This window comes from Xenopus laevis, chromosome 1L, assembly GCF_017654675.1.
Source record: "Xenopus laevis strain J_2021 chromosome 1L, Xenopus_laevis_v10.1, whole genome shotgun sequence".
Classification (NCBI taxonomy): Eukaryota; Metazoa; Chordata; class Amphibia; order Anura; family Pipidae; genus Xenopus; species Xenopus laevis.
Genome location: NC_054371.1, coordinates 151,164,031 through 151,302,537, shown reverse-complemented (window position 1 = coordinate 151,302,537; position 138,507 = coordinate 151,164,031). Strand labels below are relative to the sequence as shown.

The 138,507-nt window shown below is 39.3% G+C and overlaps 4 protein-coding genes and 1 long non-coding RNA gene across 9 annotated transcripts; 1 reads left to right on the top strand and 4 right to left on the bottom strand.

Annotated features, from left to right (window-relative positions):
- Window positions 1-533: 533 nt before the first annotated feature.
- On the bottom strand, window positions 534-10,018 carry lrp10.L (LDL receptor related protein 10 L homeolog). The gene is made up of 5 exons (XM_018259489.2): window positions 9,789-10,018; window positions 7,472-7,507; window positions 5,100-6,228; window positions 4,894-5,023; window positions 534-2,257 (listed from the first exon to the last, which is right to left on the bottom strand). Exons 1-5 carry the CDS (start codon window positions 9,817-9,819, stop codon window positions 1,706-1,708), a joined length of 1,878 nt encoding a protein of 625 aa, XP_018114978.1. The 5' UTR covers window positions 9,820-10,018; the 3' UTR covers window positions 534-1,705.
- An 18,665-nt stretch (window positions 10,019-28,683) lies between these two features.
- On the bottom strand, window positions 28,684-53,036 carry mmp14.L (matrix metallopeptidase 14 L homeolog; the record flags this gene model as incomplete). The annotated part of the gene is given in 10 exon segments (NM_001091009.1): window positions 28,684-30,969; window positions 31,101-31,216; window positions 31,461-31,611; window positions 31,752-31,890; window positions 32,058-32,227; window positions 32,436-32,603; window positions 32,851-33,158; window positions 33,496-33,618; window positions 37,220-37,368; window positions 52,704-53,036. Coding segments are annotated over 10 exon segments (1,728 nt in total). The 3' UTR covers window positions 28,684-30,646.
- Window positions 53,037-62,761: 9,725 nt separating this feature from the next.
- Window positions 62,762-63,816, bottom strand: mrpl52.L (mitochondrial ribosomal protein L52 L homeolog). Of its 2 annotated transcripts, XM_018259477.2 has the most exons (5): window positions 63,668-63,816; window positions 63,469-63,580; window positions 63,312-63,379; window positions 63,020-63,084; window positions 62,762-62,932 (listed from the first exon to the last, which is right to left on the bottom strand). In XM_018259477.2, exons 1-5 carry the CDS (start codon window positions 63,705-63,707, stop codon window positions 62,783-62,785), a joined length of 435 nt encoding a protein of 144 aa, XP_018114966.1. In that variant the 5' UTR covers window positions 63,708-63,816; the 3' UTR covers window positions 62,762-62,782. The 2 variants fall into 2 exon arrangements, with proteins under 2 accessions (XP_018114966.1, XP_018114958.1); XM_018259469.2 differs by lacking the exon at window positions 63,668-63,816 and having other exon boundaries at window positions 63,469-63,623.
- Window positions 63,817-72,229: 8,413 nt separating this feature from the next.
- Window positions 72,230-129,292, bottom strand: LOC108695570 (capping protein, Arp2/3 and myosin-I linker protein 3-like). 4 transcript variants are annotated; one of them, XM_041564966.1, is made up of 40 exons: window positions 128,807-129,292; window positions 128,227-128,324; window positions 125,918-125,968; window positions 121,418-121,477; window positions 121,218-121,336; window positions 121,015-121,115; window positions 115,474-115,544; window positions 114,621-114,694; window positions 114,464-114,539; window positions 113,930-114,018; window positions 112,635-112,729; window positions 112,439-112,525; window positions 110,003-110,112; window positions 104,999-105,076; window positions 104,755-104,831; window positions 103,546-103,650; window positions 97,607-97,676; window positions 88,879-88,960; window positions 88,015-88,111; window positions 87,728-87,782; window positions 86,060-86,232; window positions 85,233-85,301; window positions 84,360-84,453; window positions 83,885-83,980; window positions 83,417-83,545; window positions 82,464-82,577; window positions 82,198-82,370; window positions 80,871-80,958; window positions 80,076-80,198; window positions 79,923-79,986; window positions 77,700-77,929; window positions 77,515-77,612; window positions 77,154-77,409; window positions 76,864-76,971; window positions 76,697-76,760; window positions 76,350-76,432; window positions 75,325-75,511; window positions 74,845-74,934; window positions 73,037-73,120; window positions 72,230-72,497 (listed from the first exon to the last, which is right to left on the bottom strand). In XM_041564966.1, exons 1-40 carry the CDS (start codon window positions 128,844-128,846, stop codon window positions 72,454-72,456), a joined length of 4,002 nt encoding a protein of 1,333 aa, XP_041420900.1. In that variant the 5' UTR covers window positions 128,847-129,292; the 3' UTR covers window positions 72,230-72,453. The 4 variants fall into 4 exon arrangements, with proteins under 4 accessions (XP_041420900.1, XP_041420908.1, XP_041420898.1 ...); XM_041564974.1 differs by lacking the exons at window positions 75,325-75,511; window positions 76,350-76,432; XM_041564964.1 differs by lacking the exons at window positions 72,230-72,497; window positions 73,037-73,120 and having other exon boundaries at window positions 74,845-75,511.
- Window positions 92,735-99,766, top strand: LOC121394312. The gene is made up of 3 exons (XR_005961646.1): window positions 92,735-93,969; window positions 94,874-96,187; window positions 97,369-99,766. It is a non-coding gene; the product is annotated as an uncharacterized LOC121394312 (long non-coding RNA).
- Window positions 129,293-138,507: the final 9,215 nt, after the last annotated feature.

Genomic DNA, 138,507 nt, shown 5'->3' with positions numbered 1-138,507 from the left:
TAAGACCTATGGAGATAGAACTAGGTCTAGAGAGAGGTTCAAAAGAGAGGGGAAAAAAGGCACCATAAAAATAAATAAATCCCAAATTGCGGATTTTATATCTATCTCAAAAAATGCACTTTTGCAGTTAGAGTGTCAACACCGCTGAATTGCTGCCTGCTACGAGTATTTGCCTGAGAAAAAGAGTAGCTATTTGGGGTTTAGTGCTCCTTTAAATGAAGAGTTCAGGCCTAGTTTATAAACTGTCAAACGGCAATTTCATTTATAAGTATACATATCCAAATATCCTTACATCTGTACATATTCATGGATAATGGGAATCAAAACATATTTTTTCCCTTAGGTCTACCAAAATATCTGCCCCTAGCTTTGATTTATTTGCTCTTTTACTTTTGTAAGATTAGGTGTTTAACTGTCCAGCTGCTACTACATCATTTCACCTGCCACAATGCTGTCATGGCATGCTGGGATTTGTAGTTAAGTAACACTGAGGAACTAAAACTCTCAAAAAATAGAGAGATTTTGTTTGAATGACATTTTTGGAGTGTGGGAGAAGTCCATACAAATACCTTGCAGAAAATGGTATCGAATTCAAGACAGAAGCATCAAAGCAGACTGAACTACTGTGCTGACAAAGTATCCACCGACGATACATTTAAGTTATGTTATGTTACCAAATACCACTTTAACTATGTTTAGCTTAATTCGTGACTTTACATAATGCAAGTAGTAGTTAGAGGTACCTGAATTATATGAAAAAATAACATGAACCCTTTACGGTTTCTTTTAAAAAATAGTGCAATTTGTGGAATAAGTGGTGTCAAAAAATAATAAAAACATTCAAAGGGTGAATATTTAAATTAGGACATTTTAAGTGGGCAGATTAAAATTCATTGGTTTCTATATATTGCAACATCCCTTTCATCTTAAGGAAGGGACAGTTTAAGATTACTATTTTCACTTTCCTAGGCTAATTGAACTGCTTTGAGTGTTCCCTAAAATTTATCAGCGATATGCTGGGAAATTTGCTTGTCTGTATATAACATATATTTATATACAGTACATAAACACATTTATTTACAAAACATTTGCTAGTCCTAAATTTCTCTAGCACTGGCCAGCTAGATAGTAAGTGACACTGATTGCAAGTAATGCTGAACTGTGAGTCATATTCACCTATAGCTAGAGGCTTCCACTCTATACATGCTTTTATCAGGGGTATACACAGATTTTTCCCTGGCGAGCTATTCCAATAAACAATTTATGAGGTGCATAATTCTATTGGTATAAGCCTTTATACTACTTAAAGTAAATGGGCAAATGTCTGAATATCTAGTAGATATACAATCAGATAACGGAGTGATTTGTTTAAACCCCTCTGGCCTGCCTGCAATTTAGACATTTAAAGCTAAAGTGAGGTATATGCAAAATATTTCTTATCAATATTTACCTGCTTAAGCCCAATGTATTTCCAAAAGATACATTTCTTTTGTAGTTTAGTTTGGCTATAATGAATTATTTTAGGACTGGCCACCCCCAGACAATATTGTTTATACATTTATCCCCTCTGCCAACCTAGAGTAAAAGTTAAGAAGACTGGGAATCAAAGGGGAGACACTTAACAGACAAGGAGGGGTGAATTAGTTCAAGTGATGTTTGTGCAAAGTTGTAATAGGGTTTACAATAGGGGTTAAGAGAAGTTCTGTTAACATAAAATTAACTCAACATCCCCTGCCTCACTGTCCCACCCTTCTGCCAGGGGCAACAACAACATTTCATCATCTTCTTCATGTCTTTGAAGGTCTCCTCCTATTTCTTCCTCTGGCCTCCCTCTCCTCCCACCCGATGGTTCCTCTGCTCCAAGAGGGTACAAGATTCTCTCTCGCACCACTTGCATCATGCCCATAAGACTCCTCCCACTCCCAGAGTACTGAGGTAGAATGGAGGCTTCTGTTTGGGCTGATGAAGTATCTGGACCATCTAGAGGCATTTTGACTGGAAGTGCTGGAGCTGTGGAGGGCTCAGTACCCTCTGATGCTACTTCTGGTGACGGCAAGGTCTGATTTTGGGAGACTTCCACTTGAGGTCCCTGTGCACGAGGAGGGAGAAGTCCCCATCGGCGCAAGCGTCGAAGAAGACGTCTGACTGCACGAGGCTGGTGTCTGCGAGTTGGTAATTCATTAGCTGCTCCAGCAGGGACTGGTGGTGTCTGGTGTAGAAACTGTAGGAGACTACGCAAGTTCCCTATGAAAGAGCCCTGTTAGAACAGAAACAGAAAATACATAAGAACCAATGGTATATCTATGTCATTAAAAAAAAGAAAGTGTCAATAACAGAGGCCTCTGGAGACCTTAGCACCAAGAGAATCCACACTCCACCAAGAGAAATCAGTGTGGAAACCTAACGTTATATTATTTTTTCACTAACAATACAATGGCTTGCAGTTTGAAAAAAAAGTAAATTGCTGCACTGCAGGGAAGTTCATTTTAACAATTTTAATTTAGAATCTTTAGAAATGACATTAGCTGGGGGTGGTGGCCAAGTACAGGGTAACTGGCTGAAGGATAGGGTAGGAAGAATCCCACAATATCTGCAGGGAACCAACTTGAACTACACACTGCCTAGGGAAGCATGTCAACTAATGAAAACCAACAACATGGGACAGTAAGAAAAGTTTCAAAGAAAACTTGTCTTCAGAGAAATCACTGCCCAGTGGTTATGCCCCCCACCCATTAAAAGCCTTTGGAGACACTTTTGTGACTGTGTCTTTGTATCAGGAATACTGTGCTTAAACATTTGAAATATCACATTTCAACAAATATATGTAATTACTGAGAGGCTGGCCAAACAAGGCAGGCCATGGAATGTAGGCATTGCAACAACTGATGGGTTTCATATGGTACAGAGATAATAAATATATATGGAGAAAATGTTAAGCACAGATGTCCACTGCTACAGGGCTGTGGTGACCTTGGTTTGGTGCAGAAGCCCAAATTATTGTTGGCAACATTTCTAGCCTAATTCCTTGCTGAGCTTTAAATGCAGGTGGGAGTAACAGCAAACCTGATCCCATTCGCTTTGTCTTATATATGCAATAACAGGTGTAAGCACCACCTAGGCAGGGATTTATGGAAATTATTTAAAAAAAAAATCATCAAAATAACAAAGTGTTATGCAGTAGAATGGTGGCTTCTGCTCATTCCAAGGAAAATAATGTCAGATTCACTTGCTGAACAGTAAGATGTAACAGCAGACTGAAGCTCTCAAGGGAAATAATCTTTTAATGCTTTTTAGAGGCATTGCTTTCAATTCATTTTTTTTTTATTTTCAGTTCTCGTTTTAGTTTTATGACACATACTGACAAAACCACAACTATACAAACTTGGCAAGGCCCAATTGTTTTTGTAGATAACTTACCTGGGTGTATATCCTGGAACCTCTACAGCAAAGGTTCCCAAATGTTTTTACCCATGAGCCACATTCAAATGTAAAAAGAGTGGATGAGCAACACAAGCATGCAAAAAGTTCCTGGGCTAGGATGGACTATTTATTAGCCCCTATGAGGACTGGCAGCCTACAGGAGGCTCTGTTTGACAGTACACCATATTATAACAATGATTTAGCCTGCACAGCAAGTAATCGGCTCAGTACATGAAACTGCAGCCACAAACTGATCTGGGTTAGCTGTTGCATATGCTGGAAGTCAAGCTGGATATTCATTTTGGCGAAATCACCAAAAAGCTACATAAAGCCCTTTTAATATAGTTTTGTGCCTGGCCTAATTGGAGAACAACAAAAGACCTTTCTAGAAAGGACACACTACATTTTGGCAAGCATATGCTCTGTGCAGTTTGCTGCAGTAGCCATGAAAACCAGTCTTACACGGATGTCCACCAAAAAAAAAGGTTATTGGTAAATGTAATTGTCGTTGAAAGCAGTATTTATTTCATTATGCAAAAAACAGCTTTTGAGTGGAGATGCGCTTTAAACTTAAAGGAAAACTATACCCCCAAAATGAATACTTAAGCAACAGATAGTTTATATCAAATTGAATGACATATTAAAGAATCTTACCAAACTGGAATATATATTTACATAAATATTGCCCTTTTACACCTCTTGCCTTGAACCACCATTTCGTGACTCTATCTGTGCTGCCTCAGAGATCACCTGACCAGAAATACTACAACACTAACTGTAACAGGAAGAAGTGAGGAAGCAAAAGGCAGAACTCTGTCTGTTAATTGGCTCATGTGACCTTACATGTGGTGTGTATGTTTGCACAGTGAATCTTACGATCTCAGGGGGCGGCCCTTATTTTTTAAAATGGCAATTTTCTAGTTATGATTACCCAATGGCACATACTACTGAAAAAGTATATTATTATGATAATGGTTCATTTACATGAAGCAGGGTTTTACACATGAGCTGTTTTACTCAGTATCTTTTAATAGAGACCTACATTGTTTGGGGGGTATAGTTTTCCTTTAAGAATAATATATGTATTTGTATTATAAAATAGTCAGCAGTGCTAACTGTAGCTATACTCCTCACAGATTATATAGACACAAATGAAACAATATAATAGCACTTACACACAGCAAAAAATACAGCAAATGGTATGTTAAAACAGGATGCTAATTATCCAGCATGATGTCACCTGTCATCACCTGAAAAATCACCACATTAGTACAACAGAGAGAAAACAAGCTTTATACTGTACATCATAAAAAGCAATACCCATACAACTGTGCTGAAAACTAGAATGGGCAGGAAGCACAATGTTTTCTCTGAGAAGAAAAATTAAGAATAAATAAATTTCTCTCCTCCTTACTTAAGCGAATACAGTTCATCTGTAGTATCTATGAGGCAGCCATGCACACAACTACTCACATCAGTTGGGCTCTCAGTTGGAAAGTCATCCACAGGTGGAATAGCTCCTTGGGCAATCAGCTGACCATATGATGGTGGGGCCTGTTGCTGGATGAGCTCTGCATCCATTCGGGACAAAGGTGCGAAGACGCTGTAAAAGAAATGCATCAATGGCAAAGGCATCATCAATAGTGTCAGTGCTCGCCACCCTTGCAACCCAAACTTACCTGTACTCTCGTGCTCGGGTAGTATAAAGCCGACATGTACAACCAAGTGCAATGACTAGCAGCGTAGCACAGATAAGGCTTCCTATGACAGCTGCAGCAATGACCCTACGAGGGAGGGTATATCCGCATCCTCGTTCATCACTTCCATCTCTGCAGTCAGCCTGCCCATCACAAACCCATGCTTCATATATACAACGTTCCAAGTCACAGTGGAATCCTCCAGGCTGACATGTGCGGCATCCCCTTTCATCAGTACCATCCTGACATGATGTTTGATAATTACACCTCTCAGTAATGGGGTAACAAGCACGGGTCATGGCACAGGGGTAGTGTCCAGGAGCACAGCCTGAACAATTCATTTCATCGCGGCCATTGGCACAGTCCCAGGCACCATCACAGCGCTGTGCATCAGTGAAGCAGCTCCCACCTTCCTCTACTTCATCATCCCACAAGATTCCAGGGCTGGATCCACAAGGGTGGTCCCAAGGAAGACAATAGCCATGCACCCGATATGTGGCATTAAATCCCCGAGGATGGAAAAGAGGGAACCAAATACTATGTAAAGAAGAGCGAGAAGTGTGGGAAACAAAGGAAGGGGAATCATTGTCACGGTTTATTGGTTTAGAAGACACAGGAATGTCAGCAATTGGAAGTTTAAATTCTGAGCTGTGGGTGACAGAGGAAACAGGACTGGGGTTACTTAAAACCTCAGAGCTGTAATGATACATAACCATGACCCTTCCTCCCACAGACTCCACTGTGACTGATTTTCCATTGCTTTGCCGGTCAAGAGCACGAAGAACGCGACTTGAGTCCTCAGCAGCCAACTCATATACTACAAGAGCATCAGACTCAGAGAGCTGGAGAGAAGAAAATTGCAGAGAAAGGCCTCGACTGTCTCCAGAGTCAATCAGCCAGCGGCAGGAAGTAGGCAGGGGGTTTAGTGGAGAGTCTGGGTACCCTGGAGGAGAGAATACCCCATAAAATTCCAGCAGTGTGAAGCTGCAGTGCGGGGCACAGCCAACCTCATCAGATTGGTCTTCACAATCAAAGAAGCCATCACATCTAGAAGATAGAGGTAAGCATCTTGACCTGCAATGGAAATAATTTGTGGGACAAGGAGAGGAGTCTGGGGGGGGGGGGAAAAAAAAAAAAAGACATATTACTTGACAGTTCTGCCAAACATGAATACGTTATTTTCTCACTTTATATACACAAATATCTGTGGTTACATATGAAGTAATCATGGGTACACTGTGATTTATTTTCTGATCGCATGAACCACAACCCATGGAAAATCATAGATGAAGCAAAATCTCAGCATGTCCCACTATTTTGTGTGAAGGCTGAATTTCTTTTTTTTGCGCGAGAAGGGGTGGGGCTGTTGCCCAAAGTTATGCCCCGGAAAGGACCATGACTTGTGATTATAATGCGACAGATCTCACATAATTAAAAACTATGCATGTAATCAGATCACTTATCCGGGAACCATATATCCGGCAGCTGTCAATTACAGGAAGGTAATTTCCCATGGAAATGATTCAAATTAGTTACTATTAATTCTTTTTTCTTTGTAATAATAAAACAGTAGCATGTCCTTGATCCTACCTAAGCAGTATGAATTCATATTGGTGGTAAAACTATCCAACTTGTTTTATTTAACGCTTGAATTTTTTTTTTATTTGCAGACATTCATTTATAAATACCAATAAGCTTTGCCGAAATGCATATTTATGTATTTTGGCACTAAAATCTGCTTTTTGTGCCTGCGCCTGGGCTGAAAGCAGTGGCTCCAAGTGCAAGTACATCAGAAAGCTGATAGGAGCGTAGGGGCTGCGTTTATCTGCATGAGCCTAAAAAGTGTGTTGTTCTGGTAGTCATGCCCGGACTGGCAATCTGTCGGTTCTGGTAAATGCTAGAGGGGCTGCTGTATGGTTCCATAGAAGGTTACCATATAGTGGGCTGGTGGAGGGCTGTTTGTGCCTGTGTACTTGAAATGGCAGGGCCTATTTTGACTCCCAGTTATGGTTGCCACCTTTTTTAAACTGCTTTACCGTCTGGTGGGTTGGGGACACAAAGGGGCGGGCTGTGATGTCAAAAGGGGCGGGCCGTGATGTCAAAAGGGGCGGACAGCGCCACAGACGCTAGAAGAGGCAAAAGAAAAGGTAAGTTCCAGGGGATTGGGGGCAGGCCGAGGGCTCCTTTTAATCGTATTACAAATTTACCGGCAGCTACATTGCCGGTAAATTTGTTATACCGGCCCCGGCCTTGGCAGGTATTTTACCGGCTAGGCCGGTAAAATACCGGCCGGGTGGCAACCCTACTCCCAGTCCAGGGCTGCTGGTAGTGTCACAATCTATCCAGTTACTCACCAAGCACAGAGCTTCCCTTAGTGAAAATCAGCCAGCCTGTAAAAGGAAGCCAGAACAATGCATTAGAAAATACTCTTACATAACACGGGTTCTGAAACAAAGATCATAAGGTTGGGGATCCTTTTGTAGTCAACATCCTTACAGATCAGGAAGCCAGTTGTAGCATGAAGACTGGGGCCAGGATTGAACAGCACAACAAAAAGATACATTTGCTACAGACACAGAACCCCTCAAATAGTGTACAGAGTAAGGCATATCAAAGTCAATAAGCACAGGGTTTGCTGGGTTTGCTGGGTTGTAAGTCAGTCCTATTTATATGTGACAACCTATGATAGAAATTAGGATTTATATGATATCTACCTTGCCCACAATGCTCAGAAACAAGGAAGGTTTCAGTAATTTACACATCTCAGGTCAGGAAATAGAGGGTTGGGACTCTAAAGTACTTAACTAAAGTTATTTACACCTTTTACACCTTTTAGTGATCAGTAACTGGAAAGGGTAGGGGTGTGAAATCCCTGCCTCTCTCTCAGATTTAAAGAACAAAGGGGGAAAATATACTAGTTGCTATTTACACAGTTTGTCATGAACTATACACCCTGTGGAGATTGGGAACTGGGGGGGGGGCAGCTGTTAAAAAGTAAGAAGCCACACAGTTTGTGCTTCTCGTGTGATCAAATGGGTTTACGACACATATATGTGGATAACCATATTACTAGAGGCGTTCCACCTCCTGATGGAGATCAACAGACAGAACTGAACCTGCAGTCTGATGTAACATTACTTATATATGTACAGAATCCTGGAATTGGCTCAGGATTTAGCTGAACCAAATCTCCACCCTAAAGCCACTCACAGATGAGGCGATTAGTCTCCCTGTAATTTATCTTCTCTAGTGCTGACGACTAATCTCTTCCGAATACTTTCCACTGGCAATAAAGTGAATCGATGGTGGAAAAACATACGAGTCACTTTTCCACTAAGTTACCTAGAAAGACAACTTGGGGTGGCTTCCGAAAGCTAAAACGACTCGTATGCTTTCCCACCGCTGAATTCACTTTAATGCTGCCAGAAATCATTTGGAGGAGATTAGTCACCCACACTAGCGGAGATCTCCTCATCGGTCAGGAACCAAAAGCTTCTTAAAAATATTTTTTTTTTTTATATGTATCAGATAATTTTTAGTGTCAGTATCACTTTAAGTTACCTTTTGGTATGGCACAGAATTGCAATTGGTCTACATAATTTATTTATAGTTTTATAATTATTAGTCTTTTTCTTCTGTCTCTTTAGAGCTTTCAAATCCAAGTGACTGACTCCAGCAGCCAAAAAACTATTACACTCTGAAGTTACAATTTTATTGTTATTCTTAAATTTTGATTAATTTACTTCACATTCAGACCCTCTCCTATTCATACTGCTCTCTCTTATTCATACTCCTCTCTCGCAAACTGGTTACTAGGATAAATAAGACCCTAGCAACCGCATAGCTACTCAAATACCAAACTGTACAGCTGCTCAACAGAAAACTAAATAAATGAAAAACCACAAATAAATACAAAATGAAGGCCAAGTGCAAGTTGTCTCGTTATATTAATGTCTACATAACACTAAAAGTTAATAAACTATCCCCTACCCCAAACATATTTTTGTTTTCTATGCATTCCACAACACAGGAGTTAAAGGGGTTGTTCACCTTTAAAATAAACTTTTAGTATGACGTAGAGAATGATATTCTGAAACAATTTGCATTTGATTTTAATTTTTCATTATTTGTGGTTTTTGAATTATTTAGCTTTTTTTATGCAGCAGCTTTCCAGTTTGCAATGTCAGCAATCTGGTTGCTGTGGTCCAAATTACCCTAGCAACCAGGCATTGATTTGAATAAAAGACTGGAATATGAATAGAAATATGAGTAATACAAAGTAGCAATAACAATAAATGAGTAGCCTTACAGAGCATTTGTTTTTTTTAAAGGGGTCAGCGACCCCCATTTCAAAACTGGGAAGAGTCAAAAGAAGACATCAAATAATTCAGAAAGTATAAAAAATAAATAATGAAGACCAATTGAAAAGATGCTTAGAACTGGTCGTTCTATAACATACTCAGTGGTCACTTAAAGGTGAACCACCCCTCTTCTGTACTGCTAAAACAACCCGGAAGTGGATCAGACGCAACACGCAGCTACTACTCATCTGTGTGTAGGAAAAAGAACTTCAGTCCTCCAGTCACACAGCACAGAGTTCCCCAGAATGAGGCCCTATAGCATATACAGTCCGCAGGGAGGAAAATGTACAATTGCCAAATGTTATCTTACCGCAGAATAAAAGCGTTGGAAACAGAGACATGTCGCTCAAGCTGTCCGCGCTCAGTAACTCATATGTCCTAAATAAACGCTTCCCAGCATTCCCTAAACTTTCTATTCCTTTGCAGATTGGCCCCTAGTTCTCTCCTTCTTCCTGTTTCTTATTTTTCTCTTGACTTCCTGCTTCCAACAGCGACACTCTTCCTGCTCTCTCCCTCCCCCTGCTGCTAAATGCGCGGTACTACAGCCTTTATTTTCACGCAATAATCTCCTGTAGGCTGTGCCAGTTCATCTTTGTGTATTGGTGAGAAGCTCAGTAAGACCGAACTGCCTTCTTCTTGGGGTGATTCACCTTCAAGCCAAAAATCAACCCCTAATACCTGCGTAGGGGTTGAACTTCGGCCAATTTCAGCCCTATGTGCTGTGGCACTAGCTCCACATTCTGCCTCGTTACAAAATCAATATTTGAGCAATAATCATAATGGAGAGTTTTTTTGTTTTCACACTTACACATACCTCCCAACTGTCCCTTTTTCGGAGGGACGGTCCCTCTTTTGACAGCTCAACCCGCAGTCCCTCATTTGTACTGGAAAGTCCCTCTTTTCTCTGCACTGAACAGCCAGAAAAAGAATCAAAGTTTCTCACTTAATTGGCATTTAGCAGAGAGTCCAGAACAGCTAACAGGTGCAAATAAGATACTTTGTAACAATTTTGAGACACAAAAACACAGTTTAGATAAGGAGAAATATTTTCAAACTTTCATAACCTGCCAAATTTTGTAAAACGAACATGGTAATTAGGGGGTGTGGCCACAGAAAGGGGTGTGGCCAAAAATTGCTGCGCTACGTGCGGAAAAAAAAAATTTGGTCCCTCATTTTACTTCCAAAATGTTGATGCTTATTCGTCCCTTCAGTTAAGTCTATCATCAGGCAGGACAGAAAGGGCCTTTTTGTGAAAGAGAAGGGATTTGGGAAGTGGCCAGGCTCAATGTTTTACCTAGTGCAGGTGTTTAAAGTGTGAGGATTCAATATGCACCATAACCTCATCTGAGGTATTACATTCCCTTTGGGGACATCAAAACACATTTCCACACCCTTCTTTCCAATGTTAATTCCATCTGGATCTACTGGAATTAGGGTTGCCACCTGGCCGCTATTTTATGATGGTTGACCCTAATGTAGGGGAAATAGGGGAAAAATATAAGTATATAGGAAGGCCGGTATTTTTTTCCAGAAAAGGTGGCAACCCTAACTGGAATTACTGTCGGTTTGGCCTTTCCCAGGCTGGGAAGCTCTCGTTTTCCCTTTACCCCTTATGAGAGTGTAATCAGCCTATAACATAAAAGGATAATTCACTGAAACACTGGAAGCAAGTGTAACGCTAATCTGACTCGGCAGACCAAAAAGGGGTTAATATCCAGCTAGTTGTGGGAGCATGGGTTGCATATGACTCAAAACACTTCAGGCTAGGGCCTTCGTTAAGTGGAAGATTTCACAGGGCAAGTAGTATAACTACAGCTCTCATGCTACTATGCTACACCCAATATAAATAATGGGTGCCAGGAGATTCCTGTGATGAACCAAAAGAATAACAGTTTATTTGTACAAGACAAATGAGCCCAGGGTTTACTTACAGAGGTCAAAGCATATACAATGCTTTAGCAGGCTGAAACAGGTTACATGACAAAGCAGAGGGAGTCCCATGAGGCATGGTAGTCAAGTAGTACATCAATTCCTACCCACCCAGTGGAGTGTCAGGGAGAAGAAATCTAAGCCTGACACCCTATCCACTGTGACCCCTTCACTAAAGGCATTCAACAGCCTTGGGAAGCTATTCCTTGCTACACTCCTTGATGGAGTGCCAGCTGCTCTTACCATCTGTCCTATCTACTAGCGATGGGCAAATTTATTTGCCAATTTGCCCGCGAAAATGCCGTCCCTTCATTTATGCTGCCCTAGGCCCAGGCCTTTGTGGGCTCCTGCAAATCCAGGCCTGAGTGCAGATACACAGAGATACATAAGGAGCGGAAAAACCACAGGCTGAGAGAAGTGGAGCCAATGCTCCGTGTACCCTTGGCCTTACAATTTCTGACTCCTACGGGTAAAGATGCCAATACACAGGCAGATTTAAACTGGTGATTCGGGTCCTTTAAACTGAGTTGGCAGCTCGTCTGCCTGTGTATGGGGTCTTGTAATCCATTTGCTTGGCCCTGTGGCCAAATGATTTTAGGCAGATTTTATAATGTATGGCCACCTTAACTGTGCCTTCTAAGGGTCTGGCTAGTACCGTAACTAGAGGGGGGGCGGGCCCTGGTGCATGACGCGCAACAGGGCCCCCGCCCCCTCCGCACGGCCCGCATTTCAGTGGTGGTCGGGCTGCCAGGGGGCCCTGAGGGGGTGTGGGCCCTGGCTGCTCACACCTCCTGCTCCCCCGGTAGTTCTGCTACTGGGTCTGGCCACACGGGCAGATTTGGGGAGATTGTTGGTCGCCAGTCGACAAATCTCTTCTTCGCAGCGACAAATCTCCCCGATCTGCCTTCCGCCGGCTAAAATGTAAATCGCCTGGGGGCAGGCACACGGAACGCTTAGTTTTCCCGAAAGTGGCCCGTAATTGCCTCACAATGAAACTTCGGGCGACTTCCGAAAACGAAGCTCTCCGTGTGCCTGCCCCCAGGCAGGCATTTTAGCCGGCAGAAGGCAGATCTGGGAGATTAGTCGCTGTGAAGATTAGGAGATTTGTCGCCTGGAGACTAATCTCCCCAAATCTGCCCGTGTGGCCAGACCCTAAAGCTGCTTAAGGTGGCCATAGATGTAAAGATCTTTAAAAGATCTTTTCGTTATCGTGAGATCACGATTATCTCGAAACGATCATTTAAATGTATGATTTGTCCATCAACTAAAAAGACCATTTCAGGCGATATTGCCAGCAAAACTGAAGGATAGCTGCCTGCAAACATAGATTGCACTTGGGCCGATAAATTTTTTTAACCTGGCCGATCAATCTTCTGACAGATGTCGGACGAAAAATCATAAGATGCACGATCGTTTCGATTCCCACTAACTTCACAATAATTTGACAGATCGGATCTCGCTAAGATCGGTCGTTCACCAAAGAAAAATCTTTGCGTCTATGGGGACCTTTATTCGTTACCCTACAACTGAAGACATTTATCTGTGTACTTAGGTAAGTACCTCACTTGGTTTATTGTTGTTTAATATATAACATTAACCATGGTTAAGAACCATTTGTGTCTAATCTTTTCCTTTTTTAAAGAGGCAAGTTTACAGTGTTTTTGCTCAGCTTGCAAAACCCTTCCTCCAACACTTCTGTTAGGGCCCAGCTGAGAAAGTGAGTCGCAATGTAACAGTGTTCTACTAGCCAGCAGCTGGGGTAGGAAGGGATTTTATGTGAACACCCCCTTCTATCAGGTTACATTTTTTAAACTCTTAATTATTTCTCCTGGTTGTAAATTACTTTCTTCAACTCTTTCCCAGCCTTGATCTTGCTTTGATGTCTTCTCTTTGAAGATCTGGCTTTTTACTCTCATCTGACATTTGTACATGTGGTCTGGCTGTATCCTGTAATTTGTTTCTTGCCACCAGGAGTCAGTGAAGGCTAGTCATCAAACATTGTAGTGTCAGTTTGTTCCTATGCTGTGGGGCCTAGTAATATTCCAACACCACTTTAGCTGTAGATGGGCATTCTGAAAGCTGCTGTCAAGCAAAATCTAGAGTCTGTAGGTTGCCTATTCTTGTGGGTCATTTAAATCATATCCACAAGTATATGGATCTTTATAAGATGTGGTTCTTTTCCAGTGCCACTAATCAGTACTCTATTTAAGGTATTAGTTGCAATTTGGCCTTTTGGATGCTAGAAACTGTATAGCATAAAAGTATACAGGGGTAAGAATTCCCAGCTAGGAAAATTAATATTTGTGATGAACCAGCCAGTCATTTTTCAACCCAACCATAACCCACTGCTTCCAAACCTGCTCATCATAGGATGCCAGTCACACTTTTATATTATCAAAGGTGGAGGGGTCCTACTTGAACTTTAACCCACCAATCACCCAAACCCTCATATAGGGCTCAACTTGGCCCAAAATCAGCCCAGCAGTGGCTCCGGGTGCAGACACAGAAGACACAGACAAAGAAGAGCACTAATTCACAGGCATTATTCACAGGCAGAGAATCAGCCCATTGAGACTGTAACCTTAGTGTCATGGATGTCCTCCTGAATGTGCAGTAATTTGCTCTTTAGGAGCCATGCCCCTGATTTTGAACAATTAAATCTATTTAGGTGGGTTTCTATGTATAATAAATATATAGGCCAGCTGATAAACTCTTCTTCTATACCAGAATGTGTAATCAGAGACATCCATGGAGACTTTCCAAGAGGAAGGAGTCAGATGCATATGACAAAGAATGAAAGAGGAAGAAAATAGCAGTATACAGAATAAATGATCAGGTTCCCATGCAGCAGGATATAAAAATGTATAACCAGCATATGCAGTATTTTTAATACTTTAAACGAGCTTACCACTATACACGGTGGGCACGGGTGCACACGTCCCATGCAGCAGGCCAGAACTAGCAAATGTGTCAGCACTGTCAGGAGCTTGGACTACACCTGAAGTCACAGTGGGGCCCAATAATTAAGGGGAGCAGAGTTGTTCTGATCTTATAGAAAGATTACAGATACAGAATACAGTTGTAATTGTCGCTTCTATAGTTTAACCAATACGCAGAATTGCAAATTATCATTACCCCCAAATCTCACTCTTAGATTGGACTACTTTGATCTCAACTTTACAGTTTGACAACCTGTGCGAAGGTGCTGGAATGCACCAGTATGCATCCTTCAAAAGAGTTATCTACAGATACAGGGGGATAGAGATCTTATAATCCATGCGAATACTGAACATGAAACCATGTGTAATGAGAAGAAGAATCAGCCTTACCAGAAACAGAACATAATATGTAGATGAGCGTGCATCTCTGTGTATATAAATGTGCGATTACGTAAAAAGATGTGTGTAGGATGTTCAGCTATTAATAAACTCGCCGTATGGTCTCGTAAGGTGACCACAACACAGCCAGGGCAATCACATGACTCCCCCACAGGGACACATCCTCAAATGATGTCACCCCTGTGTTATGGTAGGAAGGGGAAGTAGGGGGAAGTGATACAAGTGTTGGGGAGTCAGTACAGCACCACCAATTGATATGTCATTGAAAGATTTAGGAAAGATTTAGAAAAGCTATTGTTCAGCTAGTACACTATGCATTTATAAATAAGGCAACTACGTGCGGGGTTTGTGATTTCAGAGAACTAGCAATATGTATATCCGTTATGCATTTTAGTCTGGGATGAGCTCAGCATAATTAGTGCCCACCAGAGGTGATCAGGCTGGAGGAACGTTACCATGGTGACTGACCACTAACCACATCCACAGGATATGAACCACACAGTCAAGGGAAAGACACTGCAGCTCTTTCAAATAAGAAATGTTCTGTTCCTAGAGTTTTTCTTCCCTGACCATTGATCAGTTTCTATGCACCCTAAACTGGAGCATATTATCAGATGATATAGAGCAACCTATTTGCATAGCTTGCCCAGCCTTGGTTAAATTGTTGAACTGCCATGCTTTGTATGGAACCCTGAAGAGGACATTTGGGGGCTGATTTGTTGAAAGGAACATTCCCATAGTTACACATTTTCAATGATTTTAAAGTTATTGGTAAATGGAATTGAAACTGAAGGTAATATACACAGTCTATTTACTATGTTCCCACAAATGCTCCTACTTCCAAAGATGTTCCACTGTGCAGACACTGTAACTATGTCATGAAAAACATTACTGAAAGATGAGCCAAAAGCAATATTTTAACTGCGACCCTTAATTGGAAAAGGCACAATATATTTCAGGACCTATGCCCTTTATCAAGAGCATAGGTCCTAAAACATTTTGTGTTTTTCCCCAATAAAGGGTTGCAGTCAAAATACTGCTTTTGGCTCATCATTCAAAAATATTTTTCATGAAATTAAAATCAGTTTCTGTCTTTAACTAATCTCTCCACTGTTCCAACTAATCATACGTAATACTGTTCGTTCGTTCTTCTCCAGCCAAGACTCCGGTTCCCACAATATCTTGCATATTATCTTACAAAGAAGAAAATACAAAGTGAGGGACAGAAGTCTTGGCTGGCGGAAACCTGATACATAAGGGGTCATTCACGTATGTTATTGCAGTTGCGTTTGCACACATTTCCCCACAGTCAGTTCCATGCTTTTTGCACTTCTGTGTAGTTTTGCTCTGCTCAGAGGTTTCAAGGGACAATGAGGAATCTTGGAGCTACCACGGTATGTCAATAGGTGCAGTGTACTTGCATCTAAAAAATTGGATGCACGCTACATCAAACACCAGAAATTCTGGCAACTGGACTTGTATGCCATTTACAGTCACATGCAAGCACAATTGCTTTCATTTTGATCCATCTGCCACAATGACATCAGATAAAATCTCCTCTTGGGACCGCTACAAACAGCGGCGATTCTGGTGAAGAAGCCTGAGGCGGCTCCTCCAAATGCCACCCCCCTCGCCGGCTTATCCATCTGGTGGGGAGGCATCCGAGGCAGGAACACTAGTGAGGAGAGCGCACTGCGCTCTCTCGCACTAGTAAAGCCGAATTTCCGGTTTCAAAACTGGAAATTCGGCTCTTAAAAGCACAAGAGCGGCTTTTTACCGCCCCTGGAAATGTATCTGGCGCTGCCACCTGAGGTGAGCGCCTCAGCCTGCCTCATTAGCCGAGCGCCCCTGGCTACAAAGCTGGAATTCTTTGAAAAAATATGCATTATGGGGAAAAAACATGGCAGTTGCGCTCAAATGAACCATTTTAGTATGACACCTAATAATGCACTTACTAAATGAGATAATGTATAGATAATTGCAAATAAGCTAAAAAAAAAAACATGGAAAAAAACCACTGGAGCATTTCAAATAACTGAATTTTACATCTCAGGGAAGGGGTTAAAAAGATGTGTGGTTTTAGAATATATAAATATTTGTAGTTAAATATTGTTCTCTGCTGACAGAGAAGCTTCCTCTCTTTTTTCCAATTTTTGACTTATAGCGCCCAAGTGCTTTTCCTTTGATGCCATTTCCTGTTCCTGTACATTCTTACCCACTGCCACCTGTCTTTCCGCAGTAGTTTTTGTACAAAGGAATCGACTGGACAATAGTTAATATAACTTAGTTACAGCTCTCAGAGATACAGTGTTTGTAAAAAAAAAATGTATATACTAATGCACAGAAAGGTGAACTTTCAAATAAATATATATATCTGAGATATGTGACAGTAAAGAAAAAAACATACCTACAACATATATATTTATATATATGCACTGGGCTTGAGCAGCTTGTTTCTTGGAGTTATCTAAGTTGATTCAGGTATCCCAGCACAGGTCCAATTATAGAAAAAGTAGGGGCCGTATTTACACAGGCTGCAAGAGGGCCCTTACCCCATTTACTATAACCACCATTACACCCTCCTGACGAAGAAAGGGAGTGCCACACCCAACACTGATGATGTACTGGTGGCTATAATAAATGGGGAAATCTTGAGGTCCAGTTCTTAATTCCTGTGGTTATCCTTGTACTGGTGAAAATGGGTCAGCTAAGAGTATACCCTTTATATTATGAAATCCTTATTCTCCGCGCTTACAACCTGGCATCACTAGCACCATTAGACTCTTTGTTAGAGCTTATGCTACTCTTTTTTGTTACCCTTTATATCTTACTCTCTTAGACTGGTGCATTGCCACTTGACTCATTCTTGTTGCTAGGCATTCCTCTAATCAAAGTCTCTTTAATTTGGTCCAAAAAAGCAGAAAAGTGGCCATATACACTATACAGAAAGGCAGGTCCCTCCATGGGAGGCTAACCTAAATACATTACCACATTCCTAGATAGGCAAACACCACTCCTGACAATAGTTTCCATCCTCTCTTTCTCCAGGGGTAACTACATTGTGTGCCACACCCCTTCATGTGTGTGTTCCATTTCCAAATGTTTTTTTTGCATAATTAGAGATTCTTTTTTTAAATCAATCGCTAAATTCAGCTTTTTTTCATTTAAAAGGGCAGTACAACCCCTGTTCAACATGAGTTCAACGAACAAGGCTTGTGGCAAACATACTTTTAATAACGTGAAATCAATGTTTTTTGTTATTTCTTAAGCTAAACAAGGCAAACAGAGAAACTGGACCTACTCCATGTTTGGTCCTTAGTAGAGAAACAGTATACCACCTCTTCCCTTCCCTTGTAGATAATGTAAGCTAAACCATATGATAGCTAACAAGGGCTGTGCTGAACACTTTGTTATTTGCATGTGCTTATCTATAAGCCAAAACAAGAATGGTGAAGGGAGGGGGTTGTTTACACAATCCCAGCAAAATAATAGTATGAAAGGAAGTATCAAAGCAAAATAATTCTTCAAAATAAAAATCTTTTTTTTTCTTAAATTAAAAGTATAGTCAAAATATATCTTAAACACAAGTTCTATTTTCTATTTTGCTTGTATTGAAAATAAGCGTTTGGAAGCATATGCTGCCAAGATTTAACTTGTGGCAAAGACAGGACATTGCTATAGATCCCATGAGTTAACCCAGCTGGGAGACAGTTGACTAAAGCCCAAAATATGATGATTGTTAATAGAAGAGGCTGTACAGAATGAGTTTTCATGAGCTGGCTTCCTGATGTGCTCTGCACCTGAGCTGCTTCACACGGCAGTTCTATTTTCTTTCTACTCCCTAGCTGACTGCTCTTTCCTTATTACTATGTTCCGGTTATTCTGTTTGGCAGTATTGCCCGGTTCACAGCATTCTGGTTATGTTCATGCCACACTCCACCCAGAATAATGCTCTCATCCAGGCTTACTGGCAAGCTTTTTTTCTTTAGTAGCATGGATTCACTTTAAAACTCTCTGGGCTCTCTCCTGATATGATTCCTCTCACACTTTCCCTTGTTTTCTCTTCTTTACAGGATTAGGTTTGCTCTGTCCTTGTGGGCAATGTTCCCTAAGATTTGCACTCATACACACACACATACACACACACACACAGACACATATTTTGAGAATGGTATAGATATTAATTTGTGCTGCATACAAAAAAGAAATTCGAGGGAACAATGGTTTTGGTTGATTTTTAGGATGTGCAAAAAATCATCCAATCAGTTGCAAATGTGAATGGCTATATACTCTAACTCTGATCATGCATCACCAATGAATAATCTAGAAATAGTGCAAGGCATGGAGTCTTATATGATTAAGGCAGAGCACAATGCTTTAGGCTCAGCGAAGCGGGTTTTACTGATCCACTGTTTAAAGGAGAAGTAAATAGTTTGTGTATATGTTTTGGCACCTCCCCAACCATTGTTTTTAAAATGAGAAATTTCATCAATTCAATTACTTCTTTCTCCCATTTCTTTCCACTCATGATCTTGAGCTACCCATGTGAATGGCACATCATCACTTTTGCTGACCAATAGACAGGGGGTGTCCCTGCCATGAAGCAAGGTGAGAACCATTGGGCACTTTATCAAAGGAGTTTTAACAATTAGATGAAACATCCATGCATTTTTTCAGATTCCCCCATCAATATTGAGATATTCCACATACTGTTATTGTAATGGCAAAATGGATTATTTCTAGGTGCTGCATATTTTTGAGTAATAAACACTTGACAGGACCGGGTACTCGGGGGTGTCTCCTATTGAGACTAGGGGGGGGTAATTTTGAGAATTGTGTCCCTCTCCCATGGAGCGGGACAAAATACTTGGCACAAAACACTGGGTTATTACAAGTGTTTTGTGGCCCATTGTGTGTCATTGGCCTAAGGCTACAGTTTAAAGTACAGATTGGAGAAATTTTTCTAACAGGGATTGGAGACACTTTAGACTGGAATTGAATTCAGGTAAACTGCATATAAAAGTGCACATGAATACAGTATGTTCAATGTAGTGGTCTCCAACCAGTGGCCCGTGAGCATCATGTTCGTCCCCAATCCCTTGGATGTAGCGTCCAATGGCCTCAAAGCAGGTGCTTATTTTTAAATTCCTGGCTTGGAGGCAGGTTTATTGCCAAGCACATCTGAATGTGGCTCACGGGTAAAAAAGGTGGGGACCCCCAGGGGCGCTCGGCCAATGAGGTGGCAGCACCAGATATATTTACAGGGGCGGCAAAAAGCCGCTCCTGTACTTTTAAGAATTTCCGGTTTGGAAACCAGAAATTTGGCTTTACTAGTGCAGGAGAGTGCAGTTGCGCTCTCCGCACTAGTGTTCCTGCCTCGGATGCCTCCCCTGCAGATGGGTAAGTCGGCGAGGGGGGCGGCATTTTGAGGAGCCGCCTCAGGCGGCTTCTTCACCAGAATCCCTGCTGGGGACCCCTATAAGATAAATAAACCTATATGTATAATGTTTGAATCTCTCACTTCAATACACTGATTCTGCAAAGGAATAAATCCCTGACATCCACTAACCAGCTGCAAACAAGAAAATAATTGTGTTCATTTGAACTGGAGGTATCCCTTCCCAGGCTGACTTCCAGAATGCTAAACTTTCCTTTAACTAATGCCAGCCCTATCACTATATTGGAGATTTCTCAGCCCCTTCAAAATATGCTCAATGTAATGTGGGTGGGAAGAAAGGTCTGTGTGAGGTACAATAGTAGGTCATTTTGCTGGCCTCATTTCCTTAATGTGGTTTGTATACCTCACACGCAGATGGTGAGATAGCTGAAACTATAATAAAGGGAAAAGGGAAGTGGGTGACGAAGGAAACATTTTTCTATGACAGGGGTCCTGGGTTTATATTTTAACACCAGGAAAATATGAATGTGGAATAAGCAGAAGTAGTGTAAGGATAGGATTGTGTAGGATACTTACAAGTTTGCTCTTCTGGTGTTACGGAGAAAGTATCGGTGAGGAAGGGATTTTTTGTAAATATTACATTTTGTTTAGTACAGCATTTTGGATTTTCAGAGTTTCTTTCACCATTTCAACTGTTAATGTTATGTTATGTGTTTGGTGCAGTGCTGAACTGGGGTAGAATGTGCACCAGTGGGGAACAGTTATATTGCGGCTGTAATGGACTGACGGACAGACAGACACAGGGCCGGCTGGAATTGGTTTTTTTTTTTTGCCATAGCTTTCAAAGTACACAACTAATAACGAATGGACTGGATAAACATATTTAAAAGCAGTTGAGCAGGTGCTTGGCAATAACACATAACCTGTAAGATGTCTTACAAGGTTTCCAAACATGGAATAGAGCGACGGAGGGGAGGGTGACAGAAGAAGGAAGGGGAGTAAAGCTGGCCATAGACGCAAAGATCCGATCGTACGAATCGTACAATTTTTGGAGTGTGTGTGGAGAGTCTCGACATTTTTCGTCCCATGGAGATCGGTTGTTTGGTCGATTGGCCAGGTTAAAAGATTTCTGTCGGCTGCCGATAATATCCGATATAATAGGACGATTTTCATTGGGAGACTGTCACTAGCTTTTGTTGGACATAACTTTCATACGATTGCTGTCAGGGGCAGAACATCAACTGATCTGTTCTTTTACTACTTTATTTGATCGGAATGGTTAGTGGCAGGTCGGGAGATGGGAAAGTCCGATCGTTCAAGGATTCGAACGATAGGATCTTTGCATCTATGGCCAGATTAAGACTGAGGGGTGCGAACACGGACTAGGGCAGAAGACAATTTTAGAGCTGTCTAGCACCCCCTATCATTGCACCCTAGGCAGCTGTCTCTTCTGCCTAAGCCCTGTTTCTAGCTGCAAAATATAAACGCCTGTAAATTCTCCAAAGCCACCTTGCATATCATCAGGCCCAGACTGGCAATCTGTGGGTTCTGGCAAATGCCAGAGGGGCTGCTATAAGGTGCCATAGAAAGTCAGTATTTAGTGGGCCGGTAGAGGCTGTTGGGGCCTCTGTGTACCTGAAATTCCAGGGTCTATTTTAATTCTCAGTCCGGACCTGCATATCATAGTGTAAGCATCAGCACCATCCCCTCTCTCAGCTGTTGGATCTGTGCAAACATCCTCCAGGCCCAATGTTCTAATTTAAATCAGCTGGACAAAACTAGATCAGCAATGTTCTGTGAGCCTTGGTGAATCAGCCCAAAGCTGCTACATGGCAGCATACATGATACATGGCCTAAAATGTCTGAATTTCAAAATGGTATTGTACAGAGGCATGAGGTCGTATTAGGATTCCGCTCACTTGAATAACTGGAGCTAAATAACAGAAAGGAGCGGCCACATTGCACAGAGGCCAGAATGCCTTTGATGTCCCCTGTGCGCTTTTCTTTTTTATCATTACCAAAACATTTTCTCATCCCTTTCCTCCCCAATATGTAATCCAGCCATGCCTATATAGATCTGACCTTTTAGAATAAAGCGTTTTTATTGGCTAAAAATCATTTCATGTGTTAAAGAGGCAAATGCTACATTTTAGCACTTTCCATTTTGCTCAGGTCGGTACAGGAGGTGCAACACAGAGAAGGGGACTATATTACACAATGTCTGGAACGAAAACCTTTTGGCAGCAGACGTGCACAAGATATATATATGGCCATTTAATGAGCATTATGACAGACCTCTTTTTCAGTTTATATAGCAGAGAAAACTGCCATTCTCTGCCAAATTACATATTCCTCTTTATTGCGTAATTAGATTCTCTTCATGTGATTAAACAATGACGGAATTAGGTAGTTCTTGGGAACTCTTGGCTCAGAATCCCTAGCAGTATGGTAATTAGATTTAGATTTGATTCATAGCAAATCTAAATTAAATCAGATGAGTATTAGCAGCTCTTTTCTTTTAGCAGTAATGCAACCTAAGGTCACATATAAACAACTCTTAAAAAAAAAAAACACACCCAAACTCCCATATCCGATTTTATCTTATTTATTATTAAAAAAGCTTGATTTATTTGGTTCTGTTAAAAACAAAATTGAGCAAAACCCAAATCGTACAATTTATTTCAGGGTTTTTTCCTCGCTCGATTTTTCGAGAGTACTGAATTTTTGTCCAAAATTTTTTTGGGCTAATTCCAGCACAGACCAAAGAAACTCAAATTTGTACAAATCTGCCATTGATTTGTACAAAACCTTGGCAGGTGTGAGAAGGTGGATTTTTGGATTCTGTCTTTTTGTAGGATCGGGCTTTAATAATACAAAACAAAAAAATCATATATCGCCCCAAAAAGGAGTTATAACCCCCTTAATATGCATGGTATGTCCGTTGGAAAACTAAGGGGCGATTGACTAAAATTGCCATTTCTATTTTTTTTTTTTTTTTTTCTCTTAAAATTCAATTTTTACATTTTTTTTCTAAAACTCAAAAAATTCAAGATTTATTAAGGGGGTTATTTATTAAAGGTCAAGTTGTGTTTTCTCTTGAAAAATTTTAGTTTTTTGAGGTTAGTTTCACAAAAAAACCTCAACTTTTTCAGGGGAAAAAAAACTCGAATTTTCGAGATTATGCCCTGAAGCTGTTAAAAGTCTGAATCCAAAAATACTTCAGCTAAAACCTGTCAAATTCACGTAAATGTCAATGGCAGAAGTCCCTTTAACCATTTGAAGATTTTTGCCTTTATGATTTTTGGGTGTTTTACGCTTGACAACACGATAAATTCAAGGTATTCAAGGTTTTTTACCCTATAAAACCGATAAATTTGAGGTATTCAAGTTTTTCCCGCGATTGCATTCAATCAAGTATTTTACATTTGGATTTTTTTCACAAATAAGCAAACATTTGAGTTTTTTTAAATTGTGAGTTCACTAGAGGTAGAAAAAAAACCTCACAAACTTGTCCTTTAATAAATAAACCCCTAAGTGTAAAAACCAATACAAAACTTTGTAAAAGCAGTTGAGGTCCCATACTGTGCTGATCTCACTGGATTTTTTTTTTTAATCATTTAGACTTTTGGAAGTTTTCTGATGTTTTTTTTTTCGCTTGTAATTGTCCATAAAACTCTATGTTGCAAGGTTTTAGAGATCGTTCATGACTTTTTCCATTCGTACTTTTTAATTTTGATCTTTTAATAACCTTCATGGTATTTGTGATTTTAGAGAAATAGAGTTTAATTGTGGTTTCAAAAACCTCCAATACAACTCAAATGCGACCTTTAATAATTGGACCTCTACCTGATGGGTTACAAACTGTATTTGTATGCAATGTCAGTAAGCGACTACATGGGAACATGGAGTTTTTATAACTGAGCAGCTGGACATAAGCCTAACATCACCATGTAGAATGCCAAACATTGGCTGGAATGGTGTAAGCAAAGTTTCCGCCATTGGAGCAGTAGAAAATGCATTATCTGAAGTGATGAATCACCCTTCTCCATTTGGCAGTTTGATGGTCGAGTCTGGGTGCCAGGAGAACACTACATGCCTGAATGTGCAATGCCAACTGTAAAGTTTGATGAAGGAGGGAAAATGGTCTGAGGCTGTTTTTCATGGTTTGTACCACGGCCCAAGTTTCTAATAAAAGCAAAACTTGACTCTACTGTGTACTATGACTTTCTTGACAATTCCTTGTGTTTGTGTCCACGATTTGCAGCACACTACGGTTGTTGTAGCTGAATGGAATCAAATCCCACCAACAATGTTCAAAGATGAAAAAGAAAGCTCTCCCAGAAGAGTAGAGGCTTTTATTACAGCTATGAGAAGACTACGGGAGTTATTTATAAAAATCCAAATGTTAAAATCTGGAAAAATTTGAGTTTTTTCATTAGAAAACTGTTTTAGAGGAAAAAAAACCTCAACATTTTCGAGATTTATTATACCCTGATGCTGCAAAAAGCCAGAATACGAAAATCCACGATCTCCGACCTATCAAGGTCCTGTATAAGTCAATGGAAAGGCACCTATCTGAATTTGAAGTTTTCATTGCCAGTACTGGGTTTAGCCCAAAAATCCATTTTCTATGGGGTTTTCATGAAAAAACTCAGAGCAATTCGGGAATTGGGTTTTTGCTTGTTTTATTGAGTTTTTCCGCAATCCAATTAAATCAAGTTTTTTTTATTAATAAATAAGCTAAAATCGGCATGGGAGTTTTGTCATGTTTTTTTAATAAAATTAGATAAATTTGGATTTTAGTAAATAACTACCTCAATGTGTATGGATACTTCTGGCCATACAGTGTATCACCACAGCCTGATTTTATGTAACTTTATGCAGAAAGTCAAAAGGTGAAGGCCTTGCTTACAGTTACATTATTCATAGGGAAATGCAAATAGGTTTCCTGTGTGCAAAATATAATACTGCTATAGTAATTGTGGTATTCCCCTATAACAGATAATGAAATCCATTAAGACAACGTATGTAGCTGAACTACATGTGACCTGTATGACTTTAAATGCACCTGGTGAGTTTTTACTGATTTGTTCTTTTTGGTCTGTGTCCCCTTTTAATCTCTGTCTCAGCTTCGTTTTCTTTCTTTACTGCTGTCACTCCTGGGGTTTGGCTCGGCTCTTTACAGCTCTGCCTCTAATTCCATCTCTTTCTCCCAGTTCCATTTATTTTTTGGTGTGTGATTCTGAGATCACGAGTTTGGAAAGCTCTGTTTCCATTTTCTGTGGAATGTTGGCAGCTTTTCTGATCACAGGACACAGACCCCAGCCAGGAAGAATAGTGGTGGGATGGGGGGGGGGGGAGAAAAGAGGCAGGAAAGATAAATGAGGGAAAGCAGAAATATTTAGGTTTTAATGCAATAAACTTACCGTATTTGGTCAAACCTTTGATATTAGTTTGCTGTTGTTTTCTTTGCGGCAGCATTAATATGTACAATCTCTTGCATCACCTAGTATGTTCGCAGTTTGATGTCAACACTAATGCAATACCAGTTATTGTGAAATGTTAATATCTGTGATTTTATGTGGCTGTTCTTCAGGCACTGAAGCTTTTTTTTCCAAATGCAGAATTTAGATGTTTCTGTCTCTTCATTGCAGTCTCCTCTATGGAGTGTTACACAAATAAACTGAACATTCCTAATACTGTATCTGATATATAATTTATAAGTAAAATATATGTGGGGTTTGCTGTTTTTTGTTCCTTCCCAAAATATCTAGCAAAGTTTAAGGACATTGCTTATTGTCAGTATATATATAGTTTATATTCTCCATTGACAACAGCATCCCCAGAGGCTATATAGAAACAGGATATTTTCTACCTGTAAATATTATTTTCAAAAACAACAGAATGAGCACTTTCTAAGGGCCCCATGTTGGTCCCTGCTGATTTATATGGACATGACAGATTCATTTAAAAGTCAATTTAAGAACACTGGGCAACCAATCAGAGATTGACATTTTTCTGCCAGCTGCAGGTAGATCAATAAAGCAAATATTTAATTGTTCTCCATGGTTACTGCCCTGGTGCCAATCTGCCCAGTGTTCATAAAAAAGTCACACGTTGCAAAATTCTGTAGTCATAGCTTTGAGCCACCCACTATACTGTGTAAAGCTGCACGATGTAAGTGGCACAAAAGAAAATCTGCATGCACATACCAAAGATTGGAAAACATTGTCATCGCTGGAGGTATCCCTCTTCCTTTTAACCCCTCTACTATATCATGTATATGAAGTCTAGATAAACCATCTCAGTGCTTCACTTAATTGCCTGTGGGACCATTCTAGGCCCTACAGGGGCCATTATTGTCTCTGAGCTGCTTAGAAGAGCTAATGGAGAATCAGTACTTTCAGCACATTATTTTGTTCTAACACAAGTAGCGTAACAATGTAGTTTGTGTAAGATATAGGTGGGATGTAAAATAAGCACAAAAACTACCAAATTTCCATGCCCAATTTGACCTTATATTCTAATAAAAAACCCTATAAATTTCCCCCAACCCCTATAAACCCAATACTGTACTCCAAGCATCCATCCTTCATTCCCTAGAAGGCCTAGGATCCTACCCCTACAAACATCACTGTTCCTGACACTCTTAACGCCACACAAAGCATGGCCTACGGCTGTAAAAACCCTGTATCACTCTTGGCCACTTCGCTCACCCCACCTCCCACTCTTGACCACGGTTGGCTTCTAAAAAGCTTTCTGGTCCTATGCATGGTTCTAAGTTTCCCACTTATCAAGAACTGCAAGATAGAGTCCCCCGTCAACAGGTACAATTCTATACATATCTTCAACTCAGACATGTCTTTCAGGCACAGTTTCAAAATCACTCCCCCACAATGGGTAGGGTACCACTAGAAGATGCCCTTTATTCCCCATCCCCAGCAAAACTCCTGTCGAAGCTATATAGAGGAATTATGGGAGCAATCAAGCCACCCTTTGATCAAACTTACCTCCTGTGGACTCAGGTTATCCCAGGACTTGAACGTGACCAATGGGAGGATGCCACGGAAAACGCGTACATACAATACAAATTCCTCCATCAAACCTATTTAACGCCACTCAAGCTAAAGAAATTTGGTAAGAGGCAAGATGACTGCTGTCCACGATTTAAATCCTTTGGGGCATACTTTGTCCACATGGTACAAGAATTCTGGTCTAAAGTAATGGCGACCCGTGCAAATGAACTGGGCATGCCACAAATAGTGGACCATGTCTGCTTTCTGGGAATAATCCCAGATCATGCACTGGATGGGAGGAACTCACCCTTTCCGTGGCTTTCTTAGGACACCTAGTGGATGGGGCTCTTCCCCTAGTGAAACTAAATTATGAAACGAGAGGGTCGCATGATAAATTTGACAATATTTGGGGGGACTGGTGCAACCAAGACCCCCTTGATGAATAACTGGTCCCTTTAAAATTGTTGTGACCTGCTATATAATGCTACCTTATATGATTATTTGAATAATGATAACTGATTTATTTAGTGAGAGAACTATCCGGTTACTTAAAACTTAAGACTGACCTGACTTACATGCAGTATTGCTAAACACTGTAATGACATTGTTGTTTTGTGTTATTATGTGTATTATTACTGTTTTTGATGATACACCTATATAGTACTGAACAGTATAAAATCATATTTTAAAGATACTTGGAATTATTGTTAAAGGGGACACCTTAGAAAATAATTACAAAATCTTTTCTACTGATGTTGTCATAAGCTTTACACTGTGAACATTTTCCGTCATTCTTCTGAAATCCACTATTAACGCACATAGGTGAGTGCAATTAAGACTGTTATAAAGTTTTGCATCATCCCAAAATCACCAAAATAGGGGACCCGATGCCCATGCTACACAATTATATACAGTGAGGCGGGAGAGAAAATGCAAGGAGTACAGTGACATCTAGGAGGTGCCGAATAGAGAGTGTCTGCCCACCTCTGTGCCTGGGGTGTAGAAGTGGTCAGGCAATATTGACAGCTGAGATTTTAAATACCTTTATAACAGGTATGGATGAACTCATAAAAAAAGAATTTGGGATTCATGGTTAATGTAAATGGGCTTTCATTATACAGCATTTTATGTCTGGGTGAGAGGTCCCTTTTAAATAAGTTTAAATAGGGGTATAACTATAGGGGGTGTGGGGTTATCACTGCATCAGTGACCTTGGCGTGAGGGAGGCTCATGGGCACAACTACTGGAATAATTAGTGCTAGGTAACCATTCACATGTACCCCATCTCACATCTCGCAGTACTTTGCAGCACATATAGAGCATTACACGTTTCTTATAATATACTCTGTTCTCTGCTCAGAAGAGTTTGCCCGCAATTGAATGAAAGCATTAAGAACACACCACATATTTCAGTAATAAAAACACACTCGTAGCACATTTTGGCATTTTATAGTTCCAATGTTACAAATGTTTTTGGACATAACAAATAGTTTTCTTTAGATAAAAAAGGACACATAAAAACAATTTAAAAAACTGAATTTGTTCATTTGACAAGCTTTAATTAACCCGACAACAGGGCCCCCAGATACATTAAATTGGGGGAATGCTGCAGTAAGTTTGCCCTTTGTAGACTTTGTTTGAGTCAGTGTTCTTATAATGTAGATGTTATAATGCACTTGGGGGTGGGGGTTGGAGGTTAGCAGGGGCAAACTGCAACCCCCCAAGCAATGTGCAAGCACTGGCCTCAGTGTGGCTGTTAAGGGTAGGGGAAAATAAGACACCCATTCACTGCAGAAGGGGCAAGCAGAGCGCTGCTCTTTATACCAAGACCTGAGTTGCTCCATAGACCCCTCTTGCAGTAGATAGGTGTAAAACACAAACCACCTGACCTGCAGGGGCTGTGCACATACATGAAGCCTCATTACCAAATAATAATAATTATAATAATAAAAATATAAACCAAAGAATAGAAGAAGGGAAAGAAGCGAATGTGACCCCCCACCCCCTTAACCGTACCATGTGATTTGCCCTTCTTTCCTTCCAAAGACACCCATAGCAGTGATTAACAGCAATGGATCATCTTTTCTTAGACTTACTACTGGAATGGACACTTTCCCTGGCACAGCATGATGTAAAGCCTTCCTGTTAGACCCAACGAGCAGTGAATAACCCCTTTGCTGCCAGATTGTATCTAAAGGAACAATAATTCCCTCCCAAGTACCTACAGAGCAGTGTCCAACCCTCAGCAATGATCTGTAGGTACCAGGGAGATGCACATTAACCCTTTCCCTTCCAGAATCATCAGACTAAACAGGTTGAGGGCATGGAGGAGGCGTCATAGAAGAAAATGGGCAGCTGAGGGACACTTAACAAGGCACTATAGGAGTTGGGCAATGTTTATCTTAGACTTGTCCCCCTACTTCTATACACAGATTCCTGCTCCGCAAAAAAAATTAAAAGAAACTTACTCCTCATCAATCCCCATGTCACACCTTACAATACAATGCTATCACTGGCTTTTCTACTGATTTTGGTTACCGCCAAATTATTACTTGAGTAGGGGGGGGGGTTATTTTTTAGGGTATACTGTCCAGGAATATGAAGGGATCACAATACAACATACTACCTACCAAACTTTGCAGGTACAGCTACCACTGGTTTACAGCAATACGTAAGTGGACAAAACTCTAAGGATTACTAAAACAATGCCCTTGTGGTGCCAACTATTCTGGGGAGAGTATGTTCACATTTCAGCACATTTTATATATATTCCCCTTGGGACACTTCTATAGTTTATTGTAGTTTCCATGTAACTGGAATTTGGCCTATATAAAAGCTTAGTAACCGAGACTTGTGGGTAATAGCCAGTTTAATATGCTCTCCTGTGGTTGTGCAATTCATATCAAAGCCTAATATCTTATTAGCAAGACACTGACCTTGTTCTAGATATTTACAATATTGTGTGTCCTATATCAAATCCCATGCTGTTCAAGAAGTATGTTCCTAAGTGTACACCTCCATATTCCTGGACAGAAGAATTCCTTCTGACTAGCACATTCTTACCCAGCTAAGAACAGGGTTCTTTACTCCTGGCTGGTGATAAAACATTGGGTGTTTGTGTAAAGGGCCAAATTTATTTAGAATTTCAAAAACTAAACAGTATTAGCTCTTTTAAAGCTCAAGTTCATGTCCCTCACTGTCATGATCTTTGTAACTTGCTGTTGCTTGAGCCAACAGGCCCTAATAACCAATAACTTATCATAATCTGTTCTCGTTCAAACATTGTGGCCCGGTCTGGCAGTGAAGGGGTTAAACACGACACGTGCCACAAAAAATAGTAAGAGGCAAAGTTGCTCCAAATTGCATTAGAGCTCCTCTCTTTCCTGGAAGCTGATACTGCTCCCTGTATTATTTGTATGAGGCAGACAGAGGAGGGCTGGAGAGGCAGTAATTCAGGGGGAGGGTGCAAATTTCTAAGTGTAGGTGTTCACACTTTATCCAGGAGGGACCGCTGCCAGTATAGAATCCTCTTCGGTGTGCCACATTGCCTGAAGAGCACAACAGCCAGTCCAAGGGTAAGAACACAAAGCAAGAGAATGACAGGAACTACAATGGCTGCAGCACTCACTTCACCACTTGCCTCGTCTACCTCAATAATAACCACCTCCCTGTCATCATCCTCTTCCGGCTGTCGGACAGTGCTGCAGCCCATCCAGTCGACCAAAACGGATTTCGGGTAGCCAGACTCTGTCTTCAGCTGCTGATTGTTGAACTTCCAATACTTGTTACCCTTGTAAAAGTAAGTGAAAGCTGTAGGGCAGAAAAAGGGAAGGCATAGCATTATGAGACATAAATATAAGAATGGACTCATTGTTGCTTTGAGCAACATAAATGAATCTATTTTATTACTGTCCTTGGATCAGACAGAGTTTTAGGTTTACCTCCATCACTGCCCATGAATGCTCCTTTGATGGAGTCTGGGATGCCTTCCCACACGTTGACAGGTTTGGGGTATTCTGGATCCACTGCTCTCATCTCCTCGTTAAACCGGTAATACCTAGATAAAACGATAAGGAGGATGAAAAACATTTCCCATAGAAAAAACATTCCGTTCAAATATGACTATGAAGATTTTCATTCATCCAGGTGATGGTATATCTAGTATAGGTAAATTTAAAACAACTGGACTTGCTGAGTAATCAATGAAGACCTTTCACTACTCATCTGAGCATCTTATTCCATTCAAATGGCACCTTCTATTGTACACAATAATCCAATCTACACGCTTATGCTCCACTTACTTGGTACCCCTGAAGAAGTAGGTCTTTCCATTTGGCATCCAATATAGGGCAGCATCAATTCTGTCGCTAGGAAGTCCTCTGCCCATCTCCTTCAGGGTTTTGGGATACCCTGGCTCTAAAACAGCTTCATCAAACACCCAGTGCTTATCCCCTGAACAAACAAGGCATATGTCAACAACATCAACAAGCAGATTATAAACTGGAGCTTTGTAAATTCTAGGAACTTGTTTGGGTTAATATATATATATATATATATATATATATATATATATATATATATATACTCATTACCTTTGAAAAACACAAATTTGCCATCCTTTCGCTCATAAGCTGAATTAATGGAGCTGGGAAGACCACGCCAGAATTGCCCAATAGGCATAGGGTATCCATCCATTACACGTTTATGACGTACACGCCAGAACCAGCGTTCCTGTTGCGAGGTAAAGAGAACATTAGACATAAAATATGGTTTTGGGGAAAAGGGAGTACAAAGGAAAAGGGTAACTCATGAAGGAAGGTTGTTATAGCAGAAAATAATCAATTTGGTTAAGTGCACAAAAGAATTTCAATCTAATCCATTCAGTTTTGCATACTAACCTTGAATACAAACATCTCTCCCCTTAACACAGCAATTGTGTCAAAGTTGCCCTGGCAGATGTCAGGTCCATAAGTGGGATCATGTGGGTTATCATCTGGTCTCTGGGTTTGTGTGGGTCGCGGAGCTCGTGTAGGACGAGGTGCACGAGTTGGACGATCTTCTCCGTGATCTACAGATGAAGAGATTTAACAGTGATACATTTCAATTATCCCTTAAACATAATGTTGTTCAATTTCATTCTACCTTTATTCGGTAGTCTTATTTTTAAGCTCACCACCTACCCAACTATTTCCATGTAATTTTGTCATACCAACATGCCTTTGCACCTTTTTTTCTCTAGGAGATGTCAGTTTAGCCCCACTATATGTATCACTTACCGGGACCATAGAGCTGTTGGATTCCTCTGCGGTCATCATCTGGTAGCTGAAAATTAGTTGTGTCCATCCACTGATAAAATGGAGCCATAATTGCAGATGGATCATTCGAATGTTCCAAACCGAGAGCATGGCCAAGTTCATGTACAGCCACCAGGAACAGATCATTACCTAAGAAAATCAAAGATTTAAACCAAACATATAATAAATACGTACATACATTACATGATAGCTGATTTGTAGAAGGTAAATAAAAGTGACCTGTAGCAGGATAAAGAGAATATTAATTCCAAGAGCTGTTAAGATTAATAGGTTAATTGTCACTTGTAATACTAGATAATGGTAACAGTTACAATGCACTTTTATTACCATCACCATCAATGCATACTGTGGAACCCAGTGTTTGTTATTGCTTTACCTTCAAGATCATCATTCCTAGCTGTCCAAGGTTCTGCAGAGTCAAAGTGTGTATCACCTCCAATGCCTGACCCAGGAAAATATGCATGTGCCAAAAAGCCCCCCTCTCCATCAAAAGGAGTGCTGTCTCCATGAAAACCCTCAGCAAAAAAAAGCATGATGTCAGCATGTTTAGTGTATCCATCTTTAATATCCACATATCGAACCTCCCGGAAGCGAAGTGGCGTCACACTCTCCCAAACTTTAAAGGCTCTCCGAATCGCCTCATAGGTAGAATACTCGCCAATTTTGGGAGTGTAATTCTGTATGCTGCGGTAAATAAATATACCAATTAATACACATATAAAATTGCTTTGCGGCAATAAAACTAGGGGGGTATATTGATCAAAGAGTGAAACTAGAACTTGTCACAGTCTACCGCAGTGAAATTCCTCCCATCATTTTTCCTCCCATAATTATCTTGCATTGGATTTTTAAGGGATTTTTAAGGGATTATATTTATGAATGGAGAGATCACCCTTTGATAAACATACACGTGGATAGATAGCAGAGGAATTTCACTCTGGAAGATTGTGGTGAGTTCTAGTTTCACACTTTCATAAATATGTCCTTATACAGTATGTCAGACTTGATTTGTATCACACACCAAAATGTGATGTCCTTGTGCTGCCACTTCAAACCCTGGATGGCGTATCTCTTCCGTCTCACATTTGCCTTTATTTCAGAACCAAATTTGTCAGGGACTCCACATCGTGGCTTCTTCATTGCTCTTCAGAAAAAGAAAAAAAGTTAATTATTGTAATTTATATGTAAAAAATGAGCACTTGGGCTGTCACACTTATGGGCATGTTTATTAACATTAAGACAAACATCAGGGGTGATGTTGCCCATAGCAACCGATCAGATGTTTGCTTTTGTTTTCTAACTAGTAGGTGATTGCTCAAATATAAGTAGTGATTAGTTGATATGGGCAACATCACCAGTGATGTTTGTCTCCGATGCTAATAAATACGCCTTGAGTGTTTTTTCTGCTGGAAATCACTCATTAAGTGGATTTTGGGCAAAAAACACTCAGAAGGCCATGCAAACAGAAAAAAACAGTGCATTTCTAGCCTACCAGTAACAGCAATTCCAAGAGAAGTCATGTTGTAACTACTGCAAGTGCTTATACAACATTAAGGGGCAGATTTATTAAGGGTTGAATTGAAAATTCGAATTTTCAATTTTTTTATGGTCAAAACTGTGAAATTCGACTAGGTAATTATCCAAACTCGAATAGGTTTTTTGTTCTACTCGAATCCAGTTTGATAGAATTTGATTCGAGTTTTCGACTCTGTAAAATTAGTCTGAGTTTAAGATATTCGATCTTTATAAATAAATAATCTACATTTTTGAATTTCAAGTAAAATCCAAATTCGAAATATTGATAAATGTGTTCCTTTTTAATGTCAAGAATTCTTTATTTTGTCATTCAGGAATTTTCTCCCTGCCAACATCTGCTAAAGTATTTCTATATGCAGACATTGTAAAACCAATACTAAATGCTGTCTTTCTTGGTTTCATGACAAACGCATAATGCACATTAAAAATCCAACATACAAACGATAAAGTGTAAAACAGATGGTCAGAGATTAAAGGGGCAGTGACATATTTTAAGACATATTACTGCCCACTCTTTTCTAAAAAGAGAGAGAGTCCACGAAAGCACTTACAGCAACAATAGATAAATGTGTTTCATTTCATCTTTAATATTGCATAGATGCCCCATGCAATATTAAAGATGCACTGAAACACATTTATCTATTGTTGCCGTTAGTGCTCTTGTGGACTGCTATTGATATTTATGATTAGCACCCCGGCTGAGCCTCTGGGACTGGTGAGTGCCGTTTGAAAAATATATATATATATTTATAATAGAGCGCGCATTTCGGTTGGGGATAACAGTAGTTTTATTTTTTTTAAAAATGCCCCCCGCCAGCACTAGGCTACCCGCAAAGGGAGGAAACTCCCGGTGTGAGCAGCCATGTCCGGTCACTCACATGCACATAATGAAAAGCTGCCCCGGATTGCTCATTATGCACATGACGTCACATGCGCATTATGTGCATGCAAGTGAGCGGACATGATTGCTCACACCGGGAGCTCCCTTCTGTTGCTGGTAGCCTATCGCTCACGAGGGGCTACTTCTACTGTTATCCCCAACCGGAATGTGGGCTCTATTAGCCCTCACCTTTGTTTGGGGATAACAATTTTAGCCAACAGGTGCCCTTTAAGACATTATGCAGTGATGTAAACAGTGGAATTCAAACAGACTCTTGGACCATTGTGGTATGCGTGTTCTTTTATAAAGATTGCTTAAAATCTAGATAAACAGAAGCAGACTTAACCACTTGGTTACACTTCCCTATGCATGTGACTAACTTTTCAAAACAAAAATTATGTTTTTACATAAACTTCTCTTTTTTACTAAACATCAAGGGGCACATTTACTTAGCTCGAGTAAAGGATTAGTGGTCTACTGAATGGCTACTTCGACCACGAATCGAACTAAAAATCGTTCAACTATTCGACCATTCAATAGTTGAAGTGCTGTTTCTTTAAAAAAAAACTTTGACTACCTACTTCGCCACCTAAAACCTAACGAGCACCAATGTTAACCTATGGGGACCTTCCCCATAAGCTTTCCTAGCAATTTCTGATCGAAGGAAAATCGTTCGATCGATGGATTAAAATCCTTTGAATCGTTTGATTCAACGATTTTTCCCACGATCGTTCGATCGAAGTAAATGCGGTAAATCCTTCGACTTCGATATTCGAAGTCGAAGGATTTTACTTCGATGGTCGAATATCGAGGGTTAATTAACCCTTCGACCCTTAGTAAATGTGCCCCTAAGCCTTGCTTTCGAGGAAATTTGTTTTCAGTGGTGACACATGGCATTTGTAGAGCTGCTTGGGAGCTGCAGGCAATTCAATGCATGGCAATGAGGTGCAATTTCAGGCAATTAGGGATGTGGTGTTCAAAACATCCAAAAGTGATCCCTGTGCCATTACAGAATGTCCACACAAGACACACTACCACTACCCACAGTTGTCAAGTACACATGATTATATTAATTGCTGACAGAGGAAGAATACAGTGCTGCCTGTGCTTTGCATCTAGTTCCTAGTGCACATGGGAATTGACATATGTGTTATAGCTGTGCACTGCTGTTTGCTCTATTTTCAATCATTTGCTCTTTTATTATGCGTTCTATAGAACTGGGCAGTATTTACTCAACTGTGCCCTGTCTCAACAAAGTAAAAAAATTGTATATAGGTATGGGAACTGTTATCTGGAAACCCATTATCCAGGAAGCTCTAAATTGTGGGAAGGCCACCTCCCATAGACTGAATAATTCAGAACTTTAGATTTCCTTTTTCTCTGTAATAATAAAACAGCACATTGTACACACTACTGCCATCTGGAAAAAGGTACCGAAGCATTAGGGCCCTCACTACCGGTCCTAGAGGAACGTTGTTTCGTTTCACTGATATGGATGAAATGATAATAAACTCACTCTTGACTTCACTCTTGATATAAATAATCCTTACAAAAGCAATCCTATAGAGTTTAAGTAATGTATAAATAATTTTTAGTAGACTTAAGGTACGGAGAGTCAAATTACAGAAAGATCCTTTATTGAGAAAACCCTGCGTCCAGAGCATTCTGGATAATCTGTCCCTTACCTGTATTCCCATGTACATAGCCTAAGATAAAATGAAAACAAACTTCCTACTGATGCACTTGTGAATGCTACACATTCCCTTAGTGACACTTGGCTGTTGCTGGGGAAACATTAACGTAGGTTTACATTAAATTCGATAAATTTTTGATCGAAAGTAAATTATCCACAAAGATACTTGTAACTCTACAAGTTCCTTGCACCTTATGCCTAGCACCACAGAAAGTGCAAAGTACATGGCACATGGACACAAGGAAGCCCAAGTACTTGTTTTTACAAGGTGTTACTTCTAGAGGACTGTCTTAGCATACTGTGCCTACACACACAATTGACGACCCTACTTTGTGTCTGCGTCAATAAATTGTGTGCAAATTGCAGCACTTGTGCCTGCTATTAAGTTGGAATTCTGGGGATGTGTAGCATTGTGGATGACAAACATGGCAATTTATTCCAATATTAGAAAATGAACCCTAGAGACTGGGAAGAAAAAAACTAAAGCCAAACAGAGTGAGTCATCCTTCTGTGTTTGGAATGACTTCCTATGGGCTTGCCTAATACGGGGGTATTAGCCAGTGAATGCTGCCCCAAAGAGCCCCATCCTTAAATGAGCTATCATGATAAATGTACAAGTGCCTCGCACACACATACTTCTCTGTGTCACTGTCAAACTTTCCTGTCACTTTTAAGCCATAGAACTTCTGCATGGCAGAGACTGCAGCACTCATGGACTGAGGGGAGCGTAAGGTGTGTGTCCGCAGATCTCCAGGGGGCAGATATCCATACTGTTGAAGCCAGGCCTGGGGAAAAAAACACAGGTATGGCTTATAAACTGTACCACATTTCACACAGTTTATTAATGAAGTAGTATATAACAAAAATATGCATACACAGCTGAGAAGACCCTACACAAATGTAAAGAGTTAGGAGGTTGCTGAAATATTACGAAAGGGAATTTTCTAAAGCAAGATCGGCAAACCTGTTGTGCTCCAACTACAAGTCCATGCATGCCCTTCAGTTAGCAGAAAGACTTAAAAAACATCATTATTTTTATGAACATTTCAGTAATTCACAGGGGACATTTTCAAGTTACATTCTATTAAGTCCTCTATATCTCTGCTTATTCACATGTCTCCTGTGAAGTCACATGCGTCCATGTAGCTGCTTTCTTGCTTACATACATAGCTGCACTCTCAAATGAGGAGTAATTCAATATCCTTTCTTGGTAGATATGAGTAGGTATAAGTGATACAATGTTACAGAAAAACAGAGCTGAAACTATTTCCACATACAAATAAACGTAGACAATTGAGGTGGTCAACCAAGCTCTGTCTTGAAAAAGCGTATAGCCATATTTAGGAATTCTGTGCAAGTGTAAGCAGTAAACATGGTTTGTTGTATCTGTAGAGACGATGAACAACTTCAGACCAATGAAAATGGTTTAGTACCCCTTCAAACAGCCCTCATTTTATTAGTGTGTGAACTGTTGCTTATATTTTCATTGTCGACTCATGATGCCATTTAGCCATCTTTACACCTACTACATTCTAATGCCGACTGCCACATTTCAGTTGACCAGTGATTTACTAATATAGGCATCAGTGGTGGAATGTGTGGATCTGCATAAAGGACTATCTTTGTACATTATGTATGGTGGATTATGAAAAGATAACTTGCTTAGTAAACGTTAACAGATAATCAATGTCATTAGGCTTATTATACACATACTTGCTTGTGTCTTATGGTACAAGGGGTAATTTGAGAACCAGTGTGAACTTGGAAAACAGTGGTAGACTAAATGCCCCATATAGCTGTTGCCACTTCCAACAGACGGGGCAGTATTAAGGTCCAGTGTTGAACTGCCCAGGACATCCAGTAACAATTAAGTGCAGGTAGTTGAATAATGACTGTGTTTTTTTTTCCCACCTACGCACATCATTGTTCAAAATGTCCTGTCGAGTTCTTTGGCTCTTTTTAGCCCTTCTCACCCTATGCAGGTTGTTTGCTCTGCTCCACTGTTGCAATGAGTCACCACTTCAATCTTATTATTCCCTCAAGCAAACCAGGGGGATGGGTGACTGCCTATCTATATATGTTGAACACTAATGGATGTTAATGCCTAAAGGGTACAATGAATGGACAGAACTTCAAAGTGTGTGTGTAGGAGGGGGAGGCATGCAGAGATTGTGGAAAAATGGGAAGGGGTCTAATGTTACAGGAAATAAACACACTGCTATACTGGACTAGGGAAATGGTGGGGGGTGGGGGTAGGGGTGGGTCAAAAAAAAGTCAGAATACAACAGACAGAGAAGAGAGGGACATTCCTCAATTTTGCCAGCAAAAAGCAAAAGTCTATGATGCCAGAATTAAAAAAGCAAATATCACCAATTATTATTAACATGTATTTATATAGCGCCAACATATTGTGTAGCACTGTAAAGTAAATGTGATTATACACATGAATTATATTATATAAACATGAATGGTGTTTTGAGATGGGAACCCACTTCAGCCAATATTACAAACCTTTGAGAGTTGGTATTACATTGTGATGTATCAGTAAAAAATATTGGTTGTACAATGACTGACAGAATTGTGAGAGAAAAATATCTCTGTGATGTTCTGATGTACTGGAAATATACTGTCATTCTCGCGCTTAGTTACGCAACTTCTCCCTTTTACAAGAGTGTAGAAAAAATCCGTGGGCCAAACAAATATATACCAACTGGAAGACTTATTTAATGTAAAGTCCTTTTTTTCTTTTACGCTCCATTAACATCAAGGAACCATTATAAATACACATCCCATGAATTTCAGTCCGTTTTCATTAGATCTTCTACTCCTGCGAATGATGGCAGACTGCTTTCCAGTCACAAACAAATGCACTTACAATGTGTTTTTAAGTTATAAATGGTGAGTTTCCCTTATTTCGCAATAATGAAACTGGGCTGTAGGCTGAACCATCCTTTGGACATAGCCTGCAGGCCAGCTGTGCAGAGCTGAAGAAAAGGAGAGTTTTGCCACTCATTACTCACCCACCTTAGACAGTCCCAGTCTAATCCTAAAGCCTATGGCAATTGTCTCTGAGAAGACCAGAAATGTAAGAAATGTCTGGTGTGCTGTAAGCCTAAAATGTATATATTGCACCAATGCTGGTCTGTGGCCTAAACCAGATCATGAGAGACCATTAGTGTGTGCAATGTCAAAGTGACATAGGGTAATTGACAACAGAAAGTTATATTTTCATTTATACCCCATAAATATTTTTGTTTCTAGCAATAACTTTTAAAGTAGAGGGTTATACTGTTCTGTATGGTACTCTCAGCCCAAAGCTTGGTGCATGCACAGTGCACAGGTTTTGAGGCACAGGTTACCCTGTACTTTGGGTGCCATGGATCATTTGGGTAGAGCAGCTGAGATGGTGGAACCCTATATCATCAAGCATCAAAGAGGACCCGGATGTGGCATAAGTGTTCAGGTCATGGAAAACATCAAGTTCAATGCCATGAAAACACTAAATATAGTCAGATGTTTACCTATTAAATAAACAGCCAATGAATATATGTTGTAGTGAATTTACTCTTTACCCCTAAAAGAAAAATTTAAAAATGTAAAATGTTTTCCTGCACTGCATCCCTTTATTTCAAGCCTACGTGTCATTGTACCAGATAATGAACTCTGAGTCATTAACATAACCAGCACAACTGAACAAACAGCTCAGTAAGGGTTATTAGAACTCCTTTTTTTTCTTCATTTTTTTAAATTATAGTCCTCTTTGATGGTATACTATGCAAGTCATGTGGTTAGTGGCCTGATAAAAAGCAGATGGGTTCTGTTGTTGGAAAAATAAATACGGAGAACATGCTGATTTGAACATTGCCAATTACACTGATTTCAGCACCTTTTTATTCATAACTCAGCACAAACCAACAAAAACTACAATATATAGAGTCAAGGTTATATTTTATTAGTATGGCCCTTCTCTGTATTACTGAAATTGTGAGGGTTTTAGTGAACATATGTTTCAGTGCACACCCTCAAGAATCACCTCTACTAAAAGTCTTATACTTCCACTCTTGGGTCCTTAGGTTGGTGGATACACCCAAGGTGCCAATCCTACCTACACTCCTCTGTGGAGATAGGCTGCTTAAACCCAACATACCCTCCAGATCTCAAACTAGCTATTTCTTTGAGTCAGGTCCCCTCACCCCAGTCAGAGGTCTTTGGGGCTGAAAGATATCTGGAGTGCTGTTTATATTGGGAATAACGTACCCAATAGACAATAATGAACAGTAGGTACATTATTTGTTAAAATACAAAAAAAAAACCACAATTATAACTGATGACATCACTAAGCTCCATTTCTAAGGATATCATTTACAGGATATTCATGGCTCTTTCTATCCTTATAATACACAAAAGCCATGAATATCTTGTAAATTATATCCTTATAAACGGTGAGTTCTGATGTCATCAGTTATAATCGGTGAGTTCTGATGTCATTTCTGTCACATGACTCCCTAAAACTTGTGTATTATAATAAATAAAATACCACCAGTTGCAAAATATGAGGATATTAGAAGTTACCTCGGAGTTCCATGACCTGTATAAAAACACAAGGCCGATGGTCATGAAACTCCTCGGTAACTTATAATATCCTTATATTTTACAAGAGGGGGTACTTTATTCACTATATAAACGGTGAGTACGGATGTCATCAGTTATAAACGGTGAGTTCTGATGTCATTTCTGTCACATGACCCCCCGTTGCAAAATATGAGAATATTAGAAGTTACCTCAGAGTTCCACGACCTCAGAGTTCTGCCTTGTGTTTTCATATGGTCATGAAACTTCTCGGTAACTTACAATATCCTTATAATTTTACTTTATTCACTATATATCGTTCAAATACTGTAGTTCCAGTGGTGAACAATTGCTCACACTCCTATTATTGATTCTTGGTTATACTCAAATATCTTCTGCAAGGGCCTGCTGTTGATTTTATTGAGATCTACTAAAATTATTATGGCATGAGCAAAATACACAGCAACTTTCACGCAGCTACAATTTACAGTATATGAAGTGTACATGTAGTAGTAATCAGCATAGTCAATCCAGCATCCCACAACTATGTAGATCACAACATCTACAGCAGGCATGACAGGTAAGAGTTATGCAATAAGTCTATAAAGTCAGTGAAAAACATTGCTTATCCTCGTAAACTAAATCATGCCAGGGATCCTCTCCCTTCTTTTTTTTCCCTGCCCCCTCTCAAGAATCCAGCCCCCGCCATGTTAACCCTGCCTTTTCTTGGAAAAAACAATCTGCAAGATCAGGCCTGTGGATTCTGAGTGTACTGAGGCAGAGATTAGGTTTACAGAACATAATCTATATTTCTATTATAGGCATACCCTGCTGGGAGGAGAATCAAAATCCCTGATAATTCAAAAACCCTTCAAAAGTCCATATTGTAAACACTATACATGTTTTCCTTTGTGGGAGGGCAGACCTGACTTCACATAGAAAACTCTGCACTGCCAATCTGTGAATTCTGACAAATGCCATAGGGATTGATTGCTGTAAAACAGCAACTATTTATTTGGCCTGTGGGCACTGTTTGGGCCTCTGTATACATGAACTGCCTATTTTGAAGCCCAGTCCAGGCCTGCCTAAGTGAGACTGACTCATTTTTAGTAGTTTATTACTCTATGATTTCTGTGTTGCAGAGATGCCAACTAACCCCATGCCATTCAAATAATAATTATCCAATCCTGGATTTTTATCTGATTCTAATGTCATGATTTTATGGTTTTTATTTCTAAATGACACTGCTTACACAGTAAATAATTCACTCTACCATGTAATTTCAATCCTGAAGTATATCTTTTTTTAGTTGTAATATTGGTGTGTAGGCAGCCATTTTAGGTCATTTTGCCTGGTCATGTGCTTTCAGAAAGAGCCAGCATTAGGATGGAACTTTTTTCTGACAAGCTATTGTTTCTCCTACTGAATGTAACTATAGGTGTCACAGTGGGACTTGGATTTTTACCATTGAGTGCTGTTCTTATATCTACCAGGGAGCTGTTATTTTGTGTCATGGAGTTGTTATCTGGTTACCTTTCCATTGTTCTGCTGATGGGCTGCTGGGGGGGGGGAGGGTGATATCACTCCAACTTGCAGCGCAGCATTACAGAGTAACAAGTTTATCAGAGCACAAGTCACATTACTGGGGGCATCTGGGAAACTGACAATGGGGGTCATTTATCAACACTGGGCAAATTTGCCCATGGACAGTAACCCTTGGCAACCAATCAAATAGCTGCATTCATTGTTCTACTTGCAGCTGGCTTTAAAAAGCTAATCACTGATTAGTTGCTATAGGTAACTGCCCAAGGGCAAATTTGCCCAGTGTTGATAAATGAGCCCTAATATGTCTAGCCCCATGTCAGATTTTAAGATTTGCACGTTTAAAAAACAGATTTCAGTGCAGGAGTCTATTAATTATTAACTGATGCATTTTGAAAAAAACATGTTTTCCCATGACAGTTTTCCATTAAATGTCCGATTTTTTGGATTTACATAAAATATTGGTCAGTCATTCAGCCATAGTTTTAAGAATATCTATTACAGCAAACGCATATTTTTCCCAAAGCTTACCCTGACCATCAAGTTTGGATTTCAGGTGTATCAATGAGAACAAATAGCCATTCCCCCCAAATCTTGCCCTAACTGGACTTAAAGGAACAGTAACACCAAAAAATGAAAGTGTTTTAAAGGAATGACAATAAAATGTACTGTTGCTCTGCACTGTTGCTTCAGAAACACAACTATAGTTTATATAAACATGTTGCTGTGTAGCCATGGAGGCAGCCATTCAAACACAGGATACACAGTATATAACAGATACGTTCTGAAGAATCCCATTGTATACTACAGATCTTATCTGGTATCTGCTGTGTATCCTTTTCTCCTTTTTATTTTAGCAATTGGTAAATCAATAAGATGGTCATAGTTGTGTTTTTGAAGCAAACACACCAGTTTTACCAATGCAGCACAACAGTAAATTATATTTTCATTACTTTAAGACTTTACTTTTTTGGTGTTACTGTTCCTTTAAGTCTCAGCCCTACCTGCCACTGCCCAAAGCCAGCCCCACAGTTTGGGAACCAATGCCCTAAACACTAGTAGTAAATCATAATGACCATAATGAAATTGTTACTTGTCTCTGGATTTGGGACATTAGTGCCGGTTGGTTCTCTGCACACTTCACAGAGAGGAAAGTTCAGATCAGGCAAATAATGTTGCCAATATGACTCAAACCTTAACTTCCTCTGTCTTAAAAATGTACATAGCTGCAAACCCTTGTCTGCAGAAGGATTCAATTTTAACCAATCACGTGCCTCAGACAATGAGCCTTTTCATAGTAACAATAAGCCATAGCTGTCATCTTGCAACAATGCATTTAATTACAGTTTTAAACGAAGCCAAAGGCAGAGGAAAGATGGGTGGTGTATAGTGTGAGGAGGCTAATTACAGATAGAGAAGAAGCAAGAGGAAAGAGTGGTACTGGGCCAGATTCTAAAGAAAACAAAACAACTCTTTTGTAATGGAAAAAAACAGGTGTGTATAAAAAGGAATATATAACCACTTACAGAAATATATTTCTCAGTACACATGTTATTGTCTCTTTCGACTCATTCCAAAGAAGAGTGCCTGAAGTTTAACTCAAAAGTTAGTTACAGAGAAAAGATAATAATTATTATTGTCAATTGCTACACCAGCTGTATACACTTAGGGGCAGATTTATCAAGGGTCGAAGTGAAAATTCGATTCAAAGTAAAAATTGTTTGAATATTCGACCATTCGACAATCGAAGTACTGTCTCTTTAAAAAACTTCGACTTCAATACTTCGCAAAATTAAACTTGCCGATGTGCTATGCTAGCCTATGGGGACCTTCTACAGCATTTTTCTAAGTTTTTGAAGTCGAAGTAAAAAACGTTCAATCGTACGATAGAACCGTTCAATTTGAAGGATTTAATTGTTCCATCGTTCGATTTTACTTTGACCGCAGAATAGCCAAATTCGATGAAAAAAAGTTTGAATTCGATATTCAAAGTATTTTAATTCGATGGTCGAATTTCGAAGTATTTTTTACTTCGAAATTCGACCCTTGATAAATCTGCCCCTTCCTCTTTAAAGGGAAATATATACCTACATTAAACAGAATAAGGCTAATGGTGGACTACTACCATTTTTTCACCCCAGCATTTTTATGCCCACATGAGAAAGCTACTAAATTCCTTCCCATACAAAGCTAATGGGAATGTCTTCTATGAGTTGGGTTCTGCAAAGTGACCGGTGTTTTACAGAATTACACATCATTCACAAGACAGAATTGGGCATGGAATTTATATAAGGGCAGAGGAGAGCCATAGTGATTGCTGGACGGGGAACATACCGATCCTGGGATTCAAATCAATAATCAGAGAATTGGGCATGTAATGGTGATTCCCATTCACTTTTTAAAGGTGGACTTGCAGTTTGTCCCCCATAGATTGAGAAAGCCTGGGCATGTCTATTCAGCCATCACCCTTAGGGCATAAACAATGAGTAGATGTGAAAGAAGAAACAAAGAAGAGTAGTATCATGTAAGCCAAAAGAGTGAAGAGACTGAACAAGCCGTGTGTATCAGTGGGGTTTGGTCAGAGTTAGGGCTATAGCCAGATCCTACAGTATATAGTGGAAATTTTACTGGCCTGGCTGGTAAAAATGATGGTTTATCCCAATGTTATTAAAAGTGAAAAAAGATAAATATATAGGAAGGCAGGTATTCTTTTCCAGAAAAGGTGGCAACCCTAGCAGGGACAGACTGGCAGTTATGTAAAACAGAAAAGAACAAAAAGCTGGAAGAAAGAATATTTATAGGATGCTTCAATTTACCATTACAGCTTACTTGGGGGCATGCTATGGCTATCTGGAAAAAGCCACTGATATGCATAGTCCTACTAAACAATTATAAATAAATAAACAAGTCAGCTTAGCACAGATGGGGATAAAACAAATAAAACACCTTGCTGTCGGTGCTATATTTATCATGCTGCTTGAGGTGCAAGTTGCAAAAATGGTGTACATATTTGTCCATAGAAAAACTTTTGAGAAAGCAATTGCATCATGCCACCGTGAATTTGGCAACAGTGCCTTATAGCAAATACTGCAATTCAGGTGCAAAGTGCAAATCACTATGCCACTGGCACACAGGACCCTTCACCTACCAACTGCTTTTGATAAAGCTCTAAGTCCAGGGTTACTCTTATGCTCTGCTTAACTCTCTATTCCTTTTATATCACAGAAATGAATATTGTTTAAAAGAACAGCCATGTCCACACAACAGCCATACAGATGCAGACACACTTCATAGATAGTGATTTTTGTACTGCAAATTATGGAGAGTAAAGCTGGCCATAGATATAAAGATTTTTAAAAGATCCAATCGTTATCGTGAGACCACGATTATCTCGAAATGATCGTTTAAATGTACGATGTGTCCACCAACTAAAAAGACCATTTCATGCGAAATTGCCAGCAAAACTGAAGGGTAGCAGCCTGCTTGGCCCTGCAAACATAGATAGCACTGGGGCCGATAAAGAATTTTAAACCTGGCCGATCAATTTTCTGAGAGATGTCGGCTTAAAAATCGTAAGATGTACGATCGTTTGAATCCCACTAATTGCACGATAATTTGACAGATTGGTCGGACTGCGTTGAAATCAGTCATTCACCAAAGACAAATCTTCGCGTCTATGGGGACCTTAACACTGTGATGTTTAAAACAGTTGATTCATGTCTTGGATTTTTCCTAATCATTATCCTCCTCTTAATTCCAGCTTTGGCCTAACTGAAAAGATCTGAATAATAAAATAAGGATCTAAAGTACACATGTATGGGACCTATAATCCATACCTTCATAACTTAAGTCTACAAAAAAATGATTTAAACATTAATTTACCCAATAGGATTGTTTAGCCTCCATCAAGGATTAATTTCGGCTCAAGTACAAGGTACTGTTTAATTAATACAGATAAAAGGGAAATTATTTTTAACTATTTGATTAAAATGGAGTCTATGGGAGATGGCCTTTCCATAATTCAAAGCTTTCACAATAACAGGTTTCTGCATAAGGGATTCTATACCTGTATATGGAAAAAAAAAGAAAATAATAATAAAAAAAAAACATATACACTGAAATGTATTCAACTTGGAACCGCTGTAGGGTAATTGTGTATGACAAGCAGCATAACAAATATATACATTGGCCATTTATAAATTAAACAGACACAATGGAAAAGCCAGAACCCCTTCCTCCAGACAAAAAGAAATTATATACCAGGAAATGACCACCGGACACAGCTATAATGGGAGAAAGATCACTATCAGAGGCAGGGATTACATGGAAGGAAATCAATAAAAATGCCTTTCATCTAAAAGGGTAAAAGTAAAAGGGTATCTATATATATATATATATATATTATATATATATATATATATATATATATATATATATATATATATATAAGACACATAAGGGATGCATTCTCCATATCAACCTATTTGTAGACAGAATAAGAATTAAATGAGCATGGTTTCTTCTTATGCCAAGAAAGTTTGAATCCCTTGAGGTTTTTCTCTCTTTAGTTTATTCTAAAACAGAGCTTTCTACATCAGAAGCCCCAATGGGTGAATTAAACTGGCCACATAACAGCAAATATTGTTGCTGAACTTGGGAAATTTGACTATACCCTCCAACCACCTACATATTTGTGGACCCAAAGCAAGCCAAATTCCAAACAGAATTGGCTCCGTTCTAATGGACTTTGTATATATTGCGTTAACTGGGTGAATTGGTCAGCAAGTGGCCAGAATTAACTGCCTGTGTGGTCAGGACCTAAGGTAATACTACATAAATTTAATATAGAAATACAACTAAACTGCATATTACTCTACTATGAAACTGTGTTTTGCAACATTGGAAAATGTTTACTTTACAGTATGTGGTTTTTAATCAGCTGAGTTAGGACAGTCTTTTTTTATAAACGGAAACAACACTCATGGCTTACTGGAAATTACATTTTTGTCAGGTGCACAGCAAAAAGAGACTGTCCTGGGGACCAGCATCTGTTCTCTGGAAGGAGGGACCATAACATGTCCAAATCCATGCAATTTAGCTGTCTCTTTTTACATTCATAAAATAGGATCTGCTTTCCTTTAAAGGGAGACACACCAGGATTTCAATCAAATTATTGTTTACAACATATGCCCAGTTGGTAGGGCCAAAAAGCATAGATTAGAATATTTTAAAATATTACTGTCTATAAATGTTGGAATTACGCTTTTTACCTGTAAATATACCTTTGAGAATAAATTATAATTGCACAGAACTGAATTTCAATGTGGCAATAGAGCAAAACATGGATCATCCTGACTCAGGACAGAACTTCTAGGTTTACCTTTCTGACTATTGGGAAAGCATAATCTCCTGATACCGAGTGAGTATACAATTTAAGGGACAGGAGCTAAAAAAATTTATCAAATTTAGGGGGGGTTATTTATTAAAGGTGGAGTTGTTTTTCAACAAAAAATATCTAATTTTTCGAGATTTATTATGCCCCGAAGCTGCAAAAAGCCCAAATCCGAAAATACTCCAGCTAAAACCTTCGAGGTCATGTAGAAATCAATGGCAGAGGTCCCTGATACAAGTGTGACCAGGCAAGCTCTTGCCTGAAGTCACTGCCCACCAAGATGTCACGCTTCCATATCTTTGTTGCACCTGCAAACTTATAGATCTAAGGTGCTTGTAGGATATGTGCATGCACAGGCCCTGAATTTTCATTGGCACACCAAGATTTGGCTGTGCACAGTGTGGCATCACAGATGAGAGCTGTTCCAAATTAAAGTTTTCGAGTCTGTAAAATTCGTCCGAGTTTTAGAAATTCAATTTTTTTAATAAATAAACACCCAGTCGAATTACGAGTAGATTTGAATTAAAAAACTCACATGAATTTCGAATTTTGACCTTTAAAGGGGTTGTTTAAGATAACTTTTAGTATGATGTAAAGAGCATATTTTATGCAGCAGCTCTTCAATTTGCATCTTAAAGTGGACCTGTTACCCAGACACAAAATTCTGTATAATAAAAGTCCTTTTGAAATTAAACATGAAATCCAATTTCTATTTTTTATTAAAGGATTCATAGCAGTTGTAAGCTCATTTACAAAATCTCAGCTGTCAATCAAATATTGTCTGCCCTTCCTCTATGCCTTAGGCATAGAGGCGGGGCAGACAATTACTATCACTTTCTATTCAGCATTTCCTAGAAGTCACTGCTCTCCACACATTCCCTTGTTCTCTTCACCATTTAATTGTGTAACCAGGGCATGGGGATGGACATCAGGTCCCCCATTCTGGTGCACAAACAAGATTCTGAGATGATGCAAGGCTTGTCTTAATAATAGTATCCACAAAATGGCTCCTGCCTGCTTGCTGTAATTATGAATTCCCAGACTGAAGGAAACAAGATTTAACTAATGTATATAGTGTAATTAAAGTGGACCTGTCATCCAGACACAAAAATCTGTATAATAAAAGTCCTTTTCAAATTAAACATGAAATCCAATTTCTATTTTTTATTAAAGCATTTATAGCTGCTGTAAGCTCATTTAAAAATCTCAGCTGTCAATCAAATATTGTCTGCCCCTCCTCTATGCCAGTGGCATAGAGGCGGGGCAGACAATTACTTTCACTTTCCATTCAGCACTTCCTAGATGTCACTGCTCTCCACACATTCCCCCGTTCTCTTTACCGTTTAATTGTGTAGCCAGTGCATGGGAATGGGCATCAGGTCCCCCATTCTGGTGCACAAACAAGATTCTGAGATGATACAAGGCTTGCCTTAATAACACTGTCCACAAAATGGCTGCTTCCTGCTTGCTATAATTATGAATCCCCAGACTGAAGGAAACAAGATTTAAATAATTTATATAGTGTAATTTAATTTCATTTTGCTTGACTAATGTGATAAAATAGGATTTGGATTTTTTTTTTTGGGTGACGGGTCCCCTTTAAGTTTTTTTTGCTTGATAAAATAGGATTTTGAATACGTTTTTTGGGTGATGGGTCCCCTTTAACCAATCTCGTAACTAGGGTCCAAATTATCCTAGCAACTATGCATTGATTTGAATAAGAGACTGGAACAGGGGTACCCAAACTTTTTGCAACGAGGGCCAGATTTGGTGAGGTGAAAATGTGTGGGGGCCGACCATTCAGCTCGACATTCTTTGAACCATTAACATTAAATTACAGGAATCGAGTAATCGTAGCAGTAATATTTGGGCACATTAGTGAAATGATCTGCCACTTGGTCTATACTGTTGCCTGTGTGCTGAAGGTGTTAGCAATAGACACTTACTGGAACGTAATGACACCATACTTTAGTTTACTGTACTGGCACGTCAGTATGTCTATTGACACCTTCAGCCCTAAAAAAGTATGTGAGAGCTTTGGACATGCCTGGACTGGAATATGAATAGGTGAGGGCCTGAATATAAGGATCAGTAATAAAAAGGAACAATAACAATACATTTGTAGCTTTACAGAGCATTTGTTTTTAGAGGGGAGTCAGTGACGGCCATTTGAAAGCTGCAAAGAGTCAGAAGAAAAAGGCAAATAACTATAAAACTATAAAAAAAGAAATAATGAAAACCAATTGAAAAGTTGCTTAGAATTGGCCGTTCTTTAACATAATAAAAGTTACCTTAAAGGTGAACCACCCCTTTAATAAAAGTGCCTCCCAATGAAGTATGATTTGTAGAGGAAAAAAAAAGAAAGAAGGATATTCAGGCAAACTGTTGCTGGACATTTCAATTATATATCACTGTTGATGTCCAGGAAGGCTAAATTCAACAGCTGTCCAAAAAACAATGGCTTATCTAGCCAATCTGCTACACTGGCCTGTGGTCATCAATTCACACAATTCACCATTTTTTCTAGCAAATGCTTGTGTAGCTGGTTGGATGCTCACAGCAGCAGTCACGAACAAATGTCTCAGCTGACACTTGTATGTCTACAGCCATAGAAGGCCATTGTTTACATTTTCAGCTTTATTCATGTGAACATTAACAACTGTACAAAAAGTTGCCTTTTTCTCCAACCTTCTGGTACTGTGATCATTCACAGGCAAGCTGAGGGGCAATGCCTCATATGACATTTTCCACAAGCCAGACTGAACTGCCTGTACCCCCCAAATCACTAGTGATTGACTCTAAGAAGATCCAGCCAAGAAGTTACAAGTATCTGACAAAATCAGATACTTGTTGCACAGAAAGAGCACCCCAAAGCAAATATTTGCTACATATTTCAAGAATTGTTGTCAACCAAAATGTGATTCCCTCAAAGGAACCATTCGGTTAGTTTTCATTGTGGTGTTTGCTTCTGAACCTCTTAAGGGAGCCATGCATAAAGTGATTTAATAGTTTAAAGTTTGGACTTATTAGCCATCTAACAAAGACATACTTCCATCATAAGATGAGTTATTTAATTGCCCATATAGGAAAAAACAGCAGAATTTGAAGGCTTCCTCATCAGTTTATGTTTTCTAATAGTTTTCAGACCATACAGTACGTATCCTTTTTAAACAATGGGTCCCTTTTCCAACAACAGAAATTAATAATTAAAGCGTAATTAGTAACTAAGCCAATTTTTGTCTCAAAGCTGATTCTGCAACATAATTTGTGTACCCAAAGAAAAAAAAAGGTAGAAACACTGGTGTACACCTAATATAAACTATAATCAGAATAATGTGGTTTGAAGCCTATGGGCTCACAAGCCACATTCTCAGACTAAGCAGTTTGCAACTTCTAGGACTTTGCGAGAAGCCAATAGAAATTCCCTGCTGGGAAGGGCTCATCTGCCCACACGAAGCAACTACATTCCCCCACTATTGTATTACCCATACTGCAGAGTCAGCAGCACCATTTAGCTTTGGTAAAACAAGGTGGGTCAGTCTGGCAAGCAATGTAGAAGAAAGGAATATGGTAACAATTTAAAAACAAACATAATTCAAAAAGAATTTAAGGATCCAAGACGTTTCACTCAATATAAGCAATATGATCATTTACATTCGATAAAGGCAGTATTTACCAGCATCTTGTATTTATATAAGTCTTATTATTGTATAAGTCACATTCAGAACTCTTGTGTATTTATACATTTCTAAATAGAGCATATGTGGAGAAGTTTCTCTGAGCTATTAAATAATATAAGGTCTGTAATGGGGAACAAAGCCCATGTCCAAAATGTATAATGAAAAGAGTGGTTGGCCCTGTTATTAAATTCATCTCCCCTGCTGCCTGGGACACTGCACTGAAAGAAAAAGGTTTCTGTTGAAGTGGAGATCCTTAGAGTGGCCTCTCTCTCTTGCTCTCTCTCCTCCCTCAAACCTCTCCTCCCTCACTTTCCTCCTTCTCTGGACTACTCCTACAGTTATCTGCTAACTCAATTATTTTCCCCTTCTGTCAGTCTTGCTGGCTCATACTGGTCATTTCATTATGTTGGAACAGTTACAGTGACTGATACATCTAGAAAGAGACAATCATTTTTGTTTCTGTAAATCTCAAAGTGCCCATTGTCTCCTTCTTATTCCTAATGAGAGAAAGACAACCAATGGCCTTTTATATGTTATTGACCTAAAACTCCCAGCACTGTATTGACAGCCACATGGGATTCTGGGTGTTGTTATTATCATTAATATCTGGAGTGCATTCCCTGTTCTATATAGTTAATTTCCCCCTTCTATCTCCATTATTATGTTCCAGAATTTTTTCCTTTCTGCCTGGTTCTTGTTCTCCATTTGTTCCTTCCAGCTCTCCCTCACAATTGAATGCTTTCCAGATTTCAATTCCAGCTTCTAACTGAATTCATGTGTGACCTCAGATTCTGAGGGAGCCCAGAGCGGCTTCTCCAGGAAAAAAAGGGGAGGGGGGTCTAGGAAAGTAAATACTGAGAATACATTTACAGAAAGTAAGGGAGTTAAATTAAGCAAATAATACAGAAAAATATCCAGTCGTCAGTGGCACACTCACCTCTGGGCTGAATTTGGAAGGGTTGGAGCTGCACACAGAACACAGAAACAGGCAAATCCAGGCTGCTCTCAGAGGCTCCATCCTGTGCGACTGAGTAAAAGCTCCTCTGAAGAGTGGTTGTCTGCAGAGCAAGAATAGGGTTCTTATCCACTGATCTCTGTTCAGTCCCCTTAACCCCCCTTCAGAGTTCAAACTATGTGTTAACTCTTTTTAAAGTGAGTCATTTGTAAAGGTTATTCACAGTGCATGCTATATCAAGTTTTTCTTTCCCTCCCGAGTATATTTGCTGTGACTGCCCCCACTATGCTATTCCCCTCACTATCCCTCTCTCCCTCTTCAACTGCAGACGTGGTCTCTAGGTTTGGACTGGAAATGGTATGGCATTGATGTGCAGCTGTAGGCCACGCCTACACTGTATACCCCCCTCCCCACTCTCTCTCCGCCTCTTTTGGCCCATGGAGCACACAATAATAGTGCTTGCTAAAATCTGGGATGTACAAATGAAAAACTCTACAGCTGTTTAAATTTAACTCCCAGCATCCCATTGACAGCATTCTGCTGGGAGCTGTAGTTTCGCAAGCACAAGAGGCCAGCAGATTGCACGAGTCTGTGCCAATATTTTACACGTGATAAATCCAGTAAGCACAACAAAATAAATCACACGTAACATTTGGTACACACTCAGACCATACTTTATAGTGCCATATTTTTAAGAAGTATCTTGTAACTCAGTTGTTGCATTGCATTCAGCCCACAAAATCTTAGGATACTGCCCAACAATTAGCATCTTAAATAGAAGTTTGCTTTTCTGTGTGCCTTTGTGGCCTTAGTTCACTTTTATCCTCTGGGATGAACCCTTAAGCATGCGCAGGCTAAAATGTGACCTGGTGCTGCCACTTCTCCCCATTTACTCCCACACAGGCAACGTCAGTGGCATTGCCCATTTCACCCCTTAATCCTCACAAGTTCAGTTTAGTGCTATCTGAGGCAAATCGGGTGAGGTAGAGGCTGCTAAGAGGCACATCCCACTCTCCATTAGGCTCTAAAAGAGTTAACAAACATATAAATGGAATCTAAATGGGGTCACAGCAGGGCATGGTAAGGAGGGGGTCCCCAAACTGACACGCCTGGACTAAGTTTTGTGGTGAAAGGCTGAAAATGTGCTTTGTAGACAAAGGCGGTCATATGAAACCACTCAGATCAGCAGATCCGCCGTCAAAGGGGTTTGGAGACACAAAAGGTGTGGACGGGCTTAGCAGATCCCTAAAATGTACAAGACAAGCGCCAGAAGAGAAGAGCAAGAGAGCAACCTTGTTTTTTTGTCCCTTTGCTTTTACATTGTTATTCTTTTATACAACGATAGTCCAATCAGATGATCTGGTAACTTTTCCATCAACGTCATATATTAAGTTGTTCTGCTTGTAGCCCTCCTGCTGTTAACTACAGCTCTAACCACTTTTTTTTTTAGAATGTATTAAAAATCTGTTGCACTATATAATTTACCAGATGATATAAACTATGAATGGCAATAGTTTATATGAAACCAGGGCAGAATGTCTAAGTACACTTCTTGCAATGTCTCTGTCCCCTCCCAGCCCTTTTACAAAATCTGGAAAGCCAATGTGCCATTCCTAAACCTCCTGGGCTGCAGCTGATCAGTAGCCGGGGGCTACAGGTTGCATATTCCTCAGAGAATTTCTGTAACACTCCCCACAGTTACCCCAATACAATCCTCTCCCTTCCTGGACATCCCATGATGAAACAACACCCCAAGCTAAGGACTTGGCACCGTGCCTTCCTCCACATCCCCACAATAATGGCTCAGCATAATAAGTGAGCAATGAGCATGTGCTGCTGAGCTTGCATTTCTTCACAACCCCCTTCTTCCTCGTTACCCCATTTCCTGTGACCCCTCCTTCTCACTCACGCCCGTCTCGGGTTACAACTCCTCCTTTTTCCCTCTCGGTCCCTTTGTCTTTCTCTCTGTTCTCCTTACGGGGGATATGACAGGATAAGTCAGGGAAATGCCCAACCTTAGACCCTCCTTATGGGGCTAATACCGCGAGGAAAGTTGCCTCGAGTCGAGGGCACAAATAAAAGGAACCATATACATGACTTGGCGCTACCAGAGTCGTAGCCACATCTGGACGCTGAGCATTTCTCGGGAAATGAGTTGTGGGATTTGCAGACTGACCGTAGCCGGTCTGTTCTATTGCCTGATACTAGTAAAGCACGGCATTATATACATGGGCACATGTAACAAAGAAATCGATTTTTCCAGTCCTTCCAAATCACCGTGTATCTGTTCTTCCTGTCCTTTCAGGAATAAAGGTCCTGACTGTACCGTAGAGAGTGCCCCAGCAACATTCACAGTGCTTTAGTGTCATTTTAAAACAATGACAATGAATTCAGGATGATGGGTCCTTGGATTTAACAGCTGGATTAGAGACATGCTGTAAAACCAGAGACAGGGTTAAAAGCAGCTATGGGAAGCCACAATCCTAGGTATGGAACCTATTATCCACAAAAATATGCAATGCCTTTCCTTTAGTTTCCTGTTTAAGCAAAGAATTCTAAAATTCTGACTGATTTCATATTACTTTTTAGTAATAAGCAGCACTCCATACAGTACTTGGTGGTAACAAAACTAGCCTAAATACACTTTTATGGCAAAGCAATCGTGTGAACAGAACCTCAATGTAGATTGACAATCCACATAGGGCCTACCAAATAGCCAATCACAGCACTTATTTGGCACCCCAAGAACATTTTTCATGCTAGTGTTGCTCCCCAACTCCTTTTACTTCTGAATGTTGCTCACGAGTTCAAAAGGTTGGGGATCACTACGGTTTACACATGCGCACTACAGCAGGTTCTTCTGCACATGCACTAACTGAGGGCTGAGGGAGCGGGTGGGTGGCGGTCTGGTGCCAGCAACTGACCGGAATATATTTTTCATGCTAGTGTTTAGAGATGTCGCGAACTGTTCGCCGGCGAACTTGTTCGCGCGAACATCGGGGTGTTCGCGCTCGCCGGAAGTTCGCGAACGTCGCGCGACGTTCGCCATTTTGGGTTCGCCATTGTTGGCGCTTTTTTTGCCCTCTCACCCCAGACCAGCAGGTACATGGCAGCCAATCAGGAAGCTCTCCCCTGGACCACTCCCCTTCCCTATAAAAACCGAAGCCCTGCAGCGTTTTTCACTCTGCCTGTGTGTGCTGAAGAGATAGTGTAGGGAGAGAGCTGCTGCCTGTTAGTGATTTCAGGGACAGTTGAAAGTTTGCTGGCTAGTAATCGTTTTGATACTGCTCTGTTATTGGAGGGACAGAAGTCTGCAGGGGTTTTGAGGGACATTTAAGCTTAGGTAGCTTTGCTGGCTAGTAATCTACCTTCTACTGCAGTGCTCTGTATGTAGCTGCAGTGGGCAGCTGTCCTGCTTCTGATCTCATCTGCTGACTGCTGCAATAACAGTAGTCCTTGTAAGGACTGCTTTTTATTTATTTTTTTGTTGTTTTACTACTACTACTACTACTACTATAAGAGCCCAGTGCTATTAGTCTAGCAGTGTTGGGGAGTGGGACTGGTGTGCTAATCTGCTGCTCCTAGTAGTTCAGCAGCACCAACTTTAATTTTTTTTTTTTAATATTCATTTTTTTTATTTTACTTTTTTTATTTTACTACCGCTGTAGTAGTGTATAAGTTGACCTTTTAGGCATTATTTGCCCTGTAGGCATTATTTGCACACTGTTTTCTTCAACCCGCCATCTAGCTGTGTGACCTTGTTCACATTCTGTCTAAATATCCATAATATTACCGTCTCCAGAAAAAACACCGGAGTGACTTTTTTCAAGCAGCCATAATATATTTTACGTAATCCGTATCCACCGCTGTAGTAGTGTATACGTTGACCTTGTAGGCATTATTTGCACACTGTTTTCTTCAACCCGCCATCTAGCTGTGTGACCTTGTTCACATTCTGTCTAAATATCCATAATATTACCGTCTCCAGAAAAAACACCGGAGTGACTTTTTTCAAGCAGCCATAATATATTTTACGTAATCCGTATCCACCGCTGTAGTAGTGTATACGTTGACCTTGTAGGCATTATTTGCACACTGTTTTCTTCAACCCGCCATCTAGCTGTGTGACCTTGTTCACATTCTGTCTAAATATCCATAATATTACCGTCTCCAGAAAAAACACCGGAGTGACTTTTTTCAAGCAGCCATAATATATTTTACGTAATCCGTATCCACCGCTGTAGTAGTGTATACGTTGACCTTGTAGGCATTATTTGCACACTGTTTTCTTCAACCCGCCATCTAGCTGTGTGACCTTGTTCACATTCTGTCTAAATATCCATAATATTATCGTCTCTAGAAAAACCACTTGAGTTACTTTTTTTCAAGCAGCATTCATATATTTTACGTAATCCGTATCCACCGCTGTAGTAGTGTATACGTTGACCTTGTAGGCATTGTTTGCCCAGTTTTTTTGGCCGCAGCCACTGAAGCACAGAGGCCAGAAAAAATATGCCATATAAATGCTGAAAATAGTAATTTTTTGCCATACGTTGACTCAACGTATATGGCAAAAAATGACTATTTTCAGCATTTATATGGCATATTTTTTCTGGCAACTGTGCTTCAGTGGCTGCGACCAAAAAAATGCATATTTTCTGCATTTATATGGCATAATTTTTCTGGCCTCTGTGCTTCAGTGGCTGCAACCAAAAAAATTTATATTTTCAGCATTTATATGGCATAATTTTTCTGGCAACTGTGCTTCAGTGGCTGCGACCAAAAAAATGCATATTTTCTGCATTTATATGGCATAATTTTTCTGGCCTCTGTGCTTCAGTGGCTGCAACCAAAAAAATTTATATTTTCAGCATTTATATGGCATAATTTTTCTGGCAACTGTGCTTCAGTGGCTGCGTCCAAAAAAACTGGGCAAACAATGTCTACAAGGTCAACGTATGGCGAAAAATTACTATTTTCAGCATTTATATGGCATATTTTTTCTGGCAACTGTGCTTCAGTGGCTGCGTCCAAAAAAACTGGGCAAACAATGCCTACAAGGTCAACGTATGGCAGTTGTTTAAAGAGAACAGTAGATTACTAGCCAGCAAAGCTACCTAAGCTAAAATGTCCCTCAAATCCCTGCAGACTTCTGTCCCTCCAATACAGAGCAGTATCAAGCAGATTACTAGCCAGCAAGCTTACTATCATCTGTCCCTGAAATCACTAACAGCTCTCCCCCTACACTATCTCTTCCAAGCACACACAGGCAGATTTTTCAGATACATTTTTGCCCTTGATCCCCCTCTGGCATGCCACTGTCCAGTCGTTGCAACCCTTTAAACAACTTTAAAATCATTTTTCTGGCCAGAAATGTCTTTTCTAGATGTTAAAGTTCGCCTTCCCATTGAAGTCTATGGGGTTCGCGAACCGTTCGCGAACCGCTCGCATTTTTGCGCAAGTTCGCGAATATGTTTGCGAACTTTTTTTCCGACGTTCGCTACATCCCTACTAGTGTTGCTCCCCAACTCCCTTTACTTCTGAATGTTGCTCACGGCTTGTAAAGGTTGGGGATCCCTGCTCTAAATAGTAGATTCTAAACTACAGGAGAGCCAAGCCACATGGAAAAAAACCAAAACTGGCTTTCTGAAATATTATGTCCACTTAGATGGTCCAGGGTGTCACTTTGAAGGGTAAAGTAATAGCCTATTATATCATAAAGATGTTATGTCTAGTAAATTGCTCAGTTTATTCCGTATCTGAACATGTCATACAAGAGACTAAAAGCCAGTAGATGTTACTGGGCCCAACAGAAAATTCAATTTAGGACCCCAAAACATTGGTAAGTTCTATCAAGATACATTTAAATTGCTCACTAATTAGGACCTCAATGGGCCCTCTACACTCTTGGGTAGCTTTAATGGTGAATCCCCACAACCACTGATGTGGGTATTTATCAGGGGGCCAGCTCCACAGCCCCGGAATCTATGTGTAACTCTGTATCAGCACTACCAGAATACTTTAATACATGGATCTGTGTAGTCAAATAACAGAATTAAAATTCAATTTAATTGAAATTGTTAGCTAGCTATCTAGTCCCTGTTCTCTGAGGAGCTAGTTTTTGTTAAACAAGGTGATTAGCATGCCATGAGGGGAGTAGTGATATTTCAAGCACTAGTCTTTCATATTAGCTGGTTTGATTACCACACTTACTTGGCAAAAATGGTGAATGTCATACACTATTAGCATGGAAAGCTGTTGAACAAAAAAAAACTATATAACAAATTTACAAAGGAAAGCCATTGAAAGGAAAAGCAACCCTTGTCCTTTAAAATAATAAAAATTGAAGATCATACTAAAAATTTAAAGTGAACTACTTCTTTTAATGTAGGCACTGCTGTTCAACCTTATAAGGCAATTATACTCAGCTCATCTCCATAACTGCTATTACAAGCCATTTTCAGTTGTGCTTACCATATGGTACATTTATATTCCAAAGGAAATAGCCAGTACTCAGAATATAACAGAGATGCTTTGTTACATATCCATCCCCACAAAAATTCCCTCCACTTTAATCCATAAAAATGATATTTATAGTTTGCGCTCATCGCCAAAGGAAATCTCTGTTAAGTCCTAAACACTTGCTACATCACATTGAGTTTTGCAGCACTGGACTTTTGTCTGCATGCTGAAATGATTCTCCCCATGTAACTTAGAAGCCAAAGTGCCCAGATTAATTAACTCAGTATGACTGGGGGTCTAGGAGCCACAGAAAGCCTGTGCCATCTTCCAAACTAACAACATTTTCCATTAAGTGACCAGCAAACCCGGACTTGCTTGCACATTTAAAAATAAATTTATTTGGAATGCTGCTAATTTGATCAAACCATAAATATGACTTGACAGTGAGAATTGCCTTGGTAAGGGCTGTAAGCTTTAATACCCTGTGGTCATAAGGTCACATGCTGCTGTGAGATCATGAGTTATTGGGATATACAATCAAACCAGGAAGCATTCATACCAGATACTGAGCCATCATCTCTTGCCTTTGATGTGTGTAGTCCTTTTACTATGGATTTAATATGATCAATATGGTTTCTGACTTTTTAGAAAATGTTTTCCAGTCATATATTTTTTCCACAGCTGCACAGTATTTACTAGAAAAGTCCAGCTGTTCTTCGTTGGATATGGATGATTATCTGATTGTACTATAGCTTGTTGTCAGTAATGTTGCTCATCTGTAACAACACCACCCAGTTAATGATATTCACATATTTAAATCCTAGGGCTTCTTCTGCAGATCAGTGGTTCTTAAACTGTAGGGTGAGACTCAAAAATGTCTTTGCATATTTCTAAGGGTGGGGTTCCATAAAGCAATCTCTTTTTAAAATAGAAGGGTTTATTAATGGCTTCCCTGGCTGCAATGGCAGGAGCAGGGTTAAGGAAACTGTGCGCCCCTGTTAATTACAGGTGAACAGCATGTGTGTGGACCATGTTCTGCTCAAGGGTTCCACTCACTTTGCACAGCATCATTACTGTATACACACTGATGCTTTTATTTAAAGACAACATTTAACTAAAACAAGATCAATCCTAGCACTGACATCCCCTAGCCAACAGAGTCTCTATCACTCTATATTTTATTATACTTCCCCCTAAATTGGGGGTCCCCAAACATTTTTACCCGTGATCAACATTCAGGCATAAATAGATTTGGGGAGTAATACAAGATGACGCGTTTCTGAGTGGTGCAAATTAAGTTTGGTAGCCCCTATGTGGACTGTCAGGCTACAGGAGGCTCTGTTTTTTATGCAACCAAACTCTGAACTGTTACAATTTGCTACATTACTTGATACATTTTTAGCCATATATGTATTGATTATAACAGCTGCCTTCAAAGGGGTTCTTATTCCAGTTCAGTTGTTTTCAGATCATTCACCAGAAATAAAGGACTTTTTTTGGGTGAACTATCTGAAAACAACTTAACTGAAAAGTTGTTGGAAGTTGAACAACCCCTTTAATGAAAATCAGGGATTCTGCTCAGCAGGGCCAATGATAACAGATGTATTAATTAATGTATCATATCAGAACAGTTACAAAGTCAATATCCTGAATTGTTCCAAGGAAAAATGAAGTTGAAAAATAAAACTTAAAACTTCAATATTAGAAAACAGTCGAAAGTCAAAAGCTTTATTTCTGGTGAACTGTCAAAAGAACTGAATGAAGATAAGTGTCTGGAAGGTGGCCAACCCTTTCATACCTTATTTCCTCTGTAAAATGAAAGGTCTGAGCAGGCAATACATTTTTGTCATTAGTATTGCTTAAAAAGCAGCTTTTAAAGTGATTGTGAACCAGCACAGCAAATGATAGGAATTTTGTCAGTATCACTTACATATAAGTGCTTTGTGTCCCTAATCGCAACCCCCAATGTAACACAAGGGTCTAATGCGATGGCCATGGAAAATGTAATTGGTAAGTCATGCTGGGCTGGTGGGGGGGGGGGGCAGCAAGATCATCCTGTAGCCGGTTTACATTTACAGTCCAGCCTAATGGATAACTGCAAGAAGCCCACCACAGTGGGACTAACATATTTGACAATCCATGCCCTGCAGAATTCAGTGTAAAAGAGCATCAGACCATCAGGTGACAATGGGCCAGGGTTGGTTGAGGGGCTAAAAAAGAACCACATAGCACTTGTTAGTGATACTGACAAGATTCTAAAAATTGATAGGAGCATAATTAGTATCACATTAAGTTTAAGACATACAGCAATAATACCACTTTTGGAAATAATAACATTGATTATTGTATTTTTATCCCCCCTAAACAGTTTAATATATCATGGATAACTCCCCGCAATTGTGTGTGCCAGACAACCTGTGATTGTCACCACTTATTGTATTGAGCCTGTAACTGCAAAAAAGATCATGCTAAATAGCATAAACGAAATATAACAGTGAAAAAAAGATTAAAAGTGATAATCCCCCTTTAACACAAGTTATGATTAAACTCATAGAAGGAACAAAGGTAATTTCTGACCAATTTCTATGACCATTGGTCTGTGGGCCACCAGTAGGGTTGCCACCTGGCCGGTATTTTACCGGTCTGGCCGGTAAAAATGATGCTTGATGCCAATGTTATTAATAGGAAAAAATGGCAAGAATATAGGCCAGTATTTTTTTCCAGAAAAGGTGGCAACGCTAGCCACCAGTAAGCAGCCTCCTTTAACAAACAGTTGATCACTCAGTAGACAAAAAGTGTTAACATTTGTTTATGCAAACATTTCTTAATTGTGTTAACAACTTGTTTGTTCTCTGTAATAAAATAAAACCTTGTAGTAGATAATAACTAAGCTATCATAAATCAAGGTCGGTGGCAAACATTCCACAGACTAAGTTCTTCTGGGCAGGGACCTCCTTCCTACGGTGTCTCATACCACACAATCTCTGTGTGCACTTTTGTATATTGTAACATAGTGCAGTGCTGTGTACTTTGTAAATACATATATAATTTGTTCCATACCTGCATAATTATGGTGAGCTAAGATAGAGAAATAAAGCCATATTTAACCATAATATATATAAAAATTATAATGGCATAAAAAGATCAGTGCACTTGGAATGTTTAAAATACCTTAATAAAATATGAGGTTTGATTAAATTTTAAATCAGAAGGTCTGACATCCTGCAATGAGTCGCAACCAAGTAAATATAAAAGGGAAGTGACAGGTGTGATTCACAGTCAGGAAGTGTGATTGTGAAATATCCCTAATTTTGTCTTCATTCATCTGGTTTGTTTCTAGAAACATTACCCTGCTGTGGTCTGGGTAGCTCATATCCTTCTGCATTACACAGTGGATACTCTGATGTGGCTTACAGAAAATGTAGGAAGGGTAAATCTGAGTAACTGACACTAGGGCAGAGCCAACTTCAAACACAGACACACACAAAGTAAGCATCAAAGCAGAATCACAGCAAGAAACGTAAACACAGAGATATGAATTACCTCTTAGCACTGCAATAAGTAACACAAACTCAACATTTAATCTTGGATAACTATATTTATTGGGTGTTTGTTGTTTTATTAAGGGATGCCTTGGATTGAAGTTTGCTCCTCTCTTTGTCTAACTGTTCTGCTTTCATCTTTTGCCGATTATTGTTCCAATTAATCATACCTTGGTCCATCTCTGTGCTCAGCAAAACTACCCGATGCTGAAATAAAAGCAAAAGTTATTTACTGCAAACTCGAAAACTTACAAATGACTGGCGGCAATGTCAATCTTCAAGAAGAAAACCTACAGCGAATGCCTCGCGCTCCTCCTTTCTTCTAATCTGGCCTTTCCATGGTGGTGCTGGGCGACCATCTGTAAATGAAAAAGTTACTTTTTTTTTTCCAAACAGCATAATACAAAATGTATGTTTCTGTCTACCCATCTATGTTTACTGTGCAGTCCTCTGTATGCAGTGATGCAAACTTAACTGTAAAAATGACTGGTGGGCCACATGTTGGACTCCCCTAATGTACTTGGTTCTTCAAAATAAGCCTTGTAAACCCCCAATGTTTTACTGTACACACTTCAATCCACTTTACCTGCAAAGCTCCAGTCTGGTAGATCTGTTAGGGGGCCGTATTCTGAACCACTGCGAGCAAAGCCACGCCTGCAGAGACATAACATTCACATGGACAGCTTAGATACAGTACATTAATGCACTCAAGTGTGTAAAATCATATAACAAGTAGTACCCACCGTACTCTCCAGTCCTGCCCCGCACACCTTAGTGCAGAACTATGCACATTCCTGTTCCCTGCCCTGCTTAGATCCACACTGTTCCACAGCCTCACACATAGCAGCCTTGTAACTGAGGAAAAATAAAAATCAGCGCTACAATATAACAGAGGCATAAGCTAAGTGAAACGTTATTAACTTTATGTCTGCGTTAACCAACCTTGCTCTGTACATCTAATACTCATAATGGGCGCCGCCATCTTCCCCGCAAGACTAGGACGGCCCCCATATATGACGTAACGACCAAAACTACCAATCACTAGTCTAGAAGCGTGGCTGTAGCGAAGTCAACAGCGCCATGTTACGTTGTGGCAGCGGGTGACAGGTGTATTGTTTCAAATTGCGTATCCATGTAGAAATACAGTACTCGACAAAAGTGAAACCGTACAAACTATGAAGACCACATCAACTGAGATTAGTGGAGAGGATTAAAGGGGAAAAGCGAGGTTGAGGGGATTGAAACATAAAAAAACTAAAGCGTTGAGCCTGCATAGACCATTTACTTACGATTCATTGTTAATGCGATTCTTGTTGCATGGCAACATGGGTAGGTGGCATACCTATTGATAACCCTACCCCTGGTGCTAAACATGTGGAGTAGTCCAAATCCAATTGGTTGCCACATGGGTAGCTAAATTGAGCAATGTTAATAAGATATATGGTACAATTCATTTTTTCCTCTGGCATTTTTTGACTGACGTGCCTAGGGTTGCCACCTTTTCTGGAAAAAAATACCGGCCTTCTTATTCTTTCTGTTTTTTCCTATTAATAACATTGGCATCAAGCATCATTTTTACCGGCCAGGCCAGTAAAATACCGGCCAGGTAACAACCCTACATGTGCCCTGTGTGAGCAGTGACAGGCAGATGGTATTTGCCTTAAGTTAAGGGAACATGAAGCTTTGGAGAATACAAAATGGGGTAAGACCCATTCAGGGCCACCATTAGAAATCACGGGGCCCACCCCAGATCCCCCCCCCCAAACCACAGTTAAAAGACCACACAGACATCAGCGCTAAAAAAGCTAACCTTTCCCCCCCCCCACACACAAGTTATAAAAAAAACTATTGATGGTCAGGGCCCCCTTATTAGTTAAAAAAAAACTGTGGTGCCACGCCCTCCCCATAAAAATGTTTTAAAAAAATTGGTGGTCAGGGCCCCCCTACAAGTTAAAAAAATAATTGGTGACCAGGGCCCCCCCATAAAGTTAAAAAACACTGGTGCCTTACAAGTAAAAACAAATTGGGGCCCCAGAGAATATTTTTTTAAAAAAAACATTGGTGGCAGGGGCCTGTAGAGTATTAAAATAATACATTGGTGGCCAGGGGATTAAAAAAAATAAAAAAGCACACATTGGTGTTCAGTAGAATTTAACTCGGGGCTTCAGGACTTCAACTTTGCCTCCTTTTGTGACTTTGGGCCATTTTGCTGCTTCAGGACTTCAATTTCGGCTGTTATTGTGACTTTGGGTCTTTTCGCCGCTTCAGGACTTCAAATTTGGCTGTTTTCGTGACTTTGGGTCTTTTTGCCGCTTCAGGACTTCAATTTCAGCTGTTTTCGTGACTTTGGGTCTGTTCGGTGCTTCAGGACATCATGGCGGTCCTGGACCCACTACTAGTGAAGCAGTAGCCCAAGTATTGTAAAGTTAAAAAGACTTTATTAGGACATACATAAGCCTAGCGCATTTAATACCTTGGTGGGCATTTACTCATAGGCATAACACGGAGTGGCTAGATTCTTATCCAAAACAACTTATGTTTATTTATGGCAAACTAGTATTTGCATGCAAATTTTATGAAGTTGGTTAAGTTTTAAAAATTGGCATAAATGTTGATTACGCCAAAAAATCTTTAAATGACAAATAACAATCCTCTGAACTTTTTACACCACCATACGTAAACTTGGAGTTAAGCAATTTCACAAGTTTAAATCTATCTTTCTGAAACTGAAGTCATAAACTCCAGCAAAATGTTGATTATAATGCCAACAAAACTTACACCAACTTCAACTTTAATGTAAATTAATGTAAATTATACTTAATACTCTGTATTAAGTTTAAGTCATTAAACTCTATACGGGAAAGACAGTTTAACTCCAAAGTTTACAAAACCATTGTATTCATGAAATGGAAGCTTTTGTGAAGTTGATGTAACTCCAGTTTAACTCCAATAAAGCTTCTTACTCAGTTTACTCTACTTTTGAAATATCCCCACTAGAAAAAGGGCTGTAGAAGTTTTAGTGAAGGAAGAATTATACATCAAATGTAGGTTAGAACTAAGAAAATCACTGGATTTTTCAGCCTTCCTGATCAATATATAACATTCTATTTAGTCTTCAGCTGCCCAGCTCATGTGTTTTAGAAGAGGGGAGGGGCCTTTTTGTTTACAGACAGTTTTATGCGGTCCCAGTGAGGTGAATGTGTTTGCAGTTTCAGATTTTATTTTTTCAGTTCTAATTCGTGCATTTTCAGGTCCTGTTATACTGTTTATTTATTCCCTGCCGGTGCCACTATGGCCACTATGATTTAAGGAACAAAGATCTTGTATCTTTGTTATGTTCATGACAGGTATTTTTGATCAAAGCAGTCCTTGTGCCTTAACCTGTGGGAACATAGACCGATTTAGTTTAGCTGGGCCATTTCATGTTTACATAAGCAGATAAGCAGGGACCTTGACTATACACATGCCTCTTTAATCTCTACCAGACATGGCCCTGTCTATACAAAAGAAAGTATCTGGCACAGGTTCACAATCTTAAATGAAAATGTCTTAAAAACATTTATTAGTATTACCGTTTCTAAAATTATAGAATACACCATAGAATGTATTACTGACCTCATCAATTTCCAATGCCTAAGCCAGAACTGCAGCACTTTTTTGCCTTTGTACCAACTGGGGCTCCAGATCTTTGCATGCTACTTGAAGTTAGTTACTTCTGTTTAAACATTGATTCACCTCCAAATTAGACCACTTCTTACTGCTTCCGTCCTTTGAAGCCTTGTTTCCACAATTAAATATAAGGTAAGAAAAAGGTCATACGCAGAATTACTGCAAAAATTGGAATAAAAGAGCACCTGGAATTTTTGCAGTAATTCTGCGTATGACCTTTTTCTTACCTTATATTTAATTGTGAAGTTAGTTACTGGTAAGGTTTCCAGTTATGCAGCATCACCATCCCAATTCATAAGGATGCCTTTCGCGGGGTAGTTATAGGTAACTAGATAGACAATAAAAAAACAGTTCTCTCTACGCTACCAGAACCAGATATTGATTTTGCTTTCTTTTCAATATGACCTTATGGCACAAACATATTCTCTTTAGAAATTAGAGGTTGTTACTTTGTTAATACAAAGTAAGGATAACAATAAAATTGTAGCCTCACATTGCAATAGTCTTTTTGGCTTCTGGCCACCATTTGAAAGCTGGAACGCGTAAGAAAGAAAATTCAAAAACTATAAAAATAAAAAAGGAAGACCAGTTGAAAAGACTAAACATAGGCCATTCTATAACATACTTAATGATAACCTGAAGGTGAACCACCCCTTTAGGTAGTATTCATCAAGTACCAATAGATATGATGTAACTATACTGAGAACAATGGATTGGATCCAATAGTGATCTATCGTGAGTAATTTTTTCTTTAGTTTTCTGTTATGTTTTTTACACATTAGCTACCAATGTATCCAATTTGTATTTAACCAAATCATATTAAAAGTTTAGTCAATGGGCAGACCAGAGATCAGGACGAGCAAAGTTTAATTGTAGTATAAAAACTGCAGGTTAACAAACCAGGGCATCTGTGATTTGAATTTCTGTCACACTTACACATTATGGCTTATTATTGCATTTATGCAACGTAAGTTGTCTCATGAGGTTTTATAAAGACGTTTAGAGCTCTGTCTAAATAATTCAAGCAGATATGCAAGTTACAAAGTTATGATCATAATATTGATAAGCCACCATACCACGTCAAGGTAAAAACCCACATGGTGGTCCCTAACTTATTTACCTCTAGTCATAGTAAAGAAAGGAATTTTACCTCTCTGTTTAGTAACAATTCTTTGTATAAACATCTCCAGCTCAGCAGTTGGCGGGGGACTTGCATATTTGCATATTTACTTGAACTATTTAGACAGGGCTCTAAACGTTTTGAAATTGGCCTTAGGTGTGCACCCACAACCCCCCCATTTTTGTATATGTGATAAAATGCCCAAAATTGTGTAGCGGGAAAGATGTAAAATCAATGTGAAAATTTGTGAGTGCACTAGGGAAGAGTGATACTGATAAATGTAATATTAGTGAATTAATGTAATTATTGTAATGTAAAACAAATTATTACTGATAGTATTTTATTGGCTAAATTATAAAGGTATGGGACCTAGGGTTTTCAGGATAAGGAATCTTTCTGTAATTTTTATCACCATACCTTAGATCAGTGATCCCCAACCAGTAGCTTGTGAGCAACATGTTGCTCTCCAACCCCTTGAATGTTGCTCTTAGTGTCCTCAAAACAGGTGCTTATTTTTGAATACCAGGCTTGGAAGCAAGTTTTAAATGCATAAAAATGAAGTATCTTGCCAAGTAGAGCCTCCTGTCAGTTGCTAGTCCACAGTCTACCAAATAACCAATTATAGCCTTATTAATTAAAGGATTTTTTAATGCTTGTGTTGCTCCCCGACTCTTTTTACATTTGAATGTGGCTCACTGGTAAAAAAAAAGTTTGGGAACCCCTGCCTTAAATCTACTAAAAAATAACATTAAATAAACCCAATGTCCCAATCAGCCCACATAGAGGCCCAAACAGTCCCCACCAGCCCACTAAATACTGACTTTCTATGGGACCTTATAGCAGCCCCTCTGGCATTTGCCAGAACCCACAGATTGCCAGTCCGGGCCTGCCAGGGGCCCACTCTCAGTGCTATTATTCTTCTTCTCCTCACTCAACCTCTATTCTCCTAGTCTCTTTTCTTTACATACTATAATCTATCATTCCATCTATTAGCCTCTTTGAAATAGGGAATGTCCATGAAATAGGCCAAATGTTTAGCAGCACAAGGGCCCACTGACACCTGGGATCACCGGGAGTTTTCCTGGTATCCCGGTGGGCCAGTCCAACACTGGTTTCACCTTCAAACACTTTTTCAGTTCAGTTGGTTTCAGATTGTAATGTTCACCAGAAATAATGACTTTTTTTCCAAATACTTTCCATTTGTTATTTGTGACTGATTTTTCTAATGTTAAAGTGTAATGTTTCCTTTTTCACCTTCTTATAGCTTTCTGAAGTAGCTCTGGGAGGGAGCGAGTCACCGACTGTAAACTGTTCTGTTCTAAATTGATACATTTAGTTGGTACATTTCTTATCTTTGTCCCTGCTGAGCAGAATCCTAGAATTTAATTAAAGGCAGCTGTTGTAAATGTATAGTAGTCGCTAATATTCCACAGATGCTGCTGAGAAATGTATCAGACAATGTAGGAAATTGTAATAGTTCAGAATCTGCACCTGGATTACTGATCTGCCAGACTGAAACACCAAACACAGGAACATTCAACTTCACAAACTGATTAAAATCAATGGAGCAGGGGCAATGATCTGTTTCTCTCAGCCTGCAAAAATACGGTCTGATAACAACCAGAGCCATCAGCCTCTGTGCCCACAGCCTAAATATTCTTTGTGTGCTGCACTCATTAAAATGCATAGTGTTTCTCTGCCCTAAAAGCAAATGTAACAATAATTTAAATTAATATAGAAAATAAATAATGTTTTAGACACACAATAGTGGCTTATTAATCACTATAACCAAACCTTTGACAAAGACATCAGTCAAAACCAAACCTATAAAGGGGGTTGAGGGCCACTGGGTGGTTTGCAGAGGAAAACTCAATGTGAGAAGGAAAATAATTCATAGGGAGGTACACACTGCAGGACATTCAAAGTTGCACACCAGCTATATGCAGTTCAATAGAAAGCTCTACTTTCTGACTCAGTTAAGCTTGCTGCATTTCCCCTTTACCTCCTTGTATTCAATCTACAGCTCCATCAGGCAAAAGTGACCATTGTCACTGCATGTAGCCTAATACTTGTTCTATGCATGTGTATGATGCTGGTGGGGGCTGTAGAGTAAGCTAGGTAGTTAAATGCAAAAGTAAGACCTCTGGAACCCTTCTATCTGTATTTCATAGAGATTGTTTATGATTGGAGCAACATATCTCTCACACTGAAATTAATCTGATTGATTAGTGCTTTCAAAGCCTTCGTTGCCTTCCAATTAATGAAAAATATTATGTGTAAGTTTTCAGGGCTTTTAACTTTAAACGTAATGTATTATTTTTTTATTGTTACATGGATGCCGATTTACTGTGTTTTGCTCTTTATTCCCCTAGCCTCAAACCTTGTTAAAAATAGGGATGCACCAATCCAGGATTTGGTTTGGGATTCGGCCAGGATTCAGCCTTTTTCAGCAGGATTTGAATTCAGCCGAATCCTTCTGCACGGCCGAACCGAATCCAAATCCTAAATTGCATAATATGCAAATTAGGGGCGGGGAGGGAAATCTCGTGACTTTTTATCACAAAACAAGGAAGTAAAAAATGTTTTCCCCTTCCCCTAATTTTAATATGCAAATATTCGGCCAAATCTTTCGCAAGGGATTCGTCCGAATCCAAAATAGGGGATTCGGTGCATTCCTAGTTAAAAAGCTCAATTTTATTGTTTCAACCTCTCTGTAACCTCTCTGTAACCCCCCAAAAAAACTAAAAAAAAGATTCTTTTATGCAGGCGTCATTAAATTTTGCTTCAAAAATTCCTTTTTTCATGGAAACCGATAAATTAATGGCATCCTCAAAGGTCATGAAGCATGACTAAGGCAAAATGAGCTAGTAGAGTGGTGCTATAAAGCTGTGATAAGACAATTTAGAACTGGGGATGGAATGTATTTGATGCTGCAGACTGACGTATTCAACTGCATTGTGTGTGTGTATTTTAAGTGGCTGTAAATATTTCCTCTTCCTTTCACAGACCCTTGCAATAAAGTATGACCTCCTCTTGCAAGTAAAGTTGGCAACAGTCATAACTGTCGTTTAATTATTAGCTCTTCTGTAAAAAAAAAAAAAAAAACATTACAAGGAGAGTAGTTTTCTTTTCAAGTACACCCCCTCCTGGTCCTTTGTTCTGCAGGGGAATCTGACTCATTGATTAATCGTTTTTCTGCTTGCCCACTGCCTCAGGAATTTCCTACCCCCTAACATAAGATAAACTCCCACAATCATTTTTATTCACAGTTCAACTTAGAAACTTCTTCCTAAAGGAAACATTTCAGTAACAAAGAGCTGTGCATACCCACATAGACTGCAAGATCTTTGGCCCAGGGACTTTATGCTATCTGTCACTCCACCCTGCACCCATTCATTCTGCCCTATGTGATAAGAACATTTCTTATCCTCGGTGTCAGTCTAGCCCACGGGGATACCAGGAAAACTCCCGGTGGGCCCAGGCATCAGTGGGCCCTCATGATGCTAAACATTTGGCCTATTTCACGGCCATTCCCAATTTCAATGAAAACAAAGAGGCTAAATCGATGGAATAATAGATTATATTATTTAAAGAAAAGGGACCAGGAGAATAGAGGTTGAGTGAGGAGAGGAAGAATAATAGTACTGAGAGTGGGCCCCTGGTCTAAGGTTTTTGGGTGGGCCCCTGTGTCCCAGTCTGACATTGCTTATCCTTATCTTTAGATCTATACATTTAAGGTAGACACCATATGTACTAAAACTGGAGTATGAAATTGTTATACTGTATATATTGATAATCCCTACACAGCCTTAAATTTATATGTATTAAAGGACTGCCTACTGTAGCCTTACAGTTAGTGATCCAGTTTATCATGTATGCCACTAGGGCTCCTAGAGATAATTGGCGATCCCCCTACAGTACTCCTGCAGATCTTTACCCAATCCCCAATGTTCCTGTCGATCATCTCACATACCTCTTAGAATTCCTGCATGTCACACACACAACAGAGCTCTTACTGATCATCACACAGAACCAGCCAGTGCTATTGCAGATCCTTATATTCACCTACAGAGATTATGTAGATAACAAAGCACATCCTGCACTGAGATCATCATTCTTATAGATAGGGTTGCCACCTGGCTGGTATTTTACCGGCCTAGCCGGTAGAAAATATGGTTGATCCCAATGTTATTAATAGGGAAAAAAGACAAATATATAGGAAGGCCGGTATTTTTTTCCGGAAAAAAGGGCAACTCTATTTCTAGAGTGCTCATGTACATCATCACAAACCACCTCTGTGCTATTGCAGATTATCACACAGGTTTAAGGCAATAACAGTGCTCCATCAGACTGTAAAAAGCACTCCCGTTATCTTTTCTTCATTATCTCTGCCCGAAAATCCGCTCTGTGTCACGTTTGTGGTTGGCTTTTCTCCATTGGTGAATGCCATTAGCCTAACAGTATAGCAGATTATTAGTATTAGCCTGCGTATTTTAAGATGTTCTGTGCCTCACATACAGTTATATGGTATGCTGGAAAAATGTTTTCCATACACTCAGCCACCTCCTCCCTCCAAGAAGTGTGTAATACATTAACAATGCAGTCTATTTGTCTGCCTGCTATGCTGGCAGTTGTCTGCCAAACCCTAAAAATACTGGAGACAACTATGCTATAGTATATAGAATGAGTTGTATTTAAATAAGAAGATCATTTTGTTGACTGGCTTTTCTTTTATTAGGTGCAGAAAATGCACAGATGGTACAGGGGACTGGTCACAGACTGTGGTCACACACTGAGATCTGGCTATAGGAAATACTCTTCACACTGTGACACAGTCCCAGGTAAAAACCTCATAAGTGACCCAGCCTAGTCACGGGTAAAGATTTCCAAGTGTGAGCTGGCAGAAGCGAGAACTCCAGTCCTTCCTTGTGTTGAAGAGTCAGGCCGAAGATGGCAGGCTCTTTGCATCTCTTTCTTTGGAATCTAGAATATAGTAAAATAGATATTATCCTTTTTATATTAATTGTACCATTGCCTGTAGATTCCATGCTCATAAAAAATAGGGGTCATAGGTAAGTTCCGGTTACTTAATTTTGACATACTTTAATTTAGTCATCTGTTTTGTAGCAGGCAGTATTTGTGGGTGTAGGTCTTAAACTCCCTGCACGGTTGTTGTTTCATGCAAAAAGATTCCTAACGTATTCACACAACCCATGTATACTCAAGACTTTTGTAAGCCCACTCTGAGGAAAATACTGCAACTAACAGGTTTTTTTTCCCCAAAACCCCTCATGAGTTCCTTCACTAACGTGACGTTGCTTTTATGATTGCATGAGCCGAGCAATCATAAAGTTAATTGTAGCATAAACCCCCTATGATTTTATAGTCCTGTCCACCTAAAAGATAGGTAGAGCCATGTCTTTTTTTGTATGAGTTTCTGTGAGTTTCTTTTCCTGTATTTTAGTAAATATATATATATATATATATGAATTAGTTGTTCTGTTTGTTTCACTAGGACTCACCAGCAGTGTGACGAAATCCATGAAGAATGGCACCATCACTCTGAGGCATCTTCTGTTCAGTAGGCATTCCACCTGTGTTGCTCACTGAGACAAAAACATTAAGTGGTAGGTGTTTGGAATTGTCAAGTCCTACAAATCTGGTTTCAGATGCAGTGATCATAATAAGGGTTGGTTCAACTTTAAGTTAACTTTAAGTATTGAATGGATAATTCTAAGCATCTTTTCAACCGCCTTCATTTTTTTTCTAGATTTTGAATTATTTGCCTTCTTCTGACTCTTTCTAGCTTTCAAATGTTCACTGACCCCATCTAAAAACAAGTGCTAAGGCTACAGATTTGTAGTTATTGCTACTTTTTATTACTCATCTTTCTATTCAGGCCAATCTATGCGTGGTTGCTAGGGTAATTTGGACCCATTGCCTTGAATAATGATCCTTTAACAGAAGCTCTGAACTGTTGATATTATACTATATGGCGGCTTTCAACTTTTGGCTTCCTTATTTCCCTTCTGGATTTGTGTGGCCTTGCAAAAAACATTCTTATCCCTGGAACAACAGTGGATGTCTTAGGGAAGGGAACAAGACCACATTTACCTCTTTGACATAAAACCTTTAGCTCCTGCAACTTGCTTGACAGTGCTTTATAGTTTAGAATTCAACAACTGCTTTAGACTAACTGCTTCAGACTATTGTTGCTGAGTTTTATAGGACTTGCTGATAGTGAACATGGTAGTTGATTTTGCTTATACCTGAACTACATGAAAGGAATCACAGAGCCTGGGAACTCCCACCCAAAGGCCTCAGAAAACTTAAATGAACTAGTGTTTGTTGGTCTGGCCCTGGTGGCACATACCTAAACAAATATTGAGCACTGTACCAAAAAGCTACCCCAACAATGACACCATACAATAAAAACTACCAGAGTAGATTCCATAAAAAGTCTTCCAAAGACAGATTTCTACAAATGAGAAATCTCCTCTTCTTACAATACATCTGATAGGGAGCAACAGTAAAGTATGCAATTTTGTTACCTACAAAATATTTAGGACTCGAGACATTTATCTAAGTATTTCAGAATACACTAGCAAATTGTATATTATGTATTCATTTAGAGGGATTCTGTCATGATTTTTATGGTGTAGTTTTATTTCTAAATTACAATGTTTACACTGCAAATAATTCACTCTACCAATTATAATTTCATTCAAGCAAGTGTATTTTTTTAGTTGTAATATTGGTGTGTAGGCAGCCATCTCAGGTCATTTTGCCTGGTCATGTGCTTTCTGCTTTCTGGCAGGCTGTTGTTTCTCCTACTCAATGTAACTAAATGTGTCGTAGTGGGACCTGGATTTTACTATTGAGTGCTGTTCTTAGATCTACCAAGCAACTGTTATCTGGTTATCTTCCCATTGTTCTGTTGTTAGGATACTGGGGGGGGGGGGAAAGAGAGGGGGCGATATCACTCCCAACTTGCAGTACAGCAGTAAAGAGTAACTGAAGTTTATCAGAGCACAAGTCACATGACTGGGGGCAGCTGGGAAACTGACAATATGTCTAACCCCATGTCAGATTTCAAAATTAAGCATAAAAAATCTGTTTGCTCTATTGAGAAATGGATTTCAGTGCAGAATTCTGCTGGAGCAGCACTATTAACTGAATTTTTTTTCCATGACAGTATCCCTTTAAGTCCCAAAAGTTAATATATTGATCAAATTAAGGATGGGCAGCACAGCAATGGTGAGCATTGTTGCCTTGCTGTCTCTACTAGCCATCTATTACACCCAAGCCATAGAAGCATTGAATGGCTCACCAGGTGGTTGTGGCTCTGCTGAGTCACATGACTGCATCCTGCGTGATCGCTGTGGCTTAAGAGGGGGTCTTCGTACTGGTGGAGCACAATCTGAGCACAGAGGAATGTATAAATTAAGAAACTGACATGAGATTAAGAGGAAAATTAGCAATGCATTGGCATTGCATGACATTGCAATACATAAATTGCAATTATGATCATATGTTGGTGGATGCAGAGCTTAATGGATTAAAGGTAAGTGATGATAAATATTGCATGGTGAGAGGGCCAAAGGGGGTGAGATTGAGGTACAAAGAGCACGTGAGATGGAGAGGAACAGAGTGTAAAAACATAAGAATGAATAATGCACAAAGGGACAGAGAAGTTGAAGGGCCAAACAAGATACACTTGGGGATGGGGTAAGAAGGTATACTGGTGTGAAATAAAGAAGGTACAGTTTATGGTGAGCAGTCTTTTCAATGATCACTGGGCTGTTCCCACCTCCCCCTGGGGGGGCCGCCTCTCTCATAGATTCCCTGTTTCGTGGTCTGGGCACTGGGATTTCCTTCCTGGTCTCTTCAGAACACTCAGTGTCACCATGCCCCCCTCCACAGGACACTTTTCTACCCCGTGGGGCAGCGACTGGCCTTGGCGCTTCAGGAAGGGGGCAGGAAACAACAAGACCTCCCTGAAAAGAGAATGTGCTATGAATGGCATGTATCATATTCTGTCTCATTATAGTTACCTATAGTGTGCCCTAGTATGTATGAGAATGAGTTGTGAAACTCTAATGACCATAGACTTGTTAATAGTCTCCATAGAAAAAAAAACACGCCACCCCATATCTCAATGAAGAATAAGTTCCTGAGACTTTACATTTCTGTTATATTCTAAAGTATTCTGTCTTCCTTTCTGCCTCCGGAGCCCACCACCTAGAACAGTAGGTAGCTCATAGGCCATAAAAACCCTTTGTAGAACCACGTCTAGTTTCCATTTGGAAAACCCAGTTTTATTCTCTGCAGCTATGTGGTTGAAATAACTATCTCAGACTTATTTAACATTTCTGTACATCTCCCCTAGCACCTAAGTGCCATTTTTATCAGCTTTATTGCTCTGCTACACATTGCCTTATTTTTGCAGCAGCTAATAATAGCTGGCTTTAAAACTAGTGCATATAGGCACGTGGCACCAACCTGGCATGCTCTGTTCCTTTGTTTAATTTTGAGTCAGGGGTATAGGGAATTCATATTCCTGGAGATGGAACTGAGGCACATAAAATAGATACAGGTACATTTGACTGCATATGGTCCAGCTATTGTGTGCCTACTTGCATCTAACTTCTTTCATCAATGACATCCTTACTTCCTGATGTCTATTAGCAGTCACAGACCCAAAAAGAAGCACGCATATCACTCATCATGTGTATGGCAAATAGTTTTTACGTATGAGCACTAATTGCTGTAAACCTATAGTAAGAAGAAAACCAGGCGTCAGTAGTTTAAACTGCCTCTCAGCTTTGTTGTTACCTCTTCTCTTGATAATTTCTTCTGATTGCTTCTGTCTCCATTGGATATAGAAGGCTTTCTGTCCTCAAACGTAGCACCCTCCTCTGAGAGACACAGAGAGAGAGACAAGGAGAGGAAGAGGGAGGGACAGAACAGTGACAGAAAAAGTGAAAGGCAAAGAACAGAGACAGACTCTGACAGATACACAGAGGGATGACCAGAAAGAGACTCCAGAGAATACCAGGGGGAAGGAAAGCCTGGCAACCAGAGCAGTGATATAGGATGGATTGCTGGTTGATGGCAGAGGAAGCCTGAAGATGAACTGTTATGGATGTAATGGAGGAGACAAGGCTGAATAAAATACTTACCCCCATCCCCAGATGAACGCCGCCTATCTTCAGGAATGCAGTTGGTGCCCCCCAAGGTATCCATCTGTATAGTATTTGAATATATACAGAGATTATTATAAGCATAGCATTATTTAACTTTTCCTGACACATTCAGCATTACCATTCCTACCACATTATTTACATACCTCCCGCCAAATACGGACACTGTCCATTCCAGGAAGTGGGACTCCACCAGGCAGAGGGACTCCTCTCACTCTTGCAGGCTGCACTTCATCCACCGTCTGCTCACAAGACTGTAAATGAAAAATGCATAGGTTAATTTACTTCTGTAATTTTTGCCCTGCTTTGGTGTTTTATTTTTTCTCTGTTTCATTATTAACTTCTATTTCATTCAATCATTTTTGCATTCCTGTATCAAATATATCTTTCTTATTTTATTGCTTTTTTCCCCTAAGTTGCCCGCACCCACACTAACCGGAGTTCCTCGACCAGGCAGTCCTCTCACTGCTCCCATATAAGGCCCTTCAATTCCATTGCTAGTTGGTGTTCCATTAGTCATTGAAAACCCTTCCAGCCTAAGGTGGTCTATGTTTCCCTCAGGACCTGGGGAAGGTGGGGGAGCTGCTCTTCCTCGCTCACGTTTTGGTGTCCTACTTCTGCGGAAATGAAAAAGACTCCTACGACGTCTTTTTGGTGGGCCTTCTGAATCACCTGGTGGGGCTGAAGAGACACTTTTGGGCAGACAAGAATAGAAAAGAAAGATCAACAGTGTCATATTGAAGTGTCAATCTTATCAATAACTATGATGATGAAGACAATGCCAGAGAGTATAGTACCTGTGAGACTGAGTCAACACTGTGCGATGGAAGAAATCATCTAGTCCTTCATCAAGTGATGCGTCTGGCCTCTCTGAATCAGATGCTGGGCCTCGAACCTAAGTGTTTAGAAAAAGAATAATCAACTCCTCTTTTAGTGATTTTTTTTTTTTTATATTTTTAAAAACATAGTTACTAAAATTAACCTTTCCCCCTCCTGGGGCTCGCCTGGACTGCTGTTTTGGTCTATCCCGAGTCTGATGCTGAAGCTTGCTCCCTTCTGTGGGGAGCTCAGATAGACCTTCCAGAGACACACTAAGGGAGCGGGACAGCTGACTGCTAGCAGATGAGGAGAGTGGAGGTGGTGAACTAAGGTCACGTGAGCCTGAAGAACCCAAATCTAGTGTCCTGGGGCTTAACTCCTGGTCACTGGCACCTTGGGAGAGCATAAATATATAATCCTGTAAATATGTATATTCCATTCATTATCTAGACTTTAGGATATCTGGAATGAAAACAGTTTACATGAAATCTTCAGTAAGAACAGCAATACACTGCCTATGACTGAAAAAGAGTGAACAAATTGTATTGCAATTGTTTTGCCCACATGTCAAAAATGTACGACATGTAACTTGTGCTTCACTCCTACTGGTTGTTTTCATTTGCACACCGTGGATCCAAAACAATAATAAAGTAGTTAAACTAATATACATAGTGCTTTGCATTATCCTCAGATGCCATTGCATTTTAAGAAGATCAAAATTCTTCTGTATTTCATCAGTGAATGTCAGGTATTGCTGGGATTTGAGCCAGGGACCTTTGAGTTTCTGTCTCGATACCGTAACCACTTGGCCAGGTGAGCAGCCTGTAGAGTTGCTCGCTATGTGTTACCTGGCCTCTGCAGTCCCAGCCCAGCTACAGCCGGATTGGCCTCTCCAGCCCCAGCCCAGCTGCAGCCTGTTTAGCCTCTACAGCCCGAGCCCAGCTGCTGTCTAGTTGCAATCAGCCAATCAGGGCTGACTCTTCCCTATTTAAGGGCAGCACTTAGAACACTCCTTGTCCTCTCCCGCTATCCTGCTCTCCAGTCCTCTCCTGCTCTCCAGTCCTCTCCTGCTCTCCAGTCATCTCCCGCTACCCTTCTCTCCAGTCTCCTTCTGCTCTAGTCTCCCTCTGCACTCTATCCCCAGTTTGATCTGATCTACGCGCGGAACGTCCTGCCCCATCCAGTCTGTATCCTGTCTTCCCACTGTCTTGTCCCCCGATCTGCGCCCTCATCGTCCTGTCCAGCCTGGTCTTGACCTTCGCTGGCTCCGTCCTGCTTCACTCTGCACCTGTTCCAGTTTGACTACCTCGTCTCTCTGTTCCTGCCTTTCCCTTTGTGTTCTGTGGACACAGCCAGTCCCTGCCTAAAGGACTTGCCTTCTCCCTTCAGTCTCTACAGCACCCCCTACCTAATCCTTGACAGTGAAGAAGATTGGAAATAACTTAGAAGGTTTGACTTTGTAGCATTAAAGTCTGTAAATGAGTCCTGATTAGAAAACAACCACAGATCTTATGAGTGTTACCAACACTTGTCCAATAGGGGTTTTATTATATTTGTTAATTATTTGTTAATGAAGTCTAGCCAGTTGGGAGACCTCACACCAGATGTGGCTCTTCATAAGACTTTTTAACCCCCAGCCTGTGCAAGAACTTTATAGACCTGTTTATATGATATTATCATATCTTCCAGAATAAGTTTCCCCTGTACAGTAACTACATCAATTCAATAAGGATGTACTGGAGGGATTTTTCCTTCAAAATTGGAGAAATTTAAACGCTAGTTTGTACTCTTAAGAGTGCAAAAATGTACAGTATAAGTACTACACTTTGCACGCTTCTTTATATTTTCCCTTTACACAACCAGTTGTATTGTGCCACATTACAAAGCTGACAAAAAACTGCCACAGACAGTTACTAAATAGCTAAAGGAAGGGATATTGAAGTGATGCCACACAGCAGTTTATGGCTACAATTTTTCACAAAAAATTGGATCATCAGTAATGGTGATAAAAGAATAGGAATTGATAATGGGTCATTAGGAGGTAACTATAATGGGAAGAGCCATATGTTTGTTGCCAGAATTGTCACCTGAAAATGATTTATTGCAATAGGCCTTAAAATTAGACCAATGTGCACAGTAGTGTCTTAGGTAAAGAAAGAAAGTAATTATATCAATATGGAACCGGATAGACACACAAAGTAGTATGGTATATTCAGAAGGATTAATGACAGGGGATAACAGGTCAGAAAGATGAAACATAATTGTCATGACAACTGAATAAAACATGAGAGGAACATACAGCTAGTAGTTGCAGAAAAGGAAATTGCAGTATTTAAAGCACATAAAGAATATCAGTTAAAGCAGAGGGACATTATTGGAATCTCACTTATAAATGCAGAGACTGGTCGGATTTTCCTTCCCTGAAGACGTTTCTTTATCACCATGGTATCCTGTGGAGAGATATAAACACAGAATGTGAACTTCGTTAGCAATATATTTGCAAATGTTAGAATTGGGGGGGGGCAGTCATGTTCCTTACAATGCTGGAATAGATCTCTCCTTCATGATTTTCTTGTTTGTTTCTTGGTGGCGTTTGGGGCAGATATCCCAGAATCCTTTGCTCCTCCTCCATCAGGATTTGCAGTTGTGATCTGTGACGGGACTAGCAAATTAAGAAACAAATGAGAAGAAACATTTAATCAAATTACAAATATTGACCTTATTAACCCCATCTGCATCACACTTTCCTGCAATTTCCCCAGTGTCTCTTTCCTGCAGTGTTTCAAAGAAACTTTATTGGAGGAAAAAAAATCTATTTTCATGGTTTTTCCCCATCTCCCCTAGCTCCTTTAAACATGTTAATTACTGCTGCAGCGTTGCACACCCAGATTTCATTTCAGGATGAGTTAGAGAAACGCAGCTTCTGTATCCATGACACATCCAACTAACAATAGCTCCTTTTAAGGGCAAAATGTACTTTATTACAGAAATATTGCTTACTCAGACTTCACTGCCAGATGTGTACCGACACATTCAGTGAAATCATTGATTCACTGGGCCTTTAATAAACTCAAATAAGCAAGAAAGAGAATAAATAGCAGATGCTTTAGAATAAAATTGTACAGGTCCAGTTCTCTTTCACCAGCGAACACATTAAGTTGTAGTTTAATACACTACAAATATGTTTTATAATTTATTTTATATTTTTATAAAATCTAATTTGTTTTTTTTATAATCACCCCCCCCCCCATTAATGTTATTGTGTGCAATCACACATATAAGATCAGTATCTATGAAATTATTGAATGTGGCCTTAAACTCTCACACTAGTTACCAGTTTTCTGTGTGTTCTCTGCATTTCCTGTAGAACCTGCTCCAGAACAGAATTACTGAGACGAGTCATGAGGGAAAGTTGTGCAGCCCTGCAAAAGGTACATGACAGTATAACACATCTTTACAGAAGAATTTTGGAGCACTCCTGCATTTTAAAGTAATCACCCAATCCCCGATTCCTTGGTCTGCTGCTTACAACATGCACAGTGATGCACAGTTTATGGGGCAAGCTGTAGATCTCTGTTCTAAAGCTGGCCATAAATATAAATCTTATCACCTGTCCGATCGTCTGAACGACTGATTGCCATGTCACCAAAAATGTGGGGACAATCCATACACGGTTCGGAAATTGTACAAATCTTTGATTCGTACGATAGTATCTTTGCGTCTATGGCCAGCTTAAGAAATAGAATGCAAAGACCTACGGCAATTCAGACATATTGCAGAAAGCACCCATTTTTTTTTACTTTACAGCCTGCCTTCCATATTGTAAATGAGAACTTAGGTGTTTGGTGGCTGAACTAGCCTAATATTTATGACAAAAACTTGTCATTATATTTATTCTAGATTTCTAACAATGCCTAATGTTGGCTGTGGTTCTAGAAAAGCTAGTTGCAAAGGCATGCACACTAAGGGAAAGGTGTCTGTTTCCTGCACCAGACAATAAATAATCCAGTGCAGCTGTAAAGTATAGGGTTACCTAGAGCCTTACAATGGAGCAACTTTGGGGTGTTCCAGGGAACGCCTGTGCATGTGCTACCTGCATCTAATGCGTGCAGCTATCTCTAATGCATTCTGACAAAGTGCAAAAAAGTGGGGCTTTGCACCTGTGCTTTAATATGTATTTGCATTTATAAGCATTGCTTATAAGCATAAGCATTTATTTTATTAAAGTAATTAGAAAGCAGTTGGTTTATACAGTACTTGTTGGGAATATAAGACAGACATTGTCATCCAGTATGTTACAAATACTCTTTTTTTAAACAACAAGGCAAGATGCACTGTTTTGCCTTATGAATTAGCTTTCCAATATTTTGTACAAAGAGATAACCCAGTCTATATTTGAGGATGTAGTGGTCCTTTAGTTGAGACATATGTACTACTCATGAATTTAAACCAATGTTCCTTAACCAAGACTAGACAATTTTCTTGAAAAAAGGAAGTAATGACAGTGACATAAGATCCAGGAAATACACTACTTTGTGTCACACAAAAAGTGACTATAACTTCTTCAGCTGTGAAATGTGAGATTTATCATTTAGAATTATGGGACATAGCTCAAAAATCCCTGGTTCTGTGTTATCAGCTGTTCTGCACATGTCCCTCACCTCAGTTTGCTGTGTATCTCACAACCAACTTGGCGAAGCATGTCTCGGATATGTGGTGGACTGAGCCCATGTTGTTCTTTCAGCCTACAGAGCATTGCGCTCCCTCTTTGAGCATCACGAGCAGCTCCAGGGAACAAGTCCTGAGTTGCTTCCCACATGGAATCTGCAATATTCTGTGAGGAAATGGAGAGGCACAATATGAGGAATATACAGTGTGAAAGAACATCCTAGAAGGATACAACACACACCTTGTGTTATCCTAATACCTGCATTTCTCTGTCCACTGCTCGAGAGAGCTCAAATGAGACAGTCTCTAAGAGACGCTGCGCAGGGCCTGATGGAGACAACCAGTTTCCTGCTTCCAGAAGGCGTGGCAGCAGCTGAGGAGAGAGGTTGTAAATTGTAAAGGCAAATACACAAAGACAAAGGACTATGTGGAGGTTAAATTATGCCCAGGTAATACAGTACAGGAAATTCTGGACCCCAAAACTGACTAAACTGGGAGCCTTTTATCAGTTGCTGAATTACAACCAGGATCTCCTGACTTCATTGGTGGAAACTTTTGGTTAAAGTTCAAGTTTTAGAGCAGCAAGCTGGATATCCGTGACGTAAACATTACATTTATTACATTTATAGAACAATGTTTGCTCAATGAAGCAATATAAACTTGAACTAAGAATACTTTCCTTTCCAGTATCCCACTTTTAAACTAGGGGCTATAAGTTCTACTACATGACTGCACAATGTAATGCTGATTGACTACAGGCTGTGGAAAGACCATCTTCCAGTTTAAACCACATACAAAGTGTAATATCCACATCGATCCTCACATCTGTTGCCCAGGGATGTTTCCTAACTAAGTTTAATGGTTTAACGTTCACTACAGAAGCCACATTAATTGTAGACAGTAAACTATGGATCTCAGAAAGCAGAATTTGACTGGCGTGAACTTGTATAAGAGTGCCTATTGCAATGTATTGTTTTTATGGATGTGACCTTCCTGCTTAAGATTTTAACAATCTATATTAGGATTCAGGGTTAGCACAGTCTTATTTAGGTCTTAACAGCACACCTCACAAATCATTATATATATATATATATATATATATATATATATATATATATATAATTTTTTTTACATGAACCTGACATCGCAGATTATAACGGTTACCATAATGAAATATAATTATATATAACATAAGCAAAAAAGGCTACTCACAGCTCGACAGTTCTTTGCATCTCTGAGCAACTGTCTTGCACCTATAATGTCCTCTTGAACAGTCTCCAGGTCACAGGAGCGCAATGCATTAATGTGATCATGTATCATCACTGAGAGTGTCTGTAACATCTAACATGGATTGGAAAGATCAGTGTTATATATGTATATATGCATCTTTTAACTTCCTCCTAAAATGCACTTGGGCACCTTGCTTGCTAAAAAATAGCACTAACTGGCAGGAGTGGGACTGAGTGTTTGGAGGATAAAAGAGGCCAAATCAGCTTTCACCTAAATTCCCTATCAGGCCTTTTGCCTGATGACTTTTTTCTCTTCTACACTACATATTTTCTGTACCACCCAAATGCTCCCATCCAGTCTATCGTGCACTCATTTTAATTATACTGTTAGAGATTATCTAATTCTAAAATATAACTGAATGTCCTAAGAATAAATAGTAATGCCTAGTACCTGCTCCGCACTGCTTGTCACACCCTGCTGCAAGCGCAGTGCTCTCTGGTCTGAAACAGCCAATGTCTGAGAGTTCCGCAGGAGACAGCTGTGTATCTATCAGAGACACAAATAATAATACGAGAGGAGGGTACATCTGGGAAGTGCACAGCATTATGATGCAGATTCTAGAAGTTATTTTTTTTGTAATAAGTGCACAAAGAACATCAAGTCAACTTTAAAGGATACAGAAAAGGAATATTGACCTATAAAGAATACACAGAGGACTCTGTAGCCAGAAACAAGATGGAGGGACTGTCTCATTCATGTAAAAGGATGAAAAAGTAAAGAAGCTCCCATGGACAGAAGGTAGAAGGATTTTACCCCATTGGACACCAGGGAACTTGATTTTACCCTACTGGGCACTTCTTGCAAATATGTAACTTCAGACAGAGCAGGAAGAAGGCCTTACCCCTTAGTTTCAGTACTATTTTACCTTTTTCCAGGCACTCTCAGCTCTGTCAGGATGTCTCTGGTAGGCTTGGCAGATATCTCCCACAGGAAAAGACATAAAGCGCAAAGTTCTATTCCTGTGATGTTGCATAAAAAGTTTACACCAATCACAAAGCTGTTACAGTGTGGCCAGGCGCACAATTTACGAAACTAGATAAGTATATATCTATATAGAAATGCCGATAAGTATATACTGTATGTGTGGGTTTCAATAAGAACTGACGATATCTGTTGGGCTTAAAGGGGTGGTTCACCTTTAAAGTAACTTTTAGTGTGCTATAGATCAACCAATTCTAAGCAACTTTTCAATTGGTTTTCATTATTTTTTTTTATAGTTTTATAGTTATTTGTCTTTTTCCTTCTGATTCTTTGCAGCTTTCAAAAGGGCGTCGCTGTCCCCTTCTAAAAAACAAATGCTCTGTAAGGCAACAAATGTATTGTTATTGCTACTTTTTATTGCTGATCCTTCTATTCAGACTCTCTCCTATTCATATTCCAGTCTCTTATTCAAATCAATGCATGGTTGCTAGGGTAATTTGGGCCCTAGTTACCAGATTGCTTAAATGTAAATTGAAGAGCTGCTGAATAAAAAGGTAAATAACTCAAAAACCACAAATAATAAAATATTAAAACCAATTGCAAATTATCTCAGAATATCACTCTCTACGTCATACTAAAAGTGATCTCAAAGGTGAACAACCCCTTTAATGTATATCAAAACTATATTTGTTTTCATGTTTATTAGATTTAGAATGTATCATATGAGGCTATAAAATAATATGAGCGCTAAATACATAAAATTATGGAAATTGATGACGTGTGTACCTTTTTTGGAATACACATTTTCTATACTTACTTCTCCAAAGCTCGAGCTACATCCATAAACCCAGAGGCAGTAACTGCATTCCTATCCCAAAGCACCGACCTGCACAGGGAGATTGAGAACACAGACAAAGCACATGACAATGGGCACAAGAATACTTCTAACTGGTACAAGACAGATACAAATTAAACTGTGCCCAAAAATCTTGACAGTGGAATTAGAGGTCCATTAAACATAAAATACAATTAAATCCAACTAGGAAACATATTGTATTGTAATACAAATGTATGCAAAATGTATATATATGACAAACGTTGGATGACATTGAAGTTAACCTTTTAATTTATCTCCTCTACAAGCTATTGTTCTCTTATATATATGTGTGTGTCATATTATAAAGGTATGTATACATGTTAGTATGTTGAGAAGGAATGCTTTCTTTAATAAATTGACTGTTCCCCTGCTAAATAATATTGTTAATAATGCGCTGGACCTGGTATCCGGATAAGGGGTCCTTCCTTAAGTTGTATCTTCATACTTTGTTAACTAAAAAAATTTAATTTAAACATTAATTAACCCCAATAGAATTTATTTGCCTTCAATAAGGATTATTTATATCTTAGTTAGGATCAAATACAAAAACAAATATACTGTTTTATTATTACAGAGAGAAAGGAAATCATTTTTAAAAATTTGAACTACTTGATTAAAATGGGAGTCTATTGGAGAGCACCTTCCTGTAATTCAAAGCATTCTAAATAATGGGTTTCCTGGTACTGGACCCCATACCTGTATTTATGCTAGTGCTGTGTTTTATCTAAGTTTTATACTGCAGACTGTGATGAACATTGTGTGTTTACCGCAATGTGCTGTTAATCTGCAGGGTTTTGCCTAGCATCTTGGCACCAATATCTGACATTCCGTTTCCACTGATATCCAGCTCCTGTAGAGATGTATTGCTTCCAAGAGCATTCAAAACAATGCAAGTGCGAGACTTCAAACGAGAGTCTGCGAGGGAAAGAGACTGCAGGCACTGAAAGAGAGGGTGGATAGAGCAAAGATGAAAGTTGTTGATGATCACAATCCTCCCTCTTGTCACTGCTGAATGAATCAACTGCATGGATTGGTTCAGTGGCAATCCTTTATTGTCTTCTATTGAAATTAAAAGAGAAGTCTCATTTAGGGTTTACCCATAGTAACCAGTCAGCACATATCTTTGATAAGTCTTTCATATGCCACAACATTTAAACATTAGTAGATATTTCATATTACATGTTTTAGAACTTAATTAAGTGCCATTGTAACAATCCAAGCATTTGAAACTGACTGATATTAACCTTAGCAGCCTCTTCGCTTGAGGAGAGGAGCTTTAGGAACTCCATGGTAGGAGGTTGCAAAATGATTGATTTTTCTTATGGACTAATAGACTGAGACTAATGGACTGAGATGTAGTTCCCACACTATAGTCTTGTACTAAGACCCTCCAAAGCCTTCTTCACAGCCTATGCCATTAGGGGTAATCCTGGCCCTGTATAACCTACTACCTTAACACTGGCAACCCTACCTTGTCATAATTATCTTACAAGTGCCATTGTCTAATAACCCAAAATGGCAGCCCAGTGTCAACTGTAGAGTGGCAACAGAGTATGCAAGGGGGCTTAAAAATTAGAAAACCCATGTCAAGATCTGGAAATTTTTTTCCCCTAAAATAGCCTCTGTTGTGTGCTGTAACATCTTCTGATGTCACTGGTCTGTGGATATGGTCTGATAGCATTTTACAATTGGCAATAAATCACCTGTATAGAAACATATCACTAAACTTTGGTAAGTTAAATATTACCATGTACCTAAAGAAATAACGAACACCATATGGTAAATTGCAGCAAGGTAGAAATCGGTCAGACTGTATGTGTGACATGTATGACCATCTTAAAACACAGAGGTGTGATTGTGAGCAGTGGCAGATTAAGATTTTAGACCATGGGCAGTGGTATTACAGTCGATTTTACTGTCAAATCCCTATCCAGATTACAGTGTGGTATGCTATTAATGTAATAGAACACCACACCATGCATGTGTTATAACTAATTGCTTTCAGGTTTCATAACATTGCAGCTCAACACCTCATAAATGATGGAAATTATGGAATGCTGGAATATTGTATGGCAGCAGAAGATATGGCCAACAGTTGGAATGGCAAGCAGTGGCAGCATAACCATTGCTTGTGGTGCAGGAGTTAGCAGAGATTTTATGATCTGATAAACTTAGGTAATTTGTTTTGCTGAAGTTGCCGTTTAGCCAGCCCATGGCAGCTAGATGAATAGATTAAAAAACTGTAGCTTTACCTTCCTCTACAGCCTTTGCCACATCTGCTCTTTAAAAATTGCCATTATGGGAGTTGGGGGAGACTATTTGTTGATACACATGGCATGTTTGCACAATGCTCTCAGTTATCATAGCTTCTTGCTTGTTATTATATACCACTTTACAATCTTACAGTGATGTGAGCATTGCTCGTTGTCACTTACACAATCCTCATCTTGCAGAACATTCACTATTCTCTGCAGTATATCTTCCAAGACTCTGAAATAAAAGAGAAGTTAGATAACTGACACCTTCTTTGTCATTCCTTTACTTGAAAAACCTATTGACCATTGCTTAGATACTCAATCTATTGATTTTACTGAACATTGAATCTTTTGTTGTAATACTTATGTTCTCTTTTTATTACATCTATTCACAATAAGCCATTTTATGATCCCTGAGGGTGGTCTGTTTGGTTGCTGATTTCTGTCTCAGAATGGGCGATTCTTACCGTGATTTAACTGAGAAGTTTCTGCCTAAAGAGAGATGCTTGAGATGTCTGCTTCGACCAAGAGCAGGAACAAGAGACAGTAAATGAGAATCCAGTCCTAATAAAAAGAATAACATTGCTTGAAAGAGACTACAGGAGATGTCACGATATTGATAAATGCAAAGGGAGGCAGCATATATACTGCAGATACATGTAGATACACATATAGCCAAAAGTATGTGGACATCTGCCTCATATATCATTATCTTATCTCTCATTACAAAACCAAGGCTACTAATATGAATTTAGACTTCTCTTTGCTGCTAAACACGCTTTACGCACTACTCTTTTTGGAAGACTTTTCATTAGATGTAGAGGAATTTGCCTCTAGTCATTTGTAAAATGTTTTGCACTGATGCTAGAACATTGGCGTTCCAATAAATCCTACATGTGTTGAGATGGGATGAGGCCAGAGCTCTGTGCCGGCCAGTCAGCCGTATCCACTACAATCTCTGCAAACCGATTCTGAATGGGTCTTTATTGTGCTCAAGAATATTTTCCTGCTGACACTTGAAGGAAGCTCCTCTAAAACTTTGCAGCAAAGTAGGAATATTTCAATAATTAGAAGGGATGTCCTGATTCTTTTGGCCATATATTAATAAAGGGAGAGAAGAAAGAAAGATGCAGACAGATGGGGGTGACAGTGTCGACCCAGCAGGCAGTAGGAGCAAGATTGATTGCTGAATTCAAAACAGGAGACAGAATGATATAAGCAAAACAGTTAGAGATCAGAATAAAATGATGTTCTGGAAAACAGAATGAAGAATGAAAGAAAGTGAGAAAACATGACATACTGCTGCCATATAGATAAAAATATAGTCTCACCATTATCGGATATGTTTAGACTTCCAATGCTTGTGATTGGAGGAAACTGTTCTTGTAATATCTGAGCACCTATAGAGCGCAGCTACATAAAGGTTTGGGTATGACAAATTATTGGAAGCAAAAAAATAGGGTATAGTATAGAAGCCCAATAATGAAAGTAAAATAACATATACATGAAGAAAGGGATACACACACAGAGAGGAGAAGAAGGGAGATAAATAAGGAAGTGAGAGAACATAAAAAATACTATTTTTTCCATCATTTTAAGCCTGGGGACAGTACCAATGTTGATTTGCAACACAGAATAGAACTTTCTATAAAATAAATTTAAAATCCATGCTTTCTGCATTTCCCTCTTCCTGATGAGTCACAGAATCTGCAGCTTTCTATACAAAGAATGGTTGATTCTTGTCAGTTGGCCTCAGGCACTGCTTTACAAATGAATGAGATCAATTAATTGAATTGGAAGGAAGAGGGTAATGCAGTCATCCATGTTAGACCAGATTGCAGACAATCTCACATGCATTTTTCAGGCCACAGTCTCCAACTGTTGCTGAATTGCTGTTATCAACATGTTTCAATAGGATACAATCTAGTTGGAGTTGTGCAAGTGGACAGCTTAGTCTTTACCTGGATTTTCTCCAAATCATAACTAGAACATGATTACAAAGGTAGATTTGCATCTTAGGGCAGTGAGAGATGTAATTACTGCCCATGCTTTTACCTGAAATTGCTCAAATAAATTGCTGAGAGTAAATTGCTCAAATCACACAATACTGCAAAATTGTGTTAGAAGGTATGTTTACACAATTTTGCATTTTGAGTATTTTAACCACAGCAATTTACAACCAGGGCAATGGCATAATGTTTTGTCCTGTTTTTGCAAATAGACCCACTCTCTCATTGCAATCACACACACCTGATATTGGTTGCTGACATGGCCACTCTAGACGGATACAGTGTCTTGGTTGCCTATATATATATTGGGCCAAAAAGAACATCCTGGTTGATCAATATTTGGTCAGAGATTGGGCAGGTTTGAAAGTACCATTGTGCAAGGATCACACACAGTGTCGGACTGGGATGCCAGGGGCCCACCAGAAAACCCTAGACCGGGGCCCACCAGAAAACTTTAGAACATGGGCCCACTTTCCAAACTATTATTCCTCTTGTCATTTAACCTCTTTATTCTCCTAGTTTTTTTATATCTCCTTTCTATATTTCAACATTAAACCTATTTTTTCCCATGAAGAAATAGGGAATGACCATGAAATAGACTAAATGGTTAGAAGCAAGAGGGCCCACTGACACCTGGGCCCACCGGGAGTTTTCCTGGTATCCCGGTGGGCCAGTCCGACACTGATCACACATCTGCAAATGGGTCTGAACCGGCCCCTATTGTGATCTGATTGCTAGCCCAGACACCAGATGATCAGGTCAGCCTGATTTTCGTGACTCCAGTGGATCATTCAGTGTTTGGTGAACTTTAGTCTCCCCTTTGCTTTTTATCTTCATTCAGGCTTGCATCCCACTATCACACTGCTAAATGTAATTTAATTTTAGTTAAGTATAAAAAAATGCTGAACTGCAACTTCACTTCAGTAGTTTGCAACGTCTGCAACTTTCTAACAGTTTCTTTTAAATAACCCCCACAACAATCACACGAGGGTCTGGAAACTTACCTAAACATCTGAGAATATTGCAACTTTGTCTTAATGGATAAACAATATTGTTTGTTTAGTATAAGTGTTCCTTTTCCTTAACGTAGCAATTTAAGGATGGTTTGCTTTAATAAGTAACTATATGACACCACCTTAAAGGGGACCTTTAACAAGTGTGCCAGAAAATAGTTTAAACAGCTGCTGCCCTCATTTAGCCTCTAAAATCAGTTTTGCAGGCCAAAATGCTTTTCCACCTGGCATTAGGCAGGCTGCAGTGCATGCCAGAGGCTTTTTGATGTCCCTGTGTGTGACCACTGCACTTGTTTTGATGTTGTGCTAGGGGCTCTGTGTTGGCCTCAATTCTAGGCAAGAGCTAAAGCACACAGCTGGTTCACTCAGAATTATCACTGAGAAGAATTGCTTTTATTGGATCCCCGCTGGAAAAGATGTACGTTATAGTCAGACAAATAAAATATGATTTCATTATTCTCTAACTCTTGGGTCAGCATTAAAAAAGCTAACAGACATGCAGTGCCCAAGCTGAAATTAGCATCATTTCCATGTAAAGTCAAACTAGAAGTTACACAGAACAATGTATCATTTGTGCACACACATTATAATGATGTAGAGCTGTGTGGGCTGTAATGAGTTTCCCTGTCATGCATTGCATAACATCCCTCACTGGCTGTCAGTCATTACTAAATGCAGACATTTGGCGCCCACTGGTGCGCAGAGCAGTCGTGATAACGCTGCAGAACAGATAGGTGGATAATATCTTAATATCACATTGGAAATGCAAAAAGAAATGCACTGGAAGAGGGAAAGAGACAGAACTGAACCAAGGGAGCTGGCAAGGACAGGAAAAGCGGAAACATATGAGTGAATTAGAAAAATGGCAAGAACAGAAGCATAAGGGACATCTTTCACCATGTGTTTTAGCTAAATATAATTCAATGAAATGCTATGTGGATATAAGACAGAAATTAACAACCTGCAGCCCTTAGATGTTTTTGAACTACCACTCTCAGTTAGGGTTGCCACCTTTTCTGTAAAAAAATACCGGCCTTCCTATATTTTTATAATTTTCCTTATTAATAACATTGGGATCAACCATCATTTTTACTGGCCTGGCCGGTAAAATACTGGCCAGGTGGCAACCCTACTCAGCTCCCCTAGACAGTTTTCACAAATATATATCTATTAAAATGGTGCTTTACAACATGCAGCTGGAAGATGATCTGTTCGAACAATGCATTTACAGGCTATATACTATTGGAATAGTGATGACATACCACAGAAAAAAAATATCTATGTGTCTGGGGGTGGAATAAAAAGTACACAAAGGGGTCACATCAGGCATGTGAGTAATAGTAATAAAACTGGTAAGAATATGCTGCTTAGCAAAACAAAGAGATGTATTTGTTTTTGTGGTATATCAGTTGGTATAATAACAGGCATAAAATGTTCCCTAGGTCTAGTAATAAATATCAACTATTCAGATTTTTGCTTTCAAGCAAAAGCAAATGCTACCCGCTGATTTGTTGCTTTGGGTTGCTGGTACAGGAACAACTTTTCACACATAAATATCACCCCCATAAAATCAATCTGCTAATGAAAGATGCAGTTTGCATAGAAATAGCAACAGCACAGAGTCTGTAATGAGTCTATACTTCCCGCACACAGGATATACAGACATATGGCATGCATGACTACATTCTGGAAAGTGTAACTGAAGGCAGAGACAATAAACATAATTCCCTAAGTCAAGCATACAGATGGGTAAGGTAGATGTGAGAAGGCTGGAGAGAAGGCCAGTATGTGAAACAGATGTAGGGAGTGATGACTGAAACAAAGGTGGGGGAAGGATCCATTACAGGGGATTACATGAATAAAGTGCATGAGATAAAAACAAGGTGAAAAGAAGAGCTGGTGAAGTGTGTGAGAAGCACTATTATATGTAACCAGGACGATTACATTTCTTGAGTATAGCATAGCTCTTATCAAAGAACAACCTTGTACATCTTAAGCATATAATCAAAGTTTAAGGGCTTCTAGTTAACTTTTAGTATGATGCAGAGAGTGATATTCTGAGAAAATTTGCATTTGGTTTTTATCTAGGATTTTATTCTGCAGTTCTCCAGTTTGCAATTCAGCAATCTGGTTGCTAGTGTCCAAATGATCCTAGCAACCATGTATTGATTTGACAAAGAACACAACACAAGTATTGTTGTGCTTTGGTGCTCAGATACAAGCAGAGACTCCACAGTGAAAACAGTTTGTATGCAGTGGCAAAGTAAAGACCTTCACTGTGCACTGCTGATTTATCTCTTTAGGATAAGGGACTGCTTTATGGAAATGCAAGGAAGTATCAGCTACCGGCATCCACCTCCAGGCATTCTTTGAGTTATAGATAAACAACAGCTGCAAAACTCTAGGTTACATTACGAACAATGAGCTTCACCACAACCATTTTGTTTGCCCTGGCCTCTAACTAGGGTTGCCACCTTTTCTGGAAAAAAATACCGGGCTTCCTATTTATTTATCTTTTTTCTCTATTAATAACATTGGGATCAGCCATCATTTTTACCGGCCAGGCCAATAAAATAACGGCCAGCTGGTAACTCTAGCTCCAACACATGCAGGTAACAGCACTGTTTGAAATAGAGTAACTGAATAAATAGAGCTTCCAGAATATCATCCTAAAACAGAGTAGCTAAGAGAATGTGGAAAAGAAAGGTTTCTTCTTTGTACAGGAAATGTACAATAAAAGAGTTAGCTGGAGGCAGCCAGAGTTGAAATTTCAAAACAAGCTTCCCAGCTGGAAAACAGTGCAGCTAAGGGCCTCAAGGTGTGGCATCCAGGAACACTTATTTTACCCCTTTTATCTCTTTAGTTTATATTTTTATTTGATAAACAGTTCCCCTGAAGGAAGAACGTCTCAAGTAGTGGCTAAATCAATGTCAGATGTCTTATTATTTGCTTTAATAATCCATATCCTTCAGATGTTTCAGTTGAGACCATATGAGTCTTAAATTTTGTGCAAGCTTCCCTAATCCCCACCGTTTTCTATACTCTGTGCTATATAATAAGAAAACAAACTACAGTATAAAGTTGTTGTTTGATAGTCTTTCAGATATAATTTATGCAATAGCACAGTAAATGTCCTGGAAATGACAGGACAAACAAGGCTTTATATGGCAAGCAGGGCTATGGTGAAGCTTAGTTCACATCTGAAAACACTAGAATTGTTGTACTAGGCAGTGTACAGATTTCTTGTACTCCAAGGGTACAAGAATTTTAGTGAATGCAGAGGAGCTGGAAAGGTCAGCAGCTGATGACAACATGCTAACATGAATCAATGTTTCATTCACTACTTTCTACAAAGAAAAGAGGCTATTAGTCCGCTGAGACCAAGGGTACAGCAACAGAAGTAAGTCATGTTTTTAACTCAGGGGTGCACAACTTTCCACAGTGTAGGATAGCTTACATACGAGAACACTAGAATTGTTGTACTAACTAGTGTACAGATTTCTCCTACTCCAGGGGAACTAGAATGCTAGTGAATGCACAGGGGCTTGAAAATTCAGCAGCTGATGACATGTTAAAATGAATCAATGTTTCATTAGAAAGAAAGAAAGAAAGAAAGAAAGAAAGAAAGAAAGAAAGAAAGAAAGAGATGTCTTATATCACTAGTCATTTATCTACTTTAACCATCAGTCAGTCTGTCTCGAGGTTGCAACTGGTCTTAATTGTATATGTATTTGGAGGTATATGGCAAAAATAATAACAGTAAGTATCTATTTTCAGGGTTAATTCACTTTCTTGCTGCTAGGTTCAATGACCCCAGCGTAACTATAGAGGAAGTGACCCTGTGGTCAGGGGGGCCCCAGATAACAGGGTCTTCTTCCTCTAAAGTTGTATACAAATCTTCCCTGCCCAACCACTCTCCTATCTGAGAGCAGGCAGAGAGTGGGAGACACAATTAGGCAGGTGGGCAGGTAGCTGGGGTGGGGCAGGTTGGCTAGCTGTGTGCACCAGGCCCTTACAAAGAATTTACTTCCTTGTGCCAAGTAGTTATACCACTGCCAGCAACCAGACAGCATTTTAAATTTCACACTGAATAAATGCATATGAGAAAGGCAAAATATCTTCACATTTATTTTATTTTTTATTCTAAGCAACTGGTCTTAATTATTTATGTTGTATTTATGTCAAATTCCAGCCTAGTATTTGGGGTTCACTGAATAGATTGTCTGTGATGATGCAGTTTTATAATTATTGTTATTCTATTTACTTATTTTTCTTTTGATCCCTCCTACTGATCTTCCATTCAGACAGCTACCTGATTGCTGAAGCAGCCATATACAGTTGAAATTCCATGACTGAGTCTCAGAACCAAAATATAAACATATGTAGGGAACATGAGGAATCCTTCCCATTTGTCTGCCTGTGACATCATCCAGCCCAGTTGCATGCTGGATAGCGATCAGATGCCAAGCGGCTAGAAACTCAGAAGGAGAAAGGTGCCACTAGTGAAATTGATTCTGCTGCAGAACTGCGTGTGATCTCCAGTGTGATTTCCTCTGAGAGCACCCCGGTGAGTGAGCCACCCAAGGAAGGATATTGGCACGGATACAAGTCTAGACATGTCTTAAAGTGAAGACATGTCTTAAATATTTACCTGCTACGAGGGAGCTGCTGCCAACTTCAAAAGGGAGAGGTACTTTTGGGGAATAAGGTGGCACTACCTGGGAAATAATAGCTCTGGGGAAGGGATAATCATTTGAACTGTGTGGATTGGGACTGTGATATTTGATAATCATTTGAACTGTGTGATTGGGACTGTGATATTTACCAAGGACTGTGTAAAGCAACAGTTAAGCACCTAATAGTGGTTTAGTTAGTGCCCCTCATGTCCTCAGTGTCGGAGTGAAGTGCGTATAAGTTGCCCCAGTGTTAAACTGTTTATATAAAGTATATATTTGTTCATTTGCAAACTGTGTGTTATATTATTCATAGTGGAACCCCTCTGAGGTGTTTTCCTCAGTGTTCACTAGGTGGAGGCACTGCCCTGTAATTCCCAGTTCCCAGTACTTTTCATATGCAAAAGGGACTCAGGGCCCCTGGATTTCCAAGGGTAAATTGCTATTTAAAGAGACAGTAACCAAATTAGTGTTCTACATATTTCAAAAATGATCTTACAATACTGCTGTCTACGAAAGAGTAAGGGTGCTGACTTGCAGGGAGGGGAATCATTGTGTGGGAAATCTCCTGTCCTGTCGGCAATAAGCATCTGACAATAACTGCCCCCTTACATTAGGTGGAATTGATGCACATATAACACATTGGATGCAGCAATCTTGGCAATCGCTAAAAATGGCTCATTCTGAATTTTCAAGTGATTACCCAAGATCTTGTGGTATTTACACTTTTAGGCTAGGGCCAGATGATGTAGACAATTATGGACTGTCAGCAGGCATAGAATCCACTGCCTTGCTGTTCCCCTTGTCTTCTGAAAAATGCAAAATGTTGTGTTTCAGTGCCGAAATCCGCCACGTCTGCCTGTACCAGAGCAGAATCAATGCTTCCGGGTGCAGGCAGAGCAGGAATGGAGGAGCAGTGGAGGCCGTCTTAATGTGAAGGCACAGGTATTGTCGGGTACTTCATCTCCCACTGACGATATTTTTTTGCTGCTTTTGTTGTAACAATTTTATTCATGCTTGACAGTTAAGGTTGATGGCAGCTGAAATGTAACAATAACTTCTTCTTCAGCTGTGTTATCTGCCAATGCTGCCAGGAATGATCATCTGATACAAACTGTGGCAGAACAGAACCTTAGAAACATAATATAATGTGAAGGCAATAGGTATAAAAGTGGCATTTGAGTTCATCTGGTGCAAATAAACTCCTCTTCAGATTGTTCACCAGACTTTTTTCAATGCTTTATATTTTTTATATTTTTCCATTTTTTCTAAAATTGAAGTTTAAAGTTTAATGTTCCTGTCTCTGAGGTTTCAGTGGCAGCTCAGTAATCCAGGAGCAGATTCTGAACTGTTACAATTGGCTACATTAGTTGATACATTTCTCAGAGGCATCTGTGGAATATTAGCAACTGTTTTTTCAATTATAACGTAGGGATTTTGCTTGGCAGGGTCAATAATAAAAAATGTATAATTTAGAACAATTTAAAGACTTGATAAAGAACAAACATCTCCTTTAAAGTTTGGTGAGCCAAATTATGGGAAGACCCCTGGAAAACCCCAGGTCCTGAGCATTCTGGATAACAGGTCCCATACTGGTACTCAATTATAGTTATGGAGCAATAACTTTGCATCCGTTATTATTCCCACTATCTCCACCTCTTATATCTAACCTAGAGTGAATATAAATGTCTAAAAGCAATGGATGACCTGACAAGACATGTAGACATGTAGAAAACATTGGGTGTTAAAGTGAAAATCTTGGAAGATATGAAGTGAGGAGCATGAAAAGAAAGGAGGGTGGGATTGTAGGGATTTCAATAAAGACAAAAAAAAACCTATAGTACTGGTTGCATCAAATGTTATTTTCAGTTAATACCAGCTCGATGAACTGCAACTGTTTAGATTTCTTACTGGCAAAATTAGCAAATGAGCCTGTACTATCTGACTTCTATTCAAATAATACAGGAGGTAGATTATGAAACTGATATTTAGCTGAAAGTGGAGCATGATGCAAATTATAGGTTTCGTGTCCTCTCCACCTACTGTTTTTTGGCGGCTAAATTGGTAGTTTTCTCAAATAATGATATAACTCCACACCTACCGCATATTTTGTTTTTGGCTTGCAGATAAGGGGTCAACAAGCCAAGAGATTGCACAGACAGTATGGTGGAATGAAGTGAGAAGTATACCACAGTGAGCAGGAAAGGAGCACCTGGTGAGGTGAGCACAGAATATGAGGAAAAGCGAGACTGAAGTATTGTATATTGGATAAGGTTTTGCCTGAATTTAATTCTCTGGCCTGAAACATTTAATCCAGCCCCCCACACACCTTATCACTACCTCTACTCACATTTCCCTCCTCACCTCACAGCTGCTCAGGTCTAGATGAAGGTCCTGGATGTGAGTGTTTGAACAAAGTCCTTGTAGCAGAGCCCTAAAAAACAGAAGATGATGGGGAGGGATGCAGAGAGCCATAAGAAAAAGTTTATCATCTTAAATGTCCCTAATTAACATTAATTTCAGTTTTAATACTGTATAACTGAGACTTAAAGCAATTTAAAGAGACTGCAAAACCATTTATGTATTATTTACAGTAAATACTATTATTTGATGTAGATAAAACAGGTAATGTTTATTAGCACAATCTTTCAGTGATTGGATTGGACCTGTATTGGGTAATTGGGTACCTGATGGTAACTAAGTTGCATAAATCCATGTCATTGGCAAAACAATCCTATAGGGTATTTTAATGTCTAAACGAATTTTAGCAGCTTTAAGGCTTTAAGGCTCCTAACAATTTTTCACCTTACATATCCATCTGTTTCTCTAGATATATTCTTAATGACCCTTTTGTTCCACCAATTATCTTTAACTTGCTTACTCTCATACATAAGGCGTCATTTATTAACACAAGTTCAGTGCGCAATGTGTAATTCTGAATGCAAATTGCTATGTTTTTAACTCACCATGCAGCATTTTTTCATATAATGCAGTGGTGCAACTGCATGCACGTTGCATTTTCCAGTTTCATGTGTGCCACAGTTGTGCCATCTGTTAAAATGAATTGTACTTCCAAGTTGCTCTTAGCCCCCTAGTGGGTGTTGAGTCACTTCGGAGCAGATATTCAAAATGGCATTTGCAACAAATTCAATTGGCACAAGGGAAGCGTGACTAGCCTTGCAAGACATGAGTACATGTGCACACTTGGTGACAGAGAAATGGGTAGGACAGCAGGCCTCATGTTATAACCGACCCCCCCCCCCCAAATCTTTGGCCACCTCACAGTCTGGTTTATGTTAGTTACATCTCTGATTAAAGTAAAGTGAAAAAAAACACACACCATGATTGTTAGATTAAGTAATTCATAGCAACCAATTAGATTCATTGATACAGGTTTCCAGATACTATATACAGTATTATTATAAAAATAAGTCAAACATGGAGCAGGGATCATGGGGCTGAGCGCCCTCAGTGACCGCCTTTTTAGCCTGTCCCACTGCTCCCCTATTGTGCATAAATGGCACTAACCCCGTCTCTTGCATGCCTCAGACAAGACCGGGCAGTCAAAGTCTGATGCACACTCGTGCCACACTGACGCCATCCAATGGAAAAAAAAGGGAAGGGGCGACACCTATCCTTTTCCAATGGCCCATCTACCCGGCCCTTGACCTCTACCATTCCTCAAGAAACACCTTGATGTTCCCAATGAACAAACCCAAATCTTCCCCTGATAAATGCACTCCGACTTCCCTATACAGCTGTGTCTGTCTACATTTTATATTTTCATGCCTTATCACACCCACACTGGAGGAACACATGAATTTCTGCATGGCCTTGTTGACCTTCTTTCTCGCCTTCTGTATGCCCTGGGGGGACATGGCTCCCCCCCAATTGCTCCTTTGTATGATATCTGACCATGCTATACACTTGACTCTTCTGCTCCGTAACATATCTGTTAAATCGGCCCTCATGGCCTCAATAAGGGCTGGGGTCTTATGTGACGTAAGGTCCCCCCCATGTATATAAATAACAAATGTATGGGATTCTGGCTTGATGCCTCAAAGAACATACCACTTAGCTGTTCCCATAAAACACAAGTTAGTCTGTGTTGCCTCAACTGTACATCCCCTTAAGAACGCTGCCAGACCAGCACGCCCCCCCTTGCCTCCTACCCCAGCCCGCCCCTCTTTTTCCCACCACTGCTAGACCCTCCATTGTTCTTACCTGGGGCTGGGGGGAGGCAAAGCTACAAGGCTATACCTGGGGGAAAGGGGCCCCGCCTAACCCCATGTCAGCCCTAAACGTGCTTCATTCCTCCTAGTTGCTCCACTCACCAGAAGGGCTGAGTCGGCAACTTATTTGCCCGAGTACCGCCCGAGACCTTAACAGAAAAGCGATTCTTCAAGTGTATGGCCAGCTTAAAGGCAGATGCACACCCGGACAGTGTCGGACTGGCCCACCGGGATACCAGGAAAACTCGGTGGGCCCAGGTGTCAGTGGGCTCTTTTGCTTCTAACCATTTAGCCTATTTCATTGCCTATTTCTTTATGGGGGAAAATGCTTAATCATTGAAGTAGATAGTAAGTAGATATAAAAGACTAGAAGAATAAAGAGGTTGAGTGAGGAGAGGAGGAATAATAGTTTGAAAAGTGGGCCCATAGTCTAAGGTTTTCTGGTGGGCCCCTGGCATTCCAGTCTGACACTGCACCCGGAGCAGATTGTCTGTACAAAATGCAGACAGAGGAACATGGATCAAGTATCATCCACTTCTTTGTTTAGCCCCATTGACAGGCACAGCACCTACTTGTGTGGAGCTACACTGTGTGAATTTCAGCACAACAATGCAAAATTTTGAGTTTCTAAGATGAAATCCACTTAATGTAGCTCAGTGGGAGCAGATGACACTGGATCCACTTTCCTCCACCTGCATTTTGTAAGGATGAGTTTACATTTTCATACTGAAATCCGCTTAGTGTAGCTTTACTTAGGTTGACACTGCGCATGTCACTGGAGCTACATAAAGGAGTGTATGAGTGGAGGATGATCTGCTCTGTGTGCCCCTGCCCTTACTCTTTAAGCCAGAAGGTGCATCTGATTTAAATTACCCCAAACATCTCTCAGTGTTAGGAACTAATGATGGGTGAATCTAACCAAAAATTCACCAAACAGCGAAATTTCGCCAAAATGCTTTGAACTCTATGGGCGTCGCACGATGTGGCACGTCAAATTTTTTTTTGTAACGCAGCAATTTTTTTTCACCCATAGGAGTCTATGGGCGTCATTTTTGCTTTGAAACTCTGTGAAAAATTTCGCTCATTCCTATTAGGAATCTATTGGAGGCAGTTTTAACAGACAGTGGTCTGTTTAGATAAACAAATCTGCCATGGTGACACCTCCCATTGAAACATGTAAGAAGTTGACCTTAAAGAGAGTCTTTTCCTCAAAGGAGTTCTTATAATTATCTGGTTACTAAGCCATCACAGACCTGGTTAACTGTTTTATATAGAACCTATACATTTTCATTCTGTATCTGCGTGTCTGCATACATTTCTTGTGTAAACTGAGAAATTTTACAAAAAATAAATAACCTGAGAGATAATCTGAGAGATAATCTTGGCTGCAGTACGAATATATCTGAATATTTTATTTTGCAAATTGAAATGGTGCCTTCTGTTGCATCTGAATAAAGAGCAATATCACCACCTAGTGGATTATCTGTATTCTGGTTCCTTCCTATTTATATAATATGGAGTTTGCTCTTCTCCCTATCTATAAATATAAATATTATGCAGTGCAGTTTGATCAGAAAATCACTCATCACTGACAAGAATAAAAAATCATAATGAAATAAAATAATAGTAGGTAAGAGATTAATAAAAAATCATAATGAAATAGTAGGTAAGATTCTATATTTTATAGGGCTAACAAAGAAAATCATTAGAAGAACAATGCCAAAGAATACAGCTATCTCTAAGTCCTCTATAAAAGGCTCAGCCTGAAACTAAGCAAGAACAGGTATAAAATGTGGTAAGATATGATATAACAATAAAATGACATTAGAACAGAAGTGTTTTGGTTGTAGATGGTAGAGAGCAGGTTTCAAAATAAACTAAGCAAACTAATCTTAGGATAAAATAAGGCAACTCGTAAACGTGTCTGCAAAGTGTTTTTAAAATGGGAATATGCAAAACTTTGAAGGTTAGGGATTAGTTAAATTGAGTGGAATAACATATTTCAGAATATGGGTGCAGCACAGGAGAAAAGATGGCAGTCATAAAGAAGAAATAATCAAATATGAATCCAAGGCTACAGAGGCAAAGGCAAATTTTATAGACAGATTAATTTATTGGGGTGTTATTGGAAGTTGAGCACAGCCACATATCTACAAAAAAATGAATGAGTATCACAACAATGCTTATAACATGCAGGTTGGGTTTATTGCTATTAGCTGCATGTTGGCCCATTGCCAACAAGATGGACTGTGCTGCCAGCATCTTCTCAGAAATAAATGTTTGCTGCTGGGAAAATACTGGCTGGTGGATTCATAAGTGAGTCTAATATAACACCAGGTTTATTCGGTTGAAAAAAGACACAAGTTCATAAAGATACAATCTTACAAGGGCACAATAAACATTTATATTGAACTAAAGGAGAGACATCCTTATTATGGTAGACAGGTAATTTAAAAACAAAGACCTCAGATTGTATGGATTAATTTGGTGACAGACTTAACCACCACTTATACACATTTTGAGTGTGACCATAGCAGCTTTGAATACTCTGTAAAGTACAAGGGAATATCAGAGGACAGGAACTAGAGGTATGCAGAAGAGGAACATGCTGAAGGAGCAATGCTGGGGGGCACCAGGCATGTACCGCTTCTATCTACCTACTCTTAGTTCACGGTCCCGGGGGATCACTCTTTGGGTTTTTTGTTGCACGCGTCCACCATTACTCTTGTGTGCGCATACAGCTTGCCTTGGGCACACCTTCTAGAAAGGGTATTCTCTATTGACAGCTATATATCAGCATGTGAAGATGTTCTATCTGCCTCGTACAAGTATCAAGAGATATGCAGACAAGAAATACTCTGTGCTACAATACATGCATATGTTTTCTTACAATTAAAGGAAGGAAACCAAATCTACTACTCTTAATACTACTAAAAGAAAGCAACTATATATGTGAATTCGTGCCAGGCGAGTTTATTCGCCCATCGCTATTAGGAACCACTGAGGGCACAAGAAGTCCATTGATGTCATCATGTAATTACTGTACAATTATTTTATTTTTATTATTGTTATCATGTATTTATATAGCGCCAACATATTGCGTAGCACTGTAAAGTAAATGTGATTATATTTCCCAATGTGAAGGCTGCTTGTATCAGAGGCATTGTTGCAGACCTTGCATCTTTTTGGTGCAGAACCTCTTGTTATTGCTATAGAATACTTGTGTCCCTTAATTTTAACTCCTATATCCACCCATATCCCTCACGCTACATAAATTGTTGCATATGTAATTTTTTTCTGCTGTATTGAGAAGGTCAGTTAAGTGAATTCAGTGGGTGCTGTTAGATTCCAGAACCCTGCTAAGGTCTCATCCCACGTAATGACTCTAAATGGAAACCCAAGCGAGACCTTACAGATCCTCTTTGTATGACTTCATCATTTTGAAAGCTTGCAGCTCCCAGAGGGCACACCTAATAAATCCCATTAAACTAGAAATCCAGAGGGCCTCAGCATTCAAACAATAGTGATCCATTCCTAATTATGCTTTGGTATAGAGTACATAACATAATTTGAGTGCCAATATAGCTTTTTAATCTTTAATAGGCATTTTATTAGGCTGTCTTATAATGTCCATAAAGGCTTTGATTGTCTTGTGTTAGATAACATAATGTCTACATTGTCAATAATTGAAGAGCTGATTTTCTTATTTCAGATGAGGAAATAAATTCTGAACAATGTCTATATAACAACTACTGTTTTGTATTGATATATAGACAGTCTCCCTCCCCTATAATCACGATGCTGCTAGAGTCTTCCTGCTTTTTCCTAAGAGTCACCGTGTTCATTCCTTGTAAAATCTTTAGCATGGCTGCATGTTAAGCAAAGTATAGCATACAAAATCTTTTTTGGTAACATACATAGCATGTAAATCCTTGAAGTTCTTTATAAATAAAGGTATACATACATACATACATACATATAGTTGTACAAATTAACAAAAGACACATAGCGATATACCAAGAAACTCTTTTAAAGATTTGCAGGTTTTTTTTGCTGAAGCCAGTTTCTTACCTCAGCAGTTCAGGCGGCACTTTGGTTCCACTAAAAGACACATGTGATAGTGACAGAGAGCTGCCAAAAAACTTCTCCACAGATGGCAATGTCTCTGGGGTTCTCCTAAATGAGAGATAGATAACATTACTACATAAGTATTTCTATTACATCTACTTAGCAAGGGTCTGACAATATAAACCAATGGTTGCTGGGTGGGGCCCAGTGACATATGTTTACACAACTGTCCATTAGACAGAAAATAACCCAAAGTGTAAGACCCATGCAGCAAATATGGCAATGCATTACACAATAAATAATAAAATGACTAATATAAAAAATAGGGCTAGAAAGATGGAAAATACTATGAAGAAGATATGAAGAAGATAATCATACAGCCCACCCAGAAACCTAACAAATACATATAATAAAACTATAAGTATCAACCAAACTGTCCAAAAAATGTTTTTTAAAACTAAAATGAATCTAAACCTCCACAAATAAATTTAAATAATGAAACAAAATTCCAAATCATTCAGACTTCAGTTATGAAAACACTTTTTATCTTTACACACAACATTTTCACACTTCTGGGGTGTAAGGCCACTTGCTCTATTGTTTGACCAGGCCCACACAGTGATCAAAAAGTTACAGATGTATGCCAATTTGGTTGTACAAGTTCTGCTGTTGCTTTAGATCAGGGATCCCCAACTTTTTTTTTACCCGTGAGCCACATTCAAATATAAACAGAGTTGGTAAGCAACAAAAGCATGAAACATGTTCCTGGAGGGACCAAATATGGCTGTGATTGGCTATTTGTTAGCCCCTATGTGAAATGGAGCATATACACGACTCTGTTTGGCAGTTAAGCCTGTTTTTATGCAACCAAAACTTTCTTCCAAGCCAGGAATTGACTAATTGACTGGGACCAACTCCCAAGCCACTGATTGTGGATCACTGCTTTAGACATATCCAAGGCATCAAACCTTCAACTTAAATCTGAACCAAACTGCCCTCAGACTGGACTGTGTTTGGCCCATCTCAGTTTCTAGTATGACATTGTATAGCTGCATGGTAAAACACAGCAGAAGTAGACACCTACAAATTAGTTTCTACTTTCTTTTTTTTTACATTATAGAATGATCTGTGCAAATTGCCCTTAACCAACAGTTTAGTCAAAAACACTGTATAGCCCACTACAAGAACCTACCGACACCATGTCATACTTACCTGTGAGACAATGAGTTCTTAGAGAGATCAAGGTGTGAGAGACAGGAACAGCATCCAAGCGCAAGGGCTCCAAAAATCTGAACAAATAAAAAGTAAAGCTGCTTTATGATTGAGCCTTTTAACACTGTTTCTCAGTAACACTCATTACTAATGACTGTTAAATATTCACTCATTACTACTGCTTCTTTCGCAGACAGCTATTTTACACTGTTAAAAGCAACCACTCTAATACTTGATCGCTTACAGTGTCCACAGCGCAGTCTGTTCCCGAAAGATCCAAATAAACCAGAGAGTTTGGATGCGACAGAAAAGTGTAAAGTGCCTGAAACAACAGAATTATGGGGTAGGTTAATGTGTTACATGGAATAGTCAGAAGGAGAAAAGTGTTTAGATCTAGAGAGAAAGGCAGGATACAGCAGTAAGCTGGAAATGTGGGTGCTGGATCAAGAGAAGGATTTATATTCTGCAGGTTGCAGTACATGGTTCTCAATGTATGCCTTATTACCTTCCCAGATTAGAGTGTTATCATAAGAATGTGCAATAAAAAGCAAAGTATCTACTAATCGGATGTCATTTTAGAATGAGGATTATATGTAGCATGAATTAACTCCGAGACATATGATCCCTATAAAAGACACTTGGACACAGCAACAAGTGACAACAGTTTCCAGATCTTACTAAACAATGCATAGGACATCTTCTAGGATCACTGATGTCTATATGACCCCAATCTGGGATAGGTCACAGCTAATGAATAATCTTAGAGTGGTGGCTTAATCCATAATTAGATTTTTGATGTCTATTGAACACTTTCCTACAAAGCCTATATTGTTTTATTTCTGGAGTGTGAGACAAACACCTGTTTTTTTCAAGCTGTCTCTTGACATACATACATACAATAGTTCTTGTTTTTTTTTTTTTAACTAATGACAAACTTTTTTCTTTTACTATTTTAGTAGGCCAGTCTACAGCTGTTCCACTCAAAATGATCCATCACTGTATAAAATGTTCAGCATGGAAACAAATATTGTCTAGTTCAATGTAAATTTAAAGGTGTAGTTAATCTTTTGGTTAATGTTTATTATGTTAAAGAATGGCACTTTCCAACAGCTCTTCGTTTGTGTTTTTTTCAGTAGAGCGGTAAATATCTGCCTTCAATTTCTGTACTACCTTAAGAAATAAGTGACAGGGAGGCATGTCAACAATGGGAAGCAATCCCATAGGTTGTGGGGCAATGCGGAGGGGTTTGTAAGGGTTGCATGGGCCAAGCTTAGATGATGTTAGGGGATGTACCAGAGTTAAGAGGCACGTAGCACTATTTTTTATAACTGGGCAGCAGTGCAGATGATATCCTACCCTCCTTCAGGCATAAGTAAATGGTTATAGCTTGAAGTGCACAAAAGGGGATATAGGCTATGCCATAGCAGAAAGTGGTGGGGGTTCATGGGAAAAGGTGGTTGCAGGTAGTTGGTTTCCACAAAATCTATAGATTTTGATCTCACCTGGGCAACAGTTTCAAGTAGGGCACAGTAGTTAGTACAGGCTTGGTTGATGGTGCTCACCAAATAAATATGTTAGCAACTGACCTTTTGTTTGGTCATAAAATGGCAAACCAGTGTGCAGGCCAAAATTCTGCCATTTCCATGGGCCATTTGCCAAGGTAGGGTAGTATTAGTAAGGTGGTTTATGGTAATTATTTACCAACTTGTTATTATCACTTTATAAGTTAATGTGGCAAATGGGGTAGTATACAATATTGCTGGGGTTATGCAACCAAAAAAATATTGTTCTGTGAGGCTAGAATATAGAAAGTTGCCCTATTACAAAGAAGAAAGATGATAAATAAACATCCATTCAATGTTTTTCATACAGTAAGAGAGTTTCCACGAAGTAAAAAAACACAGGCTGAAATATTTTAGGTGATGTTTAGCGACACAGTAGCTTGTTTTCAATTACTGGTGGGGACACAGCATGGAGCTAGCACACATCTCTGTGCCTCCAAGATGACACCAAGTTCATCATTCATCTAAGATTAGAACAAATGGAGCTTGCATTAAAATAGTCTTGGAAATCTTTTAAGTAAGGAAAAGAATGACTAAATACTCACAAGCACAGTTTAGACATATATTCCAAGGCTTTGCCCAGTAAATCCCTACGAGATTTATTAGTCAGCAGCTCACTGTGTTTATCAGTCTTCACAATATCCAGAATCTGACAAGATACCTAACTATCATCACTCATGAGAAAGGCAGAAACAGCAGTCTATTTATGGAGATTCCTTCAGGGGTGATGAAATGAATATCATGAAAAGTACTGGTGTTAGGAGCACAAGAAAACAGCAGGTAGAAAACGTATGGCCAACACAACAGCTATAACATAAATAGTTATGTTTCTAATGGGGTCTTGTATAATATATAAGTGCTGTATACAGAATATATGGCAGAGATGAACGGCAAGTTTATTGCCAATTTCCATCTAACCTTTTTGTGTATTCTAATTTTAGATCATCTCCTCTAACGAAAAATGCTTCCAATATGAACTATATTAATCCCTTGATTTCTATAAAATGTATCATCATTTTGATAACTCTCTGTTGTCTTCACTAGCAAGATGTAACTGTATGGCTGTACCTAAAGAAATGCTGAAACAGGACAGGACAGCCCAACTTGGAATTAAAGTATATGCTAATGTTTTCCAACATACTTGACCTATTGAGGAATAACAAATTTGACTGTGGGGTGAACCAAAAATTTTAAAAATCCAAAGCCTGACATATGCTTATATTAAGCTTTTAGTAATGAGATGCACAGTGTTCAGTGGGGCAACTGACATTTTTGACATTTGTGCACTGATATATATTGAAATCTTGAAATCTTACAAGAAGTTTTAGCCCTTAACAATGCTCACAGGTAATATTTTATCCATTATTATTGATCTTTATTTCATCTATATATTTAAAGGCATGTCGATGATTTAAGAATGTATTTTTCTCTAAGGTTAGAGCTTCGTCATCAAGGCTTCCTAGATGCTGTCCTACTGTTTTATTTGAATTCAAACACAATTCAAGAGGTTTCCGTGTGCAAAACTAAATGGAAGAGACCTCTTTTATCTTTGTCATATCTAGAGCACCACAGTAAAGTACCAGGACACAAGAAGATTTTAGTCTCTTTGGGCCCTCTTTTTCAGAGCCATGACTAGAGGTACCTGCTGGAGTGGGACGTGCAAATTAAAAAATATAATTTATTGACTGATACCCTCCATTCAATCTGGCCTGTGTCTGCCTTCGCTTACTCTAAAATTCTTGAAAGGGCGAGAGGAGAGTACTGAGGTGATGAGTCGAAAGGTCTGTGGCGAAAAGAAGGGCAAAAGAGAATAATATTCGGTACCTCTTGGACTGCCTCAGCTCTCTTCTAATCCAACGCTATTCAGGTCGCATGTTAGTGCATACTTAAATTACATACAAGAACATTATGCGACAGTTTTAGGTATATAAATGGCAGAAAATAAACATTTTCCATGAACTGGAGGCTTAGCCCATTTGCTTAATGTTCAGGGCTTCCTTATGGTTACATTTCCACAAAATACCATACTATACTAACACTGGAATTGATCCAGGTAAATTACATTACATTGTGATGATTTGGCTTAATCACAGGAAAATGGAAAGGAAGGAAGGGGTGATTTTGTCGCTCGCTGTAGCGCTTTCATAGTGCAGGTAACAAATCTCCCTATGTGCCATTGCCCTTAGAGATTCATCCCAGAGTCTGTGATGGTCTGTCATTATTTAATGCAAGAGGGACTACTAATATTCTGCATTCATTTGCTTTCTCTCTGCAACTTCAGTTATATGTACATGTTGTACCATTTAGTAGCTCTCCTCTGAACAGTTTCTCTTTTTATAAACATATCTCTGTAGAATAGAAAGTCAGAGAATTGTATACAGTGAGGTCTCAACAGTGACCTACTTTTAATCAGTATAGCTTGTTCCTCTTGGCTCCAAATACATCTGTGAGCCAGCTCACATATGCAAATTTACCTGAGCAGTCATTGACAAAATAGAGCTGCTAGCAAACACCATGCACTAAAAGTCAAAACAGAAGTTCAAGGGAACAAACCAATATATAAATATTTAAATAGCAAAATGTGGGGGTGTTTTGATGATATAAAACTACAATGTATTATTTGGAGCAGTTAGATCAAGGCATAAGTTACATGAATAAATACTATGAGTTACTGTTATATGGAGCTATTATATAGAGCATTGTACATGACAGAAAACATGGTGAATTAAGGTGTAAATGAACAATAAACAGAATTAGCATGAGGGTTAGCAATAATGAAGATGAAGGGTTACTATACCCTAAACTTTTCCTGTTCAGTTGCACGTAGTAAAGGGCAATAGATATTTTAATCTAATTTTAGTCAGACTCTGTACAAGAATTGAGAAAACTCAGTGAATCATTCCTGTTGCTATTCTGTTTTGGAAGAACATTATCATCATAATAGTGGCTGTTATAGCTGACCAAGTGCCCAGTGACTCCAGTCCATGACTGTTGGTTCACTAGGCCATACCCCAGGTATTCTTCTTGTAAGTCTTATATGGAAAACTGAGTAAATACCTGTAACTATTTTATAAGTGGTAAAAGAGAACTAATATATTTACCACTGGCAGGCCCCTGCCTCAAAAGCTTGTGGCAATATTGATTAGTCTTGACTAAATAGATAAATATTTCTTGATTTTATATCTGCTGGAAAATCTGTAATGTGACTAAATGAACATCTGATTTTTCTTTTTGTAACTACCAGTGTTAATATCATTACTATTATTATTAAAATTAATAGTAGATCTACAACCCCGAATGCAAGTATATGTTTGTGGTTCAGAGAAGAGCAAATTATGAATAAAGTAGCAATGGTCTTTAAAATAAAAAACAATGTGCACGAGTGTGCAGTTTCTTGCTCATTGTTACTGCTATCTGCAAGCACTGTATATTTAAGGGCAAATGTGAGGGATATTAGAATTTGTTTTTTAAAAAAAATGTTAAACCAAAAAAAACTAAAGAAAACAACAATACATTAAAAGGCAATTTGGTAGAGCTATTCCAACCTAAACAAAACAAATTTCATTCAAGAGAATTTGCAGATGAAATGGTTGATGAAGCAGCGAAGACAGGAGGTAAAGGGTAATCTACATGGAATTTTACAGGAGATGGGTTCATATGATATGTCATAAGGGGATTAGTCTCACATTGGTCTCCTCGCTGCCAAGAAGTCCAGGATTCTTACTGAGGGTGAGAGAATGCAGTGAGGAGGAGAAAAGAGCATTCTGGCAAAGAGACTGGAACAGTGCAAGTGCCCCTAGAGAGAAAAAAAAATCATGATAATTTGTATAGGAAATAATATACTCCTATTGTAAAATATAGGATTCACTAATGGCATTTGATCCCTGTTTATCTCCCTGGATAAGTACTTAAACCTTGTAACATTTCTGTTATCTGGCATGGAAATAATTCCCATAGTGTCCTTGAATAAAAATGGCCACCCACAACACTACACAGGGTGTATTCATATAAACTGCATTCAAGCCTCAGAAGCAAACACACATTTTTAGCAGTGAAGGGTAACAGCACATATCTTTAAATAGAAAATCCTTTCATTTTTTGGTGTTACTGGTCACACGGGCCCATATGCAGTAACACTGAGGGCTCCAGATTTGTCAATACCAGCAAGCATGACGATCATTTGACCACTGGAGAAAATGCTTCTCTAAAGTATTTGAATCAGATTTAATTTTACCTTGTAGCAGTTTGCACTCCTTTTAATAACAGAAAATATACAGATAAATACTTTCTTTTCAGAATAAACCATGGACACACCAGGATATTATTCCGTATTAGGCTAATTATAGAATTTTTTTTACAAGACTCAGACATCTATAGGCTTATGACATTTTCAAGTGTCTTGACTTGACTTTCATTGTTAAAAACAACAGTAGCAAAACTGCTCAAATAACCTGCAATCTCATCCCACTGTTGGGTTAATCACATGAAAATTAATTGTACTGGCATTGTATTCGATTCATCCAAAAAAGGACAGGAGAGCTCAAATTCATCTAAATGCCATGTAAATTATGTGCATCCCTGGAGTAAATTATGCCTACTGGTTTTAACGTACATTTAGGGGCAGATTTATCAAGGGTCGAAGTGAATTCGAGGGAATTTTCGAAGTAAAAAATTCTAAATTCAAAGTAATTTTTTGGATACTTCAACATCGATTAGGATACTACGGGGCCCATTTACTTAGCTCGAGTGAAGGAATAGAATAAAGAAAACTTCGAATTTCTAATGATTTTTTTGGCTACTTCGACCATCAAATGGGCGACTTCAACCTTCGACTACGGCTTTGAATCGAACGATTCAAACTAAAAATCATTAGACTATTCGACCATTCGTTAGTCGAAGTACTGTCTCTTTAAAAAAAAAACTTCGACCCCCTAGATCGCCACCTAAAACCTACCGAAGTCAATGTTAGCCTATGGGGAAGGTCCCCATAGGCTTTCTAAGTATTTTTTGGTCGAAGAACAATCGTTCGATCGATGAATTAAAAAGGATCAACGATTTTTAGTTCGAATTGCGCTAAATCCTTTGACTTCAATGCGGCAGTCGAATATCGACCATAAGTAAATTTGCCCCTACGACTTCGAATTTACTTCGACTTCGATTCGAATTAAAAATCGTTCGAATATTCGACCATTCGATAATCAAAGTAATGTCTCTTTAAAAAAACTTAGACTTCAATACCTCGCCAAATTAAACCTGCCGAAGTGCTATGTTAGCCTATGGGGACCTTCTAGAGCAGTTTTCTAAGTCTTTAGAGGTCAAAGGAAAATCCTTTGATCGATCGCTGAAATCATTCGATCCAAACGATTTAATCATACGATCAAACAATTTTACTTTGATTGTTCGAATGCCAAATTCGATAAAAAATCCTGCGACTTCGATATTCGAAGTCGAAGTATTTTAATTCGATGGTCGAATTTTGAAGTATTTTTTACTTCGAAATTCGACCCTTGATAAATCTGCCCCTTACAGACATAAAATGGTATAGTTAAGAAGGTTAAAGTTGACATCACAGCTTGTTATGCTCAGCTAGGCACCTTTACACACTAAAAAGGTCTCTGCCCTACACTACTCTGGCACTTGGAATGGCATACTTGTGTAGCAAGACCATCAGTGCATCCAACCACCACAGCAAAACACATTCAACACAGGATCAAGCAGCATTAGTGCTAGGGATGCACCAAATCCACTATTTTGGATTTGGCCAAACCCCCGAATCCTTTGTGAAAGATTCGGCCGAATACCGAATCCGAATCCTAATTTGCGACTTTGCGATATGTTGCTTTAACTGCCAGCGATTTTGTTTATTTCCAAAGGGGATGCATTTTCGGGAGACTTGTCGCCCACAGTAGCAAATAAATAATTGCAAGTGACAAATCTCCCATTGGCCACTGCCCTTACCCTTCAAATAGTGGACTGTGGACTACAGTATCAGATAAATATAGAGTACAGTTGTTTTCACAATCTAAATTGTATTGAGATAATTCAGAGATAGAGGTTTACGTACATCCCCACAGACAGGTATATACCCTGCACATCTTTATGACATGCTCGCATTTATGTACCTCTTCCAGATATGTTGGTTTTGCTGAGATTGAGATTGCGTAGTCCAGCATGGAAATACAGAAACTGCTGAGAGAGCGCGGAAATTCCTAGAACAAATGAGTGGGAAGGATACAGGTGCTGAGAATTACTGGCATATGGTATGTTTATGGTGCTGTATATGTTTTGGATTGCACATGTGTAATGAGCCTGGCTTACCTCGGTCTTCCAGTGGGTTATGTGACAAGTTCAATGAGTGTAGGGAGGACACTGCATTATCTGACAACACAGAGGCCAGTCGGATAGCAAAGTCCCTGCAGAAGAGATAGAACAAACATATGGGGGCAAATTCACTAACCCACGGAAATTCGCCAGCGCTGGCTTCAGGCACATGGCAACACGCCAGGCAAATATTAGTCTAGACAACGCTAATTCGTGAAGAGCCGAAGTTGCGCACAGGGTACTGAAATTACGCTCAGCAGGTCGAAGTCACGCTAGTGTTGGCTAATTAGCATACGCCGTGCAGTTAAAGTACAATGGCTGTATATGCTGCAGCAAATACATTACACTACACAAGGCCAGGGAACCTTAATAAAATTATATAAAGTTGTTATAATGCCCTACACATGTGCCCACAGTATAGTTTAGGTGCCATATGTTAGCAAATGTAGGGGGGAAGGAGGGTACCCCCCAAAAAAAATTATGATCTTTTTCAGTCTATCACCCTTTAGATAGGAAAAAACTTTTTTTTGAGGAACTCCTATCTACTCTATTGCACTTCGCCTGGTCTGAGGTGGCGAAGGCAAGTCTGGCGATAGAGGTATGGGTCAGTAAAATAAAAAACTTAGTGAATTTGCGTATAACAACCTTTTGCCAGACCGAAAATTCACCTGCCGTGAGAGTGCAAAGTTGCGCCAGAGTCTATCTGAAATTACGCCAGCTACCGTTAGTAAATCGGCAGCGTTAGCCACTTTGCCCTTTAGTAAATTTCCCCCAAGGTGTTGAGAGGAGCAAAAGAGTGAGCAGACATATGGGAGACTAGAAGAGGTATTGTGGATGCTTCTACATCTGAAGAAACCTTTTGCATTCCTATAAAAGTAAATTCCCCAAAACTGCCCTTCTCTATCTCCAGTCAACCTTACACAAACTGCCATGCTAGTCCATTTGTACTAAGTCTTGATTCCACAACTGCATTTGGGATTGAGTGGCATCTAAACAGCATACTGCCTTGAAACCTCTATCTCCAGTGGCATTTCATTGTATCTGTCATTAGGTCTTCCTAACTGATATTAATGTTAAGAATTTTTCCACAAATTTATATTAGGTAAAACTATCATAAAAGGCAGCTTTTAAGTGTTTTTCAACTCAGTTACATTGTACTTTATATTGGCTCTTCTCAATGTTCTTTATAATATTTGCTATTTTTCCATACTGTACTATGTATTGTACCATTTAACAATGTTTTTTTAATGAATCCCCGTTTTTTTATTAAATAATTTCTTGGCTCCACTCACGCTCTCAGCCCACAGTCTTCCAGGGTTAGCTCCTCGAGGTGCTGTGACCGTCCCACGCAGTGTAGGATCTGCTCTGTGACCTCAGACCCCTGTAACAACAATGTACAGCAAAGCATGGTGCCAATTCAGTATTACACATAATGTGACAAAAGCAAAGCTACAGTGTGACACATTACAGCACCTATTGAGTGCAAAATAATTTAGAATTGTGTATATTGTGTCTTGGTGATGGTAATTATTGTCTATATATTAATCTCATGAATCATTATTGTCACTGTAAAGACAACTTTCGTTCCAGTGCCTCATTCTATGTCATTATGCTATGCTAGAATCTATGGTATGTCATTGTGTCACTTATTTAAATAGTTGCCTTTTGCCAGTCCTTTGTCTCTTTGCCATTCTTCCAACTTGAATGTTTTGTTTGTCGCATTATCTTCCTATTCTCCCTTATTTTGTACTTTCTCTTTCTGCAATATTTACCAGGCTCTGCCATGTTTTGTCTGTCTATGTCTCACAGTCCTTGCACATATTTACCAATTTGAGATTTGCAGCTTGAAGCTTGAGAAAATACTGGTTATAGGCAAGAGCAGCAACAACTAGAGCTAGGTCCCTGTGGGGAAAGAACAACAAAACAGATTAATCCTAGGTCACAAATTCAAATAGACAGGTTCTATAATACATGCATCCATACCTGCTCTCCAAGTGACTGAAGTCTTGCAGGTTAAACTCACGGTTATCTTGAGAGTGGTAAATCATATCCACGTCCTGCAAGGAGACACAGGAAGTCAACATCAGCATTCTTGTGTTGAGATACAGAACCACTGTGTGGTCCACCTGTAAACTGTCTAGATCGGTATGAATAGAACCAATTAGCATTTATTTGGCATGTAGCTAAAGCTGATTCCCTTGGTGCTGTTGGCCACCAGAAGAAATACTAAGGGGCAGATTCACTAAGGGTCGAATTTCGAAGTTAAAAATACTTCGAAATTCGACCCTCGAATTGAAATCCTTCGACTTCGAATATCGAAGTCGAAGGATTTAGCGCTAATCCTGCGATCGATCGATCGAAGGATTTTTCGTTCGATCGAACGATTAAATCGTTCGAATTGAACGATTCGAACGATTTTAATTCAACGATCGAAGGAAAATCCTTCGATCAAAAAAAGATTAGCAAACCTATGGGGACCTTCCCCATAGGCTAACATTGACTTCGGTAGGTTTTACCTGCCGAAGTAGGGGGTCGAAGTTTTTTTTAAAGGGCAAGTACTTCGACTATCGAATGGTCGAATAGTCGAACGATTTTTCGTTCGATTCGTTCGATTTCGTTCGAATTCGAACGAATTTAACCAATTCGATGGTCGAAGTACCAAAAAAATACTTCGAAATTCGAAGTATTTTTCATTCGAATCCTTCACTCGAGCTTAGTGAATCGGCCCCTAAATGTTCATAGACAAAAATGGCCTTATAACTGTACATTGGCACCTCAGATCAAGCAAGTATCACACCAAAAGAAAGCACAGAATGCTCAAAGGACAAAAACTCACCCATTGAACCTCTTCTCTACAGCAGACTCCGTTGTAATCACAGAGAGCAGCGTATGTTTCTGAGAACCCACCTAGGGAAGCAAAGGGCAACATTAATATCACCTTCAGCTTTGCCTACAATGTTTATCATGCCCCATATATAAACGTCTTGTAACAGCACCTTACAAATATCTCTTACTAGAGGATATATGGGGGGATTTATACAGCTATGGAAAGTCTGGGTTTTCTTTTTCATAAACAGGTTGTAACTTATAGGTGAGTTTATGTGGGCTCCATAACAAAAATTTGGACGATGATAATGTTGTATCATAGTCATCTTAATGGCAGCCCAACAGTTTCAGTGTTATACTGACTATTGGTCATAGAGGATTTTAGCTATAAAGTTCAACAAGAAGCTCAGTATTTCTGACAGTCAGCAAACATAGTTTTTATATGTTGCCAACTAGGGGGCCAATACCTTTTGACACATCAATTGGCACCTAGTTATCCTGTATAACAATGACAGAGAAATAAAAACATATTTGATACAATATTTGCCTTTAAAATTGTCTGTCACATTAGAATATATAATACCTGGATCATTGCCCCACAGAGTGAGAGAATCTCTACCAAGTATACATTCTAGAGGTATCTTACTGTAATGTCTCAATGTAACCCTTAGTTCATAAAAATGTTACAGATGTATGAAAACAATAGTGTAGCAGCCATTCAATTGTTTCAAGAACACCTAGGACAGCAGATCACCTGAAATCTCACTCAAACTAAGAGATCTAATAGGCATTCACTCCAGCTGACCATCAGGTCCAGGCCTCGCTAGAGGGACCAGCCCAACATCAGAATAAACAGTTAAATTTGCTCTGCACATATAAGTGCATTTACAATAATCAATATTTTATGAAATACACAATTTGACTGAATTTGAAAAAGAGTGTCACAACTTAACCCCAGTCTGTGGGTTGAAAGTAAATACCAGAAAACATTCTTTAGTGTAAGAGGCTTTAAAATAAATGCAGTAGTGAAACAAACATACATTTTAAAAATTGTTTATTAGGACAGCCTAGCGCGTTTCGTGCCAAACAGGGCACTTACCCATAGGCTAATGATCACGCTTCTGTGTCTATATATTTGCTGTGTCCAGTCAAGCAGGTAATACATTAGACAATACAAATAAAAGAAAGCGACAACAAAAATCCACTGACCAATACAAGCATACTATAGGCTAACCAATTGTGTATGCAAGCTCCTATGTTTAGTATCTGCCTCTAAGTAAACACTATGGTGTGTGTTATTTTTTATTTTTTATAACCTAACAGCATGTGAATAAGCTAGAAACACAAGAACAAAAAACATGAAAAAATTATACGCTTGTATACAACAGACAGTTGACAGTCCAGTATGCAAAATTCAGTATATAGGAAAGTATAGTCAATAATTCATATGAAATTGAAAAATTGAAAATACCCCCAAAATAAAGAGGAGGGAAACAACAATTAGTGACAAAAATCTGTATAAAAAAAATCTATATAATAAAAGTCCTTTCCAAATTAAAAAATCTGTATAATAAAAGTCCTTTCCAAATTAAACATGAAATCCAATTTCTATTTTTTATCAAAGCATTCATAGCTGTTGTAAAATCATTTAAAAATCTCAGCTGTCAATCAAATATTGTCTGTCCCTCCTCTATGCCCTGGGCATAGAGGTGGGGCAGACAATTACTTTCACTTTCCATTCAGAACTTCCTAGATGTCACTGCTCTCCACACATTCCCCCGTTCTCTTCACCATTTAATTGTGTAACCAGTGCACGGGGATGGACATCAGGTCCCCCATTCGAGTGCACAAACAAGATTTTGAGATGATGCAAGGCTTGCCTTAATAACAGTGTCCACAAAATGGCTCCTGCCTGCTTTCTGTAATTATGAATCCCCAGACTGAAGGAAACAAGATTCAGATAATTTAAAGTTCATTTTGCTTGACTAATGTGATAAAATAGGATTTTGAATAATTTTATTGGGTGACGGGTCCCCTTTAGATCCAGACACATAATTTTTATGGAAATAGATGCCCGTTTTTTCGACGCCGGCGCCCGTTTTTTGCGCCGGCGCCCGTTTTTTCAAAAAAAAAAAATGTTGACGCCGGCGAATTTTTACCGCGTATTTTCGCGGGCGTTTCACGAATTTATTCGCTCGGCGCGAATCGCGCAAATTCGCCCCTGGCGAATAAATTCGCCCATCACTACTGATTGTGCCTCTGTGTACTTGAAATGCCAGGGTCTATTTTGGATCCAAGTTCAGACCTGTGCCACTGATCCCCATCAGTGTTTCGCTATGTTAATGTTAGAGTCTAAGTTTTTCTTATTTTTTTTCTTTATTTTTTTTCCTTTTATGCTTTTTTTAGAAGAAGGGAAATGCGTCCTACATATTGTATATGAAAGGTTAGAGATAAACTACATAACTACATAAGCTGTTTTGCAGTTTATGTAGTGTGATATATTTCCTATGAGTAACATGAGATATTTGTCTTTTGAACATGTGAGCATGTATGGCATCGTTTGGTGCCACGTTTAAAAATACTCTAGGTACTTAACCATCTTCAATTTCTGACCAGCCCAACACTTGGGGCAGATTTTTCAAGGGTTGAATTGAAAATCTAATTTTTAAATTAGAATTTCAAGCTAATTTTAATGTACTTCGACTAGGGAATACTCCAAATTCGATTTGAATTTGAAAAAAATTCAAAATTTGAACATCGAAATTTATCATGTACTGTCTCTTTATAAATTCTGCTTTCGACTATTCACCATCTAAAACTTGCCGAATTGCTGTTTCAGCCTATGGGGGACCTCCTAGAACCTATTTGGAGTCATTTGGGTGGAAAAATCAAACGTTTTTTGAAAAATACTTCGAAACTAATTTGACTGAATACGATCCGAATTCGATTTGAACGATCAAATGCAGCTTATTCGGTTGGTCTTTTTATATTTGAATTTCCAGTTGATGGGAGTTTAAAAAAACTCCCATCACCTCGAAATTCGACCCTTGATAAATTTGCCCCTTAAAGAATAACTGACCCTGGGTATGGCACTGGGAGGACTGGAGAAAGCATCACAACATTGGTTTATGTAATATCAACACTTTCCAAAATTCTTATTACAAAAAGAGTTGCAATACTGTTCACCCCAATCCACCCACGCCATGGCACCAATTTGCCACATTTGACAGATTACATGAATCCAGTCCTGTCCTCGGAAAACCAAAACTGTTAGAGAGTATAATGTAAAATGTAAATAAGGCATGGATCTCCTACTTATGTAAAGCACACAAAAAAAATAAATGTACATTATTGTGAATAGTGGAACATATTGTAAATTTTAAAAAAAGCATTATTGTGCTTTTTGGTGAGAGTCTTAAAATAGATAACGGTTGATCGCAACGTGATTGCTATTAAATTACATTTCACTTACCACACACACTTAAAAAAGATCTCATTAGCAGTGCAACATTAAATATTAAAGCCTACTTATAATCAGTAAACAACTATGCATGACCCAGGGGCGTTTTCATTTTTAATGTTTATAAAGCTTTCTTGTGTGTGAGGTATATGACATATGAACACTGGGGACTACTAAACTGACAATGGCAAAACTGATCCCTACCATGTTGTTTACAATACATGTGCAATAAATCAGGTTAGGACTGGGAGTCAAAAAAGGCCCTGGCATTCCAAGTACAGAGAGGCCCGATCAGCTCCCCACCAGCCCACTAAATAGTGACTTTCTATGGCAGCCCCCTCTGGCATTTGCCAGAACCCACAGATTGCCAGTCCGGGCCTGTAATAAATGTGATCATGTGAAGCTGATAATCCCTATATTACAAATGCCAGTATAAACAGAGACACTAAAGGCTCTGTACTATTTACTTTATTTCAATAGGGATTCTCCATTTGTACCAGTTACACACAATCTACACGTTTGGGCTAAAAAAAGACAAAAAGTCCATCAAGTTCAATTTCCAAATGAACCCCAGTGCATAGATACACACATACATATACAGATGGGTCTATGTACTCACATATATAAACTATACATACTACAGTTATGAGATCCTTAAACCCGATATCCAGAGAGCTCCAAATTACGGGAAGGCCATCTTCCATAGACTCCATTTAATCAAATAATTATAATTTTTAAAAATGATTTCCTTTTCTCTGTAATAATAAAACAATATCATGTACTTGATCTCAAATAAGATGTTAAGAATCTTTACTGGAGGCAAAACTATCCTATTGGGTTTATTTATTAAAATTATTTTTTAGTACGCTTATGCTATGGAGATTCAAATTACGGAAAGATAACAGGTTCCATACTTGTAATACTCTATGCTAAACTAACTGTAGATCTTAAGATCACTATAGCCTTGGGAATTATGTTTGTTCAAGACATTTTACAAGTCACTCTTTGAATAGAGTCAGCAATTACATCACCCAGCAGGGCATTCCACAACTGCACTGCCCTCTCCATGTAAAACCACCTATGCTGCTTTAAAGGAAAGTTTACAGGGGAGTAATCATTTTTTCTCACAAATGTCTATTCTCCGGAAAAAAACAACCAATAGTCTTTCCTCATGGTTTAATTATGCCATTCTTTTTACCAGTTTAGTCGCACGTCATTTCACTCTTTCCAGCTCATTAAGATCTTTTTAAGGGCTGGAGCCCCAAAAGTGCACTGCAAACTCAAGGTGATGCCTTACCAGGAACCAATAAAAAGGCAAAACTATATTTTTATCCCTCTGCAAGACAACACTTTATTTGCTTTAGTAGCCACTGAGTGACTCTGCCTAGTGTTACACATTTTGTATAGCAGTGTAAAAATCAAATGTATGTTCTTTTTACCACAGTGCATAATCTAACACTTATCAACATTGAACCTCATTTGCCAGTTTGCTTCCCAGTTCTCCAATTTAGACAAATTGCATCATGCACAATTTAGTATCACCAGCAAAAAGAGAGACTTCCAGTGCCAACCTCATTAATAAACAAATTTAAAAGCAAAAGACCAAGCACAGATCTCTGTGGTAAATGTTCCATTTACCACCACTCTTTGTAATCTATTATGCAAACAGTTCTCAATCCAAGTACAAATATTATGTTCCTGATCAATTTCCCTTAATTTAATCAGTAACCTTCTGTGTGGTTCAAATCAGTTTTAAACATGCACTAAATGATTCATCCCCCCTCAATAAAAAAGGTGGTTATCCACTTTTCACTGACCTTTTTTCCCCATTAAACCTTTGCTACACCTAAGGGCTCATTTACTATATGAACATAGATGCTAACTTGCACACATACAGTTACCAAAAACAACCAATAATAATTTGCATTTATTTTCTAAATTGTAATAGACTTGTAGAAGACAACCCTAATTGCTGACTGGTTGCCCTTGTGCAATTTAGCAACAATGATTGCAAATCAGCCCATAATAGCAAAAATTGCTCTAGACAGACACGTGACCCTAACCTCTATAAAGAACTTCATCCTCTCTCACCACAGATGCCTGATGATGGCACCACCCCAGCCGTGTCTGAACATGGGGAAGAATTTTGTGAGTTGTCGGCGGACTCGGGATACTGCCTTCTGACCAAACATCTAAAAATAAGAAAAGAAAAAAACAATATTATCGTAGGTTATTGAGGTTATTGATCTTTATCTACAGAGATAAACTGAGACTTACACAGAGAGGGAACTTACACTGTATCTGGAGAGGGGAATATTTTGGATAATGTTGCCTGAATGTAATTAATCAACTGATCTGTGTTCTGTACAGTGAGGGTGAGCTGGAAGCTTCCCTTTTCAGTCTCAATAAGAATCTACAGTAGGGGTTAGAAAGAAAACCATGTAAACAATGGGTGAACTAACATCAAATTCTGTGAATTCCATATACACCTTACCTGATTGGGACTAACGGCAGTCAGAGATCGGATTTCTAGTACGCTGAAGGAGCTTTCAATCTATTGATATGGATTGAGAAGAACAGAAAATGAGTGGGTGCCAATAAAAATGTAAATTTATGGAAGATCAAGATGGAAGTTAACTAAAATGAAGGCCAAAGGGTTACTAATCCAACTAAATCAATGGAAATAGAAATCTGAGAAAGGGGGGCATAAAATCCAAATGAGGAATGGAGAACAAAGTGTGATAAATAGAGATATAAGGAGAGAAAATTAGATTACCAGTGTACAATCTCCTTCTTTCATCCATTGTTATTTATTAATTTTTGTTAGCAGAAGTCCATTATGTAGGGGGGTTATGTGTGCATCAGTAATCTAATTATCTACCTTGCAAGAAACAAACATGGAGTAACTTAAATTTCCCTGTTTGCCCAAGTTAGCTCAAAAAACAAAAACATTGATTTTTTTGTAATTAAAACATTAAGATAAAAGTAGGTTCAGTATAAATATTATTCATTTAACTCATATTGAACAAGGGGGTATGCTACCCCTGACAGGTTCTTTTCGGCTCCTTACATTAATTTCCAGTAACTATGTCCCTTTCTGTTTCTTCTAGCCATCTAGCCAAGTAGTTACTGTCTGTCATAAGCCATTTACTTAGGTAGGGAGGGACTATAATGAAGCATTCCTGTACAAAGCCATTTGCACCTCTGTGGTTTTTCTTTAGAGTTACAAGGGACTAGAGGGGGCTCAATTACAACAATGGTGTCATTACATTCACTGAAGTCATTCGTTAAAGGAAAACTTAACCCCAAAATGAATACTTGAGCAACAGATATCAAATTAAGTTGCATATTAAAAAATCTAATCAAACTGAAATATACATTTAAGTAAATATTGCCCTTTTACATCTCTTGCCTTGAACTATCACTTTGTGATGGTCTGTGTGCTGCCTCAGAGATCACCTGACCAGAAATACTACAACTCTAAGGGCAGAGACACACGGTCAGATTCGTGGAGATTAGTCGCCCAGCGACAAATCTCCTCTTCTTCAGGGCAACTTATTTCCCCGAACTGCATTCCCCTGCCTTCGCACCAGCTAGAATGTAAATCGCTGGCGGGGTGGCACTCGGATCGTTTCATTTTCTGAAGTCTCATGATGTTGCATCACGAGGAAACATCGGGTGACTTCGGAAAACAAAGTGCTCCAAGTGCCATCCCGGAAAGCGATTTACATTCTAGCCAGCAGGAAGGCAGGGGAAGACAGTTCTGGGAGATTAGTCGCCCCTAGGAAGAGGAGATTTGTCACCGGGGCGACGAATCTGAGCATGTGTCTCTGTCCTAACCGTAACAGGAAGAAGTGTTGAAGCAAAAGACAGAACTCTGTCTATTAATTGGCTCATGTGACCTAACAAGTATAGTCTGTTTGGTGTGTTTGTGTGCACCGTGAATCCTAGGATCCCTGGGGCAGCCCTGATTTTTTTTTGGCAATTTTCTGATTTATGATTACCCAATGGCACATACTACTTACTATAAAAGTATATTATTATGAAAATTATTTAGTTACATAAATATATTTTTATAGAGACCTACATTGTTTGAGGGGTATAGTTTTCCTTTAAAGATACCTGTGTCTAAAGCTGCTTTATGCACTTCCATATAGTTGTGCTTGATACCAATGCATCTGCCCTACCTCCAGCTGTAAATCATGTGCAAGTGCGCATATGGACACTGAAGAACCCTAGAGCTGCCACCACTTCTAAGGTTCCTACAGGTGTCAGTGTGTATAGGTAAAGCATACTTGCAGCAAAAGAAACACAAGCAGACATTGTTCTGCATGCTGAAAATGAGGTGCTTCTAGGCTTTTTAACCACCTGAGGCAGCAGACATAATGCCACAAACTTCTACCTGGTCTTTCCTCTCGCTTATTAAAGGGATCCTGTCATGGGAAAAAAAATGTTTTCAAAATGAATCAGTTAATAGTGCTGCTCTAGCAGAATTCTGCACTGAAATCCATTTCTCAAAAGAGCAAACAGATTTTTTTATATTCAATTTTGAAATCTGAAATGGGGCTAGACATTTTGTCAATTTCCCAGCTGCCCCTGGTCATGTGACTTGTGCCTGCTGTTTTTCCTTCTCAATGTAACTGAAGGTGTCTCAATGGGACATGGGTTTTTACTATTAAGTGCTGTTCTTAGATCTACAAGGCAGCTGTTATCTTGTGTTAGGGAGTTGTTATCTGGTTACCTTCCCATTGTTCTTTTGTTTGGCTGCTGGGGGGGGAGGGAGGGGGTGATATCACTCCAACTTGCAGTACAGCAGTAAAGCGTGATTAAAGTTTATTAGAGCACAAGTCACATGACTTGGGGCAGCTGTGACACACGTGAGGTCTGCAAGAGAGAAGTGTGTTTGAAAACTGCTCTCCTGACTGGGAATCAAAATCTTTGCAAGGCTAGGTTTACCCCAAGGATCGATCTCAGCGTGAATGAGCCAATTAAAAGCCTGTTAAGAAACTCGGAATTGTGAGTAGCTCTGAGTAGCAATTTTTAACAAGACTACATTGGCAATATTGCACTATATACTCTTTCTATCCTATCTAGATATTGGGGACAGATTACCGACTTAGCGCGCCAAACTCCCTGCCTTCTTATTCATTATCAATTTGCGGACCAGGTGGACCCGCATAAACCCTTTGGTGCAGAAAGCAAGAATCTATATGTGATTTGGACTGAGCGCAGCACTTACAACTACTAGATAAACTGTGAAATTAACAATATGTCTAGCCCCATGTCAGATTTCACAATTGAATATAAAAATTTTTTTTTCCATGACAGTATCCCTTTAAGGTTGATGTAGGGGGTGGTATCACTAGTGTAGAGAGAGAGCAATTGCACTGTCTCACACAAAAATAATTCCTAGTTATAAATACAGACATTCTGTCCAAAAGGCTGTCACCTTGCCTCAAGGCAGAAGCACCCCTAGATCGAAAACCTCTATGCTTTTAGTAAATGCAAACCATTCACTTTTCCCATCCACCATATAACACACAAACGGAATCTGAACCATGGGTCTCCAGGATTCCTTGGGAGCTTTAATGCTTGAATTCTATAGTACTGTAAATAATAATAATAATAATCTCCCTTTTAGTGCGCATGAATATTGATAGCTTAATTTACAAAGTTCATGCACAAAGGTAGGTTCAAAACAAGGAGGCAAAATTGCACCCATAAATGTGCTCTAAATGCCTTGTTTTTGAAAGCATTAATACAGCTGTGACCCTTTTTACACGTGAGCTTGTAATTTTGACTCATGCACAAAGCACCTCACACAGCACTATGGATGCAACGTAACCCCTGCCATTGACTAGGATTCCCTTTGCATGATACTTATAATGAGGTGGATGCAGCTTCTGCAATTTTTATAAGTGGGTTCAAGCATTGCATTTACATCATTGCATTATTTTGGGGCAGGTGCAAAACTTTTCGGCAGGGACATTAACACAGGAAGCCTGGCGGAAAATTCTACATTGTGGGGAAACCTCATTGGAGATAGTGCTAATTTTTGCGCATTGTACCTTGCTCACTGTAAATAGAGAACCTAATGTTTAGTTTACTAAGCGCTGTGATGTCATCTATATGGCAAACCTCTGCCACTACAACTTCAGGGGTCAGTTCCTAGCCACTCTTTAAATGTTCCAGGGGCAAACAAAAGGTGGCCATACACAGGCTGATAAAAGCTGCCTACAGATTATATGTCTCATAATCTCATTGGCTGGTGTAGTGGGCCCTCCGACAGAGTTAAAAATCCAATTAGAGCGAGGATGTGGTCCTTGCTCTGACCTCCTGTATTCCTATATTTGAAATCCAATCATCAGGCCCTAGGGCCCACAATAGGATCAGCCAGATATCACCTACATATCGGGGAGAGATCCACTTGTTTTGTGACCTCGACAAATGAGCAGATCTTTGCGTGTATTGCCTCCTTAAAATTAATCAAAAATCACCTGTCTGGCTATCACCAATTATAATTAGGGATGCACCGAATCCACTATTTTGGATTCAGCAGAACCCCCTAAATCCTTCGTGAAAGATTCAGCCGAATACCAAACCAAAAACCGAATCCTAATTTGTATATGCAAATTAGGGGTGGGAAGCGGAAAACATTTTTTACTTCCTTGTTTTGTGACAAAAATTCATGCAATTTCCCTCACCGCCCCTAATTTGCGTATGCAAATTAGGATTCGGATTTGTTTTGGACAGGCAGAATGACTCCTATTAGCACCCTCAAATCTAGGTGATTAAGTCCCTTAGCTAAAAGCTTTGTAGCCTTGCTTTCCTGGAACAAGAGGAGTTTCATGGAGTATGGATTGCATACTAAATTCTTGGCATTAAAAGTCTTAAATAATAATTGAATAAAAATACATGTAGGAAAGTTGTAAGAATTAAAATGGAAGGACATGACAAAGAAGAGATGGAGGTGAACAGTTGTACTCCATCTTACCTTTGCTGGTAATTTTATGTAGAAGATATAAAATCTCCAGCATGTTGTAACCTGGAAAACACACACACACACAGAGACATTTTTAGAGATGTAGAATTTTTGCTGTACTATTATTTATTTTTTTCCAGAAAAGGTGGCAACCCAAGATGTGGCCCGTAGCAGCTGATCAGATATTTAGGCGGCAAGGCTACTTCAATGTTCTCTCTGTCAACCTCACAGCCTGCCAGTTGCAACTACAGTTCTGAGAAAGAGCAGTTAGTGCCAGGTGTGTAACAATACAGACAGTGGCTGCTGGGAGGGGGCCAAAAATGTAGAAGGCATAGTGACTGATGCCAAAAATAGTAACCCCCGGTAGTGTTGTAGCCTTGATAAGCTTGGGGATACAATTCACAAGCGAGGATATAGGAAAAAAATAATTTCACTTAATTATATTTGCTTGAGTTTTTAAAAAAATGCTTCACAACTATGGGATCCGTTATCTGGAAACCCATTATCCAGAAAACTCTGAATTACGGAAAGGCCATCTCCAATAGACTACATATTATCCAAATAATCCAAACATTTTTAAAAAATCTCCCCTTTCTGTATAATAATAAAACAGTAGCTTGATCTTGATCCAAACTAAGATTAATTCTTACTGGAAGCAGAACCAGCCTATTGTGTTCATTTAATGTTTACATGGCTTTCTATTAGACTTAAGGTATGAAGATCCAAATTACAGAAATATCCATTATCTGGAAAACCCCAGGTCCCGAGCATTCTGGATAACAGATCCCATACCTGTATAATAAAATGCATCTACATGTTCTTATGAGCTGGACAGGGGGAGTTCTCTATGGTATTTTATTGATTTTAAGGTTCAAGCAGATACCATGCTGTGATCACACGGAAAGCATAACACCCAAAAGAAAGTGTTATCAACTATCTCTCTAATTATCCAACACTTTACATAGAAACACAAATGTAATGGATTAATTACCACATGTGATAATTACTGGGTGTGCACTGAATCAGAATGTCTTAGGGAGCAAATAGAAGCTCTGATAATTGCACACTTACATGACTGAATTCTGTAAGAAAAATTGTATCATATTTAGTCAGTTACTTTGAAATATTACTCATAATGGGAAGAAGAATAACCGATCTCTGGGGATGAAGTATAGTTTATGTATAGAGCACATCATGTTCCACAATGGTTAGCAATACAGGAAACATCTAGACAGCACAAGAGAATATTAATTTATGGAATCAGCAGGCCCTGCTTTTTAGAGCTTATATTCTTTCCACATCATATTACAAATTAAGTGTAACAGTGATTCCCAAAAGGAAAGCAGGAAAGCTACATTATGGTAAGCATGTTCTACTGACAGTATAAAATTGCTTTCTGTGACATTGTAACCTGGGGCATCACTCTTTATGCCTCTCTGAAGTCTCCCCTCCCCCTGGAAGAATGAAACACGATATACAAGAGTAAATCAAGGCCCACTGGCAACATCGGATTGGGTGCCAAGTCATATGACTGAATGCCCTGGAGAAAAAGGACATAAGGATACATGGAGGGCACCTTTAAGGACTCCATTGTTGGTATATTATATTCAGGACCAAAGAAGGGGGGCATGGGAAATGCAGGAAGCAGGACCCCCACATGAGAAAATAAAATACAGGTATAGGATCCCTTATCCGGAAACCCGATATCCAGAAAGCTCCGAATTACAGAATGGCTGTCTCCCATAAACTCCATTTTATCCAAATGTTTAAAAATGATTTCCTTTTTCTCTGTAATAATAAAACAGTAGCTTGTACTTGATCCCAACTAAGATATAATTAATCCTTATTGGAAGCAAAACCAGCCTATTGGGTTTATTTAATGTTTACATGAATTTCTAGTAGACTTAAGGCATGAAGACCCAAATTACGGAAAGATCCATTATCCGGAAAACCCCAGGTCCCGAGGGGGGGATGGATAACAGGTCCCATACCTGTACTTGCATCAGGAGAATCCAACCAGTGACCCTCCACTATAGCTGGACCACATGTACAAGCTTTTCAGTTGTTGGCAAGATTATGGTAGTTATAGGTTACAGACTGCTGCTCAGATATTCCTCGTACAAATTCAGTATATATATATATATATATATATATATATATATATATATATATATATATATATATATATATATATATATATGTAATGGATAACATTCTACAGTAATATTTTATGCCTTCTGAGCCAGGGACCCCAAAATTCCTATATGCCCTACTCTTACACCAGCTCTGCTTAGGGTGAGGGGAGAACATTTTCTACTCACTAGGATCCTCTCTTCCAATTTCCGGGGTCTTGTCTCCAGCTGGACTCTTTGCAAACGGAACTCTCCTCCGGTCCTGCTCAGCAACTGCCTGATACTGTCTGAGAGACAATATGGGACTGTCACAAGCCAGGCTCCTCACTGTTTATTAACTAAATCAAATTACTTTCTAAAATGGCATCTGCAATGTATATGCCTTTATAGTACTGCACAAAAGTACAGGCCCCTTACGAGGAATTTTACTCACATACCGTGTATTTCATAAACAAAAAACTTCATGTTGGTAATGAATTATATACATGCATGCCGGGGTAAAATGCTAATAATCATAGTCAGGAGTAATTAGTCCTGGTCAGAGATACTAGTCTGCACCGCAAACTTATTATTTTTCATAAAAATCCTGTTCAAATTTTTATCAACCACAGATCGCTGAATATAGATACAGGATATATATATCCTCTTTAGAAATAACCAACAAGCATTTCCCGCAGAAGCTGTGAAGTCCATACAGTGGACAATATGGATGGCCAAATACACCCAATACATATGCTTTTGCAGTATATAAACACAGGAGCTCACTCACCTTGCAGCGCTCTGCAGGGCTCCACACACATCTGGTTCATGGCTGCTGCATTTCTTGCTCTGTCATAACATCAACTGCAGCTCCTGTGTGAGCTGAATGCGAGTGGCTTTATAAATATATATCTCTGTGGCAGATATCTATAGGAATATGTCTGTACATCTTTGTACTGAGGGGAAGCTATTCACATGGAATACAGAGTGCGTATGTGTGTGGCAGGATTTTTATGGCATTAGGCGTGTATGTGAGTGTGTGCAGGGATACTGAGTGTGAGGAATGTGCTAACCTCTCTGGCAGTCTTTATATCTCATTGAAGGTTTGTTTGCCTCTGTACTGATGTGCCTGTCTCTTTCTCTCTCTTGTTCCCTCCCTGGTATTCCTGTTGATGGGTAGAGTAAGGCAATCAGCATAAAGACAGAAGAGCAGAGTGAATGTGCATGCGTCTGTCTGTGTGTGTGTGAGAGAGAAAGAGAGAAAGCGCATGTGAGACAGATGAAGAGTGTGTACCAGGGAGAGGAACAGGGAAGCAAGAGATCTGTAAGGGGTGTGTGCCTGCAAAGAAGTAGGGGGCACAATATTACATTTAACCCTTTCCTACACACAGCAACAGGCACAGCCGTCGTCAGGCAGCCATTACAATCCTAGTGACTGATCTTAAAGCTAATCATTACTAGCATGTCTCAGCAACTGCACACACATGGAGCAAACACATTGAGCCAGAACTCCTAAGGTCACCTACCAGGTTTTGAGGGCAATATGTAGCAACACCGCATAATAACTAATATATATATATATATATATATATATATATATATATATATATGATACATACTATAGAAAAATGACATGTAAAGCAAAATGCAAACACACTATAAATAGTGGTTAGTTATGCATATTTCTATGCATTTTTGCACAGGCTCAGAGATTATAAGCATACAGTTAGTGTTCAATTAATGGAGTTCAAACAATGTTGAATGTTACCAATGCTTTTTCTGAAACTTTACTGAATCCAGTATACAATTGTATATACTTTCCTTTTAGTGCACACTCACTGTTTGATGCTATTCATGTTTCCAGGTATGTGTGTTTTAAATTATGCACTAGAAAAGAGATATGTACCAAAGGATGCCAAACCAGTGCCCTCCTTCCACGTGGCACCCTCTGCTACTGCAAGGATGAAATTTAAGAGTCAGTGCATCTCTGTTTTTACTGCAGTACAGAATAGATAGCAAATTGTATATGTACAAGTACAGTAGTATTATTCATTAACAGACAGGTTGACTTACTAATACACTACACATGCAGTAAGGATGATTTCGTTAGTTACATCCATCAAAAAGGAGCACCCCTTTTTTTATTTGTTCCAGGCCATATTGTTTGGTGAAATTACCAGAGTGCAGTATTACAGAATGGAAACAAAAACCGGCACATATTTTTTTATTATAATTATCAGAATATAATAATACCTATACAAATATCTCCATGCAAAAATAAGTGCAAATTAGTGTTACGCTGTCATCGTCATTACTATAGCAACAGAAGAGAGCCCTTGCTCTCTTTTATGGCAAGGAGGTCTGCTGAAATCCCACCTACCAATGTCAGCGAATACGTGGCTAGCACAATAGCTGCAAGGAATGAATCTAAGGACAGCACCAAGAAAAATTGCTACAGGCAGAATCATTTCCTACATTCAAAAAACATACTTGTTTATGAGGGGCTATAAAGCACCTTTAGTACTTAGCATGGGCACAGTGTAGATTTCCTATCCAAAAAAGCAGTTTGTAATGGTTTTCAGAAGTTCCACACTAAGGGCAGAATTTACATTTCATGCTGCTGCAGCTAAAGATGTGAACCCCATCATCATCTATATAACATACACTATTTACTGAAAGCAGATTTATGAACCATCTGTAGATTTTACAGAGCTGTAACCATGGTTACCACTCTGCAAAAAAATATATTTGGTTTGGATATATATATCTGTATATATATATATATATATATATATATATACTGTACTATATATCACACTTGGTTTCATATGGAGGGGTTCAACTTGATGGCTTTATTTCAACCAAGCTTAACTATGTATCTATATGTAGCTAATTTTTACATCAAATATTTTAAAAAGTAAACAAAACACTTTTCACTGAATGGCATATAAAGCAACCACTTCCCCTGTCCACCTCTCAAACCTAAAATCTTTGCACACAATTATACTAAACAATTATACACTAACCAACACTTAACCAACACATAATTAATTACTAACTAGTGACCTATAAATGAGTCTTATCACATGAATATTGTCCTTTTACATCATTTACCTTGAGCCTCCATCAGGGGCGTAACTACAGAGGAAGCAGACCCTGCGGCTGCAGGGGGGTCCAATGAGTTATAGGGGCGCCATGAGGCCCTAATTCATCTACAAACTGGACATTTAGGGTGCCTGAAAAATAATTCGCGGTGGGGCCCAGTAATATCTAGCTACACCACTGGCCCCCATTCTGTGTGCTCTTTGATAAGTGACGGAAAAAGTTTGAACGTAAAAGGAAAAGTTCTGTTCTTTCATTTATTGGTATAATGATTATCATTTACATGAGATGAAGCTTATATTACATTTTAATGAAAAGTTTTAACTTTTTTAAACTGTTTTAAAAAATTAGATAAACTGCGATTTTGTTGTTGGTGACAATTCAAAATTGGAGCCGGCGCCAACATCTAAATTGTTACCGGCGAGTATTTGCGTTAAATTAGCAAATTTATTCGTCGGCAGCGAGAGGTGGAAATTTGTTGAGAATTCGCGCCTGCCAAGTAAATTCGCCCATCACTATTGGTACAGGCACTAATGCTGGAGCACTTTACATTCTATACAACACTCGTACAAGGTGAAGAACTTGAGCCTGCAATAGAAAATACCCAACCAAAGAGACATACAATTTTGGATGTACTTTTTTCACATACTGTACCTGCTAAAAAGTTGGTTATCTCTATTTCCTTTGCTTTTTGTTATGTTTAAAAGAAGAATTATGTATTCATTGTGTTCATTTCACCACAGACCTGGTACTTTCTTCCTGCAAGCAGCCAGTAATTGCATCCAATGAGATGTTTGCTTTTCAGCAGGTAACCAGTAAATGGGAACATGCTAATTGGTTGCTTTAAGTGACTAGATCTGTGCAGAATGTTGCACCTTTTATTAAATACCTTTGAGGTCATATTTCAGGTCTGACAGATCAGCTCCTCTGTTATGTTATTAGACAAAAATGTCTCCTTCCTGTTACTTGTCCAGAAAGTGCATTTGGCCCAGCTCACCTGGGAGAGAGAGTGAAAGATGAAGGGAGGTTGGCTTTGTACTGAGATCAATTTTTTTTTTATCCAATCGTGCAGCCTAGGGGTGTTTCTATATGAGGAATAAGGAATCTTTCTTCTGGACTCAGGGGCATGTTTACTAACATTGGCGATAAATATCTGGAGAGATTTTTTCATGGCAACCAATCAGCAATTAGATTTAAACAGCCACCTATAACTTTGAGAATATAAGCAAATATCTGATTGGTTGCTATGGGCAACATCTCTAGAAATCTCTCCAGATATTTATCTCCAATGTTAGTAAACATGCCCCTAAGTGTTCAATGAGACAAGGGATAAAAAAATGGAGGCCCTTGAGGCCTATTGTTGTCGCAGACAGGTTTTTTTAGAGTGACGCAATGTAGAATAACAGCTGCAAATCTGATGTCTGCATGGCATAAAATAAAACACACCTTGATAAATTCGCCATTTATTTTACACAGCTTTTACACCATTTTTTCTGCAAATTTAATTTTACACAGTATAATAAATTTGCCCCTTGATGTAGCTGACTGTAGGGGGGAGGGGTAGGAAACTCTTCAGTCAGCTGATCCCCCCCTACTCTGGGTGAAGAAGGCAGGTATGAAAGGGGAGGGTTATTAGGGCTTAAATTGAGAGCAGGGTGTTTATACTTTTCTCTGTAATTTAGAACAGGCTTACAATTGAGTGGAAAGGGAGAAAATAGGTTTGAAGTTGCAGATGGACAACACCTAAATGTTTGTAGTTCTCTCGTTTTTCATCTGACAATTCAAACGGACAGGAAAGTGATTCACACTTCACACTCTACAGAATTTCCTTCAGAAAACCTAGTTTCAAGATGTTTTAGACTACACTTCATGATAAGGAATAACAGACGTACAAAATACAAAAACAGGAAGGAAACTGCGGATTCCTATCATGAATGGCAGATAATTTCAGCTGATTAACACAACAATTAACAAAACAAGAGGCAAAAAGAAGAAGTTAGAAAAACATATATACCCCACCCAGGGGTACTTACGCGCGTGTATCAACCATCCGTAAAGTAAAGCTCCACGGGGAAACCTTCCTGGAAAAGAAATATCCACGGGTACACTACAGACATCTGAGAACAAAGCTCCTCGGGTACACTCCAGTAGCCACAGCCTGGAGCCCTCCATTGCCTGAAAAAAAAATGACTGGAAAAAACTGGATCACAGTCGGCGGGTCACCATATGATGGTATTTTTAGTAGTACCATTTTGACCTCGTGTAAGACAAAACTCAGTAAAGGAAAACCTTGAGAAATAGTCAGGCAATTTATTCTTACATAATACAACATAACAGTTTTGTCTGGGTAAGCTGTTGGAGTAACACACAGAATGTCAGCCAAGGACTTACCAAAGACACACCTCTTGGTCCAGGCATTATATAGCTTTCAGAAGGCTTTTACAATAAGTGTGACAAGGGTTTCACAGAAATACCATACATAGTCTGACTCCTCCTTGTACAATTAATGTCTAAATGATTTACTTAGTCTTACATGTTATCAAAGGAATGTTGTAACATACTGTGCCTAGCTCCAACGGTCCACAGCCTCGCAATCAGCTATCGGCTAACCAAGGCCATTGTGGTATTTCCAGTAATTTGAGCAGCACTTCAGCAGTAAGGGGCCCCCATCAGACAGACTGGCGTTATGCTGACACTCTGGAATTTAAGTAACAGAGTGATGATCTTTTGTTTGTATGGCCTAGTATAAGCTATATGAGTGACCATTGTCCACAGTAGACCATTAGTCCTTAAAGTCCATCCTGCCTTGGGCCTTATAGCGTTATGGCGTCATAGAGGGTGGGGGTGACAAATATCAACCCTCTGACACTAGCCATTCGTCCGTCTTAGGAATTGGACCGTTCCAGATATATATTATATAAACAAGGGCCAGGCCAGGATGGCCAGGCTCCCCAGGCAATCCTGTCTGCAGCATCGCCCCTCTGCCAGGAGAGCACACAAGAGCTGCCCAGGAGCGTGCGCGCATGCGCGCTGACTGGAGCATCACCTCAAGAGCAAGTATATACACCACCCTTCTTTCCAGTGCCTTAGCGCGCATGCGCACAACTTAACGAGAAGACCAGATTCTGCAGACCGGACTGGGGTAGGCAACAGAGACAGGTACGTGCCTGGCGCCCTCCAAGCTTTGCACCCTAGGCATGTGCCTACTCTGCCTACCCCTAGTTCCGGCCCTGATTGAGAGTACAAGAAGGAAGGTACCAAATAACATTTGTTTCTGTGTTTTTCCTACTCTTCCAACAAGTTATACAAATTTCAATTTCTTTAAGAGGAAAGAGGACACTAAAGCTGGCCATAGATGTAAAGATCCGATCGTTCGAATCCTCGAACGACCGGACTTCCCCATCTCCTGACCTGCCACTGACCATTCCTATCAAATAAAGTAGTAAAAGAACAGATCAGACGATGTTCTGCCCCTGACAGCAATCATATGAAAGTTATTTCCGACAAAGCTGGTGACAGTCTCCCACTGAAAATCATCCGATGGGCAAAACATGCAGAGAAATTATCAGCAGCCGACAGAAATCTTTTAACCTGGCCGATCGGCCAAACGACTGATCTCTGTGGGACGAAAAATGTTGGGACTCTTCACATGCGATCCTCGATCAGATCTTTGTGTCTATGGCCAGCTTAACATGAGTTGCTGAATGTACAGCTCAGAGGACAGAGAAAGCACCAGAGAGTAGAGTTATGCCCAAGCTAGCAGACTGTGCAGAACAAATGGCTCTGGGCTACTCCTTGACAGATACACTTAGATCTCATACCAAATCATTTGCAAAAAAATATGTCCTCTTTTGCATTATATACAGTTAGTTGGCCTGAAATATCTGTGTACAACGAAGGCAATGGTAAAATAATAAATACCTCCCAACATTTTGGAAATAGAAAAAGGGACACAAAGACATTTTTGACCACACCCATTTTTGTGGCCACACCCCAGATTACCATGTTCAGTTTCCAAATTTTGGCAGGTTATGAAAACACATTTCTGTGGTTTTTATGTTTTATAACAGTTTGCTAATAAAGGTGAATTGCCCTTTAAGCTGCAAGTCACAGTTTCCCCAAGGGACCTGCTTATCTTAACTGTAACAAATGTATCTAAGTGCACCTGCCATATTCTGGGCCCTCTGCAAAAAGCCAATTAAGTTTTAGAAATGTTATCTTTTTCTGGCTGTTCAGTGCAGGAGATCAAAGAGAAAGTAGGGACATTTCAGTAACAATCCAGGACTGTGGGTTGAGCTGTCAAAATCGCGACTGTCCCATGAAAAATGGGACAGTTGGGAGATATGCAAATAGGTCATTAGTCTCATATTAGCAGACTCAAATGGCATTTTCTACAGGAATAGATGGATGATATCTCAGCTCAGTCAATAGTTTCAGTCAATAATCATTAGTGCTCATCTTTACAGCATCGGTATGTACCTCTGATATAGTGCCTCAATCTTCCCCTCTGCATTCTCTAGCCAACAGGCAGCCATCCATAACTTCCATGTAGGCAGGTTTTTCATTTATACCTGATCTCCGCATTCATGAGAAAGTGGGTGACTGCATCAAGAGCTCTTTAGGGTCCATGTCAAAATTAGTTTTAGGGTGACGTAATCAAAAATGATTATGCTTATGTTCTTTTTTGGTTTTTGTATTTATCAAAACTGCTTTTTGAAAATTAGGGTTTCACATAGCGAAGCAAGTAGACAGTAGGGTTCTTTCTTGAGGGGCAAGTCAAGACCACCCCCCTTAGTGCTCATTCTAGGAGCACTCGTGCCCCCTGAGCACTGTGCTCTGCACTGAGTACCAGATGAAAAATCTGTATTAGTAAAGGCAGCTGCAGGTCTCTGCACTCTGAAACAGAGCACAGAGGTCAGCTGCAATTGCGACCTTGACGTGATATGGTGGCTTACCAATTCTATAGTCAGTTAACTTTGTATAACTAAAAACCCATATTTTTGAAAACATACGCACTTGCATAGATGCTAAATTACTTACGAAACAGGGAACCAGGGAATGTGCATTGACAATCCCCTCTTTTTTTTGCACACACCCAAACATAGCATGGTGCAGTGGCATTTTGCTCACTGTGTTTGGGTTCACAAATAAGCTCTAGTGACTTCAATATCAGATAGAAAGATTAATAGGATAGTAAGAAAAGTCATAAAAATAGTGACTATAAAAATCTACCTCCGAATGAATCTGGTTTCTGGTCATTGCTGACCCCAGCAACTTATTAGCATTTCACGTTTTAGGTTAGGAAGATGCAGCATAGAAAAGCAATTTTCAAAGTAAGTGTAGAATATCAATCCCACATTATATTTACTTTATTCTAAATTAAATTGTCCCTTTAAAATAGATAGATTAAAAATCTAGCTAAAATAGATTACTTTTCCTTAAATCATATATCCTATTTAGGCTTATTGGCCACAAATATGTATTTTTACAGAGAGACCTTGGAGTGTTTGTCTCCAGTAGACATGAAAATGTAATTTTCCTAAATGTCCGCCTCCTTAAATACAGAAAGCAAGAACTAAAAGCTGAATAACAGATGAAGATAATGTTCACTAGGTAGAATGCTGACCCCTGCTGGCCCCTATTTTTCTATATATAAATGTTCATTTCAGAACAAGTTAATTAATTGGAAAACCACGGTCATTCCCAGGAAGACAACCTTTTAAAAAAACATTTGACAGTTCAAAAAAATACTGTCACCACAGTATTTCTCACTTTTAAATAATTTAATTTATTAAAGGCTTAATCATGTTAATTGAACATATAAATGTGACTGATTTTATGCTACTGTATATGTTACTGTATTGTGTGTGATCCTTCCCTGCAGCTAATTAGAAATAAAGGTCCTGAGTCATTCTAATGCATGGTAAACAACCTTGCCTTTGTTATTTGATTAAAAACAATGGCAACCCTCCATCCTTTTCTGAAGCAATAATAGTTCTTATACTGAAACAGGGTAAAAACCCTGAGCTCTGTGGCTCATACAGACCCATATTGTTATTAAATACAGATGCAAAAATAATGGCTAAAATACTGGCATATAGGCTGGCCCAGACCATCCCTGACATGGTGCACCCAGACCAAACAGGCTTTATGCCAAACAAAACAACTGACAGAAACCAAAGAAGATTATATTTCAGTTTACAGACAATGCATGACAATGCTGGGTCCCAAAACCTCACTTCTTTAGACTTAGCACAGGTATTCAACTCAATAGAGTGGTTGTATCTCTGGGCAGTCCTCTCCAAATTTGGGCTTGAACCCAATTTCATCAACTGGGTAAAGCTACTCTACTCAGACCCAATGGCAAGAGTGAGAGCCAATGGGGCTCTATCAGACCCCTTTCCATTCTCTCTGTGTACAAGCAGGGATGCCCTCTCTCCCCACTGCTCTTTGCCTTAACTATAGAACCCCTAGAAACACTAATTAGACACTCACCACACTTGGAGGTGTGGCGACTGGGGCCGGTGGAGGAAAGGGTATCCCTGTATGCCGATGATCTGCTGGTTTATTTAGCAGATCCAGGTCCCCCTCTCAAAACTCTAAAATAAATCACCACAAACTTTGAGAAATACTTAGGACTCCTAGTGATTAATCCTTCCTGCTCAGGATAGATCCTAAACCCCTACCAGGTCTAACTCAAATAACTCCCCTGGTGATGGTGGAGGGTTTTAGATATCTTGGCATTCAAGTGCATACAGATGCCTTTGCCTTTATATCCCAAAACCTTGTTTTGGGATATTGTTTAGCAATGTCACTGCTAAACAATTTGCTGTCTATATGGTCAAAACTTCTACTGACAATGTGGTGTAAGATCAACATTTTTAAAATGAAATACCTCCCCCACTTCCTGTATATGTTCCATAATACACCAAAACCAATGCCTAAACCCTTCTTCAAAACACTCAATAAAGAACTAATCCAGTTCATATGGGGAGGAGGCTGACGATGTCCTGGCAGAAGTTGACCCCTCTTACAGCAGAAGGGGGACTTGGACTGCCAGACCTTTACATGTATTACTTAGCTGCCCAGTTGTAAGGTGGTGGTTCGATTTAGATCCATATAATCCCAACACTACTTTACAGGGCCTACGGTTTATTTCTCAGTACCATCAGAACTGGCAGTAACGTTACTTAAATATCAAGATTGCAGAGAACATAATGCCAAGTGCAGGTCTGGACTGGGAGTCAAAATAGGCCCTGGCATTTCAATTACACAGAGGCCCAAACAGCCTCCACCAGCCCACTAGTGACTTTCTATGGCATCTTACATCAGCCCCTCTGGCATTTGCCAGAATCCACAGATTGCCAGTATTGCAATGTCTCTATACAA

Excerpts from the sequence above, each read along its gene's own strand:
- lrp10.L (XM_018259489.2), bottom strand. The coding sequence starts at position 9,819 with ATGTCTCTGTTTCCAACGCTTTTATTCTGCG. Across the intron at positions 5,024-5,099 it reads ACCCGAGCACGAGAGTACAG|CGTCTTCGCACCTTTGTCCC; the intron begins GTAAGTTTGGGT and ends TTTCTTTTACAG. Across the intron at positions 2,258-4,893 it reads CAACTGAGAGCCCAACTGAT|GGCTCTTTCATAGGGAACTT; the intron begins GTGAGTAGTTGT and ends CTGTTCTAACAG.
- mrpl52.L (XM_018259469.2), bottom strand. The coding sequence starts at position 63,623 with ATGCCTCTGTTATATTGTAGCGCTGATTTTTATTTTTCCTCAGTTACA. Across the intron at positions 63,380-63,468 it reads GGGCAGGACTGGAGAGTACG|GCGTGGCTTTGCTCGCAGTG; the intron begins GTGGGTACTACT and ends ATGTCTCTGCAG. Across the intron at positions 63,085-63,311 it reads ACCAGACTGGAGCTTTGCAG|ATGGTCGCCCAGCACCACCA; the intron begins GTAAAGTGGATT and ends TTTCATTTACAG.
- LOC108695570 (XM_041564964.1), bottom strand. The coding sequence starts at position 128,846 with ATGAACCAGATGTGTGTGGAGCCCTGCAGAGCGCTGCAAG. Across the intron at positions 114,695-115,473 it reads GTAGAGAAGAGGTTCAATGG|GACGTGGATATGATTTACCA; the intron begins GTGAGTTTTTGT and ends GTCTCCTTGCAG. Across the intron at positions 97,677-103,545 it reads GTGCCGCCTGAACTGCTGAG|GGCTCTGCTACAAGGACTTT; the intron begins GTAAGAAACTGG and ends TCTGTTTTTTAG.